Genomic DNA, 122901 nt, shown 5'->3' on the forward strand with positions numbered 1-122901 from the left:
GCAGTGTGAAGAAAATAAGCGGGTCTGTTGAGCGGTATGTATATATCTGTTAAAAAGATATCTGTGGGTTTTTTTAATATCTAGACCCAACTATATGTGAAATTTGGTTAAAAGCTTTGCACCTGTCGTTGTTTTTTTTTTTAAAGATTATTTTTAGATTCGTTCTGTGTGTGTGTTGTCCTCTCAACTGTGCAATGATGTGCATGCTTTATGATAGTTTCGCGGGATTATTCACTAAAGGGTCGGCTTTGTAAAAAGACTTGGCTCTCACAAAAGCAGCCTGCACTTATTACAACTCCCTGCACTTATTACAACTCCCTGCGCCATGGGCTGCGGGAACAATCCCAACTACTAAATCATTCCCCATTCATTCTGGCTTGTCGGCTGGAAAGATCCAATCACTGTGTAGAAAGGGGCGGAACTGCAGAGGGAGCCGACTCTGGGGGTGCAGGGGGGGGCAGGAGGTATAGGGGTCCCATGAAGCCCTAAATAATGAACAATTTCAACATAATTTGTTAAGAAAAAGGACAACCTCTGGTTATGTTCGGAGCCCTAAAATGAATTTGCTGTGAGGTCCAGTAACATCAAGTTATGCCACTATCTCTCTCTCTCTCTCTTTCTCTATCATCTTCTCATCTATCTATCTATCTCTCCTCCATCTATCTCTCATACTAAAACCTGGGCATCTAGTACAGATTGAGAGGATGCTAGCAGTGCTCATTGATCCCTAACAGGCCCTACACTGATCTGCTCCTAGAAAGTAGGTCCCACATTCTAGGCATTTAAAGGGTTAACTCCATTGCAGCTTACTGAGATGTGTTCTGAAAATTGGGGTGCTTAGTGGTGTCTGTTGTCGCCACTCATTGTAACCTGCAAATACAGTATGAATATATTATGGCCCCATTGATTCAAAAAAGTTAAATGAACTCCATGCCTGGCCAACTTCTCTCTCTTTGTGTACGAGAATTTGCTCTCTGCTGATTCAGGGGCTCCCGAATATATACTCTATACAAAGATCTTGGCAGTTCTGCTAGCAGATGACAATATTGCATAGAATCATCCATAATATTACAGTGAAATGCACATTTTAGTTTTTCTCTGTGGTCGATTACCTCATTTCTGAAAGAAATCCAAAGCCTTTTTATTGTTAGATTTTTATTGTGGCCAGGTAATGCGTATGTATTAAACATTGTTATTTAGTGTTATTTAATGTAATGTCTGTGTTTATGAGTGCCGTAAAGCATTCCTGTAGGAACAACTTCTATACATGATACTGCTTTCCTGTGACAAAAAGTAGTAAATAATGGTATAGGACCTGTTCTGGATAAGGGACTCCGTAAATTGGTTCTCCATATCTTAAGTGTGCTAAAATATCATTTGAACATTAAAGGCAGAGACACACACTCAGATTTGGCGATAAATCGCCATTTCTTAGGGGCGACTAATCTCCCTGAACTGCCTCCCGCTGGCTAGAATCGAAATTGCCGGCGGGATGGCCCTCGGATCGATTCATTTTCCAAAGTCGGCCGAAGATTCCTTGTGAGGCAACTTAGCGCGACTTTGGAAAACAAAACCCACAGATTGCCATCCCGCCGGTCGGGAAGCAGTTTGGGCAGATTAGTCACCCTGAACAAAAGGTGATTTGTTTCTGGGAGACTAATCTCCCCGAATCTGAGTGTGTGCCCTAACCGAACCCAATAGGATTTTTGTGACACCAACTATATTAAAATTGAGTCTATGGGAGAACGCCTTTCTGTAATTCTGAGCTTTCTGGATAATGGGTTTCCATATATGGGGTCCCATACCTGTAATAAAGCCATTCTCAACCCATGTGCATTTTATGTGTGTGTGTCAAAACCTGAATTTGTCAATAATGTGATCCCACAGCTGACCTTTAACACAAGGGAGAGTTTGCTTAGTGTCAGCTTCTTATACAGTGCAATTTGCTATGTTTTGTAGAAGATAGCTGCTCCCTCACATTTGGTTTTCTTTCATGGTTTTTTTTTTTTTACCATTTCATTGTTTCATCGCTTTATTGATTTTGGCCTATTGCTTTTAAAGGGGTTGTTCACCTTCCAAACACTTTTTCAGTTGAGTTGTTTTCAGATTGTTCTCCAGAAATAAATACTTTTTTCAATTACTTTCCATTTTTTATTTTTGACTGTTTTTCCGAAAATCTAAGTTTGAAGTTTAATGTTCCTGTCTCTGCTGTTTTGGTCTTTCAGCTCAGTAATTCAGGCAAAGACTCTTAGGGCAGAGGACACATGCTCAGATTCAGGGAGATCAGAAGGCAGTTTGGGGAGATTAGTTGCCCCGAAGAAGAGGAGATTTGTCGCCAGGCGACTAATCTCTCCGAATCTAACAGTTTGTCTCTGCCCTAAACTGTTACCATTTTGCAACATTTAGTTGATACATTTCTCAGGAGCATCTCTGGAGTATTCGCAACTATTGTATCAATTCCAAAAGCTGCCTTTAAGGAAACTCAGGGATTCTGCTCCGCAGGGACAAAGATGTGAAGTGTATCACCCAAATGTATCAATTCAATATGGTTTAGAGGGTCGGTGAAGACCCCTCCCAGAGCTGCTTTAGGGCAGAGACACACGCGACAATTCGGGGAGATTAGTCGACTGGCGACAAATCTCCTCTTCTCTGGGACAACTTATCTTTCCGAACTGCCTCCCCTTCCTTGCCGCTGGCTGGATTGAAAATCACTGGCGGGATGGCACTCAGAACGCTTCGTTTTCCGGAGTCGCCTGAAGTTTCCTTGTGAGGCATCTTCTAGTGACTTTGGAAAACAAATCGTGCCGAGTGCCATCCCACTGGCGATTTACATTTTAGCCGGCTAAGAGGCAGTTCGGGGAGATTAGTCGTCCCAAAGAAGAGGAGATTTGTCGCTGGGCGACTAATGTCCCTGAATCTACATGTGTGCCCTTAGAGGGTTAATAATGACATTTTACACTTCAATATTAGAAAAACAGTCACAGATAGAGAATAGAAAGTAATTGGAAAAAGTCTTTATTTCTGGTGAACTGTCTGAAACCAACTGAACTGAAAAAGGTGTTGGAAGGTGAACAACCCCTTTAAAGAACTCAATGTATCAATTCAGAATGGTTTACAGGGTCCGCGAACACCCCTCCCAGAGCTGCTTTAGGGCAGAGACACACGCGGTAATTCGGGGAGATGAGTCGCCCAGCGACAAATACCCTCTTCTTTGGGACGACTTATCTGTCCGAACTGCCTCTCCTTCCTTGCCGCCGGCTAGAATGAAAATCACAGACGGGATGGGACTCGGAACGCTTCGTTTTCCAGAGTCGCCTGAAGTTTCCTCGTGAGGCAACTTAAGGCGACTTTGGAGAACAATTCACGCCGCGTGCCATCCCGCCAGCTATTTATATTTTAGCTGGGCGACTAATCTCCCTGAATCTGCATGCGTGCCCTGACCCTTAGAGGGTTAATAATGACATTTTACACTTTAATATTAGAAAAACAGTCACAGATAGAGAATAGAAAGTAATTGGAAAAAGTTTTTATTTCTGGTGAGCTGTCTGAAACCAACTGAACTGAAAAAGGTTTTGGAAGGTGAACAACCCCTTTATAGAACTCATGGGTTTTCGACCTAACTAAAAAACAGATCTGCAACTTTGTATATTATGTATTTATTTTCTTAACATTTTTAAATTAAACATGTTTAATTCTTTTAGTCGTAATTACTGTTGACTACAATATCTGCGCTGGTTATGACTTCCGAAACAATGTTGCAGAAGCCAGATAATTAACAGACTTAGAGGAGAATTGGCTTGCATTGTTTTAAGTCAATACTGCTTTCAGTGTTCGTATCTTTACAGGGTATGCAATTGAAATAACTTTTACATGTTGACGTCTTTCTACACTGAAACAAAAGCCACAGAACCCGAGTCTGCCGTTAATTGTGCGTAGCCATCTGTATGGGGGATTAGAAGAACAAAATTTAGCAGCTTTAAGTGGATTTTCTCTTGTTACTGGGCATCTATCTATTTATGGAACAAATCTTTCCTCTCTGACATCCTTAATCCAAGAGGAGATGCAAAACACATGCACCTGCTGTTAAACGTTGAAAGTGTTAAAATATGGCTTTCACATAAAGTACTTCTATAGATAAACTGTTCTGTCCAAAGATTATTTCAAAAGTTCATAAACTGATGTGATCATAAGAAAACACATTTCTTGAGGCAGTCTTTCTCAAGCAGTTTATATATTTATCACTCGGTTAAAAAAAGGTTAGCTTTTTTTTGTAACCAAGGTAAAGGAAGACAAAAACGGAGTTGAGAAAAAATACTCTTCACTAAGGACTTTTGCATTTTACATTTATTTTCTGTTTAATGGTTCCTAAGATATTGGCAGTTGATTGCCAGGTCCTGGCTTTTGACCTAACCGCTCTCTCTGAAAGTCCGAGAGTAAGTAATTACAGAAGTTGGTGTAAAGTCCATGTTTGTGTGTTGGTTGGAGGGGATCTGCCTGTTACTGCACATACAGGGCATATGTGACATAATATTGGGGGCACTCCCACCACTCCTATATTATGTGCATAATAAGCTGCTTATAATGAGCTGTGCATGAATGTCACCCAGCTGATCACATTGGGAGCTTCCTCTTCGTGCAGGTGGCTTAGCACTGGTTTGGGCGGCATTTAAAAAACAAAACAAAAAAAACTATTGTTCTCCCCCCCCTACTGGAGTGTGGGCTCTATTAGTCTGCACAAATATTGGGGGGGGGGCAATTCTTTGATAGGTGCCTTTTCATTTTTTAATCTCCTTAATGAGGATGAATAGATTTCTGTCTCACATACTGTATTACATTAAACTAAAAGCTATTAGTTGAGTGCTAAACATAGTAGTGTACAGAGTGAAAATCCTAAATTGCATTTGTTTTTTTCTTCCTCCAGGAGATGACTGCTTGACTATATTACCTTCACAGTACAGATTTTTGCTTGGCCTGCTGTTTGACATAATATCCATTTAATTTTTTTTTTTTTTTTTTTTGCTATGGGAGACAGGAGGACCATCAGTTTGCCAGAATCAGGTATTTCCTATTTGAACCATTGTTGCTGCAAAATAAGCAAATTCTTGGGGAGCTTCTCTGTAAAAGTTGAATAAAGATTGTAGTGAAGTGAGGATCAGTGAATTTTCTATACTTAATTTCTGGATCGGCAAGGAGTGCTTTGATGCAACCAAGTGAATTTTCAATTGCATTTAAGTTCAAAGTTTTATGGACAGCATGCATGTTCGTATCATAGTTTGTTACAGCTGGGTGTTGGATGCCGATTTCTTTTCTGAATATAGGTTTGCATGGGTAAACATTCAGTGTCTCGTACCAAAACAAATTTCTTTCTTACAGATAAGATTTTACAGTATTGTTCTGAGATACGTATGTCTCCAACAAGTCTTCTACCATCCCCTTCTCATTCTGTAGCCAATAACCTTTCTGGCAGTGTTTATACCTTCTGCACCGAAGACAATCTAGAGCAATGTATTACTTACATTGATCAGGTATGGGAGCAATATTTGTATTGTAAGGGCTTTGATACATGGAGTGTTGGAGGTCTGCCTGTTTCTACTACATGTGCTTTAGAAAGTATGTGTTTTTAATTATGCTGATGTGAAACTATGACCAGAGCTTTTTATGCAGTTTTCTGTCCAATTAACAGCAGTAATACCCCCAGCTATTGTTGCAAATTAATGATAATACATGTTTTTTTCTGAATAGGAGCTTCGAACCATAGGCTTTCCCACAGTGCAAGCTGTATCCAAGAATGGAGAAGGGAGAAAACTGCATCTGGTGTCTATCATCAACTGTATCTATGAGCTACTGCAAAGAAACTCCCAAACTATGCGTAGCAACGAAGAAGTGGAAACGCAGCTCCTGAAAATAAATGGTGACCTTGAGTATCTGCAGAGTATTCATCAGAGGCAGAAGGTGAGAGAAATGTGGTGGTCACTGCAAAGATGAAGGAAAGGAGGAATGTACAGAATAAGTGCAGTCTGACCACTAACCTGATCAATCACTGTTTTTGCAGAAATTACATTTCTATGTGGCAGATAATTTACTACTAGGTGTAGTAGAGTAATACAATGCAAAGCATTGACTCCTAGTCTCGGCTTTATATTATAAATAAATTACAGCTGTTGATAGCTGTGTCTGTTTACCACCAATGGCCGTATCAATTAGAAAGAATCCTCAAACAGCATGAAGGCAGTGATTTAAACTGCAATGTAGCTTTATTAAAACGGTTGTAGCACACTACCACTACCACATAGCCCGAAAACATGTAATGTGCTACAGTTGATTGCAGAGGGGAAACCTTTAAGAAGTGCTTAAAATTATAGGTTGCTCTGCTAAAATGATCTCAAATGCTTTAACATGGCAACCAAAACCTGAAAGACGTGGAAGAAAACTTTTATTTGAATGGATAGAAGAATAGCCAAAATGGCAAAGATCAGCTCCAGGAAGTTTAAAGAAGGTCTAAAGTTACCTGTAAGTACTGTTACAATGTGAAGCCAAGCTACTGGCAAGAAGTCCCTTCAAAGTCCCATTGTTGAAAAAAGGCATATGCTGAAGAGGTTACAATTGACTGGCCTAAAGAAAAATAGATCAAATTTTGTGAACCGATGAAACCAAGATTGTTCCTTTTGTGTCTAGGGGCTGCAGACCATTTGTCAGACGACCCCCAAATTTCAAGCCACAGTACGCCACAAGCATCATAATATGGGGATGTTTCTCATACTATGGTTTTGGGCCTATTTATCACATACCAGGGATCATGGATCAATTTCAATACATCAAAATACTTGAAGAGGTCATGTTGCCTTATGCCGTATAGGAAATGCCCTTGAAATGGGTGTTTCATCAAGACGACTCCAAACACACCAGTAAATGGGGAAACCTCTTGGTTCCAGACCAAGAGGATTGATGCTATGGAGTGGTCAGCCCAATTCCAGGACCTTAATAGAAAACCTATGGGGTGACCAGGGCCGGAACTAGGGGTAGACAGAAGAGGCACGTGCCTAGGGTATAAAGCTTGGGGGGGCCTTCCCCTAGCCTGGCCGAGCAAGGGCTGAGTCTGGGCACGTATTCGCACGGACATCTGTGCGCGCATGTTTACATGTGAATCCTCTCTAATACGTGTAGGGTGGGGGGCGGCGACATTGCCTGGGGCTGACCTCAAAAAAAGCTGTTGCTCTGCTTTGCCACCTGTCCGGATTTCACCCAGACAGCCCAGTATTTGGAGGTGAAACCTTCCTGTCCAGATTTCCAAATTAAGATATCCGGACAGGACATTGAAAATAATGACATAGCGATCAGTCCCGGCCCCAATGTCAACGGTCCTGCCCCCTCCAACGTCATCCGCCCCCCCCGCCCATTTTCCGTTTTGTATGTGCTATTTGAAAATGAGAAGAAAGGAGGAGAGATGCAGCTCCACTAACCACTGTTTCAAAGGGCAGGAAATGGAAACCGGGATGTGACTTGGGCTGCTTGTCACTCGGTTGTGACCATTACAATGGGAGAATGAAAGGACACATCCAGCCCTTGTTTTAGCCTACACATTGAGCAGTAAGGATCTCTCTGCTGCTCTGATATAAGTAAATACTTGGAGATGAGGCTGACACAATGTCTCCTTAAATAATAATCTGATAGCGGTTTGGTTACTAGCTAAATATAACATAAATAAGAGGCACTTCTGACTAGCACAACCATACAAGCACAGTCATGTTGGTTATTTTTTGATCACAGTATCTCTATTAACATGTTCTTCAGTTTAAATTGCAAGCACCCAACTGTAGACCAGCACACTTTGCTGACAATGTACAATGTGAAAATCATATAGATATTTTAACAGCACATTTTCTGTGTTTTGTTTGAAGTAAAAGAAAATACTTGTTGGGACTATAGTCTAAATATTACAACTATTTCAAATTCATGAATTTGTTGTTTGTTTTTTTTTCGAACAGGACCAGCTGGAGGCCGCAAAGCGAGAAAATTGTGCTCTCCAGGAGAGAGATCGACAGATGCAGTGTAAAAATCGTAACCTTCTCCAGCTGCTTAAGAATGAAAAAGAGGAGGTAGGTGTCTTGATTGGTTTATGATTCAAGGTATAATAATAATAACAAAAAAAAAATCTGGCCCCACTTACTGTGGAAAGCAGACCCATGAAGACCAAGTCCCAGAATTCATCACAACAAGGGGACAATCACTAGGTGTAGCATGAGAGAATTTTTAGCAATGCAAATGATTTCTTAGTTCATTTAGATCTTTACAGAAGTGTAACTATAAAGGAAGCAGACCCTGCCGCAGTGGGGGGGTCAGAATCTCGCTCCTTTACACAGGGGGCCCGTTAGGGGGTGGTCGCAGGTTGCCCAAAATTTCTGGTGACCTGTGGTGGGCCCTGATAAACTTTTGCAGGGGGGCCTGCAAAGTTACACCCCTTTTTGGAAGGGGTGGGGTTTGGGTGTCAAAACCCATTGCATCTGTAGTAGAATGAAGAGACGTTGTCTCTTGTCACCGTATTGTTGTTTATAAATTCATAGTGTGTTTGTGTGTAATGCACTGCAAAAATAAAACAAAGTTAATAATCCAGTTTCTTCCACAAAAATTAGAATAATCAAAAGATAAACACCCTTTATGAAAAATTAAAGGGGCTGTTCACCCTCAGAGTAGTTTGTAGTATGATGTAGAGCAGGGATCCCCAACCTTTTGTACCCGTGAGCAACATTGAGACGTTAAAGGAGTTGAGGAGCAACACTAGCATGAATAATGTTTTTGGGGTGCCAAATAAGTGCTGTGATCGGCCATTTGTAGCCCCATGTGGATTGTAAACCTACATTGAGGCTCTGTTTGGCAGTGCACCTGGTTTTTATACAACCAAAACTTGCCTCCAAGCCTCAAATTCAAAAATAAGCTCCTGCTTTGAGGCCACTGGGAGCAACATCCAAGGGGTTGGGGAGCAACATGTTACTCACGAGCTACTGGTTGGGGATCACTGATGTAGAGAATGATATTCTGAAGTGATTTTCAATTAGTTTTCACTTTTTATTTATGGTTTTTGAGTTATTTCGCTTTTTATTTGGCAGCTCTCCAGTTTGCCGTTTCAGCAATCTGATTGCAATGGTTCAAACTACCCTAGCAACCATGTATTGATTTGAATATGAACAGGAGCGGGCCTGAATAGGAAGATGAGTAATAAAAAGTATCAATAACAATAAATGTGTAGCCTTACAAATCATTTGTTTTTAGATGGGGTCAGTGACCCCCCATTTGAAAGCTGGAAAGGGTCAGAAGAAGGCAAATAATTCAAAAACTATTGCAAAGAAAAAAGGAAAGCCAATTAAAAAGTTACTTTATTAGCCATTTTATAACTAGAAATTAATGTAAAGGTGAACCACCCCTTAAAACAACTTTAGTTTGCTTTAATGAAAAAGGTTTTTCTCAGGCAAGTATTAAACATTTTTTAAAGTATTTTAAAAAAGGAATCAGAAGCACAAGTTTTTACCTATTGCATATTTGATTTGATATTTTTCCGTTTGTAGAAACCTCTGGGAAAAAAACTCAAATAGTTCAATGTAATAAAAGCTATAATGTTTACTTTGCAGCAGGATGCATTTACTGGGTTTGAAAAGCAAAAATCTTATTGGGTAAACCTAGTGCCTTTTATTACATATATGGGGAAAATCAAAATTGTACAGAAACCATTTATAGACCGTCTCTCTTTACAGGTGCAAAAACTACAGAATATAATTGCAAGTCGTTCTACTCAGTACAATCATAGTGTGAAGAGAAAAGAGCGAGAATACAACAAACTGAAGGAGCGGTTATATCAGCTTGTGATGGACAAAAGAGACAAAAAAATTTGTATGTACGACCTCGTTTGGTGATACTTTATTAACATTTTAACAGCTATTTAAATTAACTATGAATATGTAATTGTATATTTTAAAGGGCACATATCATATAAAATTACTTTCTCCCCCAGAGGTGCAGGCTGATAGAGCTTGCAATCAATTGGGGGGGGCGGGAGAAAACCCCCTACCTAAAAAAAAAAAAAAAAAAAATAATGCTTGTAGCAATTACAATACTTTCCTAATGCAAATACTCAAGATGAATATATTGGGTATGTGCCAATTTCCAGATTTGTATATTCAAATAAGGATTTTTTTTTTGTTTTCTCCTTTTCTTTTTTCTAAGTTTCTTTTTATTCAAGCAACTTTGTTATAACCAAAACCTGCAGTGCTGTAAACAATGAATTTTAGATAGGATCCTTAACATCTGTTACAGACTGCTCTGTTCTGAAAAATTTAATTGTCTAGTGACTATTTTTAACATGAAATTAAACACACTTTTCCCCAGTTATTGGTTCAAATGTATATCATTTTTTCCCCTTCTGTTTGGTAGCAATTGATGTGCTAAACTATGTTGGCAGAGCTGATGGAAAGAGGTCATCTTGGAGAACTGGCAAAACAGATGCAAAGTAGGTAGTATTATTGTATGCTTTACATATCAAATCTTTTCAACTAGGCCTTTCATATATCTCTCAGCCCTTATTTCAAACATTAGTTTTATTGTAGGGTTGTAGATCTGCAAGAGCCTTGTTGCTTTCCTCAATGAAGCACGGTAGGAAAGAAAATATGTAAACTAAAAACAATTTGCATTTCACAATTGCTCATAGCTTTTCGAGTTACATTTTAGTACATACATTACACACTGGTAGAATCAACTTTGCAATCTTTCTTCCTCTGGCAGAAGTGGGCTTAAACCATTCCAGGTTTGCAAAAGCTAAATTAAATTGGTGCAAAGGCATACATTTTGACTTTACTAGTATTTTTTTCTCTTATTACTTTCCCCGTAACCATTTTTCCTCCCCATAATAGCTTTAAAAACACACTGAAATGTAGATTTAAAATCATCTAAACATGGTCCACACTGGACTCCGTTTGAACTTGCTCATCATAGTTGATGTGAATTCCAAGTTTAGAACATCTTGCATAGAGCACCAAGTTCATTATGGAAGTTTATTTTTAGAAACGAAGAAGAAATGTACAAAGTTCTCTTAAATGATTATGAGCAACGTCAGAAGCAGCTAATGGTTGAAAATGTAGAGCTGAAGAAGGTCTTGCAGCAAATGAAGAAAGAAATGATTTCTATTGTTTCACAACGTAAAACAAAAGAGAAACTGGAAGATAGTACTGGCACGGTAAGTGCAAGTGATCTGTATGCCTTTACCTTGGTTACATTATTTAGCATCCCACCTGATAAGTGGAATACACTTGCTTATTCTTTCCAACAGGTGACTTCAGACATTGAGGAGGAGATAGCTGATTCTAGTAAAGAGAATCTTTCTGAGTTATCCTGTGAAGCAGTGCGTGAACAACTTATTAGCAGCATCCGCCAACAGTGGCGTATATTAAAAAGCCACATGGAAAAACTTGATAACCAAGGTTAGTAGCATTTCCTCATATTTTACTTGGGTAGAGGTTTTTTTTTTTTTTACTTACAACAAAACTCCAATCATATAAATGTCATTCCAGCATGCCTTGTAAATGTGCCTACTCCTGATGAAAATGGCTTGATAGCGAGAGCAGAACATGAACAAGAGCTTGACAAACTAATAAGTGAAATTCAGCAATGTAAAGAAACGATAAGAAGCCAACAGCAACTGCTAAAGGTATTTCGCTTTTTTTTTTTAAGATTTATTATTCTATATTTCCCAAATGATCTCAATATGGCACTTGAATCAGCACGTTTTAGTAAAGGATTTATAGACGGAATCTGTACATTTACTGCCATCTTATGGACTTTTATTGTCGCTACATTTTATATAATATTTTCTTGCTTTTTTTGTCAGTATAAAGTCAAAGCTGTACTTTTAGTACAGAATTTCATTTAGACCTGAATGTGCTGCTGACTGTTCATTTTTGAGTGGTAGAATATCACAGGCATTGTTGTATTTGCTGTATAGGTTTGGGTAGATGTCAAAATATATATTTCACATGCTTTCTCTGTGGTCTTCTCCAGATGGCCATCATACCTGGAGCAGCTGCTGCTGTGTTCATTATTCAGGCAGTTCTTAATGTTCCTTAAAGTGACAATGGTACTGCTCCTGTGAGTCTTACCATGACAAAAAGAACGTGAGGTCCCTGACTCGTTTGTTATCTATGCAGGAAATTTTGGCATGTGTACTTTTTTCTTTGTATTGTAGTATTGTGCTTGCTGAGCCATACTGGCTTAAAGAGATATATGCACAAGTTGGTGAATGGATGCCATTGATTTATCTAGACTTTAAATGTATTGATTTTTTTTTATATGTTGATTGTAGGTACAACATTATTATATCTCTTTGTAAACCCATGTAGATTATTTTTAGCTTTCGAGTACCATTTTATATCCAATTATAAATGTACCGTATATTGGAGCCTGTTTGCTGTAGCTCAGCCTTGGTAATTTTAGAAACCCTTTAACTTAGCAGCACACAAAGACATTAAATATATACCTTTTTTTGTACATTCTTTTACAAAATTTTAAAATCCATAACCGATATCACCTATATTATTTATGTAGCAGCAGCTTAGTGTGCCTCGTGATGATGACACTTCAAAGCTTCTGCAGGACTGCTATCTACTTGAAGACAAAGAGCGTCTCCAGGAAGAATGGAAGTTGTTTAATGCGCAGAAAAAAAACTTTGAGAAAGAAAGAAGGAATTTCACAGAAGCTGCTATTCGCCTTGGGCATGAGGTAATGTCTGTTTGCCAGTTTAATTTATTTCTTTGTTGTGATAAGTGCTCTGACACCATTAGTATGGCAAAATTGTACCGATATTGTGTTGAACATTGTGGTAAATGGAAAAAGAAGCTAATTTACATATAGTTGCATAAGAGCAGTAGCTCTTATATATACTGATACATATCCTAAACTAACTGTAGAAGTTGAGATCTGTATTAACATTGATACAATCTGCCATCACAACCACACTGGCCAAATTTCAGTTCCTTAAAGGAATAGTAACACCAAAAATAGATGTTTTAAAGGAATGTCAATATAGTGTACTGTTGCCCTGCACTGGTATGTAATCCTGTCCCCTTGCAAGTGTATCTCTTCTAGAGACTTTGACAGCCTTTCCTCATCATAGATTTAATTCTTCTATTACTGCTACCAGTATAGTTGCACATCTCTGCTATCGCTCCAACTCATTTATGTCCTTCTTAGGCTCTGGGACCCAAAGGCCTTACCATCTATACAAAGGCAACGTTATGTTTTCATCCCCTAGTTAATCCCCTTAATTTATGCAAGACCACACTTAATTTACTTTAGTTGCCACTAAATTACACGGCTTGTTATCCACAGAAATCCCCTCAAGGAGGCGCTCAACACCTTACCATGTACCATTATCTGCTCCTGCTAATGGGCCGGTTAGGATATGAAATCTAAAAAAAGGTCTCTTTGCTATACTGCAAAAAACTTATTTATGTTTAAAAAATGTATACAGAGTAGTTTCTATCCATCTTTATAGTTACTTTTTTTTTTTTTTTTTTTTAAACATCCCAGTTTCCACAGAGAGATAAGTGCAACTATGAAACCAAAGAATATTTACTTTTCATTTTTGAATTGATAAAACATGTGTAAGTAACCTTTATCAAATGACATTCGGTAGCAGATGTGCATATTTTCTCTCTGTATTGCTTGTCTTATAGAAAAAGGTCTTTGAAGAGGACAGAGCAGCTTGGTTAAAACACCAGTTCCTGAACATGACTGTGTTTTCTGACCACAAGAATCTGGAAGAAAGGAAAGTTCCCGGAGTTCACTTCAGTGAGTTTTATAGTTCATATTTTTTATTAATATTTATGTGTCACATAAACTCCTTTAGCTTCCTTTGGTCTTGTCTTCTCCAAGAATAGCCTCTTGATTGTACTATCCTGACAGACCAATAATCAAATATCTTAATTTCTATAATGTGGTACTGGTTTCTGTATACACCGAATTTGGCCATATTGCACTGAATGTTTTCAGTGATACAGTAAACTATCTGCGAATATTCCATTGAGTAAGGATGTGCCTTTACCCACCTAATGCTCTGAAAGATCTGAAACTCGGTTCTGAAAATGATTGCATTGATTCTTTATGTATTGTCTTCAATAAAGTGTGAAATACTGTGGAGAAGCTTTTGTTTTTGTGTAAGTGGGCAAGGAAGAGTTTTAGTATATTGTGTTTATATTTATGATAACTGATCATACTATAAATTTTCACGTGATTAGGTTCTGAACAAGACAATTGCAGACTACACAGCAGGCCTCATGATAAAGTCCTTGCATCTTCAGGAGACTATTCCCGACGTCCTAGTAAAGCCCTGCCCATCACATCCTCTTCAAAGCACAGTCTGACTCAAATAGAGAGGTATAATGAGATGGCGTGCTATACCTATAAATGTCATTCATGTCTCTTATTTTATTTAGTGAGCTACATTCTTGTGTTAATTAACAGCATTATTTTTGTAATGGCTCTTGTAATGTTCAATACACTTGTTACAGAATGGTATGTGTGCAAGGATTATATTTTCTACGTCTTGTTTTCATATTGTGTGCAATATAAAGAAATTGACGCAGAAATATCACTTGGACACTAGTGTGTGTGTGTGTGTGTGTGTGTGTGTGGTACATGAATATAGACCTCTGAAAATGGAGTAATGTTGAAGACATTTGCAAGAGAGCAAAGCATAAAGGCTAGTAAGTGTGTTGCAGACTGAGTTTGTTGTACAGTGCTCTAATGTTTTGGTTTTTTTTTCTCTATTTTCAGCATTTCATGGAGAGATTCGAGCATTAGTCCAAATGACACTGACTTCCTGAATTAAATCCAGCTCTTGGCAGAGTCCCATGTCTGGGAGAAGGGATCTTAAGCACTTGCACAGACAACCTTATGTCTTGGCTATTCCTGTCAACAACTGTTCTTTCGTTTCTTAGCTTTGTTTGCTGCAAAAGACCAAAGCAGTCCCCTCCGCAACTATTCTTTTATACTGAATTAACAACATTTTATACCCACTATATTGGCCATGTGTGTTCGTACTGGACTCCGCTAATTAGAACAAAATTTGAAGAGTTACTTTTTGGATCCCAATTCTTGCATAGATCCCGCTTGCAGCATAATTACTTGGGGGTCACGAGGAGTTGTAGTGTGAAGCTTGCACCCAGCATAATATATTATGCCTTTTATTTAAGGGCTCCATTTATCAGGCATAAATTACAGTCTTGGTGGCACATCAAGGAAGTGCATACTCTATTTGTGCAAGTTCATATTCTAACTTTTGTGTACTAGAGTCAATTGGCCAAACTGGACTGCTTTTCATTGTAAACCCCAGTGTTGACATTTTGTGTTGGCTACTTTTTGTGTTGTTCCTACAGTTCTTAATTCTGTACCTCAAGGAATAGTAACCTGAGGGTGACATTATGCACGTGGTTTACATTGTCGAATATTTTAGGAATCTCCAAACAGCACTTTATTCTAATCTTGTAATTGAAAACCTATCCAGTGCATCAACACATCTGCCCCTCTTGCATTTGCAGTGCATTGACAAGTTCACATAGTGAAGGGCATAAATGTTTAATATTAATGGAAATCTATTTTATTTTCTGGCCTTTATGTGTAATGTATAGTTTTTATCAAGGGTAACTAAAAAGACTGGGAAAAGGTGCCCATTTTGGTGAATGTTAGCAGTACACACATCATCAGGTCCCAGCTGTACCTTGTTCAGAACACACCAGCATTTCTGTGAATCTGGCCTTAATACCGGTCAGTCCAGGTTAATCTTTAACACACGCTTTTTAGTTTTTTTTTTCTTCCCACCCTTATTCATTTGAGGTTTAGTGAAAACAGATCTTGTTTCTAGATTGTCCCTTATTTTAATGCTTGAGCATTTTCTGCCATCTTTACCTTTACATTTTTTTATTTAGGCACTTCTGCTGCCTCATCTGCCAGTGCACCACCATTGTTGCATTGGCACTGAAATTGTCAGTTTGGATACACTATAGCCAATCTGAAAAGGCCTATCCGTGGATATAAATACATGATTGTGCAACGTGATCAAAATTATACAAACTACACAACCTGTATTAACTCTTTTATATTGGTTTCATGTTTTTCCGCCAGCAAAACGAAACAAACCTGTTTTTCCAATAGCACAATGCTGCATGTGATGTTCAGTCAGCACTTTTTTTTCTGCTTTCTGCAGAAAAACACAAGTAATTGGTTCAATTTGTTGTTTTGCTTTAGTGCAAATAACACTAAATTATTTGTGTCAAAGCAGCACAACTCTGATTAGGGACAATTTCTAATGTACTATAGTTTATAGAAAAGATCCTCAACAAGCTCTATTTATTTCTTTCATGGAATCGAAATGACTACTAATCACTGGAAGATCCCATCTGTAGAACACTTTGAACACTTGAACCTTTGGGCCCAACTTACCATTACTTTTTTAAATGTGTGAATTGTAATGTGAGAAATGTATGTATATAAGGTAATGCAATGTAGCTCTAGTGCAGTGTGATGTGAGAGAATGCATTTGATACATTTGCTCCTATTAAAATGGTAATGCTGGCAGACCTTTTAGGAAAAATGACTTATGAGTGAACAGTAGCATGTGTAATGAAAGTGTGCCTTTATTTTATGCTGCTCTCTGTTGCATCTAAAAGCAGCCTTACTACCTCTGCTCTGTATGTGTATTTTTAGATGATTTCAGACACTGATTTATACTGTTTAGATTTGCTAATGAAATTAAATTTTATGTAGTAAAACTATTAATAAAATATCATTTTAAAATATTTGCCGTCTGTGCCATTTGTTAGTATATATAGAAAATATATAAAAAAGAAAACTACCACAGGTAAATTGTACTTGGTTTTTGTACTAGAATGTCCGTGGCAGTAATGTAAATTAGGGATTTATTGTTGGTGTTTGGCTGTATTAAAGTTGGTTAGGATGAATGGGCACCTGTCACTACATGTACAGTATGCTTTTATGTCTTTACACGAGACAGATTGAAATGAAAAGTTATGGGGAAAAATTAATGTATTCTCACTGATGTAAATACAGAGGAAGCAGGCCGAGGTGGGGGGGGGGCAAATTGTGGATGACCTACAATTTCACTCCCTTGTTCAATAGGGCCTTGGGGGGGGGGGGAAAGGTCATCCGCGATTGTGGTTGTGTCACAGATCAACAGCTGCAAAGGGGGCCTAAAAAATATTTTTTCCAGTACTTCAAAATCTATCACGTTAAACGCACTTCTGACTCCGAGGAGCTTATAAGATACATTGAACAGTTTTTCAAAGAATATTCCAAGTCATTTCATTAAAATGTGTTTGCCTGGGTTGTACACCATTCTGTTATATGTGGTGTTAGATTTCAGTGCCACGGAATGTTATAATTAATGAGTAATGCATTCAATTTATATTATATGTATTATTTATTTTTATTTATTTTACTTAGCCTTTGAGTGCTCCTGCATCCTCTGGGGGTTTTTTTTTGTATTGTAGCAGTTATTTCGATGAAAGTTTAACAGTTATGCTGTAGGCTCGGCTCCCATGTGGTTGTAGCACCCCCACCCCTTTAAATGGTAGTCCAATGCCTTTAATAATGGATGTTGGTCAGGGCAGTCTATCTTTTTAAAAGCCACACGCGGGGGAGGATTAAGCCTATCGAACCAATGCTGTGGTATTGCCAATCTCACTCCTTTCAAAGCTAATGGGCTGCAGGACTAAGCCCTCTGAATGAATCCAATGACTAGGTCAGGATACAGTATCCCAAGAAATGCAGAGAGGTGCCAGCCTTTGAATACTATGACCATAAGTAAACAGGCCACCATGCAGGGTTTACATTGATGTGGTATGGTGGCTTACCAATTTTATGATCATAAAAGGAACAAAAAAACCTTTTTGTAAATATATGCACTTGCATAGATACTAAATTACTAATGACCATTGTCCAGGGAATGTGCATTGATCAACCCCTTCTTTTTTTGGAAACATCATCTTTGTCAGAACATATTAGATAAAAAGAAAACCTCAAAACTGCTGCACAGCCCCACCCACATAGAAAACAATACCAAAAAAATGTTTTCTGTTTTAAAATGTAGTAATATAAAGTTATGGAATAACTAAGCCATGCAATGAGTGGGCAATTATTCACTAAACCAGAGCTATACAACTAAATCCATGCAGAGGACCAATTATTCACTATTTTATTTCCTGTTATTTATATAAGTGTTAGCCCGGGCAAATTCCCCTAACGTTTTACTTACCCCTTGGTGCAGATTCAGGCATTGGAGTTCAAGGGCGACCTCTTCTTCTCTTTTTGGAAATCTTCAGAATGAGACTGGCGTGGCAGGACACGCGCAGTTGGAGCAATTTTCTTTATCGCGACAACTGCGCTTGCACCAAAACTCACGACAATTGCCAAAGCGCCGGTCTCATCCTGAAGATTACCAAAGCATCTGAAGATTGCGCCCATGAATTCCGATGCGTGAATCTTGGGAAAGTAAAACGTTAGTGAGATTTGCCTGGGGTAACACTTAGGCTGGGAGGGGAGGGTTTTTTAACTTTAGTTAAATTCTCCTTTAAGATATTAAAAATTCAACAAAACAACAGTTGTTTGTCCATATATTGCAATATTTTCAAGCTGGCCAACTATATCATCCCTGGTCTGGCCAGTCCTACACTCAACTTTTATCTGATGTATTAATTCAGTGGAGTTTATAATATAATGTCCTCTCACATTCACATGCATTATGGTTGGGTTTAGGAGCAAGTTCATTTGCCTGTAAACTATGCAGTGTTGTAACAAGAGGATCATGGGCCCTGGTGCAAGTACTGGAGCAGGGTCTGCCCCCCCCCCCCAATATAAGATGTGCTGCTCGCTTGTGCTTACCTTCAAGCCTTCCTACATGAGAACACAGTGACTCCAGTGGGGCCTACTGGGGTACTGGGGGGGGGGCTCAGGTGCAGTAGCACCCACTGCTCCTCTGGTAGTTATACCACTGTATATAACATTGTGATTGTCCCTGTCCACAAAGAATACACAGGTATGGGATCCATTAAATAAATTAGTTGTTTTCATTTTAGGGGCCCTGCATGCCACATACTTAGGTAAAACTATGCAAAACTTATGAATCAAGTTGTTCGGTAGTCCCCTGGCATTTGTATTTAAGATGATTTATGTTGGTTCCCCACTCGTTGAGCTCCATCTGTTCAGTAATATCTGGACAGTTTAAAGGTTTAAAATCAGACATATACAGTAATTTATCTTTAACCTAAGCTCTTATACATTTGGTCATGATTTAATGTTTTTAAATACATGTATTAATACATTTATGGTTTTTATTTAATATAAGTTCAATGCGGTTAAATGAGCATCTGCATCACAAGCCACATTTTCTTGATACCTTAGTTTGGGTCTTTTCTTATTACTGACTTGAGTACCAATTGCTGATTTGTGTTTTTCTTTAAAGAACACACACACACCCACAAACCCACACACACACCCACACCCCCCACACCCAATATGCTGGTTTTGCCTCCAAACTTGATAGTTTGGATCAAATACAAGGTAATGTTTTATTATTACAGAGAAAGAAGAAAATCATTTTTAAAAATGTAGTCTGTGGGAGATGGCCATTCTGTAATTTGCCATACCTGTACTTTGATTTTAGGCATAAAATACCTAAATAAAATAGACTTTAATACTAACGCTTCTTTTTTGCATAACAATTTATGGCTGTGTGAGTGTGTTTTTTTCCCCACACACCAGGCACTGAATGAGCCAGCAGAGAGACATACTATGATTAGAAATGTTCTGAACAAGCTTCTCAGTGGAGTTGCTGGCCAATATATTTAAGCTCTTATAATTGGAGAGCATTGATACATCATTCCAACTACTGTCGGTTTACTAGCCGAGTTCAGTTAACACTATTCTGCCATTGTCAATGCAGCAGTCAACAGTAGGTTTTCACCTATATATTTTCTTTTCCCTTGCTGTTGCTTGTGTATTAGTGAATAGAAATGGGCAATTATATTTTAACATGTTTTCTTGTTCATTCTGAATTCATTTTACAGCTTAATGTTTTACAAAGTGGGTACAATGGGAATAAACAGTAGCCTAATCCAGGCAGGAATTGAATTCCATGGCAAAGTGCATGCACCACTGCTTATCTGGATATGAAACGAAAAACTTTAAAATAGAAACCTCCATGTCAACAAGAAAGCCACCTGCTTGGATTAAGGTATGTTTCTAGATTTGTATGTGTTGTTAGCACAAGACATAACAATATATTGGTAAAATACTGCATGAAATGTAAACGTATACTTTCTACAAGTAAAATATTGTTAGTTCATGTAGGCTTATAACATGCTTGTAGTTTAGTCTGTTTTCATTCCAACAGTCTAACCTCATACAGAGGCAGGTCAATAAAAAGTACAAAGATATGTTACAATTATTTCACAGATATCAGTCAGGCTAATTTACTATGAGCAAGACTGCAATTGCGAAAGCAAAGTTGCAACCCCTCTTACTTTACTCTTATTGCCCGCACCCCTGATCATGGGCTATGCCAGACTGCTCTGTGCTGGCAGGTTCAAGGGAACCCTGTACTTTAGTCAGAATGAAACTGTTTGACAAGTATAAGCTGCAGAGTTTCAATAGGTATTCAATAGGAATTACAGTATATCTGAAGTATTCAAGCAAGTTGATATTTGCTTTTCTTTCCAGTTTATTAAAACAGTCAATATTTTACAGCCTTGTTGAAAGTGAATGGAACAATGGGATTTTTGTTTGTAATCAAACTCCCACTGTGATTAAACATGGCTGCAATTAGCCCTTAAATATGCTAATAATTGTGGGGAAAAAAGTCAATTGACTTTAATCATAAATGCATCCTGCTTATTGGATGTGCTAAGTAATAAAGCCTGTAAACGTTGCACCTTTTATTATGAGAGTACCTATTCAATAAAGATTACATTGTATATTCTTTTCTTTAGAGCACAGACATTTGTTGTGATAAGAAATATAGATGATTTGGATGCAGCAAGAAGGAACCTTGTGTTGAGTAGAAACAGTGAACAGAATATTCTGAAGAAACACTTTGAGGGTTATGTAATAAAAGGCGCTAAGTTTGCCCCGGAGCAGTAACCCATAGCAACCAATCAACAGGAAGAATTTACTGGTCATCTGTTTAAAAGCAAGCATCTTATTGGTTACTTTGGTTTACTGCCCCAGGGCTATCTTAGTGCCTTTTATTACATATGGGGGTTTGAGTCAACTGGAAGATCTTCTTCTGAAGGAGCAAGTATGATCGTAAACAGCGACCAACATATTATACTTTCAGGAACGTATAGTAACTACAAGAACTCAGCACATATCTTGCATTTCTGTTAGAGCAATTTTTGTTCTACAATAAAACTTGAAACTTTGCTTGAAACATCAGTGGGACCTTGCTTTGCCATTATTTCACAATTGAATGTTCAGGTTTTTACACACAGATTGACTCTTTTAGCTGCAGGATAGGCCTTTATAGATTCATATTTAAATCAAATCATTAAATTTAAGGGCACCCAGAATTTAGAGATGAGGGTCTCTAGTAAAGGTAATACATCAAGGTCTACCACCTCAATCTCAATGACACAATCATAGGAACAAAAAGATAGGGGACAGGTAGAAACCTATGTGCCTCCTCTCTTCTGTCCCTTATGAATTTAAAGCTGGCAAATGCAGACTGTGCTATATTCTTTTTGGGCTGCTGCGAGTCTCTGCCGTCTTTAAGAGGCAAAGGCAGTTGGCAAAGTGCAAACCAGGTACTCATTTATTGCACTTTGCAGACTGCTGCAAACACAAAAGGGTGATGTCATTGAACTGTTTGTAGACAGTGTTAGGACATCTACATTTATTTCATGAAGTTAATCATGGCAGGGGCATGGGGTGGAATAGAATTAGAGGTTATAGAAGATATGTTAAACAGAGTAACCCTGTTAATGTTTCTTTCTGGTGCCTGTCTCTTTCTCTTTCACTACATTACTATTTTTAAGTTTAAAAAAAAATGACAATCCTTTACTGTCCTCTATTCTTACTTGCAGTTACTTCACACTTTCTTTACTCCAGGAGGACTCTCCATACATGGACCCAAGAAGTATTTTACAGAACCCAGACAGCACCATAATGCACCTGCTAATGTCAATTTGCACGATGCCTGCACCAAAATCTCTAAAGCGGGAGTTAATTTCTTTATCCAGTGCAAAACCCACAATGCTGCATTTCCTAGAAATACATTCCTTTACAAAACTGTTGGGGAACATCAATTCAAACTCATAATGAAGCCAGATATACAACCCCAGTTCTGTACAGACTACTCTGTAATGAAAAATGTTTACTGGTAAAGTGCATGATGTAATAAGTATCTTATCTTTTTATTGGTTGTTTTATTTATAGATGTATCTCTAGATCTTCCTACAAGTCAAACAAGACTTGAAAAACCTGAAGATTTCTCTGAAATTGTTGAAGCCCACACCACCTGCTCATGTGAAACATCCCCGTCTGCTGCATAGATTGCTCAGATTTATCATATTATGTGTTACTTTCATTATTCTTGTTAATTAATTCTATTACTGAATAAATGTAACTGAACAGTAACAGCTGTTTTTAACTAAGAAAACTTTTTTAAAATGATTTGAATGCATTTTTCTATTTAACTAGCACAGAAGCACTTTATTAACCAGGCTTGGTCCTGAGCCTTAATAAGCACTTTTGGGGGAATGTAATATGTGACATTGCGGCCCTGTTAGTGACTATATTTGTGTCCTTTTTGACTGATTACAGACCTCAATGACTTCCTCCCAAAGTTTGCGACCAAATGGCTTTTGAGAACGTTTGCAGTAAATATAATAAAATTTCGTATTTGCAAAGTGTATTTTGTGCCAAATTATTTGAAGAAACTCCATCGAAAGTCTTGACACTAACCTTTGCCTAGCGATTAAATATTCACCAGTGAATTATTTTACATTGCAAGCAGTGTTAAACATTCACAAAAACTCAATTTTAAACATGCTTGCAATTTTTTACCTTCCCCTTTTGTGTTGGTAAATAAGGTCTGGCACATTTAAGTAGTTCTAAAAGCATGTGCACTTTAATGGTATGCACAAATAATTTGATGAATTGAACTCCAGAATTGCAGTACAAATAAAATAATAAGTGCTTCTTCTTCAGTAAGTAGATCTCAAAAAAGAGTTGTCTATTTTAACTCTTTCATTTGTAAAATATATGGCTTAGCATTGAGGTGACCATGTAGAGTGTGGAAGAGATCAAGTACACTGAATGGACAAGCAGGTTCAGCCATTAAAGAAAGGAGAAATAAGTAGGAATGTATTGGTCACTGGTAGAAATATAAAGGAAACGTTTCCAGGAAACAAGCAGCATTCAGAGATATGTGCAGTGAGTAACTTTGTCAGGGAGTAAATAAATACTGTACAAGGTAGGCAAATGCTCAAAAATATATAAAATCAACATATGCTGATCTTGTACCCAGGTAATAGTATGAGGTATATACTGTAAGTAATTTTCCATAACAGATGATTGTTCAATAATTTGGGAGCAGAATTCTTTAAATGCCAGCCACAATGACATTTTCCTCGAGCCAAGTTGATGCTACATAGGTGAAAATCACAATGAATATCAAAATAAGTCATTAGATGCTATATAATCTGAACAGCAGTATATACTACCTGCTAATGAGTTGCTATGTGTTACTAGACGTGTTGCCAATTTTTTGGGCCCTAAAAAAACATTTCAGTATAATGCCTCGGTATCATTGCTAAAATCACTATTATCTCCTATCTGTAAGTTTTTTACAGTCCTTTGGAGTAACACTTTGTACCAATAAAATGGTAAATCATTTCAACGGAACCCAATTATTTATGTTGGTGTATTTCCAGTTAACAGCTCAACAAGCCAGGCTATGAGGTTCTCTCTGTTTAAGCTGACCTATTTTTCAGGTTGCCCCAGACTTACAAACAGAGTTCATACTGCAATGTACACACAGGTTCCATTAATGCTTGGATAAATATGTGTTTGTCCTGATAGGATTGTGCAAACTCTGTGCCAACACGCTGGAAAGAACAGCTTGCTTCTCTTAAAAATACAGACAAATAATCAGTAGCAAAACAAATGTACATTAACAGACGTTGGGAAGTACAAGCTACTCTTTGGGGCTCATTTGATAGCACAGGTCCAATACTTCAAAATCACTTTAACCAATCAGCATTTAGCTTTGTAGTGCTAATTAGACCAATAAAATATATTGTGCCCTTGTGTATTTATCATTGCAAATAAGCTAACTGTACCTAAGTGTATCAATAAAGATTGTTTAGCATATTACAAAAACAGTAAATCTTCAGTTTTTCACATTTTGTTTGTCAAAGATCTGTGTACCTCACATGACTTCTTATATTTCATAAATTCACCTTTACTTGAAAAAGGACTACTGACACATATGATGCACCAACCATGGGGCTGCTGGTGAGATCTGTAACTTCTTTTGGTAGGCTTATTGGATTATGATGAAAGGTTTCTCTTTCACATAAGTCAGACATTCACACTTTATGAAAGAAATTTTGAGTGTTTTATATTCATATTAATATCAAATAAATATTATATGAACGTTACTATCGTCACAAATTATGGGATCAGATCTACTATCATTTGCCTGTGTTTTCTGGACAAGGTATTTCAGCATGGTCTCAATCCTTGCAGATTCACTGTCAAGACAGAAATGACAATGTTTCTATTTGTTTTTACTCACAAAAAGCTGCACCCTGACATATTAAAGACTGAAAAACAAAGCTTGATAGAAAGCTTTATAGGACATAAGAAGAAATGTATCAATTACAGTATGCAAAGTGTGAGGAAAAAAGGAGAAATCTGCTGTGTTTTTTGCACTTTTCTCCCTGCCCAATAATAGCACCCACAGGAACTGGCAGGGCCTGCACTTCCACCATTAATACAGTGATGCATGCACTTGGCAGATTTGTATTAATGAGGGGGGAGGCACATACTGTATGTTTCCCTTGTCAAACCCCCTACTAACTCGTGTGTTATTGAGAGATGCAAGTTAGGGAGCACCATTGGCTACAGGCTGCACAAAAGGGCCTTGTACTTACCACCTGTCCTATGGTAGTAGGTTTGCTACCCAGTTAATTCACAGTAATTCACTGGCCACGATAGTAAATCAACTGGCTGAGTCGAGACTGGTATTCCAAATATACTGTCAACGTAATGCCGGTAAATTCGCAATTTCCTTGTTTCCTACATTTTTACACGTGCCCATTCCTCACCCTGACCTTTATGGTGATTGAAAGGACAGGGCTGCCTTGTGCCGACCGGTGCTGCTCTTTCTGTTTATTCTCTGCTTCTTAGTGCTCCAGCACGCGCACCCAGGATCATAGCAAATAACCCCTATTGAGTCATGAGGCTTAGATGTGCATAATTGTTAATGTAAAGTAGAGAAAATGAAGGCTCTATTTATGCATGAGTCTAAATTACACTTCTGCTATTTTCATGCAAACTTTAATATACCACCTTATTAATCCTTTCCTCATTCTTGTAGAACCTCTCTCTTTCCATAACTGCATTGTAGCTGTTTATAATTAGAACTTTAAACCAAATTGCCCCTAAAGTTGCTTTTTCATTGTTTTACCATAACCAATGTTTTCATGCATGTTTTTAAAACCTCATTTGCCATTATCCGTTAACAATTTTCTGCATTCTGTATTTAACGTTACATCGGTGGTAACAAATAGTTATATTTTCAATTACCTTTACCATTTCACACACATTTGGGCAAAACCTTTATTACTGCTGTAACTGGTATTATTTTAACAAATAGAGTTATCCTGCTCCCTTGTAATTCTTTGCAGCAAAAGCAGCACCATGTCACAGTGTAGTACTTGTCACAAAACATGCACTTTTAATTTGTTGCTCTGAGCACCATTGCATCCATGGTAATGTCCTGGTGGTAATGTCAGGCTTCCCACAGCAGGTTATTATTATTATTATTAACATGTATTTATAGTGCACCAACATATTGCACAGCGCTGTTATAGCGATAGGCATTTCAGACTTGGCAAATTGAATGCTAATGCTATTTTTAATGCATGTGCCCCACTATTATAATGCTGGCTGTATCCGATTCAAGGAAATGCGAACATGCATGTTTTTGCAATGTGGGGATAAATACGGTGATATCAAAAAAATACACTTTGCACACTGCTTCTGTTACATACACGTGTCTCTATGACTTGTTATAATAAATGTAATTTGTAGCATAAACAACCCCAGCAATCATCATAGACACTTAGGGGTCTATTTATTATGCTGTGCAAAATGAAATTTGCTGTAAAATCTGCCCCTAACAGTTAACGGTGTGAACAACCATCATGATTTTCAAATCATCAGATGTAAGTTAAAGTAAGCGAATATGGCGCACATTAAGTCCTATGGCAGTGTTCTCCAACCAGTTCCCCAAGCAACATGTTGCTCACAATCTGTGGATGTTGCTCCCAGTGGCATCAAAGCAGGTGCTCATTTTTGAATCAATGGCTTGGAGGCAAGAGTTTGTTGCACAAAAAACAGGTGCAATGCCAAACAGAGCTTCTTGTAGACTGGCAGTCCACATAGAGGCTATAAAATAGCCCATATTTGGTATTTAGAACCTGCATGAACTTTTCCCATGCTTGTATGGCTCCCCAAGTCTTTTTACATTTGAATTTGACTCACAAGTTAAAAGGGCTGGGGACCACCATACTATTTGTTTCTAAGAATTCATAAGACTAATGGGAAACACATAAGACTAATGGGAAACACGTGCACAATAGTCAACCAATTACAAAGTAAAGGAATAATTTTGTGCTGCCAATTTTGTTCATAGTATCTTTCAGCCACGTATTAATTGTTGATGTGCAGTAATAAACCGCAGTAGGCATTGTTCCATTACTTTTTACTTAAACCCTATGATTAGAGTGTCTGATATTATTCAAAAGAGCAAATTCTTCAGCTGAAGATCCACTTTGAACATACAAATTGCACTTAAGCTTTTACTTGTGATGTCCTCAAATGAATAAAGTGATTTATTGCCACTAACAGGCTGCTTCTATGAGCTGGGTCTGTGGTGTGGTGGCACCTGAGGGTACATACAGTACCCATGCACATGCATAAAAATATATACATTTAGAATTTTTTTGCAGTTATGGCAAAACTGGAATTCAAAATATCATTCTGATGTGTTTCAGGAATACCCTACACCTAGGGGCACATTTACTTAGCATGAGTCAAGGATTAGAATAAAAAATACTTTGAATTTAGAAGTATTTTTTTGGCTACTTCGACCATCGGCTATGACTTCGACTTCGAATCGAACGATTCGAACTAAAAATCGTTTGACCATTCGATAGTCGAAGTACTGTCTCTTTAAAAAAAACTTTGACCACTTACAACCTACCGAGCATCAATGTTAGCCTATGGGGAAGGTCCCCATAGGCTTTCCTAGCAATTTGTGATCGAAGGAAAATCGTTCGATCGATGAATTAAAATCCTTCGAATCGTTCATTTCTAAGGATTTAATTGTTCAATCGAACGATTTTTCCATCGATCGCTCGATCGAACAAATTGCAATAAATCCTTAGACTTCGATATTCAAAGTCGAAGGATTTAACTTTGATGGTCGAATATCGAGGGTTAATTAACCCTCGATATTCGACCCATAGTAAATGTGCCCCCTAATGTAGCAGATTTTCTTCTCTACATAATGAATATATAATGAATTTAGGGGTGCAAGTTTCATTACGACATAATACTCACAGGCAGTAGACAATGAAGTAGTTAAATGAAACTTGCACCAGTCATCATGGAGAAGACCCAAACTGCTAACTGGCAAGTATCTGGTATTCTTATCAATCAGATTAGAGCTGATGCCTAAAGTCACTTTGACCCAACCCAAGTTATCATGACCTCTTATTTAGCTATGGTCTACAGGTAATTATTAACCATTATTTAATTCAAAGAAAAATATGTAGTGTTAAGTAATTATTTAAAATAACATTTTATATTATTTGATAAAGTGACGAAGGGTACATTTTTTGTTGTTTAATTATATATATTTTTTGCAACAGGTATCAACCAATAGCATTGCAAGCATATTTGGGTGGTTAATTTGGGCTGGGTAAAGGTTAATTATGTACCAGACAAGTCACTTCTGTGTGCACATGCGCCAGATCTTTCCGCTATAAATACGCTAACGTTTCTCAAACTGACATTCACCATCACGATGAGGGGAATCATACTTGCTTTGCTTCTCGCTCTAGCGGGTAAGTGTATCATACTATAACTCAATACATTTGCATACTTAACATGTAAAGTCATTACAACAGAGAGTGACATATTAAAGAACTGAAATATTTGGTATAAGAATATATATATATATTTCACTTAGCATGATTGTGCTGATTGATTGTTAATTACAGTTGTGTCATGAGATCTATTAAAACTTAGTCTAAAAAATAATGTATCCCCCATAATATGAGTGTATTTTGAGTTATCTCAAAGCTCTACCTGAGTGAAAGTCATGGAACTCCTTGGTGACCTAATGACCAATTGGATGCACGTTATTGATTATAGTCTGTTTTGTAATGTAATGCCAACATAATACTTAGCATTATACAGAGAGTTTGCTGGCATATATATATATATATATATATATATATATATATATATATACCCATCTATCCCCTTTCTTATCTAATGTATATCTATCTTTCTCTATGTGTTCTCTCTCTTCATCAGTTTCCCTTATTGCAAAAAGGGGGGTAATTTTTAAACCATAAAAAATGTAAGAATTTAAAGGAAAATAATGCCGCCCTGGTCATGCCACTTCTTTGGCTGAGAAGATAGTATGTCCAGCAAAATAATATGGTCTACTCAGTTTAACAGTTGTTTATTTATTATTCACAGGATGCGAAAAATCACAATATGGTAAGTACATTTTAAAAGTTTATGTTTGCATCAGAGATATATATATATACACACATAAACTTTTTACCATCTGTATATTACAGAACCGTTTTTCAGTGAGAGCAAGACATATGTGTACAATTACGAAGGCATTATTCTTAATGGAATCCCAGAAAATGGTTTGGCCCGGTCTGGTATTAAATTGAACTGCAAGGTTGAGCTCAGTGGCTATGCGCAGAGGTCCTACATGCTAAAGGTAAGACATAAAAGAGACAGTCACTTTAAGAATAAGGCTGCAGATGTGGCTGCACTGGTGCTCAGTATTTAGATTCCTAGTAAAAGCTTAAAAATTAAAAGGAATGCACATTAATTTTCAAGTAATATAAATCAATGGCTTTGTACTGTCTTATCATTTACATACTATGCCAATAGAAACATATCAAGGGGATCCCAAATGTTTAATAATGTTTTTATACCAGTACCCCACTAGTGCACCCTACTTTTATTTCAGTATAATGTCTATCCTGTATACATTTTTCTCCTGTGTAGTAATTACCTTGTTTCCTGTTGCATATCTACTCCATATATAGACTGCTTCCAATAACTGTATATCTCCCAAACTTCATTATCACTTTCAATATCACATATCCATATAAAGAAAGGAAATATTATGCTATGTATTAAGACATAAAGAAAATCAAGATACATCAATAAATAACATGGCTATTCCTTTCTTCTTCTCAGATTCGCAATCCAGAAATAAAGGAATTCAATGGCTTGTGGCCCAAAGATCCATTCACCAGAGCCACTAAGCTGAGTCAGATCCTTGCAGAGCAGCTGACAAGACCTGTGAAGTTTGAATACAGGAATGGGCAAGTTGGAAATATTTTTGCTCCTGAGGACGTTTCAGAGACAGTACTTAACATCCAGAGAGGAATCCTGAACATGCTTCAAGTTACTATCAAAAAGTCCCAAAATGTCTATGATTTGCAAGAGGTTTGTGTTCTTCAATATGATGCACGTCAATAGTAATGTAATTACATACTCAACAAAATTGTTACAACTGTATTCATTTGTATATCCTTTCTTTGTGTCCTTATAGGACAGCATTAGTGGTGTTTGTCATACAAAATATACAGTCCAAGAAGATAAGAAAGCTGAAAGACTGATTGTGATAAAATCTAGGGACTTTGAAAACTGTGAGTCCAGAGTTGAAAAGAAAATTGGAGTTGCTTATATGGAAACTTGTACTCAATGCAAAAAGGTAATGTTTACACTGGATAGCCACTAAAACATACTCAAACTCTGTAGTTTTCACTATACAGAATGGCATTTCTTCTTACAGAGGGCAAAACATCTACAGGGTTCTGCTACCTTCACCTACAAATTGCAGAACAAAGATCAAGGTGCCCTAATTGTAGAAGCCTCTGCCAAGCAAGTTTATCGCTATACCCCATACTATGAACTTTATGGTGCTGCTGTGATGGAAGCAAGGTAGCATTTTTCATATTCAATCTGTAACTTGGTGGGAGGGGGGAGAAAACACACTATTGTTGTATATTGCTAGCCAGATGAGTTAAAACTAAATACCAGACCTAGACAATGACATTGTTTAACATGGCATATGGCAGAAGAAGAATATTATAGCATGATTTCAAATAATCTAATTTGCAACTACAGCAGCAGCAGTATCTACTATCACAATCTCCAACTTTGTCACATTTCAGAATACATTATACTGTACTATGTAGCTCACTGAACAAAATGTTCTTTTTCTTTCAGGCAAATACTGACTTTGGCTGAAACTAAAAGCAGCAGAAATAGCGAATCTCAGGTTCAGCTAACGAAACGCGGTGGATTAAATTATCATTTCTGGCAAGAAGTACATCAAATGCCATTCCATTTGCTGAAGACTAAGAACGCAGAGTCGCAGGTAGGGCCAGTTGTGAAGAATGTGCAACATAACTGCGTTGTTTTTTTACATGACGTGATAACCTTCTCCTCTTGTAGGTAGTGGAAACTCTGCAACATCTGGTACAGAACAACCAAGAATTGGTTCATGGCGAGTCTACCAGCAAATTTTTTCAGCTTGTCCAGCTCCTGAGAGCCACAGACCAAGAAAATATCCAGGCTATTTGGAAACAGTTTTCTGACAGACCTCAGCACAGGTACTTCATCAGGGAATCGTTTAGACAATTATATTTGCCAAAGGATGAACAATATTTTGGGTAATAAGAATCTACACGTTCATTTAAAATGTCACAACCAAATCATATTCTTGTTTTGATCAGGCACTGGCTAGTAAATGCAATCACTATGGCAGGATCAGTTGATGCATTAAAGTTTATTAAGCAGATGATTCATAACCAGGACATGACTCATCAAGAAGCAGCAACAGCGATACTTATGGCCATGCATTACACTAGAGCCAGCCAGCGTGTAGTGGAAATAGCAGCTGTAAGTGCACCCCTTTTTTTAGAACTGAAATTTTTGTTCTCTGTATATAATACACAAAAGTCATGAATATCTTGTAAATTATATCCTTATAAACGGTGAGTTCTGATGTCATCAGTTATAAACGGTGAGTTCTGATGTCATTTCTGTCACATGACTCACTGAAACTTGTGTATTATAATCAATAAAGTATTATTATTTATTAACATGTATTTATATAGCGCCAACATATTGCGTAGCACTGTAAAGTAAATGTGATTATACAACTACATTACATGAATTACATATATAGAATATATGGAGTAACAAACATCACAATCAATACGGGTACAAAAAGGTGAGGAAGGCCCTATGCATAGGCATACAGTCTAAAGGGAAGGGAGTAATACACAAGGTGTGGGAGTGGGCAAGATCGAATTAAGTGGGTGAGAAATGTGGTATTGTATGTGGTGTTGCGTTTGGTAGTTAAAATATATATAGTGAATAAAGTACCCCCAGTTGTAAAATATGAGAATATTAGAAGTTACCTCGGAGTTCCCTGACCTGTATAAAAACACTCGGCCTTCAGCCTCGTGTTTTTATATGGTCATGAAACTCTTTGATTTCATTCTCTTTGCTACATTTAATTATTTCTCTTTTACAGGATTTGTTGACAGATTCCAAGGTCCAAAATTCTCCTACTCTGTATAAATCCGCCATGTTGGCCTATGGTTCTCTGGTTTACAAATATTGTGTTGATTCTCAATCTTGCCCTGAAGCTGCATTACAGGTGAACAAGATATATAATTCATTATCACTACACAAATAAATAAGGAGAAAATGATGCTGAAATATTTAGAGACAGTAGTCAGAGTTGCTAGACACAGTAAATTGATTGGTGGAATACGCTTTTCATTTCATGTTTAGTTTTTATTATTTATTATATGTCAATTCCCCACATAACCTGATATGCTCCTATACCATACAGTTAAAGATTTTAAAGACACCACTCCAGAATCTCCATTTTTCATTAACAAAATCATCTTTAGTGGTTTATTTGTGTTTTTCATTTAGGGGCAAATTTACATAGGGTCGAATATCGAGGGTTAATTAATCCTCGATATTCAATTGCCGAATGTAAATCCTTCGACTTCAAATATCGAAGTCGAAGGATTTAGCTCAATTCCTACGATCGAACGATCGAAGGAAAAATCGAACGATCTGAAGGATTTTAATCCATCGATCGAAGGATTTTCCTTCGATCAGAAAATTGTTAGGAAGCCAATGAGGACCTTCGCCATAGACTAACATTGGCCTCGGTAGGTTTTATTTGCCGAAGTAGGGGGTCGAAGTATTTTTTAAAGAGACAGTACGTCGACTATCGAATGGTCGAATAGTCGAACGATTTTTAGTTTGAATCGTTCGTTTCAAAGTAGAAGTCGTAGTCGAAGGTCGAAGTAGCCAATTCGATGGTCGAAGTAGCCAATTTGATTGTTGAAGTAGCCATATTCGACCATTCGAAATTCAAAGTATTTTTTCTTCTATTCCTTCACTTGAGCTAAGTTAATGGGCCCCTTAATGTTAAAAATCCCATTTTTTTCTGCAGTGCTGTACAAACACATATAAGTTTCAGTTATCGTGTTCTTGTTAGTAACAATACCACTTTTCAGTGGTGAAGATTAGGAACAATTCTCAAATTAACCGTGTACCAGATGCTTTTAGCCAGCATACATTTTCAGCAATTTCATGTAATTTGATCAATACTACTACTGAATATGATTGTAATGAAAAATAAAATTATATTTCTAATGCATTTTGTTTATTATAGCCCCTTCATGAATTTGCTGCTGAAGCTGCCAACAAGGCTCACCAGGAGGACATCACCTTGGCACTGAAAGCTATTGGAAATGCTGGGCAGCCTGCAAGTATTAAACGCATACAGAAATTTCTGCCAGGATTTTCCTCTGGTGCCTCCAGGTTCCCTGTTAGGGTACAGACTGATGCTGTGATGGCTCTGAGGAACATTGCCAAAAAAGATCCCAGAAAAGTAAGAAAAGAAAATTGCAGTGCTACTATTTGGGCTACTTCTTGAATATAGCTGCCATTCCTAATAGTTATGGTAGTCACTCACACATTTGCTAAATTGCACCAGTTCACAATTTTTCTTTTTTTCTTTTTGCTAATGGTAACTGCACTTGTGACATTGCACGCCTATTTAAGTATTTTAGCCTAACAGATACTTACTGAGAAAAAAAGACCAATGTAGACAGACCACTTAGAAATTGTTGTCTTCTTTTTTTACAAGGTGCAAGAAGTTCTTCTTCAGCTGTTCATGGACCGTGATGTTCACCCTGAAGTGCGAATGATTACATGTGTAGCTCTCTTTGAGACCAATCCTGGAATTGCTATTGTAACTGCTGTGGCTAATGCAGTATTGAGAGAGAGCAAAGATAACCTGCAGCTTGCTAGTTTCACATACTCACACATAAAATCACTAACAAAAAGTACTATGCCAGAGTTCCATAACCTGTAAGTAACAAGGAGAACACCAGCTGAGTTTCATGTTTAGTTGGGTTATATACACAGTATATATGCTGCTCCTAACCCTTTATTCTTTATGTTCATTTAGAGCTTCTGCTTGCAGAGTAGCTTTAAATATTCTGAATCCAGTCTTTGACCAGCTGAGCTTCCGCTACAGCAAAGCATTCCATGTTGACACTTTCAGCTGTGAGTAAAATTATTCAGTTTATTCAGTAAATATCTAAAGAGAGGATGCAGAAATGGCAATTACAATTAAAAGGTCATTGTATCTCTGTATTTGCCTCAAGGAAATATTAAGAGGCAAATGTAAAATAGGCATGTTTTTGTATTGACATATATGAAAAGGACAACTGGAGAGTTTACCTGCACCTGAGGAAGGACCCGTGTGGTCCGAAACATCTAGTGCTTCAATAAAACGACACCAAAAGATTCTAAAGGCTCTCCAGTTGTCCTTTTCATATATGTTACTACTGTTGAAGAGCCAAATTAACATGCATCCAACGAGCTGTGGACCCAGCAGGAAACCCAAAATCAACATGTGTTTGTAGTGCTTCAATAGCCTCTGTAAAATGCTTTTTAATTTTGTTTTAAATTCGGACTTAACCTGAACTACCCTTGTCTCTTTTTCCAACAATATCTATCTATATGCAGTTATTATATAATGCTAATATAGTGCTAGTAGTGATCTACAACAAGGTACAATGTGCCCCTGCTTTTTACTGCTTTCTACAGGATTTTGACCCCCATTCTCCTGAACAGGAAAATCCCCATGGCAAACTTCATGTGCAATCTTGGTTGTGGGTTAAAATCACTTACTTAAGCACTGAACAGACTTTTAAACTGCCTAAGCCTGTTACAATATTATTTGGGCTGCCATCTTTGTTCAGTAGTACATACTGTATAAATACATTTAATTTCTTTTATAGTTATATCTAAGATTATGATTTTTTTCCCCTGCAGATCCCATGATGGGTGGACTTGCTCTAAATGTATTTTTCATAAACAGCCCAAGGACTGCATTCCCTGTGTTTGCTCTTCTTAAAGTCAGAGAAAGCTTTGCTGGGGCTTCAACAGATGTTTTAGAGGTAAGGAAGATAACATTATTCTCTAGTGCACCACTTCATAAATAAAAAAGAAAGGAATTTGCTAAGCTGGCCCTAATACAGAATGGTTTCAAAAGAGTGTCAACAAAGGAAAATTGTTTAGTGACAAATATATAATTGACATATTTAGACTACCATATAGCTGTCTTAACTTTATTCTAGTCAACCTTAGCATCATTTGAAAAAATGAGTCTTCACTTACTATCAATTTGCTGAATAGCATTGCCTTCTAATAATGCATTAAGGGTTCCTTTGTTTTTAATGTTTGTGAAGATTCTCATTCATCCAGGTCATGGTATCTGTAGAAATAAGTCAAATCAACTGGACTTGCTGTATTTTTTTTTTCTTGAAGACGTTTCACCAGTCATCCAACTGGCTTTCTCAATTCAGAATAACTTGTAAATAAGATCTTTCCAGAGGATATATTCCCAAAACAAGTTTTCTGAATTGAGAAAGACAGTTGGATGACTGGTGTAACGTCTTCAAGAAAAAAAAATACAACAAGTCCAGTTGATTTGACTTATTTCTTTGTTTTTAATCTTATATAGCACCAGGTTCACCAAAATCTTGGAATGTTAGGTGAAGCAGTTATGGTGCACTTAATTTTTAAGACAAATTATGTTTATGGTTTTAAATTCTTTGCAGTTAATGTTGTGTTTCAATTACAGTAAAATCCAATCAAATTAAAATACTTTTTACAGGTTGCGTTAAGGGCAGAAGGACTCCAAGAGGTCATAAGGAAGCAAAATATTCAGTTTTCTGAGTATTCCATGCGTAAAAAGATTGTAAAGATTCTCAAAGCTGTGAGTAGTTATTTGTTCTTTTAAATGTATTATTTATACTTTCTCAGCAGCTTCATCTCTTTAAAATAGATTTCCCATAGTAGCATTGATTTGCAGCTCTCAACCCCTATTGGCTCTGTCCTGTGAAACAGATTTTTTCTATCCATTCATCCACTTATTTTGACTAAATGTATTCATGAAATACTGAATTATATTTTTCAGTTGCTGGCTTATAAAGAAGCACCTGCTAATGTGCCTTTGGTTTCAGCAAGTATTAAAATGTTGGGTCAAGAAGTCAACTTTAATCAGGTCACCAGAGATACCATCCAAAATGCAATGAAGGTAGACTTCAATGATTTATGCTTTCTTCATGCTTGCTTGCTGAAAGTTTTTAGTAAGTATTAATGTGCTGCCATTTATTTAGTTACTGAATGAACCAGCAGAAAGGCACACAGTGGTTAAAAGGGTCCTGAACAAGCTTCTCAGTGGTGCTACTGGACAATGGTCTCATCCTATGCTGCTTACAGAAGCTCGACACATTATTCCAACCTGCGTCGGCCTTCCATTGGAGATTGCTACACACAGTGCTGCTGTGGCAACTACTGCTTTAAATGGTAAGGCATTTTATTGAATCACAATTTGGATGTATTGTAATGTATTGTAATGTACTGTAATAGAGATAGTCTTCACATAATAAAATATTTAATTTATTCATTCATGGTTATCTTCTATAAATAAATCATATAAGAAAAAATGGAAAATGTATGCAGCTTTATGGACAGCTGACCATCCAACATTTGTTTACGAACACTGGGTATATTTTCCCTAGAGCAGTAACGAATAGCAACAAGCGACAGATTGACTGATAAAAGTTATGTACAGGTATAGGATTCTTTTGCCTCTAATAAGGATTAATTATATCTTAGTTGGGATCCAGTACAAGGTATTGTCTTATTTTTATAGAGAAAATTGAAATAATATTTACAAATCTGAATTATTTGATTAAAATAGAGCTCCAAATTGCGACAAATTTGTTGCCTTCTGCATAACGGCTTTAGATCTCATACCTGTATCATTATGTATTAACCCAACCCAAGCCACAATCAGTCTCATCACATATTCCTAAGTTTCCTTAATATTAAAATTAATACACTGGTAATAAAGTCTATTGGCAGCATTACATTTTTTAAATGGCAGTAATATTTTAAAAATGTTTTCCTTGTTTCATCGATTGGCAATGTACATAACTGCTATTTTATATTCAATTTCCAGTTGATATGAAAGTGACACCTTCCCCATCAAATGACTTCAGCCTAAGTCAACTGCTCGAGTCAAACATACAGCTTCACACAGACATGTCTCCAAGGTTTGTAATACTGATATTAGCTATTGATATATGTTTATATTAGATATTGATATTTGATATTGATATACTTTTGCCATTTAACTAATATTAGTTTAGATATTTATCAGTATGAACAGAGCAGCATAAATGCTAAATGCTAAAAAACTCCACTTCACTAGTAAATGTTTTCAGAATATTTTAGCCAAAATTTATCTTTGCTCCAACTGCATATTATCATTTAACTGCTTAACAATGACTTGTTTTTTTTTTTTTAATTAATGATTATTTTTGGTTGTATAATGTTGTATTTAAAATTGATTTTTTAAATTTAGATTTCATCTTAATGTACTTTGTGCTTTTCATTTCAGTGTTTTGATTCATGTTGTGGAAACAATGGGAGTGAACACACCTCTGATTCAGAGTGGACTCGAATTTCACGGAAAACTCAGAATTCAAACGCCTGTAAAATTTACAGCCAAATTAGACATGAAAGATAAGAATTTCAAAATGGAGTTTCCACCTTGCCAGAGAGAGGTTGAAATTCTAACAGCAAGGTACTGGTTTTTGGCAATTACCTCAACTATTAGCATGCAAGGAAGTGAATACACAATGTAACACAATTTTTAAAAAATGATCTCAATTTCTCCCAACTTTGCCATAGACATCAAATGTTTGCTGTGACAAGAAATGTGGGACAGCTGGATTCAGAGAAGAGAATGCTAGTGGTGCCAAAGCAACATGGCCCATCTACCCTGGAGCAGCACTTTGAAAAATCTGGGAGAACTTCAGCAGAATCAGCCAGCATGATGGTACGTAATATAAAAAAGCAATTCATAAATTAATAGCATGAATTCAGCTCTCTGATTTCCCTTTGATCGTTCTAGATCTACAATGTTGCAGTAAATAATATCACATAATTATTGTACCCTGTCTTCAGAATGTAGTTTAATTTACAAGAAGTGACAACAAGGTTGATTGATAGGAGAGAATGAAAGAAATTATGAAAGAAACCTATTGTTTCCTTTATAGGAAGTGTCATCAGAAATGGGAATAAGGAAGAATGCCTACTCAGGGGGAGGAGCACAACACCAGCGCATACCTAATCATGTTCAATCCTATCATTTTTGCTTACGATTATCTAAACTGAATATAAATGCCTGTCTTCAGTCCAAATTAAACACTGCACATGGTGACATGCAATCCTTCCTATATGAACAAATTGGGGAACATGAGACAAAAGTTATACTGAAACCTGGTAGGTGATTTCAAATCTAGCCATTGTCCCTAATGTTTGTATAAAGTATATAAGCCTTGACACCTTCTGCATATATATTACCAGTTCAAAATGATGCAGCCATTGAAAAACTGCAGCTGGAGATTACAACAGGTCCTAGAGCATCCTCAAAAATAATAGCTCTGACAGAAGTGGAGGTGAAAGAAGGAGAACAGTTGGATGAATCTGCAGTGCAAAAGAGACTAAAGATCATTCTTGGAATCAATGAGGAGGAGTATAGAGTAAGTCTTTCTTTTTTACCGTAATGTGCTAGAGAAGAAATCGAATCTATTTGTTCAGCCTCAGGAGAGAGAGATTAAACAATGGTTTGTTCAAAAATGAATCCCTTCTTTAATGAATTAAAAGTGAGTTTGTAAAATAATCTTACAGAATTAAATATAGATTGCATATTACTTTCGACCATGCTTTTTTTTTTACTAGGCAAGAAATAGAAGTTTAGTTGGAAAAGAGTCAAAGAAAGCGAAAATTAAGAAGAATAAAGGTGCTGGAGAAACTGATGTTCTTGAGGCTGGGAGAAACTGGAAGCAATCCTCATCTAGCTCATCTTCTTCTCCATCCTCCTCTTCCTCCTCTTCTTCATCTTCCTCCTCATCCTCTTCATCATCATCTTCATCATCATCCTCATCAGAATCATCATCATCATCATCCCAGAGAAACAGAAGAAATCATGGTAGGAAAGTTGACATACTTTCCCGTGTATCACAACAGGCAATGAACAAAGAGACACATGGTCAAACTGGGCGTCAAAAGCAGAGAGACAGCAGCAGCAGCAGCAGCAGCAGTCAGAGCAGCAACAAAGAGAGCAGCAGCAGCAGCAGCAGCAGCAGCAGTGAAAGCAGCAGCAGTAGTGAAAGCAGTCGTGGAAAACATCAACAGAACTCTAAACAGCAAACACGTCAGAACAAACAGAAACAGCAAAAGCATCATGGCAGTCATCCTCAGGACCCATCACAGGTATGTTGTTCATATACATATTTGTACTGCTTTTTATAGTGCTTTTTACTACTTAAAGTGTATCCTAGCGCTACCTAGAATCATTGACAAAACCAATTATTACAACCACTATTCAATTAGGCTCTTAACTCCTTCCATGAGCTTGTTTAGTGGAGCAAAAAGGTAGGGTATGAGCTAACAAGATTTATGCTGGGCAATGAAATAGGCTCTCCTCTAGAATGTCTGATGAGGTGACAACAATGTTACCCTTATGGCAACATTGGTACTTTTTTTTTTATATGAAGCAGTACCTCTACCTATGTTTTACCCTCTTTAAGTAGTCATTGCATATTACTGGTGAATTGTATTCTATACCTAGCTGTAGAATCTCACTTTAAGACTTCCTGTATAAAAGCTTTATTCTCATTTATTTATTTCATAGATGCCACCCCAGATGTATAAATTGCGATTCCAGCGACCATACAAACAAGTATGTATAAAAATATATTTAGTTGTTCAAATGTACATGCTGTTATGAGTATGTGCTTGTTAAGATCTAATTCTGACCCTATTACTATCTGCAGCAATATAAGGGTATGTCAAGTCAGTCTTCTGAAAGCAGCAGCTCCAGTTCTTCAAGCAGTAGCAGCGAGTCAGCCAGATCCCAACATCATGTAAGTAAAGAGTGTGGTATCTCTATAATACATTTATGGGCTACTCAGAAAATTCCCTATAGGACAAGCTGCATTGTCAAAAACAATTGCTGTATATGGGTTTGTGTTGTACCTATTATCACATAATTCTCACTATATACAATATGTTTGTTTTATTATGGTTTAATGTAAGCTTTATCATTACAGAAAACCACATATCAACAAAAATCAGAAACAAAATGAAAGTAATGAGTTCTTCTGTGAAAGAGCTTATGGGGAATTCACTGACTTTTAAGAAAAATTCAAACAAACAATATGTTGGTCCGTTCAAATGCTGTTGGAAACAAATGGTCTTCTGTAGTTTCTTTCGGCAATTGTAATTGGCTTAACATATAAAAACAGGGAGTATATAAGATAAAAAATGTGATATATAGATGTAAGAGATTTTATTTGCATGGTATTGAGGTGAATGCACAGTTAAAGCCTGTTGTACCTGTACTATGATGCATGTATTTAGAATGCAGTGACAATATCAAGGCCAAATAAATAGCTATTGCAATATAAAATTAAATTATTGATGCTTATGAATATTAAGGGGTGTTTGGTTTTTTTCTTTTAGAACAAATTCCTTGGTGACAAAAAACCTCCAACTGTTGTCATCACTGCTCAAGCTGTGAGAAATGATAATGTCAAACAAGGGTACCAGGTCATTCTCTACACAGACGACACCACAAGACCCAAGATGCAAGCCTATGTGGTAGACATAACTGGAAAGAGCAGGTGGAGAGCTTGTGCTGAAGCTTATATCAGAAATCCACATGAAGCTCAGGTATAGAACCTTACAATACTCTTGACAAACAATATGTGACACAATTATCATTAATTACTTTGTTTATCATTTAGGCTGAACTGAAATGGGGTCAGAACTGCAAGCAGTACAAAATGGAATTCATAGCCCAGACTGGAATATTTGGAAATCAGCCTGCACTAAGATTCAAAATGAACTGGCCTAGAATTCCTTCCAAACTGAAATCAGCTGGTGAAGAGTAGGTTATCCTCCAATTCTTTTATATAGGAAAATGCAAAATGTGAATCCTTTAGTGGTATGTGTATATAATTGTCTTAAAATAACCCAGAATACTATAGTATATATTATAAGTTATGTATAATTTTATTCCAGGGTAGCTGAGTTTTTGCCAGGAGCAGCTTACATGATGGGCTTCAACACCAAAAACCAACGAAACCCATCTAAACAAGCCAAGATAATCTTATCTCTTAGCTCACCCAGGACTATGAATGCTGTCATACAAGTACCATGGGTAAGTGCTTAAAGAAGCGTGATAAGTCATTCATAAGAAGGAGAAATAGAAACAGCTAGTTGTAGTTAGGATTGGGGTGCATGCAGGGGCAAAATTACAGTGGAAGCAGAACCTGGGGCTGCAGGGGGCCCCAGGAGGTATAGGGGCTCCATGAGGCCCTAATTCATATACTGTACTATTTCAATAAATATTGGTAAAACAGGTCAACCTCTAGACATTTTAGGGGCCTGACAATAATTTTCAAAGTAATTTAGAGACACTGAGATGCAAAGATTTTCATTATGTAACATTATTTCTTGTTTCTTTTTATTCTGTTTTACAGGCAACATGCTATTATCAGGCCGTAAATCTTCCTTTTGCAGTAACATCAGCTTATCATCTGCACTCATCTGATATTCAAGCCCCAACCTGGAATATTTTTGCTGACACATATAGTTCACTGGTGGACAGATTCAGCGGTCAGTAAGAATACAGTCAGGAAAGGTTTTTTTATTAATGCAAAGTTAATGAAACAAAAAATAAAGTGTTATATTACACCTTTCTCTTTATTTCCAGTTAGGGTTGCCACCTTTTCTGGAAAAAAATACCGGCCTTCCTATATATTTGTTTTTTTCCCCATTAATAACATTGGGATCAACCTTCATTTTAACCGGCCAGGTGGCAACCCTATTTCCAGTGTACATTCATACAAAACAGGCACCAGGACAGGAGGCTGGTGGTGGTGGGGCTACAGTGTAGCAGCAGTTGTACTGCTCTTCCCTGAAATGTACATATTTGTATTGTTAGGATTTCAGATTTGGTTGTTGGGATTAATGGAGACATACACAAATGCTATATTGGCAGTGTTTTCATTCTGGGGTTTTGCTTTCTAAGTCAACCATTGGTTTTAAATGAAAACAGTTTCACAAAGACTGAACTGTGTCACACTTTTTATATATTGTGTACTCACAATTCATTTTTTCCTCATCACCATCTAGGAGAATGTACAATGTCCAGGGACCAGATAAAAACCTTTAATGAAGTCAAATTTAACTACACTCTGCCTGGAAGTTGCTTCCATGTGTTGGCTCAGGACTGCAGCTCTGAACTAAAGTTCTTAGTGATGGCAAAGAAATCTCCAGAGTCTTCTGAACTGAGAGACATTAATATCAAACTTGCTGACTAGTGAGTTCTGTATTCTATTACATAAATGTATTGTATTTCCAGCTATGCAGATTATCATTTTATCTAGGATGTGTTTGATTAAGCAATGAATTTTAAATACATTACAAAATTGTTTTTGCATAACAGCACATAAACAAACGTATAATTAAATACAGGTATAGGAACCCGTTATCCAGAAAGCTCCAAATTACAGAAAGGTTGTCTCCCATAGACTCCATTTTATCCAAATAATTTTAAATGTTTAAAAATGATTTTCATTTTCTCTGCACTAATAAAACAGTACATTGTACTTTACCCAAACTAAGGTATAATTAACCCTTATTGGAAGCAAAACCAGCCTGTTGGGTTTAATTAATGTTTAAATGATTTTCTAGTAGACTTAAGGTATGAAGATCCAAATTATGGAAAGGTCCATTATCCAGAAAACCCCAGGTCCCAAGCATTCTGGATAACAGGTCCCAATGCCAATGCATTTTCCTTTCTGTTTGCAGTGACATTGACATGTACACATCATCCGAAGAAATCAGATTAAAGGTTAATGGTCTTGAAGTGCCGAAGGAGAAGCTGCCATACATTGCAAGCGCAGGTAAAGGAATCTTCTAGTACATACTCACAAAAGAGTCTACAGGACTTGAGAGAAATAGGGAAAGTAATCCAGTACTTACAACTTGCTCTCTTTGTAGTAATAAAAGTCTGCAAACACTCAATTGACCAATTTTTTTAACTCTGATCTATTGTTCACTTTTTCTCTGCCTCATTTTATTCAGGAGAAATATGAGAATATACGAGAATTGAAACAATCTTTTTTTTTCAGATCCAGCAGTGGAGATAAAAATGGAAGAAAAAGCCGTTATTTTATCAGCACCAGATTTTGGTATTGAGCAACTTTATTACAATGGCAAATTAACCAAGGTATGTGTATAAACACATAACACAATAGAAGCCATATTTATAATGGTGTGTAAAGCAGTGGAGTCAGAATACACCACTCGTTAAACTCATAAACAAGTTGAATAACGTCTTCATGTTTCTACAGGTTAGAACAGCAGTATGGATGAGAGGAAGCACCTGTGGCATTTGTGGTCAACATGATGATGAGACAGAGCGAGAGTATCAGATGCCTGGTGGACATGCTGCAAGAGATGAGAACAGATTCACTCACTCCTGGATTCTCCCAGAGGAACCATGCTCTGGAAGTAATTGACTTTTTTTCTTTTCCCAGATTTACAGTTCTTTGCACATAGAGCCTCATTTACATCAACAGGCACAAAGACATTGGTGATAAGTGCAATTCAAACTCAGGATTAACAGCTTTGTGCATGACGTTTTTGAATCCATGCAAACTTGTGCTTCTTTGAGTCTGATGTTTCCTCCTAATCATTTGGAATGTGTAGCTAAATCACTTTTTCTGTAAAATATGAGTTCTTTAACTGTTTTCTTTTTCAGCTTGCAAGCTACAGCACACTTCAGTGAAACTTGAGAGAACAGTCCATATTGATGATCAGGAATCCAAATGCTATTCTGTCCGGCCAGTTCTACGTTGTGTCAAAGGCTGCTCACCAACCAGTGTTACCCCAGTCACTGTTGGCTTCCACTGCCTTCCTGCTGGTAAGTATTTACTTCCACCACCAGCTTAAAGGGGATGTTCATCTCAGATCATATTTTCCATTTGAACAGTCCCTGTGAGTTACAAGATTTTTGCAAATCATCTTTATTATTTTAAATGTTCGATTTTGATGCTACAGACGTGATAAGCCAGGGATCAGCCCTGTTAAAGTTCTCTCTTCTGTGCTCTCAGCTGTCTGTAGGGGATTTTCCAGCCAATGATTTAGCAGGCAGTCCATCAAAAATAAATTACACTGTACTGGATCTGCCCTTGCTCCTGTTTCATTTGCATATCTTCGATGGGATTGGCTGGCAAGATTTAACAAATAGGATTAGTGGAATTCAAATGAAGCAGGAGATGGGAGGCATGCGCAGTAACCAAACAGTATCAGCTTTCTGTATGGACAGAATGGACTTCCGGTGTCACCATCCCTAGCTGAGAGGCAGCAGAGAGAAGAGGATAAATATTTTTAGCAGCAGCGATCCACAGTTTATATGGTCTGTAGCTTCAAAACTATTCATTTAAAATAATAAAGATAATTTACAAAAATGTTTCTTCTGACTGGGGCTATTCAAATTTAGACAGTGTTCTGAAGGTGAACCTCCCCTTTAAGCAAAGTTTTCTCTTACAATTCCATTTCACTTATATGCATGGTAGACTACATTAATGCTGACTCACAGCTAAGGTATCCGTTTTCCTACACCTTTTTGTACTATTTCTAATCTAATAACAGGACGTTTGGAACTTCATAAACAAACAAAAACTCAAATACTTTAATAGTAATGCCAGATATAATTGTTTTGTTTTAATTTGCTAGAAATATAGGGAGAAGCTTTGACAGAATCCAATTATTCGATTAAATTGGGTTTCAGCCTTGGGATGCATTTTTCTTTTATACACATACTAAAATGGTGTTAAAGTTAAAATGATGTACACTGTACATGGTCATAGGAACACATTTCTATTTATTGATATTTTAAGAAGTGGTATTCATTAATTGGCAGCATTAGGTAAGATGATAATTATCCATATTCTCCTAAAATATTTACCTATAGCCGATGAAGCAGGTATGGCCAAAAAATGTCAAAGGATCTCATAACATGAATGTTTTATGTTTTGTGATTTGCGAGTTTTAGATAATAAAATTATAATTAAAAGTGCTATCTTTACCTGTTTTACACAGATGCCTCTACAGATTTGGTAGAAAGTCAGAACATAATGGGCAAGACTGAAGATCTGGTTGACACAGTAGATGCTCACACAGCATGTTCCTGTGAAGCACTGAAATGTGCAGCGTGATCTACCTATACCTACTTCACAGGAAGCAGTTAACAATATTCTTATATTGAATGAATTAACTGTAATATCACAGACAATATACTGATAAAATTTCAAACCAAATGTATATTACCCTTCCATTTTAAATAAATATTTGCATCCACAAAAGCATTATTTTCTCCTTGATATTATTTACTGCAAAATGAAATGATTTGGAAACAACTGAAATATTTATTACTTATAAAATCACATTTACATTCTTAACGAAACTGACCATCACATCCTCCACAATTATACGATTATTATATTGGCATTGCGTGTGAAATTTTTCTCTGATTCTTATATTTGAATTGTGTAAGTGTATACTATAATAATAGATCTATAGTATTAAAGGATTAATGTAATAAAAAGGTTACATAGAGTCACAAGCCATACATTGTGTAGCCCCAGAAATCAAAGGGGACTGGGAGTCCCTAATTTGCTTGTGCACCAGCACAAATAAAACCAGTCCTAGATTTATAATACTTAAAACACTCCAAATGGACTTAAATAGAAAAGGACAGCCTAGGGCAAAAACATCTAGCAAGTCTACTTTGGACTCCCTTTGTTCCCACTAGGGACACTCTTAGCCCACTAGTAAATACTGTACCTGGAAGACATGGTGTACTTCTATGCTCTCTTTAAAATATTAAATGCAAGGATCCATGCTTACACCAGTCTGGAGAAATCCAAACCTTTTGCTGTGGATAGAAGCAGGAGCAATAACAAATTGGAGAGCAAGGATACTCTTTATTTGGGTAATTTCTTAAATAAAGATACTGGGGTGATGAAACAATATAACAAGGTAATAGATGATTAGGGATGGGCGAATTTTTTCGCCTTGTTTTGCTGAAAAAATGACGGCCATAGACTTGTATGTCGTTGTGCGACAAAATAAAAAGACGCATGTCAAAAAAAAAATTTGACGCCCATAGACTTTAATGGCCGTCGGCGACGTTTTGCCAGCGGCGAATTTTTGGCGAAACGAAAAGGGTCAAATTCACCCATCCCTATAGATGATGACTTTATGAGAGGACACCCTAGATTCTTGTATCTGCAAATTACGCATTATATACACTATATATAGAATTAGATTATATAGGCCAAAACTACCCCACCCTATAGAGGAAATTTGTAATATAGGATATACTCAAAGGAGTTTAATTTCCACTTGTTATAATCTGTTACTCTCCAGAGATCTTGAAGTCACCCCCACCCACATATGTTAAAATGGAAAAGACTAAGAAAAGACTAAAAGACTCTAAGATATACAGTATCTGTCAATTTGGCAGAGACTTTGGGACAATGCAACCAAGACCTCAATTTGCACATACAGTAAGAGAGTATCTTTTGAGAATGCCTGGTGAATATTAGGATATGGTGGCATCCTGGTTCAGCAAGGGCTTTTATCAGACATTAATAAGAACCTTTGAGTATTTATTTTGGGTAATACGATAAAAAATATATATAATTCATCCCAAAGATTAGTAAATGTAATACTCACAGTCTAATAGCAAAACTTTGGAAATGTACACAAGCTCCCTCAGAACAGGAATTACTGAATAGAATGCAATATATAAAATGGATGGAATAGTTAACATCTGTAAAAAATGCTACAACTGAAAAATGTTTGGTACACTTTGCCCTTTAGGGGCCACTCACTCATACCTGAATGAAGGATTGTTAGCGGTTTATGTTTGTACCGTTTAGTTTTATTGAACGGCTGGCTTGGCGAAGTAATCTTACAAAGGGATTCTGCTGATAATATATCTCTTATATATAGTATGCTTGCCTCAATAGGGTGGGCTCTTGATTATACTATTATAACCCAACTACAGTTGTTTTGTTCTATTGTTTCTCTTCTTTCTGTTTATTTCTTTTTACAAACTGCCATGGCTCCTGGAAACATAATCACCATTTACCCCAGATTGTACTTGATACAACCCAGAATAACCACCCTGACATCTCCATATATATTTCAGCACAGTAACCAAATAAAAAGAAATAAAAAAGGGCAAAGTTTGGCCTTGTCTAGTAATCCATAGCAACCAATCAGATGGTTGGTTTAAAGCAGCTAAGCAGTAACACTGATTGGACTCAGTGCCAAAGCATGACTCCAAAGCCTAAGATCATGAGTGTTCTTTGGAGTTATATATATGTTAATTGTATCACACCTATACATTTACGCAGCACTTTACAGAGATTTATCATTCTTGTCAGTTTATGCCCCCGTCCCAGTCACTATAACCTTCAAACACATTAGGGTCAGGTTAATCAGAAGCCAGTTATCATGCCTGTATGTTTTTGGAGTGTGCGAGAAAGCTGGAGTAACCAGTGGAAATCCACATAAACAGGAGTAAAACATGTAAATTGCTTGTAGATAAAGCCCAAGACAAAATCAGCATTTTATTATTTGTTTTTCAGGATTCTTTCTGTTACAAGCAAAAGGGGACAGCAATGAGATCTATGCAATGGGATTTGATATACACACATATTTCATATCTATATATTCAGGCCATAAAACACGAATGCTTTAAATGGATTTAAACACCACTTTCATTTCTAACAAACTTTCATGGCAGCAGAAACCTTGTAATATGACATCATGGAGAGTTTACTGAAGTTAGGGGTGGACTGTCTTGACTTTGCTGGACAGCCCAAAGTTGTCAGAAATCAGATACATAAATTTAATTACACAAATTAGCACTTCTGAGAGGATCCTCATACACAGTGTTCCTTTTCCGGAAGCCTCCAATGCCCCTATCATGTGAATATGCACTAGCAGAATGCTGTTTCCAGGCCTCCTCGCACAATAATGTTTTCCCCCTTCTTTTCTGTCATATTCAACATACAATGCATAAGCTTCTCTCGAGCTAGACCTCTTGCGTTCATATTTAGGATGTGTTATTTTGGTACTTAATATTTTGCAAACTGCAAACTTTGACCAGATTTTCAGAAATGTCATCAAAATTGCCAACTTTAGTAAACCTTTACAATTTGGTAGACAATGGTATAAATCTTGCGCAAAAATACAGTAAACTCCGGATGCGCAAAATACAAAGGGATTCCACCCCAAAATAATATTAAAACAATCAATTTGATATGCGCTTCCGTTTAGAAATAAATACACCAACTTTTAGTGTCCCCCAAATGTCCCAAAGATTCCCTGTATTCCACCGGGGTCCGGAGCCGGAGGAAATATCCCAAATATCGCTTCCACAGCTGGCGATCGCTCCTGAGCTTTAAAACAGAGAAAAGACAAAGACCGCACCAATGTGAAATATTCTCAAAGCCGGTATCAGGGCCCTGCTTGGTTACTACTTACAGCAGTGATCCCCAACCAGTAGCTCGTGAGCAACATGTTGCTCTCCAACCCCTTGGATGTTGCTCCCAGTGGCCTCAAAGCAGCTGCTTATTTTCGAATTCCAGGCTTGGAGGCAAGTTTTGGTTGCATAAAAACCAGGTGCACTACCAAACAGAGCCTCAATGTAGGTTGACAATCCACATAGGGGCTACCAAAAGGCCAATCACAGAATATATTTGGCAGCCCAAGAACATTTTTCATGCTTGTGTTGCTCCCCAACTCCTTTTATTACTGAATGTTGCTCACGGGTTCAAAAGGTTGGGGATCCCTGACTTACAGGATTTCCCGGACACGGCTTACACACAGGAACAGATCTGCAGTGCGGTAAGGCTCAGCTTGTCTTCCTAAGCGATGTCGCTAATGTTTTCACAATTCCACGATATGCTGCGCTCGCTGTCTTTGCGATTCTGCTCCTGGACGTTCTAGTTGCCTCGTGTCCCACAGTCTCGGCATCCTCTTATCCACTTCCCAGGTCAGTCAGGGTCAGATACTCACGGGTTGGTAAGAGGATAGGGGGTGCCTTGTGATCTTATAGTCAGCACCCCTTCAAATAATGGACTATCCCAATGCCTATTCTACACCTCAGAGTCTGGTTTAGATCCGCCCGTTCCCTCTGTGAGACGCTTCCTGCTCCTCAGCAGGTAGTTTGAAGTAGACTAGCATGTTTACCTCTTTTAGATTCGGGAGAATGTGTACTTTAAAAAAAAAAATATAGCATTCAGTGGTGAAAGAGTTCTCTGAAATATATACTCATATTGTGCAAGTGTAAACTATAATAATAATAATAGATCTATAGTATTAAGAGGATAATGTAATAAAAAGATCAACGTTCGGCCTGCTCTTATAATCAATAGCAATAAATCAAATGTTTGGTTTCAAGCAGCTGAGCATTGATTCTGCCTGGCCTCACAGACTGAGTGCCAATATGTAACTCTGAAGCTTCCGATCATGGGTTTTCTCTGGTGTTTGCTTGACCTGTGGACCATTGTAAAGATAAGGAAATATATTTCCTATTACTGGCTCACTTGAATGTTGTGTGAGGTTCATTAACCCATTATCAGTAGCCAAAAAACTCCTGTTAGTACTCATTACAGTAACAGAAGAGGCACGTGCCTAGGGCGCAAAGCTGGGAGGGTGCCAGGCACGTACCTACTTTGTGCCTATCCCTAGTCTGGGCCTATGTCCACGCTCATGCACACACCTGTTTACGTTCATGTGCACGCTTGTTCAGGCGTGAGCATGCATGCCAGGGGGTAGGGATGACATGGACAGGCTGGTTGCCCAGGGCACCCAGCCAGCCTCGCTCGTCACTGGAAAGATTTAATCAGCAGCCAATTAACATGTCTGTATGTTTTTGAAGTGTTGCCGAAAACTGTAGCCTGAGGAAATCCACATTGATAAGGAGAGAGCATAGACGGCTGAAGGCAGAGTCAAAGACCCCAGTGATCGTTACAATTTCATTCTGTTACAGGCAACAGTGGACAGCAACACATGCTGTATGTTTATATTCAGGCCATGCAACGAGTTCCGAGCATGAATTAGATGGTGCTAAACACCACATTTATTTATTCAATTTTCCAAAAGTTTGCAGCAATGATAAAGAAATGATAAAGACGGCAATAGAAACCTTGTAATATGATTATGAGAAATAGTCACAAGAATAGGAGTACAGGGAGTAGTCAGCACAAAACCAGCAGATATGATGCAGAAGATGCTGGAACAGGGAACTGCTGGGATGCTTATACTACAAAAGGTAGCTGTGAAATTGCTGGATTGCTGTGATATCTGGGGTGGGTTTAGTGACACCTGGGGGCAGACTGGTGTCATTATGGGACAGGCCAGTGACATTTTGAGGTGGAGGATATTACATTACATGCCGCACCATGCAGAGTACTTTTCAGAATAATGAAAAACACTGTAACGGACATCAAATCAAAAAACTTTTAGAAATAAATTAGTCAGTGAATAAGTTACATCACTGAATAAAAAATACAATATCTTGCTGCAATCACAGGTAACTGTTTCTCAGCCTGCATATAAACAGAAACAGCCAAAGCATAGCCTCAGCCTGCTGTGTCTGCGCATAGTTGGACACCGGTGCAGGCTGAGGCAAACAGTTGGGCAATTTTTACTCTGGCTGGTCAAGGAACAATTAAGCTGACCATAAACGCAAAGATCTGATCGTACGAATTGAGGATTCGTACGATTTTCGGACGTGTAGGGAGAGTCCTAACATTTTTCGTCCGGCGGAGATCGGTCGTTTGGTTGATCGGACAGGTTAAAAGATTTCTGTCAGCTGCGGGTAATATTTCTGCGTGTATTTCTAAACGTATGATTTTCAGAGGGAGACTGTCACTAGCTTTTGTCGGACATAACTTTCGTACGATTGCTGTCAGGGGCAGAACATCAGCTGATCTGTTCTTTTGTACTTTATTTGATCGGAATGGTTAGTGGCAGGTCGGGAGATGGGGAAGTCTGATCATATGATCAGTGTCGGACTGGCCCGGCGGGAAACCGGGAAAAAACCCGGTGGGCCCCGACCCTTAATGGGCCCCCGCCGGGCCAGACCCCTCTCCCGACAAGTTTGTTTGAAAAAAAAAAAAAGATTTCTATAAGCGCCGCTCCATCTGCGCATGCGCGCAGCGGCATTCATACAGATCCCTGAGCGGCGCCTTTCAAGCAGGAGCGTCGAGCCGCGCCGTCACGCAGGCGCGCATCACAGTAGGGGGGTGGGGGGGGTCAGGGGGCCCTGGACAGTAGTCCCGGTGGGCCCCGGGCCCCCCAGTCCGACCCTGCATATGATGATTTGTACGATCGGATCTTTGCGTCTATGGCCAGCTTAACAAGTGACTATGGCCTATAACAATCATATATGTGCAAACAATGAGACTACATTCTCATCTGTTTTTTATTATAATGGATTAAATCTCCTATATATGAAGACAAAAACAAGTGCAAACAGTAAAATGTGCTAGTGCAGCCAACTCCGATGAACTGTGTGCACAAGCTTCAAAGTAAAATAAATAAAATAATATTCTAGAAATCCCACCATTAATACCTCCTTGCTGTGTTGTTATTTACAGGATCCCCTTAAGGCCACAAAATGCATGCAATTAACCAAATCAGATGTTGATTTACACAGTTGATGAAAACAAGTATCTATCCCTTGTCTCTTGATTTGTTAAAATGTAAAATAAAAGGCACCTATTTAACATGCCATAAGGAGATCCTGGAGCCAGCCTTACTCCCACAGGCAAACTGTTTAACAACTAACAGGCTGAGGTGAACTAATTACCCAAGAGATAAAAATGCAGCAATAAATCTGCTTCAATTGTAGTGACATTATCTTACTCAACATTTAAACTGGTGCTAGACCGTAGACCCTTGCCTCCAAACCAGCAAGAAATAATGTGGTTAATGGTCTGATGAACCTGGAGTAGGAAATAAGGATTTTCCCAAAAAGTCAGGGGTGCAGCATTCCGGGTACCTCACTCTTGGAGGATTGAAATAACCCCTATTCAGGACCCAGCAGATGAGGCTGCAAGGGAAGGTGGTGAGACTGGAGCAGTAGATAAGGCTATGGGCACACAGGCTGTTGGCTCTGGATCTTGTCAGCCTGTGTATTTTTGCAGGCTGAGAGAAGCAGATCTGCTCAGTGCCCCTGCTCCATTGATTTGAATCTGATCAGCTTGTGTGAGGTCACACACAGCGGAGATGAAGCTGAGATCAGTATTTGGGCTGACCTGAGCCTGTGCGACAGTGCTTGACCTCACACAGGCTGATTGGATTTAAATCAATGGAGCAGGGGCACTGTGCAGATCTTCTTCTGTCGGCCTGAAAAATATGCAGGCTGACAACAACCAGAGCCAACAGCCTGTGTGCCCACAAGAAGAAGGGGTAACTAGACAGACACTGAAAAAACAACAACCTTGTGAGGTCTGCTGTCAATGTTACTGCCACCTGTTATACTCCAGGGGCAGTAGAAAAGGCTGATGCTGACTATTGAGCCTCTAATGCAGTGGTTTCCAACCAGCGCTCACCAACCCCGTGGATGTTGCTTCCATCAGCCTCAAAGTAGGCACTTATTTTTGAATTTCTGGCTTGGAAACAACTTTTGGTTTTGTAAAAACCAGATGTACTGCCAAACAGAAACTTTGTTAGGCTACCAGTCCAAGTAAGGTCTACCAAATAGCCAGTCATAGCCCGTATATGGCATCCTCTGGAAATTTTTGCTCTCCAACTTTTTTTACATTTGAATGTGGATAATAAAGGATGCAAAAATGTTATATTCAACTCCCCTCCCCCAACCTTTCCCTGTACTGGCAAGGCAATAGCCTGCAACCCCTGGCTAAATCCTTTATTTCTGAGCAACACTTACAAATAGTGAGCATTTTCCCCCTGGCCATGGAACCACTAATTCCTGCAGAGGCTTGCAATTGCCCTTAAGCAGCCTCCATTCCCAAACAGCACTCGAGGGCAATTTGTTTAGTTTGCACTGAGGCCTTTTACATATCCTGTTAAAAAGTTTCCAAATACATAATGAAACGTGTGTGCATGTTTTTTTTAATATACAATGAATAAATGTTGTTTTATCTACCAGCTATTCATGATTTTAACACTTTTGTAAGGAAGTGTGGGGCAAACAAATCCTAATATGTTATTTTGTGATGATATTTGCCTCCCTAACAGAACCTGTCCTTCCTTCTTTTTAGCAGCCTGCACAGCCCTTCCAACTCCTCCCATGAGCTGAGCTCCCTCCCGCCTGCTTCTCATATTAATAGGCTGGGAAACTGCCAAATGAGCTACTGCTTGTAGGAAGGTGGCCCAGAAGGCAGAACATGGCAGAACTCGGTTCAGGGTATTGGGCCCTCAGCCCACTTTTTATCATGCTCATCTGTGTATCCCTGTGTTCTGCTGGCTGCCCCTGTACAGACCCCAGTCTCTGTGAGCCCATTAACAGCACCCGGGATTCTGAGGTATTTCTTAAAGTGAATATTTGTGTAGTGTCACTGATTTATACTGATGTTCGCTATTGGGGGAAAGTTCATTATTTTGTCTGTCCTGATTGTCTGTAAATGTCACTGTTTCTGTGTATATGTAGATCATGTGTTTGAATTGATTGCATTTCATGTAAAGGCAGTCAGTGTTACACTTACAATGGAATTTCTTTTCACAAATTTCTTTGCTTTCATTTTAGCATAGTCTTTCAAATTTTACATTTCTCTGTGTATTTGTCAGTTGCAAAGAAAAAGACTGGCAATTTCTCCTCTTTCTCTTCATTCTTTCTCTCTATGTAAATATCTGATATTATTGTTAAATGTTATAACTAATTATTTTCTTAGTATGTTAAAACTAAAAAATGATTGAAAGAAAAAGACTGACAATTATTAATAATAGTTATGCTATCATAGCATTTTTCTATACAAGTTGGGGGTAGGTGATCTCATTTGTGTGGCAATTTTGCAGGAGAATATAAGTAGTATATTATAATTATAATTTAATGCCCCACCCTTCCTGAGCCAGTGCACATGGGATTGATACCTGGCCGGATTTTCAGGACATGGCTTGTCCATTATGGGTCCATCTGCCAAACTGAGTCCCCCAGTACCACAAATAGTAAACTTGATCATAATCATATTTTTATCCTTGGAAAAAACTGCAACAGAATAGCTAATTATTTACTTTTTTATTTCAGGTGCTCGTATTCTACACAAGAGGAGAAAACTGGAAGTTCTATGATTGGTCTCAGGTTACCACCATCGCATTGTTTGGGAAGTATGATCCACAACTCCTGTGTTTTGCACATTTGAAAGGAGCAAGGCTTGTATTAAAAGGTAGAACACACCAGTTTATAATTTCCAGTGAAGTCTAGAAGATAGATTGAGAAATACAGACAGATAAGTACTTTTGTCTTATTAGTGAGTCTGTCCTGAGTCAATAATGTAAACCCTCTTATTCATGAATATAGGTGCTATATTGCAATACCCAATTTCCACACTTTTTAAGATCCAACTGGGAGCAGATTGCTCATAATTAATTGCTGGTTGATTGGTATCAAATCCTTGTGCAATTTAGCACTATGTTTATAAATCAGCCCCTTTGCACCTCATGGGGATGTCAAAATGCTCCATTAGCTACTACAAATAATATAATCTCAGTAACTAAAATGGCACAAACTTAATAAAAACATAATTTTTGATTTATTGTAGAGAAAGAAAAAGCTAAATACAGATATATTGCATTTTACACAAACATTAGGGTCTATTAATGCTTACATCTAATTTGTATGGTTTCATGTTAGTATAAAACTTTCCTTTATATTTATTCTTGTTTAAGGTGATGTTCCACTACAGGACATTGTAGATCCAAATAACAGAACATCTTGGATAGCGCAGAAGGTGGAACTGGCAAAGAGTCAGTTTATGGATGGAATTAATCTGGATATAGAGCAGTCAGTGCTGAAAGGTTCACCTGAGTATTATGGATTAACTGCATTGGTTCAAGAAACTACTGAGGCTTTCCACAGAGAAATCCCTGGCTCCCAGGTAATTCCAGAAGATCTCATAGGAAAATAGTTATAAAGATAATGTAATATATACTGTATGAGAAATAATAAACTATTATACTTGCTCATTATGCCACTACTGATGTGACAGACAACAGTAGTATAAGTAAATTTGCAATATGTCTTCCTGCAATTGTGCATGTGTGTTTTAATCTGTTATTGCCTGCAGTTTTTTGTTTATTTGGATTAGGCATTTACAGCTCTATCTAGTTGCTATGGAGATTGTCCTTAGCAACCAGGCAGATTGCTTACAGACTGGAAGATGAATGGGAAAGGGGTCCAAACCAATAGAAATGTAGTAAAGGTATGGGACCTATTATCCAGAATGAAGAGGAGAATGAGTTCTCTAGATAATTGATCTTTCAGTAATTTGGATCTTTATCTTCATACCTTGAGTCTACTAGAAAATCATGTACAACAGTTAAACTCAATTGGCTGGTTTTGATTCCAATAAGAATTGGTTCTATTTTAGTGCAAGGTACTGTGTTTTATAATTACAGAGAAAAAACCTTTTTAAAAGTTTGAAGTTTGTATTATTTGGATAAAATTGGGTCTAAGGGACCACAAATGTCTGATCTCTCCACATTTCAGTTTGGGGGAAAATTTCTAATCTGCCACATAGGGTTTGTTGGCAGATGAATTCAAAAGTAAACATGCCCTATGTAGTACTGCATTGTGGTATTCCTAAAAATGTGTGTGTATAGTGAGTTAACAAATGTCTTGCCCTGTTATCTCAAGCTGTAGGAGTGATGGCACACGGTGAGGCAATTTCAGGCTACTACATGATGCATATGTTTTACCACTGGCAGTTGATTCCAGAAGACGTATAACTTTGGAGGTTTACACAGTGGCAGAGGGTAGAAGTGACAGAATGTTCCATCTGCCATTACCCAACTGTTTTAACAAGGGGCTACTTAGTACATTGTACTCTTGTTGATTTGATCTGCAGTGGCAACTATCTAAGAAGGAAGAGGGTGGTTCAGAATTTCTGTATATTTTTATTTGTATAGCTCTCCTTGAGGGCAAAGCACTGTACAGCAAAACAATAAATTAGTAGTAACAAACAAGGGGTCATTGAAATAAAAGTAACAATAAGTGCATTATTAGAAATACAATTCACATACATTTAAAATATAATTACAATACAGATAAGTTGCTTAGTGTCAAGGACACAGAAGGCTAGATGACCCTTACAGTCTAAATGGGAGAGTAACATACACACACAATTCGGAGGGGTATTAAAGTGCTGTAGGTTACAGTTTGTTACAATGTCATATACTGTAAGTATATTCTGTCATTTGCATTTACTAAAAAACACTTAATCGTTACAAATAACAATAGGATTGTTTTGCTTCCAACATGGAAAATATCACATACTGTACCTATTTCATTGACAGTCTGGGACTGTCCCTTAAAAATAGAAGAGTAACATGGATTAAGCTATTTTAATGGATTTCCTGCTTTACTTAAAGAGCTATGTGAATAGGCAGTGGTATTATGACTGCTGTTGTGGTCAGAATGCCTGCTTGTCATATGACGTTGTGATAAAATAAGTCACTAAAAAAAACTTTCTTTCTCACCCAGGTAACATTTGATGTGGCATGGTCTCCCGACTGTGTGGATGGAAGATGCTACAATTACACAGGGATTGCGGAATCATGTGATTTCATTTTTGTTATGTCATACGATGAGCAATCACAGATATGGACAGAGTGTGAGGCAGGGGCCAATTCTCCTCTCAATAAAACAATCTCAGGTCAAGTTCTTGTTTTAATGATCTTTTTTTGTTTTTAATTGTCACTTAAAATAACGACAGGCCGTCAATATGATGCAAGGGGTGGGGTATGCATTTTGCCAATATGCATAAATTAGTTGTATATACATTGTATGAAGCCAGAATAAAAGCAGAAATCCTTTGTATTTGTGTCTGTCTACCTTAAAGGCTAATGGCAGACTAAACAGATCCCCAAAATTACATTTTGGGCCAAAAAACACCCTGTGTGTGCAGGGACAGACAGTTGCTATTAAAATGAATGCAAGGCAGAAAGGACATCAATGCACATTCAGGGTCACTTCTCGTCTGCACAAAAGCACAACAGTGGAGGAATCCCTTAGTGTGACACTGTAACATTAGCCAATGAGATGATGTATCATGAAATGCCAGAGGCCACTCTGTGATATATTGCTGGGGTTGCTGTATTATGAAACAGTGGTGACAATGCATTGCTGGGACAATAAGTTATTAAATACTGTACATTACTGAAAAGTTATAAAACTGTGCATGGCCCTTTAAAAGTGGGTAATCTTACATTTATATTTATCCGGAGTGCCGCCTGGAATATTTTTTTCTTTAATCCTACAAGTAAGTGTCTGTTTGTTTGTCTGCCTGTCTCTTATTTTTAAAATCGGTTTGTACCACTGAGGTGCCTTTCCTAAATCTCAAGCATGGAAGGAATGTTTGATGTTTAAAGTCCCTTGGTCTAAATTGTAAACAGTTAAATTTATAACACAATCTGGCAACCTATTACGTAACATGAAGTGAATGATTGTTGACCTTAACAATTACACACAAAACAGACACAAAAATATTTTGATCTTTATAAAAGATATATCCATTAATACCCCCTTACAGCAAAATATAAGGATATTGGGCCCAAAGATTTTCAGTCATATACACACACACAGGGCTAACGGCCAAGTGCATTTAATAAAGTTAATTATGGAACGTAATTAAATGAATTTTTTTTTTTATTATAGGTTATGAAAAGTTCATTCAGTTGGGGATTGAGCCCAAGAAGCTGGTAATGGGTGTCCCTTGGTATGGATATGACTACCCATGCCTGGAATTATTTCAGGTAATTATTAGAGACATTTTTTGTTATATTGTGGTTTGTGTTCAGTAGTCATACACAAATTGAAGTGATAGTGCCATGCTAATACCGAAACATGTCACTAAAATTAAATGTAGCACTGTGGTTTTTTTTTTTTTTTCTTCATCACTATATATTAGATATAGACCCCTGGCAGTTGTTTTTTGTATATTTTTGTTGTTATATAGGTTGTTTTTTATTTATTTTTTTTTTTGTTTGTTTTTTACAATGAGAGCTGTGAGGTTGTGGAATTGTCTTCTTGATGCAGTTGTACTCTCAGATATGTTAGAGTATCAAAAAGGATTCCAGAAAGGATGCTATTGAAGTAAACCAAAACAGAGTCGCTGAAATTCGCTCTTAGTTGAAAGTTGATCCAGGGACTAATCCTTCTTGGAGTAAGAGAGGAATCTGTACCCGGGGTCACTGAGGCAAAATGGAGAGGTTGCAGATGGGGTTTTCAACAAGCAGTTAGGCATTTGAGTGAATTTCCACATACTGTATCTACAAATACGCATATTCTGTAATGCTGGTTTTTCTTTTTAAACCAAATATATTTCCACTGTAACTGTGGAAGTACATTTATCAAACATTAACCTGTGGAATCCAGAAAGATTTTCAAAAGCTTGGCTTTCTTGCAAAATATTCTTGACTGACAGTAAGGGGCACATTTACTTAGCTCGAGTGAAGGAAAAGAATAAAAAATACTTCGAATTTCGAAGTACTTTTTTGGCTACTTCGACCATCGAATTGGCTACTTCGACTACGACTTGAATCGAATGATTCGAACTAAAAATCGTTCCACCATTCGATAGTCGAAGTACTGTCTCTTTAAAAACTTTGACCACCTAAAACCTACCGAGCATCAAATTTATATAATATATTAACAAAACGTTTTGTACACAACTAGCAACAGTGCATAATAGTGCTTTTAGACTTCCGGGCATGTCTTTATCTATTCATAAACTGCCAGCATTGATTCAAATAGAAAACAATATATACAAACAGAGCAGTGCTACAGCTGTAAAAATATCCTAGCAAAGCACTGCCGCAGCCATGAGCAGGGTAAATCAAATTGGGTTGTGCCCTGCCTTCCCTCGTACTACCCTTGCTCCACCCACTTCCTGTCTCTGCCCATGCCATGCCCCCCACTGACAACAATGAGTCCCCTGGAAATTTCAAGGACATGGGTAACTACATTGGCTTCATGTGGATAAACGAATGGCCATAAGATCAGTAGTAGGTCTGCTCACGGTCATCATTGCCCAACCCAACAATTACAGTTCTGTTACTCACGATGTCATGTTAAATGTTAACAATTTAATCTGAGTTACTGTTTATATAAAGCAGTTTATCATTTGCATAGCATTGTGAGCATGAATATATAGTCTGACTCTAGCCTGTAGTTGCATGAAATATGGGTGATTAATTTTAGTAAATAAACCTTGCTTTAGCTTGTTTACTCATATTCTGTTTCAGGATAACAAATGTACTATTAAGGAGGTCCCATTCCGGGGAGCACCTTGCAGTGATGCAGCAGGGCGGCAGATCCCATACAGTAAGATCATGAAGCAGGTCAACAGTTCTCTTACTGGAAGGCTATGGGATGATGTACAGAAATCCCCTTTTTATAATTACAAGGTCAGTAATCATTTCAATGTTACAATGTTAATTATTCATGTGCACCTTGAACATTTTGTTTATTTGCTAAAAAAATGCCAGTTGTGTTGTTAGGCAGTTCTACTTTCCAAATGGTTAACTAGGAAAATTACTGACAAACACTCCCTCAACTATTTTCACCTACATGGCTGCAGGGGGAGGGTTGGTCATGATAAAAACTTGCAAGGAGGTGGCCTGATGGCAGTGTCTGCTCAATGATGGAGGACAGTGCTCAATAATATGATAAATAAAAACATTAACACTTTCTTGATTGTCTAGATTGTTAAGAAATTAACACAATTGTCAAAACAGATGCATCAGAATATGTTAGACTGTTTTAATCAATCCAACTAATTCATTAGTGGCTACTAAATTGCAGAGTTGAGGACTACCACCTCAGGGTTCAGACCATAATAATCCACACTGGAATGAATTGTTTAGTATCCGATCTGTATTGGTTGTTGTTAAATCCATCTCTATGTTTTGATGGGGGGGACTGGAAATTTAACTTACACCCCTGCTCTCTATCATCATGACGCTCACATGATAGGTAAGGTGATTGCAGAATAAAAATCCTACCACTGCTAACACTGTGCTTTGCATCTCCCTCCCATCAGACTTTGTATCCATTGTATGATGCATGATATAGCCATTTTCTCTGCCTGAATAAGCACTAAATAAGAGGCACTTAAGGAATTACACCTCATTTGTTAATCAGATTTACTTATCACCCACTGCAGTTTGGTGGATATTATATCACAAATACAGTTCCCCTTGTGAGAGGTTTAAGTTTAACTTGAGATTTACAGATTTTAATTTTCTTTTTATTCCCCAAAAAAAAGGATGCAAAGGGGCAGTTACATCAAGTTTGGTATGATGATCCAGTGAGCATCTCCCTGAAATCTGCATATGTGAAGATACACGGATTGAGAGGCATAGGCATGTGGAATGGAGATCTACTAGATTACTCAAGGAATCCCATAGCTGAGACTCAAACTAAAAGCATGTGGAATGCCTTAAAGGGGCAAGGAAATTAAGAAATCAGAAATGTGGGATATCTGAGCAATAAAGTATACATCTGTAATAAAACTATCTTTTTCTACACACAGTGGAGATTTTCTTTCTACATAATGTAAAAAACTTTTTATTTCTTAATTTTCTGTGCTGCAAGTTGGCCCTCATCCACCACCCTGTTAGTGGCTTATTTATCAGAATGTATTTGCTTTTTCTGATGTGAGAAATCAGTCAACCAAACTGGCCATTTCACGAAACCCACACTTATGGAGGGCCTTAACCATCTCACTGTCTGCTATTATTTCTATGAACTCAGGCCATAGACCCCCCAACACTGGCAACCATCCCCCTACCATAGCATGTGCCCCTTCACACCTCCTGTGGGGAATGAACCACCCAACAACTCAGGGCACTTTCATGGATCCTCAAAAGAAACATACTGGTTCATGATTTTAAGTGCACCCTATCTGGTGACAATCAGGCCCGGATTTGTGAAAAGACCACCTAGGCCCGGGCATAGGGCAGCAAGATTTAAGGGGGGCGGCATGCTGCCCAACCACACCCACATTGGTTCAAAAACACCCCATTGCTCCAGACCAGATGATGAAAATGTGCACGAATAAAGGGGAGGGGACAGGGGCGACGAATGGCAGTGGGCCTAGGGGCGCCCACTATGTAAATCCGGCCCTGGTGACAATTATCACTGTACAATTGAGTGCCATGTAACAAAATATCCAAGCTGGCATACTAACCTGGCACCTGCTTGTTGACAACCCTTTTACTACACTCAATTGCTTCCCATCTGCATATCACCATTGCAATTTATAAATGATTTCCAAAAATATAAGACTGATTAAGTAAGTTATCAATTCATGGCAGCTCAGAGACAAGCACAGTTAGCTTCAGAATATAATAATTATCCCTGTATCATCAGCAAGCCTCATTTTTGTACTTTTCTACTATAGAGATGCTGAACCTTTAGGCTGGTTCAATAAGTTTAATATATAAAATATACAATTTCTAGCCATATTCTTTGAAAGGGTTTAGTTATAATTCTCCTTTAAAGTGGAAAAGGAAATTACCATTAATAATTATTATTTGTCAATGGGCTCTCTGGGGGGGGGGGTTATGGTTAAATACTTGCTAAATCTTTCCTGTATAAATATAAACTATGATCACAATAACCACAGTTACTGAGTGCTGCAGATCTAATCATAATGCACAATAGGGGTTGTATTTGACTAGTAAATGACAAACAATGTTTCTGATGTGACTGATTAAATGAAGGCAGCATGCATTGTTGAAAAAAAAGCTCTACTTTGCACATTGCCTTTATCTGTTCTGGAATTGTCTTTGTGCTTTGTTTCATATCTAGGAGACATGTGACTGCTCAGATGAATACAGCTATGTGTTCAGATCAGGGCAGATAATGCAATGAGGTAAGGTAAGAACCTTGTTCACCAATCCCTTTGGATGTTGCTCTCAGTGGCCTCAAAACAGGTGCTTATTTTTTAATTCCTGGCTTGGAGGCAATATTTGGTTACATAAAAACTGATGTACCACAAAACAGAGCCTCTTGTAGGTTGCCAGTCCACTTAGGGGCTACCAAATAGCCAATCACAATGCACATTTGGCACCCACAGGAACCTTTTCATGCTTATGCTGCTCCCCAATTTTCTTTACTTTTGAATGTGACTCGGGGTAAAAAAGGTTGGCAACCCCCACTCTACATCATACTAAAAGTTAATTAAAAGACAAACAACCCCTTTAAGGATGAAGCAACTACAAAAAAAAAACTGTTTTCTCGTCTGTAAGTGCAGCCTCCCACAGGCAGTGTTCCATTGAAAGCACATTTGTGGAAAACAATAAAAACATTTTCAAAGAAAGCACATTGTTCAGATCTCTGCACTCCAATATGGCATTAGCTGCCCACTGCTCCTCCTGCTTGAGGCACAGAACAGTGTGTGGTTTTTATGAATTAAAGGTGTTGACTGTGATTTATCAAAACAAGCTAATCCTGCCCTAGGGTCCTATATCTAGATAAATGACATTTCTATTTTCTCATTTTCATAAACTGCTGAATATACTGACTGTGGCCTCGCCTACTGCTTACTACACCTACTCATATAAATAGAGAGGTTAGTTGAGTTTTTACAGGCTGCACACAGGTTTCTCTGTTGTGGATACCATGGGATTTCCTCCTACAAGGATGGGGGCTCTATGTCCCCTCCTCTTCTTCATGAAGATACTGTTGAGTTCCGCTCTCTGCCCCTGCTCATATCCAGCTCTCTGCAAGCCCATTGCTGAAACCAGGGACTTTGAGGTACTGCATTGTGAAAAGAAATGGCGACAAGCAAAAAAAAAAAGGTTTAGATCTGTTACTGCTTTATAATATAATACTTCTCAACTTTACTCAGTATTATTTAAAAAGAGGTTGTTCACCTTACAAACATTTTTTTCAGTTCAGTTGTTTTCGGATTGTTCACTATAAATAAAGACTTTTTTCGATTGCTTTCCATCTTTTATTTGTTACCGTTTTCCCCAAAATCTAAGTTTAAATTTGAAAGGGGTTGGTCGCCTTTCAATTTACTTTTAGTATAATGTAGAGAGTGATATTGAGATAATTTGCAGTTAGTTTTATTTTTGTGTTATTTGGCTTTTTATTCTGCAGCTCTCCAGTTTGCTGTTTCAGCAATCTGGTTGCTAGGGTCCAAATTACTGTAGAAACCATGCACTGATTTAAATGAGATACTGAATATGAATAGGAGAGACCTGAGTAGAAAAAGTGGCAATAGAAAGTAGCAATCATGTACATGTGTAGCCTTACAGACTATTTGTAAGTTGCAAAGAATTCAAATACTATAAAAAAGAAAAAAATCCAATTGAAAGGTCACTTCGAATTAGCCATTCTATAACATACTAAAAGTTAACTTAAAGGTTAAACTCCTTTAATGCTCCTGGCTGGTGTTTCAGTGTGGCAGCTCAGAGATCCAGGTGCAGAATTTGAACTGTTACTATTTGCTACATTAGTTGGAACATTAAACCAATGTATCTATTTAGACCAGTTACAGAGTTGGCAAACCCTCTCCCAGAGCTACTTTAGAAAGGTAAACAATTAAACTTTAAACATTAATATTAAAAAACGTTCACAAAAAGAAATATAGAAAGTAATTGAAAACTAGCTGAAGTATTTGAAAACAGCTGAACTGAAAAACAAGTGTTGGAAGATGAAAACCCCCTTTTTTGCCAGGTAAATGTAAATGTGATGCAGTGGCGGATTATTGACGTTTGGGGCCCCTAGGCTAGATCTGAAAGCCCCCTTCTAGGCTACTGCTGGGTATGCAGCCATCTCAGGTCATTTTGCCTAGACCTGTGCTTGCAGAAATAGCCAGTACTGCACAATGGAACTGCATTTAGATAAGCTACTATTTTTCCTACTCAATGTAACTGGAGGAGTAGCAACGTGTTAGCTGGACTTTTATTATTGAGTGTTGTTCTCATATCCACCACTAGGAAGTATTTTTAGCAATGCAGGTGTCAGGGAGCCGTTATCCTGTTACCTTCTCATTGTTCTGCTGATGGATTGCTGTGTACGGGGGTGTGATATCACTCCAATGATGAATGAGAACCTTCACAGCCACTCCAACGTGCAGTGCAGCAGTAAACAGTAACTACAGTCACATGATTGGGGGCACCTGAGAATCCCTTATCAATACATTTTCCCGAAAATTCCCGTGCGGGAAAAAACTTGAAATATCATGAAAAATTCAAATCGTATCAATTGTTTTGATTTTTTTTTGCCCGAAAACCATGAAATCCTCGGGTTATTGCATGAAACCCAGTGCAGATCAGAACTCTATTGGTTTATTGAAATTGTGCATGCATGGTCGTCATGTAAAATCTTCGTAAAATGAGTGCTGACCATACCTCGAATATATATATCTGGGGATTTTTTTAGGTTGTTATTTGCACTGAAATATTGTACTTTGAAAAAAAGTTCATACAAAAGCGACGGCTTTGCTCACAGTGCAACACTTCGCCAGGAGTAGTTTCACCAGGACAATGCTAATTCACTAAAATGCGAAGTTGCGTCCAGGGTGCCGAACGCTGGCGAAGTTGCGCTAGCATTACTGCGCCAAGCAAAGTTGCGCTAGCGTTGCCTAATTGGCATACCGCGGTAAGTTAAATTTGAATGGACTTATATGTTGTAGCCAATACATTACACTACACAAGCACAGGGAAGCTTAATAAAATAAAATAAAGTTGTTATAATGCCCTACACATGAGCCCACTGTATAGTTTATGTGCCATATGTTAGGGGGGAAGCCGGTTATTCTCTTTTGCAGCCTATCACCCTGAAAAAAGGATTTTGGGACTTAGAAAAATTTTCAACAATTTTTTTAAGAACTCATATTTATAAATGGAATTGTTATAAATGGAATCTGCCTGCCAATGTTTTCAACAGGTGGGTTTCTGCCCAAAAATGCAAATGTGGACAGTTTCCATTCACATGAATGACAGGTGGCACGGGTGGTGTTTTGAGCATTTCACTAATGAAATATACTGGTGGGGAATATGCATGAGCCAAGGTGTATGGCACTTGAGAGAGTATTTTCTGACTAAAATCAGGTGAGAGAGGAGGTGGAGAGAAAATGTAATGTGTCCCTTTGGCTTATGCTCCATTTAGCATACCGGTAATAGGCAAGATGGGGGTTTTGTTTAAATACATAGATACAAGATTGATTGGAAATGTACAGCAATTGATTGATTGTCACCTCAGAAAACTGATATTACCTGCAAGTGAATAATCTGCTAACAATACCTTCGCTTTGGTGGCAGTGTGACTGGCTGGTGGGATCACGTAACTGCTGGAAATTGCCTTCTCCTGTTTTGCTTTACAATAAACTAGAGAGAAAATTTATAGAAAATGCCATTTTTATCATTTGTTTTGACTCAGTTCATCTGTGTTAAGAAAAATTAAAGTAAATTTTACATTTATAGTTACGTTTTTAAAAAACAGACTTACTATAATATAAATCTTACATCCTTATATACATATGTTATAAATAGAAAAACACCGACAGCTACCATATTAAACATAAATTTACAGAAAAGACCAGTAAGTTCCATATATTGTCATCTCCGGCTCCATACAGTTTAGTGCAGACTTGGAACTTTATAAGCAGAATCTCGGTCGCTAGGGGCAGATTTATCATGGGTCGAATTTCCAGTTTATGCGAGTTTCTAAAAATTCCCATCAACTCCCATAAACTCGAAATTCTGAAACAAATGACCAATAGAAATTTATTAAAAAAATATTTTTTAATAGGATCGAGCTGCAAATTTTAATTGATTTGAATCTAATTCAATCAAATTTGATTTGAGTTTTTTTTCCCAAAAGTCCACTAAATGACTCCAAATTGATTGTAGGAGGCCCCCCATAGGCTAAAACAAAGGTTTTAGATGGTGAATATTTGAATTAAATTTCTTAAAGGGACGGTTCATTATAAATTTCAAAATTCGAATTTTAAATTACACTAAAATAAACTCGAAATTCAAATGTAAAGTGGACCTGTCACCCAGACATTAAAAACCTGTATAATAAAAGTCCTTTTCACATTTAACATGAAACCCAAATAATTTTTTTAGTTTAAGCATTCATAGCTGTTGTAAACGCATTTAAAAATCTCTGCTGTCAGTATAATATTGCCTGTGCCTCCTCTATGCATTAGGCATAGAGACGGGGCAGCCAATTACTTTCACTTTCCATTCCTAGATGTCACTGCTCTCCACACATTCCCCTTGTTCTCTTCACTATTTAATTGTGTAGCCAGGGCATGGGGATGGACATCAGGTCCCCCATTCTGGTGCACAAACAAGATTCTGAGATGATACAAGGCTTGTCTTAGTAACAGTGTCCACAAAATGGCTCCTGCCTGCTTGCTATAATTATGAATTCCCTGATGGAAGGAAACAAGATTCAAATACATTTTACAGTGTAATTAAAGTTCATTTTGCTTGACTAGCATGATAAAACAGGATTTGAAATTATTTTTTTGTGTGACGGGTCCCCTTTAAAAATTTCTAATTTTCAATTTGACCCTTGATATATCTGCCCCATATTGTTCTGGGTAATACTCTGGACTAAGCTTCAGATTGCTAGTTCAATGGGCAAAAACTGGTGGGGTGTTTAATGATGACTGGGCCTTCTTCTGTGCCAGCTCTGCTTTGAGAACATTCAGTTCAGACGATGCTTGTTTCCTCATCTGAAAATACAAAATGAAGTACAGGTTAATAACAATTGCTGGTTATTATACCTGCACACATTTTTCCTGGAGGAAAATCAAATTACCTTGATTTCAATCAGAAGCTTGATCCTTGCATTCTCTACTTTGCGTTTCAGTTGACCAAGTTCATGCTGTTTTGTGGTTATTGACATTATGACAGAATTCTAGGAAGAGAGACAAATTATTGCTAAAATGACTTGTATAGCATTGAAAGCACAAAAAACATATATTTTCCCTGGGCTAATTGTGCTAATCAGAATTATCTTCACTCTAAAATATATTTGATATAATTTAGTTTGGTTTTCTATAGATTAACTAATAAAATAAATGGATTAAATGGCTGCCTGTTAAAGGGGTTGTTCACTTTTAAATTAATTTGTAGTATGTAGAGCAGGGATCCCCAACCTTTTGAACCCGTGAGCAACATTCAGAAGAAAAAGGAGTTGGGGAGCAACACTAGCATGAAAAATGTTCTTGGGGTGCCAAATAAGGGCTGTGATTGGCCATTTGGTAGCCCCTATGTTGATTGTCAATCTACATTCAGGCTCTGTTTGGCAGTGTACCTCATTTTTTTTTTAAACCAAAATTTGCCTCCAAGCCAGGAATTCAAAATTAAGCATCTGCTTTGAGGCCACTGGGAGCAACATCCAAGCGGTTGGAGAGCAACATGTTACTCATGAGCTACTGGTTGGGGATCACTGATGTAGAGAGTGATATTCTGACACAATTTGTATTTGTTTGTTTTTTTATTAATAATGGTTTTGAGCTATTTAGCTTTTTATTCAGCAGCTTTCCAGTTTGCAATCTCAGCAATCTGGTTGCTAGGGTCCAAACTATCCTAGTAACCATGTATAATTTGAATAAGGCACTGGATTATGAATAGGGGATGGACTAAATAGAAATATGAGTTATAAAAAGTAGCAATAACTGTTGGAATGCATGCAACAGTATTCTTGCTTAAACACTGGAGTATTAAAATGGTCACAAGGTGGCACTGTGAATATTGTTAATGTATGATTGCAATGATCTTTGCTGTTGTATTACTGCACTCTGTTGTTTCTGTTTCTCATATTGTCCTTGATCTTCCACACTGTTAAATGTGTTCTGTATTATCCCTGATTGATTTACAAGTAAATCCTTTCCCAAGTTGCTGTGCTGAGTCCCTGCGTGAACATCATAAAGACCACCTGTGCCAACAGGTTATGGGCCCAGGCACAATCCAACTCAGTGAACAGATTGGCACAAGGAATCTTCCAGAGGTACTGGAAATTACAAAGCACAAGTAGAGAATCACAGCTTTATACAGTCAAGGAAGTGAGGCAGACATGGCTAGCAGCTCAGAACTTAAACGAGCAGTGGCTAAACTGAATAATGAGAATTATCAACTGTGGAAGTTTAAAGTAGGAATGCTGCTATCCAGAGATGACTTGTGGGAAGTTATAACTACAGATAGACCAGATGTTAACCACCAGTAATGGGATAAGAAAAACAGACAGACACGGGCAACAATAAGTCTGTTAGTGGAAGATGAACAGCTTATTCATATAAGGCATCAGAATACTGCTAAATGCATATGGGATGCATTGCAAAAACTGCATGAAAGATCCAGCAAACTATTCCTGCTAAGGAAACTATACCAGACTATACCAGAGACTAGGTTCAGGAAAAGACATGCAGGAGCATATAAATGCATTGTTGCAGGTTGTGGCACAACTCCAGGCAATTGGAGAGGATATAAAAGACAGCCACATATCAGCCATACTTCTGTGCAGTTTACCTGAATCATACAGTGCACCGATTAATGCCCTGGAAACAAGGCCTGAAGCTGAACTAACACTAACACTGGTTTGTCAAAACCAGGCTCATACATTTTATGGTAGATGTAAAAAAAAGGTTCATTTTCTGGTGTCAGTATCTCTTTAAGCAAATTATAGCATATAAAATCCTGCTAAAACATTCAAACCCCTTCACTCCTCTGCTCCTCACTACATTCTTCACTTGTCTCAATATACATTCCTTGCCATGTTCTCTACTCTCAAAGCCACCTTCTTTTCATACCATCCACATCCACTGCCAACTCTCGCCTCAGACCGTTCTATCTTGCTGCTCCTTACCTCTGAAATTCCATCCCTGAATTCCTCCATAAGGAGTGCTATCTCAGTCTCTTCAAGGAGAAACGGGGGAATGTAATTAAAGTCACAAAGAGCAAAACAATTCACACCAATAAGAATAAAAATCCATATCTCGCAATATAATATTGTACCTTAAACTGTAATTGCATTGCGAATTGTAATTGCGCACTCTTAAGAAGTGCTTGAAGGTGTCGTAATCTTTTGGAGCAAACATAATGACTTTTTCAGTAAGAAGTTTTAGTACATTTACTGCACATTGACGCTAACTATAAAATTCTCAAACGGTCGTCCACTGTCGGAAGTGGTTGCTAAACAATTTCCGTGTTCGCAAAAGCTTTATTAAATTCGCGCAAAGCAAAATTTGTTTGCGCAAAGGCATAACTTTTCACATTGCACAGTTTTTCTGTTAGCCACTTTTATTACATTCCACAGATGCGTCTACCTTTTGGAGCACTAGAATATTACTCTAGTCCTGATACCTATTGGAAAATGCCTTCACCTTTTCCACCTTTTGCACTTTTCCCCTCCAATTTGTGCCTGTGTGTTAGCCACTCACCCAGACTGTAAGCTCTATGGGGCAGGGACCTCCTTCCCACTGTGTCTCTTACAACATAGCTCTTAAGCTCTGTGTCCTTGTATGAGCTCTGTGTATATTTATTATATTTATAGTGTGATTTGTCCTCCTTGTGTGTACTTTTATGTATCGTACTTTTATTAATATTGTACTTTAATGCATTGTATGGAGCTGTGTTTCCTTAACAGTGCCTTACAAATTAAGTTATACATACATACATACAAATAAAATGGATTAAATAAAATCATGGTTACTGCCATCTGAATTTCTTTCGCTTGATTCAAAAAAATTTATTTTTAGGACATCTGAAAATGAAAATGACGTATACATAATTTTTTAAAAATGTGTCAGTATTATTTCCCATGATACAAACAAGTCTGTAGCACCCTTGGACTAGGTTACAACTTACCATGGCACAATGTGCAAAATTCCCTTTCATAAAGGCTCACATTCCTCTGACATTGGTGTACTGTAGGTGGCAGTGTGGGAATATATGAACCAATCAACACTTGTAATGCTAGAATGTGATCATGACATGTTGCTTTAAGTTATTGCTATTAAGAGAAGCTGAAAGTATCCCATCAATGTCTACTGAAAAAGCACACTATAACACTAGCCCATAATTGTATTTTAAAAAAGAATGTCCACCAGAACATTTCCAGGGAGTAGCCACAGGCCAAGGAAAAGTGTTTCCATATGTGAGGAGATAAGCTGGTCTGACAATAGACCAAGTCTAGCATATGGTAGACTCTGCTGAGGTTAGTTTTTTTTTCAGGGGTTTTGAAAAAAAGAAAACTAAATACACATTAATTCCTGGTTCCACAGCAAATACATGTACTAGGCATACACTTGAATGGCTAAAGTTTTTTTCGAATATATTATACATCTTTCCAAACCAAACAAAGACACCATACCATATTTAGCTAAAGTAAATAAAAACATTTTTGCATTTTATGCTACAAAACCTCAGTATGCATGGTCTAAATATATCAGGACTGGTATTTTTCTTTTTTTTCTTAATTGTTACTGGTGTCTATAATCTTGTCACTGCATTTCTATATTTCCATGAAATATAGAAATGCCATCTAGCTGGTTAAAAACATAAAGGTATGGATCCCCATTCTGGAACACTCCAAATACCAGGATGGCTGGGACAGGGGGCATACAGCTACTCTCTCATCTGGTAAAATCTGCTCTATAGCTGTACTTTTGCGGGATTGATTCTCTATTAAACTAAATGTTAACAATAATGGTGTCAATGTCCTGAAGTTCATGAAAAGAAAAGTGTGCATTTATATAGAAATATGCAAGGAAATCCACTATACAGAGTTTAATGAACATGGTTCGTTCTATATGAATTGCATGCCATACCTTTGAATTAGTAGCTAATGCTGGGGCTTTGGAATGCTTTCTGCTATCTCGGGCAGCAAGTTGTACCATTAGTTTTTTGTAGTATACCTCCAAGTCATTACGCTGCTTGATAAGAGTCTCCTCAAGCATTGATGTGACTTTTTTTCTTTCAAAATATTTCTTTTTCCAGGAATTTCGAGCTAAAATAACAATGAGCAAAAATTGACTGTTGGTCTTAAACGAAAACACTAATTTTGAGAGACATTAAAAGGCAAATGTATCTGTAATATATTATTAGATCATAAGTTTATGTGCAGTATAGAGATAACACTCCTAATTTGAGTTTCAGGTAATTATCACCACAAGTATCACAATCAAGAATTTTGAAGCTGTATTTAATATAAATTACCTATTTTATCAGACCTATTAAGAATTACATTTATTATTTGGCCATTTGGAAAACTGGAGGTCAGCATTCTACCTTAATTACTTATCACAGTCTGTATCTTGCAATAATTTCCAACTCTACATTCTGTCAGGGTTGTTTAGAAATGGGCTAAGCAATAAGTCACTTTTAGAGGGTGTAGCCAAGAGGACATGGCTTGACATAAGTGAAGCCATGAACAGCTAGAAATGGCAAACAGTGGACATATTGTATCTGCAGATACCTGTAGCTTACTGAGAGAGATCTGTATAAAGTATATGTTGTTTTCACAAAATTATTGTGAGTATCATTCGGATATAGATCGTATATCAATACCTTGGTATCTCTTTAGTTTGTATTGTTCAATCAGAGTCTTTGCTTTCCTGACCAGCTCTTCCCTAGTTTTCTCCATTTGCATTCTTTCATCTTTAAGTTGGTTCAGCTGTTGGATCAGAGATACCTCTATACAAAGAGAGAGAGAGAGAGAGTTACATGACTTTGTCTATGGCACTAAAATAAAATAGCAGAGATGTTTTAGATATGACTTGTACCAAGCACAGTAATAAAGGAATGGTACAACACTGCCCTGTGAATGAATAGATGGAGATAGAAATATCCTGCTTTCCCACCTACTCTTATGAAGTATTTCATCCACCCCATACTGGTCATTCCTTTATTAAAAAAAATCCAATCTACTTGTTTTCTCCACTCTCTCTTTACAGAATCCCAAGATACATTTTCTAGTTTTTAGAGGCAATTTCACCATAGGATTGAAAGTAACACTCTCATTAGTGATTCATATTATTGTTAGGGATGTTACTATTTACTTTGGAGAAACAATGTTACCTCTTTGCCAACTCTTTTCTCAACTCGTCTATACCCATGTGTAAGACGTTAAAGGACTTGTTCAGTATAAATAATAATAATATAATAAAAACTGGGTGAATAGATAGGCTCTGCAAAGTAAAAATTGTTTCTAATAGTAGTTAGTTATCCAAAAATGTAATGTATAAAGGCTGGGGTGACTGGATGTGTAACATAATAGTCAGAACACTACTTCCTGCTTTGCCACTCTCTTGGTTTCTAATGATTGGTCAACAGGCAGTAACCAATCAGTGACTTAAGGGGGGACCACATGAGTCATAAATGTTGGTTTTGAATCTGGACTGCAGGCAAAGGATCAATTGCAAACTCACTGAACAGTTATGTCCCATGTGGCCCCCCCTAAATTCGCTGACTAACTCAGCGTTAGAGAGCTGAAAAGCAGGAAGTTGTGTTTTGGTCTGTTAGACATCCAGTCACTCCAGCCTTTATAGACAGCCTATTTACCCAGTTTCTATTTTTTTTTATTTTTACACTGAACAGTTCCTTTAAAGTATTCCTTTAAAGGAACAGTTCAGTGTAAAAATAAAAACTGGGTAAATAGATAGGCTGTACAAAATAAAAAATATTTCTAATAGAGTTAGTTAGACAAAAATGTAATGTATTAAGGCTGGAGTGACTGGATCTCTAACATAACATAACAGAACACTACTTCCTGCTTTTCAACTCTATAACTCTGAGTTGGTCAGCGACTTGAAGGGGGGCCACATGGGACATAACTGTTCAGTGAGTTTGCAATTGATCCTCAGCATGCAGTTCAAACACAAAAGCAACAGCTATGACCCATGTGGCCCCTCCTCAAGTCACTGATTGGTTACTGCCTAGTAACCAAGTGGAAACCAAGAGAGCTACAAAGCAAGAAGTAATGTTCTGGCTATTATGCTAGACATCCAGTCACACCAGCCTTTATACATTACATTTGGCTAAATAACTATGTTATAAACATTTTTTTATTTTGCACAGCCTATCTATTTACCCAGTTTTTATTTTTATACTGAACAATTACTTTAAAGTCCATCTTTTGAGAGAAGTATATGCCCGTTTTTATTTCAACTTCATTGTTATAGTCCTCATTACATCAATTTTGACCCTTCCCAGTTTCCATATAAATTGCTAGAAACCTATTCTTACTTCACACTTCCAGCCCCCAACCCCGCAGTTCATTCGAATGCATGGCATACATATTGTAGATGGCTATGAAACATGTTGATGCAGTACTTTAAAAATAAAGAAATAAAATAAAATATTACAGACACAGTATTTCTCAGAACTTACTGAAACCTACTTTGTGTTGCAGCCTTGGGTACTGGAGCTTTGACTGTAGGAAAAGCCAGCAGGGGTGGAGGGGATGGAGGAGCATGGTACTGTGCAGGTTCCAGTAGAGGTCTAAAGGAATTATCACCAAACTGTAAACACATATCATCAGATGTGCAAAATATACAGAGAGATGCAATATATAGACCAAACCTGGCAAGTTTACACATATGCATTTGTCAGAAGAATCTCATTAAATTCCAGACCATAATCGGAAATACTGACATTTTAGCATTTTTTGACTTCAGAAATCATATTACTAAAGGAGAGAATGTCTTTAGCAACTTTAGAAGCTACCAAGATACCATTACTCTGGGTTACAGTTAAAAAGGAGGCTGTAACGAAATGTAACTTGGACAGAACAAAATCTATTGTATTTGAAATTTGAGATTTAGCATATTAATTTTGCATTTTTTTGATTATTTTTAAAATAAAAAGCAGGCCAATCCTCAAATGTCTGATGGAGCGAAGGCTATTGTTTAAGAACGCCGTTAACACCTTTTCTTTACAACCTTAATCTTTCATTATTCACTGAATTTTCCAAATAATCCACAAAGAATAGAGCCAAGCTGTTTGTAAAATGCAACATTTCTTTTTCTCGAATTGACCCAACCCTCATGACCAACTCCTACAATTTTGCAAATTAGGACAGATGCACATATCCACTGGCACTGGTTCTTTGTGTGTCATTCAAGTGTCTATCTGTTGCCTTCAGAATCTGTGCATTTATCTCTTCCAAGTCTTGTTCCCCCTTTTTACTGCAAACGGTCGAGATACAGTACTATAAATTTCAAATTAAAGGATTTAAGGTTTTATCCACAGTATACTGCTTCCAAATACAAACAACAGCCTTTTCATTTGTTTTTTTTGTTTTTAACAGATATGACAAATATAGATCACAAATTGCATTTTTGCAGTGCCACTTTTAGCAATGTAAAGGTTGTATAATGTTAATAGTTACTGAAATGTGTTACCTGGTCATTCCTTTTTTCACTGTGGCTCTTGGTAGAATCTGAAGGTAGAAGCTGTTCTAGGCTATAAGATAAATAGATGAAAAGATATCATTAGCATTAAAAGTCATCCTAAAAAGAAAAATTTTCAATGCAAAGATATTTGTGTAATGTATTTGGGAATGTATTCAATGCAGCTGTTTTCATTAATTCATTATCATATTAGCACAGAGAGCATACTGGTCACAAACCCTCATTCAAACCTCCCCAATGAACAGCGATCTTTGCTAGATGCTTGAGAAGACCATTTCTGCTACAAGGCAAATCAAACCTTTTCCTTCAGGTATTACTTTACCAGGGATGGCAAAGGCAGACAATATATGCCACTGGTGAAGGTACATGGAACAGTGTCCCTGTACTGTTGTCTTTTGGAAAATCAACAGTATTCCCACAATTCCAATTCACTGGTGCTGCGTCCAATACTGTCTACATTATGTTTGCCAAGTGCAAATGGATAAAAAGGCTGACAGTGCCATATATTTGAGCCATTTTTTGCACAACATAAAAGAGGTGTTCTAGACTGCTGTAATTAATAGTGTGAAAGATCTGTGGTGTTAATTAGTTGTTTTGATAAGGTGACAAGCTAGAAAAACTCATAAAAACGACCTAAAACCCAGACCTACATTTCTCCTGTTTTAATTGAGTCAGAATATTTTATAATTTTAAATTACCAGATCTTCAATTCTCTCTCTGGACAACAGAAGTGTTTTCAACTAGTGTTTCCATGTTCCTTTGGTTTATTGTGTTTTTGTTTGTGGGCTTTTTTTTTTGTTGCAGTTTTTAAATATGAAAGATGTATTTTATGTTTTCATGTATATAAAACAATAGTGCTTTGTGTGTATACTTTTAGCTTAATTTTGTAAAGGTTCATCCCGGGGGCCCCAGAGTCCAGAACGCTTGCTTTGTGATATGTATTTACTCATAAACTATTACATACATATTACATTTATAAACACTTGTTTTCTTTTTTTACTTTTGTGCAAAAATTAGTTTTTTTCCTCTGATATATTAGAAAACAAAGAAACATGAATGTTCCAGATGTGAGAATATACCCTTTAACTGCATGAAAAGAATAAAAGCTTATTTTCAGGACTGGTCATCTCAATTATAAACATCACTTACAATTCCTTATACCTGTTCGTCTGCAAGTGATCAGTTTCTCTTCCACCAAGTGATTCAGGAATACCAGAATCCCTTGTTGTGTTTCTTCCTTTGCTATTTTTTGCATCCGTATCATGTTCTGTGATTTTACTAGCAGCTGTTGGCATCTTTCCTACATACATATTAGATATAAGAACTTAAGTGAGTTACAGTATATGGAGAACAGTATAAGCACAGTAGAAGGACAGTATAACACAAAATGACAACAAATATATAAATGTCATGCTAACATCTTTGTATGCCTTGTAGAAGATTATTTGTACAAATATGGGACCTGTTATCTAGAATGCTAGGGACCTGGGGTTTATTATACCTTACGTCTACTAGAAAATGATGTACCCAATAGGCTGTGTTTGCTTCCAATAAGGAATAATTATATCTTAGTTTGGATCAAGTGTGTTTTTTTATTACAGAGAAAAAGGAAATAATTTAAAGAAAAATTGGATTATTTAGATAAAATGGAGTCTATGGGAGACAGAATATCCATATCAGAGCTTTCTGGATAACGGGTTTCCAGATAACAGATCCCATACTTGTATCTGCAACAGTGACGCTGTTGGTCACCAGTTGGCATTGAAATACAATTCTTTGGTGAGTTTTAGACGGTAAGCTCTTGTGACTTTTTTTGTCTTTTTTTTTTACATAAAACAAAAATATATAATATGATACAATAGCTGTTATTAATTGTTGTCATTTTTGTAAAATACAACAGTACTATTGCGGCATATTATAAATAAACCATAATACCATAATACCAATGGGTAGGAATAGAAATTGATATTGTTACTCAAAGAGGTTATATAAGCATTGCAGTTTAATATGCCTCTCTGCAACCTGAGAGTACTTAAATATAATTCAGCCTGTGTTATGTTTTAATTTATACACATGTACCGTGCTTCCAGTTCAACTACACTAGGGGGCAGATTTACATATGGTCCAATTAACCCTCGATATTCGACTGTCGAATGTAAATCCTTCAACTTCGAATATCGAAGTCTAAGGGTTTACCGCAAATAGTTCGATCGAACGAACGATTATATCCTTCAAATCGTTAGATTTGAAGGATTTTAATCCATTGATCGAACGATTTTTCTTCTATCAAAAAATTGTTGGAAAGCCTATGGGGACCTTCCCCATAGGCTAACATTGCACCTCGGTAGGTTTTCCGTGGCAAAGTAGGGGGTCGAAGTTTTTTTTAAAGAGACAGTACTTCGACTATCGAATGGTCGAACAATTTTTAGTTTGAATCGTTCGATTCGAAATCGAAGTCGTAGTCGATTTTTTCTTCTATTCCTTCACTTGAGCAAAGTAAATGGGCCCCTAGGAGTCAATTACTACTTTGATTTTAGCTATGCAGCTTTGATTAGTGTATTGCATTCGATCTACTACCAGATAGGAAATGAAAACAAATATCTGATTAATTACTATGGGTAAGTACATGGTATAAGGAAGCGCCTTAGCAAGTCAGCTCCAACGAGATGTCAAAATGGCTGAATTTAATTTTATACTGAGTATTGCTATTAGTGGCCTTAAATTTTCTCACTTGTTAAAAATGGCAATCAACACTTCCTAGAAATTCAAATGCATTGTTTCATACCTGTTTTCAATGTTAAGATGTATGTATGTAACAAAAAATATAATTTTTCTCTCTGGAAGTATGTGGTAAACAGTCTCTTAGTTAAGCTATATAACCCTGGATCTGGGTGCCGACTGCAATTGACTTTCAGCCAGTAAATTCTATACTCCAAACTGAAAAATGACAGAATGTAATTCCTGTTCCAGAGTACTTTTATTTTTATGCTTGCTAAACAGTGTAATGCAAATTCAGAGTAGTCTAAGATGTGTTTTCAAAAGCACCAAAACATTCCCCCAGTTTTTCAATACACAACTTAATATTACTTAAAGCACCTGTTCTGCTCAACCCTACACTTATATATTTCTGCATTACTGAACTGTCCCATATATGTGTATACCTTGTCCCATAGGCAAAATATGTTTCTCTTTGGTCTGATTTTGTTCTTCAAGATGAAACAGATTCAAGCTTTTCACTATGTCTTCTTCTTTTCTGGTAAATGTAGAAGTGATGTCCTGCTTTTCTTCTCGAGACGGTATGGGCTCTTTAACACTTATTTCACTAAATGGGTGACTTATTGACTGGATGTTGCTTTGTTGGACAAGCCTAGATGATGATCTGTCCGATGTATTATATTCATCAGAAATGACGGATGAACCGTATGTACTTCCCTCATATTCTGCTCCCATAAGTATATACAATTCAGGTTGCGTAGCCTTGAAAAAATATTTATAACTTTTACTCAATAAAAAAAAAAATACAGCATGATTAAGAATTAAGTGCATTATTGTGGAATATATTTGTTTTTCAGAGATCAAGAAAATAACAATGATACAGATATTAAAGGGGAACTTAACCCCCTACCAATTTATAATCAGTCTGCTTACTGCACAGGCCCACCTGCCCCCCTGAACCATATCATTTGGGTGCCTTAGACCTTCCCCCTATCCTGTACCTCTTTAGAAAATGTGCTGATTACCACCAGGGAGCCTGGACAACAGATATGGCATAACCAAACAAGGTGTCTGTCATCCTATGGTCAAGGAGGCAGATTTGTGGCCCCCAAATGTCATGGACCTGAGAAGTTTGGGGACCACTGTTAGGCCTGTGGTTATGGGGATATTCACTGTTCTTTGTGCAGTATATTTTCCTGTGATTTGTTTTTTTGTATTCAAGTGGCAGAAGTTAGAACACAAGAACACATTTGTTTCACCAAACTCTTTGGCATACAGACAATATCAGGCTATTGCACAAATAAATATAATAGGTTTTGTTACTCTGTTAGTCAGCTTTATTATGCCACTGTATATTTATTAATATCTGTGACCAAAAGAAATAAAATAAAGCATTGTCCTATTTAGCCCACTAAAATCTGTATATAGAAAGGAAAAAGAGCAAGATACAACACATCTGAATGGAGTCCATCATTTTAACAGGATTTTCATGAATTGCATGATAAAAATGCTCTTTCACACACACATTAGCTGATTTGCCTGACTTGGGAATTTCAGAAATATCATTATTGCTCACATACTTACATAAGGTGGAGCAAACGACTTCAGTCTTAACTCGTGTTCTTGCTTTCCTTTTACCTACAAGCATCAACAAACATATTACTGCATGATTTTATTATTCCTCCATCTGAGTTGCGTTAGCATCACCAATCTATTCATTCTTGGATATACAGGTATGGGAACTCTTATCTGGAAAGGCGATCTCCAGAAAAACAGGAATGACATCTCCTCTTTAAGCAAACAATTAAAATTAAAAAAAAATTCTATACAATATTTAAACATTAAGCTGCATACGACATATTTGGCTTATTTAATGTTTACATTTTTTTTTGTTAGTAGACCTGACATATGGAGAGCCACATTGCCAAAAAAAACCCTTATCTGGAAACACCCAGATCCTGAGCAATCTGGATAACAGATCCCATACCTGTGTCAGTTAGATGAGAATCGGGTATACTTTGCACAAGTGTCTAAAGAAAATCCATACAGCAAACACTTCCGTACATGCTAGTCATTTTCAACTATCTGCTATTCTACCAGAGTAAGCAAAAGTTGCATTCTTGGCCCAAAATAGCATATGTTATAAGCAAACATTTACTTGAAGCCAGGTATGCTTGCAAAAAGAGCAGTATGTATATATTTCTTCTTCATATTTGAGAAGACAGAAAGATGATTTCTACTAAGCTCCAGAATTATTTAGACTACAATCATAAATTAAACATTATACAATAAATATTGCTATGAACACTGGCACATTGGTGTCACACATTTACGTTATGTGACAGCTTTTGGACTTTTCAAGTAACAGCAGTGAGAAGCTGAGCAAATATTTGGCCACAAAACAATTAAATGATGTTGCCAGGATGCAGAAAAGCAGATTGGGTGCTCACATTCTAAACAGGAAAGAAGTGAGTCATAGCAAATGTAGCTTCAGAACACAGCTTGCTTTAGTAAAGAGTAAGAATTGCTAAGAAACCATTCTTTGTTTTCTGATGCATCCTTTATTTAGAATCATTTCACTGTGTCTCTCTACTGATGATGCATATGATAATAACCAGGCTGGAATAGTTATGTAAATATTTCAGAAACAAGGGGACACAATGCAGTTTATGAAGGTAGAATGTCCCAACTTAAAGGTAAAATACACCCCACAGATAATAGTAGGGTTTGCACACAGTTTTTGCAGGGTTTGCTTATATTATATTCAGTGAGCAATGCAGTAGAACCTGGTGAAGTGTTAAGAAAAGCTCTATAAAGGAAGTGTGGATGTGTCTGGTAGGAATAGTGGGTCAGATGACAAGAGTATTGTTGGCCAAAGGTGCGCAGATGCAATTCAAGTATTAGTTTTCCCATCCCATGATCCATTTTACCAATCATCCTGTAATGCAACTAAATTTGACTGATAGATGAGTGAATTAAGTACGTTAATCAGGCCATCAGCTAACTCCAAAACTGAGGTCACTCTTACGGGCAAATTCATTAACTTCCGAAAATTCGCCAGCGATGGCTTCACTCACAGCGCAACACTTCGCCAGGCGTAGATTCGCCAGGACAATGCTAATTCACTAAAATCAGAAGTTGCGTCCAGGCGAAGTTGCGCTAGCGTTACTGCGCCAAGCAAACAGAAGTTGCACTAGTGTTGCTTAACTTGCATATGGCGGGAAGTTAAAGTTGAATGGACGTATATGTTGCAGCAAATACATTACACTTCACAAGCCCGGGAAACCTTAATAAAATAAAATTAAGTTGTTATATTGCCCTACACATGAGCCCAGTGTATAGTTTATGTGCTGTATGTTAGGAAATGTAGGGGGAAGCCGGTTACCCCAACAAAAAATTTACGCTCTTTTTCAGTCTACCACCCTGAAAAAGGAAAAGACGCTAGCATTTTTTTAACATTTTTTTAGGAACTCCTATCTAATCTATTGCACTTTGCCTGGTCTGAGGTGGTAAAGGCAAGTCTGGCGCAAGAGGTAACGTTCAATAAACTCCGCATTTAAGTGAATTTGTGTAGTTACATCCATTCGCCAGAGGGCAAATTCGCCAGGCGTTAGGGAGTGAAGTACTGCTAGAATCTATCTCCTTTGCTAGCGGAGTTACGCCAGTGACCGTTGGCGAATTTTCGCCCGCGTTAGTCACTTTGCCCTTTAGTAAATTTGCCCCTTAGCCTCTTGGTCCAATCACTGCTACTTGGGCATCCATGTGTCTATAGATCAAACATTTCTCCCCTTGACTGTGAGCTGCCAGTTTTATACCAGCGCTTTGCTGACACAAACTTCAGTTAAAGAAAAAAGAAGGCTGCTAGAAGATAGAGTTCAGTCACAGCTAAAGGTCCTCTAAAATGTTACTTTGCCCTGGAACCCCACTAAAGACATTTTTGAGAAGCATTTCCTAATGTGAACTCACGTGCATTTTATGTCTGTCCTGCCTCTTGTTTTGAATGGTGTGCAAGTGTGCATGATGACACAGGGGAACTATGGAGCTTTGAGGTGGTTACAGCTCCAAGGTTCCCACAGAGGGCTGTGTCAATATGTACTGAGCAATGACAATGAAGACATCCTTACTTCCGTCCAATTCAAATTTGACAATTGTATTGGACCACATGGTTACAGTTTATGCTGGAATTGCTGGGAAAATACTACAATCTCTGTAAAAAGTTGTGGTGAATTGCACCTGAAATTACACTTTGTACACTGCACTTGCTTAAACTTTCCAATCTCCATCATAGAAACCCAACCCATGACCAATTTGCTGACTAATCCTTTACCTGAAAGAAGCCTGGATACAGTCATGAGATGGTTATAAAACGGACTCTTGTAACAATAAGTGGCACTTACAAATTAAATGAACCACTGATGGCTGAGCCTAGGACTCCAGATGTGACTTCTGGCAGGCAGTGATAAAGCTGGACTTTTTATCTGCTCTATCCACTTAGTGGGAAATGATGTGAAGAGCCATGGGTGTTTGCTTGTGAAAGACTTGTGGTTTCCACACCGGGCAGCTTGCTTGGGCATTGTGCCAATTGCTTGAGTTACCTAAGCAAACATGGATGCCAAATAGCAACCTTTTGTTAATAATTTATAATTAAGGGACCTGATCAGGTGTTTCACTTGCTATTGTGCATAACAATGCGCTATCATTAACAGGCCTATTACTAAGTATACAATAATGGGTAAAACTGGGCTGCAAATTGCATTAAACAAGTAGTTCAACTTTAAAATTACTTTAAGTTTAATGTAGACAGTGATATTTTTAACAGGTTTTCATTTTTTAATGATTTCACTTTTTATTCAGCATTTCCTAAGTTTGGAATGTCAGCAGCTATCTGTTGCTATGGTCCAAATTACCCTAGCAACCAGACAATGCATGGAAGACTGGCAAGTGAATTGTATAATGCTTGAATAGAAAGACTGTAGCTATACTGTAGGGGTTACACTATGCTCTTTATAAAGATGTTAGGTTAAAGCTGATACGCAGGCTGAAATCTGTCAACATTTTCTATGGGCATAAATTCCCTGTTCCATCAACATCTGCGTGTTGGTGTATGCACCTACATTATTATAAATGCTCTGGCCACGAGCCAAAATACAGATATAACTATATATATATATATATATATATATATATATATATATATATATATATATATATATATATATATATATATATATATATATATTTGAGAAGAATGCTGCTGCACACCAGGATTTATCGTGAAAAAAGTTAGTACTTTATTTGATCCACTAACTTTTTTCACGATAAATCCTGGTGTGCAGCAGCATTCTTCTCGAGTGGATATTGCATTCCTGTATTGCACCCAGGTGTGTAACTCCTTATGTGTGTGCCCTAGCACTCCGTTGCATATAGAGAGAGAGAGAGAGAGAGAGAGAGAGAGAGAGAGAGAGAGAGCCATGTGCCATGTGCAAAATGCACTAATGTTGCAATTTTTTAAAGTGTACTCTTTTGTGCCAAAATTCCAGCATAATAGCATAATTGCATCTACCATAGTCTCCATTTTAAGCAACTAATTTAATTTTTTTTAAATATTTCCTTTTCTCTGTAATAATAAAACAATACATTGTACTTGATGGTTAAGCTACATGTATCCATGTTGGTGGCAAAATAATACTATTGGGTTTATTTAATATTTAAATAATTTTAGTAGACATATGGTTATGTATGCAGAAGGATGCCTCAGCAATTTAAAAAAAATTGTAAAAATACAAAGTGAAAGTCAATAACAAACTGTACTAAAAATAAGACAACATTTTACACTTGACAAAACTCTGCAATACAACCCATAACAAAGATAAGTACATTACCACTGCTAGGCTTCTCCCAACACATTTTAGGAAAGCAAACTTATCAAGTACAATGTCGTCACCGAGGTATTCTCCAAGTCTTTCTCTCAGTGTTTGCAGTTTCATGTCAGGTGACACCCTTTGAAATTAAAATAAAAGCACATGTAAAATGTTAAAATATTTTGGTCAAGTAAGGGTAGGACTACATGGATGTTTTAGGGGCGATCAGATGCGCTGCAACAAAACGACGGCATCAAATAGCATGAGACGGAAATAAGGTAAGTGAATGCATTGTCGAATGATTTAGCAGCTTTGATCCGACGCAACTTCATCCGACATTTCCATATTTATGTCACATGCGATTTGACTCCGTCGTTTTGTTGCATCGCTTTGAATCAAGCAGAAAACGTTCATGTAGTCCTACCCTTAGAGTTTCAAACATGCATCAAGAGAATATGAAGTGTATGTAGAGAAAATACACAGGCCCCCTGTTATACAACTTCAACCTTTTCCTCAGAAATTCTGAGTGGAAGGAAAGAGGTTATAATATCCTGAGTGAAGAAGCTGCAATGAAAGGCAAATGGTATTTTGGATATGGTCTGCAATTAGTTTTAAGATGTAATATACCAAAAATGAATCAGGTGCATGAAACTTGTGCAATACATAAAAAAGATTTCAACTTTTTTTCCAATGAGCATAACATAAAATCAGTACCAAGCTGCAGCATCAAAACAATGCCATTTGAATTATAAATTGCTTTAAATAATCCACTCCAGCAATTTATGATTTTCATGATTTTCATTGCAGGCTTATCTTGTATTCTGACATAGGGCTCTGTGCAAGGATAAAATGCTGCAGTCCAAATGTCACAACATGGATTTTGTGCTATCAACAAAAGAAATAATTCCTCCCAGTTTAAAAGTGTGTTATTTTATGAAAAATATATTTACTAACATAAAATGAACCATCATCAATTAGGCATTATAAATATTTTAAAATGTTTTTTTTTAAGACAGAATCCACTGAAAGGATATGTATTTTTTTTTTTTTTTTAAATAATTCAGCCTCTTTGAAATCTTTAAATACTTGCTCTCCAGTTGCTGCAGCATTCACCTAGGATTCCTTTTCCTCCTCTTATCCAATCCCCTCCCTCCCTCAGGAATTTCCTTTGACTTGGCTACTGGGCATGCTCAGTTCTTCTCAACTCAGAATACTAAACACACCCTCCAGTCTAGCAGCCAATGCAGAGATGGTATTGCTGGTTCTCATAAAAATTGGAATAATAGTCTTTACATACAGTTGCCATAATTGAAAATGGCAGATAAGGAGATAATTACATGATATGCACTTTGGTAATAAAGATTATACTTACCTTATAAACCCAACTGACATGAACTTACTGATCAAGTCAGTGGAGACTTTATTTAACTTGAAGTTCCATAGATTATCTGGGACTTGGTATACATGAAGTTCAATCAGCTAAATAAAAAAAAAGAGAGACTGACGACTGTAGGCTGATTTCTGATGCACTAGTGGGTTTGTTCATACATAACTATTATATATAATGGAATATATTATTATTATTTTACTATAGCACCAACATGGTGATGTTGTGATGGCTGATTCAGTTAATGCCTTTAAGAATGGTGTGGATGATTTTTTGGACAGATATAATATCAAAGGCTATTGTGATACTAAGCTCTATAGTAAGTATAGGTATGGGTATATAGAATTTTAGTTAAAAGTAGGGAGGGGTGTGTGTATGGATGCTGGGTTTTCATTTGGAGGGGTTGAACTTGATGGACTTTGTCTTTTTTCAACCCAATTTAACTATGTAACTATATTTTAAACAGAACTATAAATATATGCACAGTAACATACTGGACTGGAAGCTGAGCCTTATTTAAAGCATCCTTCATGATGCCAATAGAACAGTACAGTTTGTTTCACAAGACCATGCTGTTTAATAATCCCCTACAACAAATGGCACTACAACAGTAAAGTTGTAGTGGTGATGAGCTTCGAGAGTTGTCGCAAATATCGACAGCAATCGGTCTAACCCACGCTGTGGCATTTAAAAGCTGATAGAAACACCCTTGTTCCAGCACTCGGTCTAACCCACATTTTGGAGTTGGCCAGCTGCTATAAACGATAAAAAACAATATTTGTACACAAAAAAAAGAAGAAAGATTGCCAGCTTACGGTTTGAATTTAAAAATAATTATTACAATAAATGAGGTGTTAGTACCCCACTTTGACCACAATATGTAAGCTCATGTGCAACATCAACATCAATTATTTAACGCGAGTCTTACACTATCTGTGAGCATTCTAAGTTTGTAGTGCATTTAAAATTAAATTCCCCACTCCAGCAACCAGTGTGACTGAGTAGTAAGATCATAGTGCACTTACCCTTCACTCAGTAATAATTTGTAATAATTCTTTTTAAATACCATTTGGTCATATTGAGGTTCTGGGCAGCCAAGTGAGCTGGCTGCTCATCTGCAATACAAAGTTGTAAAAAAAAAACGTTTGATTCCCTACTTGTATGAGGACATTGCACTGGAACTTTATGGACCCTCACTAAGCATGTCAATCATACTGATAAGCTTTTGTGTGGATTGGCTGATCATTGCAATTTGGTCTTCCACGTGTATTAATAAAATGTACAATTGGAAGGGTAATCCTAAAGACAATTGGAGGCCTAGCCTAAAAGTTTGTCCATCTGTGGCCAATTTAATGTTAACTATTCAAGATTTTAATATTTAAAGATTTTGCTAATTTTCATATCTAAATACAGTCTTTCTAGCTAAAAAGGTATAAAATCCATTCTTAAACCCCACGTATATATCAATATATGAAGGAAGGCTGAAGATATATTTTTACATGAAATTTGTGACATACTTATTATGCAACAGTTGAATTGTTGTCTATAGATTATTTTGCTAATAAGAAAATAGATGTCTCATTGCCTGACAAACATGGTGACAGTCTAGAGTCTATTTTAGTATTAAACCTTTATATCATATGCTACTGTATGCACACATGTATATTCTTTTGTAGCATATATTTTCTGACCCACTGCAAAATCTTTTTAATGCACTTCCACCAACGTTTATTCTAAACCAGTGGTTGCTGAACTTAAAATTTTGGGACTCAGCATTTTAGAAAGGGGCCTGATATATTTATAACCTTGCTATAAGTTAAGTTAATATCAGTAGGTCAGGGCAATTACCCACCAGATATAGGGTATATATCTTCTCAATGATTACTCAGGTTATCCCACTCTGAAACCAACTAATGCACTCATGCTTTAAGCAAAGTGAATTTGGGGCAGAGTAAGGAAACTTGTGCCTCACCCAGCAAGGGTGACTGAACATTATACACCACAGTAGAGGAACAACTCCTTTCCTCAATGCTGGTCAATGAGGATATCATGGTTCTACAGTGTCTGTGTCATTAGCATTCAATTTGGATACACCAAGAGCCTGATATCCAGACTCATTAGCATTCTCTTAAAACCCACATATAACACAGGTTCCAGATCATCTTGGCAGGGAAACATTGGTCAGATTAGCCAGTGAGGATGAGGCTCTTGAATCCTATAGACATGCTTCCCCATATGTGATGGAATGCACTGTCCACATTTATATCTTGTGTAGAGGTTATCCCTTTGGAACTCAGACACTTCCAGTAAAACACATCACCACATGCATCAGGTGCGTTTCTGATCATCCCCATTTCTTGAACTTGTCCTGTCCTTATTAATTATCAAAAAAATACAAACACAATTCATTCATGACGTGATGGGCTCCCCAGTTTCACTGGACCCAAAAGTGTGCCTATTGGCATTATAGAAGATCTCTACCCTGACAAATATGTGTGAACCATGATGGCACAACTACTTTATTGGGCCAGAAAGCATATAACTAGCAATTGGCTCGCTGCACAGACCCACTGTTCTTAAGGCCAGGGGCATACATTGCGTTTTCTCCCTTTAAGGTAGTGTAGAGAGGATATTTGCCCTGTGGCTACACCAACAGAGTGGCCTTTTGGGGGCTAAAGATACAAAATACAACTGCCTGTGCATTGATCAAGCTGTGTATTGACTTCTGCCACAATTTACTTGCAGCTTGAATTTTTCCCATTCCTATTGACTTCGATGGTTAAGCAAGATCTGAGGCAAATTACAGGTGTTCACGTGATGTAAAAACACACACCTTTATAAATAGGCAACCAGCTTTTTGTTTCTGTAATAGATTTCCACAATCACAATGAATGGCATCAAATAACACAGAAAGAGAAATACTCAGCCAAGTCTATTTTTCCAGCATAAATCATTTTACACAGCTTTATAACAGGCCTCTTCAGCAGCATTTAACTAACATTTTACTATACAGTAGTAGTATGATGTTGGATAGAGAAGTCGTATGTAGTTGTGCAGGTCAAAATATAGTATCACTGAAAATGTTTAAATTCTGATGATTAAACTACATGGAAGTTTTGCCATCGAACACAAAACATGTGTTGTTCTCATTGAAATACGTTTGTTGGATGTAGATGCATAAACAAAGAAAACAAGGATTGTTATTATTATTATTATTATTAATGTGTATTTATAGGGCACTACAATAAAGTAGGATCCTATAAAATCTCGTGCTGTTGCATGATCATGAGATTTTGTGTATACAGTGTATTGTAACCCGCAAAATCTGATCAAAACCTCCAGTATAATTTAGGTCTGAAACACTGATCTGCCCACCCTCCATGATTCCTTATCTAAGTTGGTAGGACTGGAACCAGCTTGTAAATCCCAAATTGTAATTAGCTGAAACCTCACAAAGAAAAGGTTTTTATATGAGCTGATGTCCCTGAACTAAAAGTAAAGTAGAGATAGAAGTGGAGAGTCCAGTTTTCCTGTGAAGGAAGCAGCTTACTAAGGCAAAGCCAAAATGTAACAAAGCAACGCAAGCGAAAATAATTTCAACTTATTAAAATAAAACATGCAGTGTTGCTACAATACATAACTGTATTGCAACACTCACCCCCACCTGAGTGTTAAATACTTTTTCAACCCGAATATTTTTGCTACAGATGATGAATGCCCAGTTTGTTTAATACAAATCCATGCATTCCCCTGGCAGCCTTCACTTCTGATGGGATGCTAGTATTGGAAGGTAAACTCAATTGCTGCAATTTTGACTGAGGATGTATTCAACATTGTTCTATTATACCCTTACAGTTGCATAACAAGAATGTGTTGCCCTCCCTCCACAAAAAAAATCTTTGAAATAGCCCTACACCAGCGTCTCTCGCTCCTGCCCGGGGAAGATAAAAAAGCAGCTGGGGAGCGGGTTTTTTAATAAATACAGAGGAAGAAAACCCCGTGGTCCAGGCTCCCCTGTCCTCCTCTTCCTCTATAGAAATACGCTACTGTACCCTTGTGTGTACCAATAAAAATATCAGAAAAAACAATTACACAGACAAGGGCTAACAAACTGGTAGCTAACAAAGGGCTATAAATACAAAATACTTTACAAAATATCATATGGAACTAAAGTTCAGTTGTACAGTGGCTATTTACAGGCACCAAATACTGTTTACTTTGTGCAGGTAACACATGATACTGCACATTGCTTGATTAAGAATTGACACAATCCAGTCACTACTGAACATTATACGTATAAATGAATAATGGTAACTCAATAGCAATAGCCTGCATAAAGTTGTAAATTATTACTTACCCCTGCTGTAGAAGGTCGTGATGGGACCATAGATACCAAATTGCTTTCCATATAGAAGAGAAACTGGTTAGGTTCTTTTGCATCCCATTAAATAGCAATCATTAGATACACCCTGAATGTACTTTTTAATGGCATAAATATTCCCACCAGTCTATTCTGTTGTCTACTAAACGCTGGAAGGCTTTGCTAGCTTGTATGCAAACGAAAAGATCGGCACCAGGCACAACTGATCTCTTGTTAAACTGACACACCCAATACACAGGAATGTCCAGTACTAAATTGCCTCACAGCACAACTATAGATAAGCTTTGTTTTGTTATGCTTAGAAGCAGTTTTATAGTCAGGATTGTGGTATAATTATGCTATGCTGGAAACTACTAATTAAGTGCCCCAGAAGAATGAATCCAGCTTATAAAACTACTGCATTCAGGAAAGATGCAAAGAAAAGTACAGATGGCCATACACATACTACTAGCATTTTTGTTTGTAGTACATGTATATCTGAGCAACAGAGACTTCTAGCCTTAGTACAACGATATCATTCAGGATCGATGATATGGTGATCAGACAGGTAAGAACCTGCCAAAACACCGTCAGTCAGTGTATGGTGCATCAATAGAGGAAGTAAAGAGGAGCTGCAACTCTTCATTTCCTGCAGTTCCAATCACTCTTAGCCGGAAAAATATGCTACAATAAAAAAGGTGTCTGTAACATTTATGGAAGCTTATAAAGCATATATCTCTTTGGCTCTCAAGTGGATACCAAAGAATATTGGCCAGTGCTTGGCCACTTTAAGGTAGCCATAGAATCAGCTCACAGCCCAGTTTCCCAATACAGTGTGGGTTTAATTAGCTAAGTGAGTCCAACATCTGCGGGTTAATCCCAAAGTTTGTTTAAAGTAATATCTTAGTAAAGCTGAACCTACACAGGTAGGGTGGCCTGTTATTAATAGAGAAAAAAGATAAATATATAGGAAGGCCAGTATTTTTTTGCAGAAAATGTGGCAACCCTATACACAGGCCAATAAAAGCCGCCAACTTGGTCGCTTCAAACAGATATGGGGCCCACTAACAGGCCAAAAACCAGCCATATATCAGGCCAGTTTGAAGATGGGTCTCCATAGGTCTCACTGAATGTTACTTTACCCCATGACCAACAATCAGATCAGCATGGTTTAGTCTAGCACATGAGCATGTCCCATACCGACACAGGAGCTTGTAAGTGCAAAAGGTAGGTGGAACGCAGCATGTTGCATTCCCCTGCATTCCATTTTAAAGTGATCCACTGCAGGGAAGCACAGGAAGGAATGCATGTTATTCATTTAAAGGAGCCTGTACTGACACAGGAGCATGGTGCTTACATGCGCCTGTGTCAGTACAGGCCCCTTTAAATGAATAACATGCATTCCATCCTGCAACCCCCTGCAATGGATCATTTTAAAATGGCATGTAGGGGAAAGCAGGTTCAAGCACTCATGTGTGTGAGCCCTTAGTGTTACTGCAGTTCTGTGAATGCAAGCTTTTTTCCTTTTTACTTTTGAAATAGTCATTCTATGTACTTTTATGAATTTATTTTCAGATTAGCTTGAAGTTGGTGTAAGTTTTTTTTACATTATTAAATACACTTTCCTAGCTGCCCACAATAACATTAAAAGGTGAAATCCCTTTAATATCTTAAATTTAAAATATCCTGTTTCATTGTGTAACATTTTTTTCTCTCTTTACATACCTTGTGAGCCACAGAAAATGTATGTACATACAGAAAATGTATGTATATTTGTAGTATGATGTATATATATATATATACACATTTCTACTGAATTTGTTTTAAATATAGTTGCATTGCATATGTTGGTGCTATGAGATTTTAAGCAAAACTTTGATTATGCTGTGTGTGTTATCATGAAACAGCATATCTCTCTGCTGGCAGATGATCTTGTATAGGAAGGCCTTGCCCAGTAACATCCTGTTTTTGAACAAGTTGTGTATCCTTATCCTGTTGGTGTGTCACTGTGGCACCTCATCTTCCTCTGCCTGTCATATAACGAATTGCCTGTTGATTTATGAGAGACACTGGAAATCACAAGAAATCTATGCATACTGACAGCCCCCCTCTCCTGTCCTATAGAGGCCTGTATCCAGTGGTAATATTTTAATGTTTTGTATTTTCATATGGTTGAGAGATAAAGAAGAAACAAAAAGAAAGTGTGTCTGTTAGTAGCAATGTAACAAATTACTAGATTATTTGTTTCTAACTAAAAATATTACCGGAAAAGAAGCATGGCTCGCTTAAGGGAAGGTTGTGTTCAAAGTGCATAAAACAGTTGCAGCTAGGGATTTTTTGTTCTCTGCACACTGCCTTCCTCTCTCCTAGAATTTTTATGGGTCTCTGCACTGTCTGTGTTGCCTGTGTTCTGAAGCATTGTATTCATGAGAGTTGGGAGAGTGGGGCAGAGGCCACAAGCCACAACTGATCCCTAATTTCACCAACTGCAGTGCAGTCCTACCACCTTCCGTATGGCAACATAGCCATTCCCTAGACAGACGTCCTTCTTGCATGAGCACTAAGGGATGGAAATTTGGACCCCCCAATGTCTCTTAAAATGCTTTGCAACATCAAGAAGGTATGATAACATATTCCTTTACAACACAGAAAGAACTGGATAATATGACATAATTGTTTCAGCTGACATGATTTTGAACACCATCAAGTAGTTGCTCTCATAAAACTTAAACCCCACAAGTACAGGCAGAAAATCATAAAGGATTTAGAGGAAGTCAGCTGGTAAATCTATGATGGTTTTCATTCATCATCATATGCATAGTTACATAGCTACATTCATAGGTATTCAAAAAAGACGAATGTCCATCAAGTTTAACCCCTCCATATGGACCCTGTGCGCATTTATACACATTCTTATATAGACCTATCTATGCACTCACATATATAACTATACATACTATCGGTAAATGTTAAGATCACACTTGCTTTGGATATTATGCTTGTGAAGTGATCCAAAGCCATTCCTCCAAGCTTTCTGCTGGGGAGGAAAGCAAACAATCCGCTATGTGTGCCCTTGCCCTAAAGAGGCAAGCTGATATTTTTTGCACGTTCAGACACTTTCTTTATATAGGAAGCTGACCCCATGGTCAAGGCTCCCCTATGGGGTCTACTTTCTCTATAGTTACAAAACTGCAAATGACCAAGGACAGATCTCTGCGGTACTCCTCTTACAACACTGGTCCAATTAGAAAATGCTCGGTTTACCACCTTGTTGTAATTTAGCCTACCTTTACATGTTCTGGTCCAGTTTTGAATTTCTTCCTGACTCACCCATGGCCAAAATGGGCTATGGAGCAAATGCATAAAAGTGGAAGGAGCATGTTTGGATGCAAGTACAGTATGTTTAATTCATAGCATGAATACATGTTATTAATATGTCCAGTTTTGCATGATCACACTTGCATTCATAAATGAGCCCTTGCATGATGTATATACCCATCTATTGTACAGCGATGCATTATGCAATGTTGTGACAGTAATAATGATGCAAATCAAAACACCATTTCATGGTATCAAATACTTTCCTGTAGAGTGCCACTTTTATTCAGTTGTTCAGTAATCACTTTAATTTGAGCATGGGAAGTAGAGTATTTGTATTTGCCATTGACAGAAAACTATGCAAACCATTTGAATTTATCCAAGAAGTGGCATCTGGACAAACTAGCAATTTGGTTGACAGATGAGATTCAGAGTTGATAAATGTAAAGTTATCCATTTAGGAAAAAATAGTCCACTGATTATACCTGTACTGGCACTAATTTAGACAAATCCTTCATGGAGAAGACCATGGGGTACTTGTGGATAATAAAAGTTGTAGCAAGCAATGACAGTTAGCAGCAGGAAGGCCAGCAAGATATTATCCTATATTAAAAGGGGTATATATTCACTAGAAATTAAGGTAATTCTTCCCTTTTACAGAGTACCCATAATGCCCCATCTAGAATATGCAGGATATTCTTCGTCTCCAGTGCTCAAAAAGTCTGAAGAAGAGCAATCAGCAGTTAGCCAGATTCATGTAGGCAAAAAAGTTAACTTTATGGATTTGAATCTTTTTTCATCCTCATTTACTATATATGTATTTTCCATTTCGAGACTGTGTTCTGGTACTATCAAACAAATACATATACGCTAAAACCTTGCATTGATAGAAATGTGAAAGTACACTGCAGATGGCTCAGTGTTCCGAGAAATTTTGCAGGCAATGGATAGACCCTTGTGTTTTAATATCTTTCATGGGTTCTTCTTTGTAGAGTTACTTATATGCACTTTGTCTTGTTACACGATTTGAATACATTTATAATAATGACATCATTATCGCACTAACCAATCAAATCTTGAATGACTGAATGTTCTTCAGCTGAATGAACAATAGGCAAAAATCTGAAACTGTAACACTGTAACACAAGTTGCATATGCTTGGTATCTGGGAGACAGGTTGTAACACAAGTTCTGTTTTGCAATGTATTACATGTTCAAAGGAAACGTTTTATCATGCATGATCACCTTTCATGTACTGTGAGTCTATCCCATTTGTTAAAGTTACATCTTTACTGACAAAATGTCATGTTTTTGTGATACTTCCTGCACATTGTTGTGCAAAACATGATTAACTTGCATTACTAAAACACTCTCTCTGTGAAATCAATCGATACTAAATTGTATCCCAAAACATTAAGTAGCTTCTACAAAAACAAATGTAAAAAATTTGAATTTTTTCCTGGATCACTGCATTTATGTCTATATGAATTAAAAATTGTTTGACAATGGCTCATTAGTTGAATGGAAAGATCACTGGGCAAGATGGCTACACAATGGCGCTGCCTCCCCTCTTACACGTCGCTCTTCAAACTGACCCCTGCATTCTTTTATTTTGATGTGGCACATGATGTCATCGCACACCCTGTGAAATTCAAATATTTAAAGACGACACACTCTTTTTCACTGCCCAACGTAGGTTCTGTTTTGTAAGTTCCTGGGTGTGATTCCTGTATTGATTGTCATGTCTGACCTCTGCCTGATCCTGACTTTGAAGATTGCTGCCTGTTCTTGGCTAAATTTTTGGATTCTGATTCGGTACCTCACTGCTCTCTCAGTTATTGACCTCGGCCTGTGATGCTCTGCTTCATCCCCGTACTTGCTGTATATGCTACGGTTCCCTTGTCCAAAAACTGTGCCCTGGTTCTCTCACTTTAAAGGGGAACTATAGCAAAATGAAAATTCAATATAAGCTTCAGCATACTGAAACTTTCTAAATACAATCTATTAAATATTCTGTACCATTTCTGCAATAATCAAGTTTATCTTCACTATCCCTCTCTCAGCATCTGTTTCTCTTAATTCTGTCTTCATGCAGGAGTTGGGTGTCATTGACAGTTAGCTACAATATATCTTATAGGGGGGCTTGCCTAGCAGATGTATTAGAGCTCATTCAAATAGCTGATTCCAGTACAAACCAAATCTAACAAAATAACTGTCTTTCGCACAAATTCTGCATGTAGAGAGACTGGAATCCTGGTGATTTTAACTGTGAGCTGTAATCAGGCCTGGATTTGTGACAAGGCCACATAGGCCCAGGCCTGGGGCGGCAGAAGTTCAGGGGCGGCATGCCGCCCAGCCGCATTAAAGTCAGTTGCGCATGCGCAACTTCGCATATTCAAGCTATGCGTATATGCACGCACGCTGCCACACAAAGGGAGGGGGAAGCGGACGGGGAGAGAGACGCGGAAGGGGGAAGCAGAAGGTGAGGGGGCATCAGAAGAGGAGCAGGACGGGGAGGGAAGAGAGACACTGAGGGGAAGAGGAGGGAGACACGAAGGGGGAAGCGGAAGGGGAGGCGGACAGGAGGGGAGAGAGACGCGGAGGAAGAGAAAGGGGAGAGAAATGCACAGACACGGCATACGGGCTCCCTGTTTGTAAATCCGGGCCTGGCTGTAATACATCTTTTAGGAAAAGGAGCACTATGGCGGTGTAATATTTATGTTGATTGCTATTCCTCCATCTTTTTCAGGCCTCCTATGTATGCACATTTGCAGTACAGAAATGTGAGAAAATCTTTAGTACTACACAGTTTGTGTAGGCCGGAGGCCAGAAACAAACGGTTGGCAGGGTGATCCTGAGGCTGCCCCTGCCACCCCCTTTTCTGTTCCATGCTTAAAACATCAGTGGGTCAAAGAGGGCCACATTGCTAGTCTGGGGCGATCCGCCAATGAGGCGAGTTGAGACGGCAGCGCACCACCTGTTTGGAAGGGGCGGCAAAAATGCCGCTCCTGGTAACTAGGAGCTGAATTTCCAAATTCGGCTCTCTGCACTAGCGACATGGACCGCCTCAGGCAGCAAATTGGGCAGGATCACCCCTGTTGCTAGTCCAATAGCACTCTCTGCACTAGTGGAGCCATATTTCATCTGGGTTAAAAGCTGGATATTCGGCTCTTAAAGTTACAAGAGGCAGCTTTTTGCCAAGTGGCGGGTGGCGTGCTGCTTTTAAGCTGTAGGTAGCATCAGTGTCTATGCCAGGTGTAACTTCACTTTAATACTTTAACAGGTTATTGGTCTGATGATGACCAGCATTTCCATAAGATTTGCTTCTCTACAGGCAGACCATGCCCAGATCTATAGCAGGAACCATTTACGGAATGCATTTTAGGACATCCTGCTGCTAAATACCTGTCTTGCATGCGATGTCCTATACCTTCGGAATGGTGCATCGGTTTCTTTTACTGTCACTCATCGTCCAAATCTGCAGTTACACCTCCGTCGTCTACCCTCCCTTCTCAGCCGTCAGTAATACGAACTCCACCCTCACCCTTCTGCCCTCAGACTTCTGACCTCAGTCTTCTGCCCTCAGCCCTCCATCCTCCTCCCTCAGTCATCTGCCTTCCGCCGTCATTCCTCTGCCTTCCGCCCTCAGTCCTCTTCCTTCAGTCCTCTTCCTTCCGCCCTCGCTCACCACTTTAGAAACTTATGGATAAGATTGTCTGCTGAAAAGAGAGATCTGAGGGGGGATGGCTGAGCAGTGAGGGAGGAGGGAAGAGGGTGGAAGGAAGAGGACTAAAAGGAAGAGGACTGAAGGCGGAGGATTGAGGGCTGAGGGCGGAAGGCTGAGGGCAGAAGGATGAGGACGGAGTTCGTATTACTGACGGCTGAGAAGGGAGGGTAGAAGATGGAGGTGTGATTGTAGATTAGGACGATGGGTGACGGCAAAAGCAACCGATGCGCCATTCTGAAGGCATAGGACATTGCATGCAGGACAGGTATTTCGCTAAAGGATGTCCTAAAATGCGTTCCGTACACTGAACACTAAGTAGTACAAAACAACAGTCGGGCATGACTCAGTACAGGACACGCCCCCTCTCTATAGTTCATCGCTAAACATCCCGAGCAGGAAGAGGGTTCCAAGTTGTGCGCATGCGCACTCGCCTACAAGAGCACTACGAGCGACAGCAGCGAGGGACCGGAAACTTCGGCAGAAAGTTTTGAGTTTGCGGGACAAGATGTCGGCCCCAGCAAATGTCTCCGCTATGAAGAAAGTGGTTCACCAGTTGCGGCTGGAAGCCAGTCACAATCGCGTTAAGGTAAGCGGCCACGAGGAATGCTACGACACATTTGCAGCCAAGTAAGTTTGTTTAGAGGAAGGCGAGGGCAGCCCCTCCCAAGTCCGCCATAACCAGGGCCCCGACTTCTCCAGTCTCACCGTGTGAGGGGACGTGTGCGCACTAATCACGAGGTTGGGGTCAAAGCTGCAAAATTGGATTTGTTTGAGGTTATTATTAGACATTTTTTCCCGATAAACTCGCTTTAATCGGGCCGCTCGCTCCTTTATGGAACAGGGAGTTGTTACTCCTGTATGAGAGGTGCAGTTCCACTACGGCCGATATACCGCCTATTCCTTTGCCTGATCCTCTTCCTAGGAATGAGGAACTTTAGTGCTCCCCGCCCTGTAACATATAGATATATACACAGTTTGTAACCGAACTACTTGTGCTGCTGCAACTAGAACATCAACACTAGGCACGTCCCCCATGTGTAATAAAAGGCAGTGTGTTTGCCCAGCTGCAGTAACCCGTAGCAACCAATAGGATGTTTGCTTTTGTACAGGTTAGCATGCTTCCTGCTGATTGGCTGCTGCTGCACCTGAGCAAACTTCTTTGTATTCATTAATGTCCATACATGAATATTCATTTTTGTTTGTAAACCCAAAACGGTTAAAAGTAATAACCCACCTGTCCCCGTGAATAATCCAAAATCCAATTAAGAATAAATAGCCACATTCTTTTCTAAGCCTGCCCTAGCCCAGTGTTACTATTCCATCATGGCTTTAGGGTCCTGGGAGAGGAGAGCTGCTTGTGTCAGTCACTCTGCAGTTACTGTTACATTTGTACTGCAGCCAAGGAAAGGATTGTGGCACCTCCAGACCAATGTGGTGGAGCGCTTGTTCCTGCACTCCAGAGACTTTACTTATCTTTTAAAGGGATCAGTATCTCTTTTCAAGACGACTAAAGTTTCTTCTGCCATTCATTATTATTCCATTGTGAGGACTGATATATGAGTGCACTTTATATCTAATCCCACTGGGGTTACAGCTGCAGTATACCATTCCCTTCAACATCATTTCAATAAACAGGCTTGTGCAGAACACACTTTGTGATATTTTTTTTTTTTGAGTTAAACAGGGGCATTCAAACAACTTTGCTTCTACTAAAGTAGCTTCTTATATTACTTTGTGCAGGTTAACTCCTGCATAATGGATTATTGCCTATCTGCTTACCACAACAATGGGTGAAAGTTTTTAAGGGTAAGGGCACATGGGCAAATTTTGGGAGATTTTTCTGCCCGGCAACAAATCTCCTCTTCTTTGGGGCGACAATCTTCCCAAACTGCCTTCCTGCCGGCTAGAATGAAAAATCGCCAGTGGGATGGCACACGATGCTTCGTTTCGAAGTCGCTCGAAGCTTCCTTATGGGGCGACTTTGGAAAACGAATCACCGCAAGTGCCACCCCTCTGGTGATTTTTCATTGTAGCCTGTGGGAAGGTAGGGAAAGGCAGTTTGGGGAGATTGTCACCTCGAAAAAGAGATTTGTCACGTAAGGGCACACGCTAACATTCGGTGAGATTTAGTCGCCCGGCGACAAATCGCCTCTTCGGGCGACTAATCTCCCCAAAAAGCCTTTCCGCAAGAAGCTAGAATCAAAATCAACGGCGGGATAGCACTCAGAGCGCTTCGTTTTCCTCATGAGGAAACTTCGTGCTACTTCAGAAAACCGAGCGCCCAGAGTGCCATCCCACCGGCGATTTAGATTCTAGCCTGCAGGAAGGCTTTTTCGGGGAGATTAGTCATCCAAAGAAGAGGTGATTTGTCACCGGGCGACTAAATCTCCCTGAATCTTAACATGTGCAGCCTTATACAGAGTTCATTCTCTCAGTTTTAACTACTACGGACTACATGGGATCAAATGTTTTGCTTTTATTCTACCTGCAGCTAATATTAAAAAGCTTACAATATAAGAGCTGTCTGTTGTTGTTGTTTCCCGGAAGCACAGTAGGATGTGGTTATCCAATCACAACTTTACTTTCACAGAGGGGGAAAATGCATTTTTTTGTTAGGTTTGCCTATAATAGAACTTTCATTTTGGGGAAAATTACTACAAAGTAACTTGGAACCGTATGTGAAATCTTCTGACAGAGTATGTACTCCATTTTGGTCTATGTATTTTAAGTCTTGGCCTGTATTTGAAAGGGAGAAAATATAACCTGTTGGCTATTATAACTGTAAATGAGATTATTGTGCCCTCGTAGCCTTAATTATATTTGTGTGTGTTTAAACATTTTAGTTTCAGCTTCCATAGTGGCTGCTGAAGAGATCTCATTATCTGTAGTAAAAATCCAATCTAGGTCATTAGTCTTGAATAAAATGCTAAAAATATTGTTTTCCTAAATCTTCTGTCAAGAGTGTTTGTGTAAATCCTAATTTTCCCCACCTATAGGTTTCTCAGGCTGCAGCGGATTTAAAGCAGTTCTGCTTACAGAATGCTCAGCATGATCCACTTCTAACTGGAGTCTCGTCAAGTACAAATCCATTCCGACCCCAAAAAGTCTGCTCATTCTTGTAAATGCCTTCATTTTATTTTTCTTGGTAAGTTTAGATGGTTCTATTCATACCTTATATTGGGGAATGTCACTAAAAGGTATATTAGAATGACTTCTAATTAAGAGAGCACTGTACATAAACACTTAGTCAGTGGCACGCGTATTTGGTAGCTATTAGTTTTTTTTTTTTTTTAAGGGATGTACCAAATCAAGGATTCAGTTCGGTATGCGGCCAAATCCTAATTTGCATATGCAAATTAGGGGCAGGGAGGGAAATTGCGTGACTTCTTGTCACAAAACAAGGAAGTACAAAATGTTTTCCCATTCCCACCCCTAATTAGCATATTTAAATTAGGATTTGGATTCAGTTCGCCGAATCTTTCACGAAGGATTCGAGGGTTCGGCCGAATCCAAAATAGTGAATTCGGTGCATCCCTATTTTTTTTTTTTTTTTTTTTACTTATTTGCACTGGCCTGACTGCAGACATTACTAACAAGGCTTATCATATTGTTTGGGGTTAAATATTGTGCTTTATTTATTGTCTCATGCTTAGGCCCTGATGCTACTAATTAATCTCTAGTAACTAGAGTTTGAATTTCAGGCCTTGGAGTAGAAAGAGGAATTTTATTTATTTTTTAAAGAATGTCGCTACCATTCTAAGTTACTTTTAAGGTGAACAGCTCCATAAACCACTGAGCCATTTTCTCCCTAATTAAATATGCAAATCAGTGACTTTTTTTCTTGTTTGTGGACTCTTGTCACTGTATTCATAATAGGGATGCACCAAATCCAGGATTCTGCCTTTTTCAGCAGGATTCTGATTCAGCCAAATCCTTCTGCCTGGCTGAACCAAATCCTAATTTGCATATGCAAATTAGGGTCAGGGAGGGGAATCTTGTGACTTTGTCACAAAACGGAAGTAAATGTTTTCCCCTTCCCACCCATAATTTCCATATGTGGATTAGGTTCAGTATTCGGCTAAATCTTTCACAGGGGCTTCGGCCGAATCCAAAATAGTGGATTTGGTGCATCCCTATTATATAATGACACACGTTGCAACAAGTAAGCAGTGCATCACTTTATCTTTTCAATTTTATTCCAGACCTTTAACTTTCATTACTGGAGTCTGCTGGATTACAGAAGCCCATCAGAAGGAGTGGACTGGTTTGAGCCTGTACAAAGTTTAGCCTTGTGATGTGCCAAGTTTTATTTTTTACTGTAACCTCACATCTTCAAACCTTTTAACATCTACCTCTCCATTGTGAGATGAGAGCAGTAATGTGCATTTCTGTTAATATTCTAAGACCATTCTTTTTATACACTGGTAACTAACAATAAATGTATATCATTTTACATTTGTGTAGTACAATATTTTTTAAAGCTGAACAATGGTTTTATCCTTTCTTTAAGGAACACCTGAAAGATGTAAAGAAGCATATTAAATACATTTTCACTACAGTATTCTAGTGTTTTCTTTAAGTTAAATAAATTGGGATTGTATTCTTTTTAAAGATAAAGCAAATGATTTATGTATGACTTAGATTATTAATGGGATATTCACTTGTAGTATGGCAGACTAATATTCTCAGTTTATAGTTGACCTTTAATTTCGGTGGGTTTGAATTCTTCAGTTATCTGTCTGCTCGACTTTCTATTATATACTAAGTTAACATGAACTACCCCTTTGTGGTATTTTGTAGACGGCTCACGAAAAACACCCTATTTGTGTGAACTGTTTCTCTATACAGCCTGTGTACTACTGAATATACAGGTTATACCAGCTGACCATCTGTCTGCACTTTATTTGTGTGTACATGCCATTGTCTACATTTTAAGGCTTATTTACCATGCTAAAACACTGAAGGAAAAACTGCACCAGTGATGTTGCCTAGAGCAACCACTCAGATTCAAAGTCACCTACACGTTAGAAAACAAAAGCAAAGATATGATTGGTTGCTACTGTTTTCACACATGATAAATAGGCCCCATAGTGCCTCTAAAACTTTACTACCATGTGATGAGATTGTAAGTACCTGTGCTAAAGCCAACAAGGGTGCAGTGGGAAGATTTGACAAGTGGTGGAAAAGTGAAACAAATCAAATGTCTCCGCATCCTTGTTTGATGCAACATGAGTGCTTTGAAACTTCAGAGGCAATGCAGGATACATACAGAACAGATACAAAACAAGGGAAGGCACCTGCTTAGTTAAAACTTAATAATTAAAAGTGGAAACATTTGAGGATGAAAGTGTGTGGTTGCTTCAACAAGGAAAACAAAAACAACAAGAATGAAAGTCAACCAGTAAGCTCAATGGAGACCATAATGTGAAGGTGTAGAGCAGCATATAAGAAGAAAAGAGTGCAGCAGTATTAAATATGAAAAAGGCAATGGGAAGAAAAAGGGAAACTTTCTGGGAAATGTGGAAAATTATAATAAATAAGGGGAGAGGTCAAAGGAAGAGTTGCTTTTTTTCAAAAGTCTACCAAATTGTTTGTAGGAGGTCCTCCATAGGTTAAAACCACCAATTCAGCAGGTTTTGGATGGCGAATAGTTGAATTCTTAAAGGTACAGTCATTATAAATTGTCAAATTACACTAAAATAAACTCAAAATTCGAATTTTCAATTCGACCCTTGATAAATCAGCCCCCTAATCAACACATCAGGTTCCCATTCTTATAGCATATAATTGTAAAAAAATAAACTATTACTAGAAGATATGGGTGGGAATTGCTGCCGCTTTTCATTTGCTTTTAATGGGCAAATACCATCCCAAATTTCTTTTCCCACCAGAGGTGTGGGCTAACAGTATTTTAAAAAAAAAAAAAAAATGACTGGCGGGGAGCTCCTGGTGTGGGTGGCCATATAGTGGCACTGAGAAAAGTGCCTAAACTTTAGCTCATTATGCACGTGTGTGACCCAAGTGTTGTTACATATGGAAGGAGCTCCCTTTGTGGGCAGCCTAGTTACTAACACTGCATTATAGACATAATGAAAGAAGAGAGCACATATACTACAAAGTATTTATTGAGCCACGTTCCATCAGGAGTGAACCTGGTTGTATAAATCAGTCTTTGCACACAGTGCCAGATGTTGTCAAACCAAATGTTCAAAAGCAGTTGAAAGTGCAGAGTTTTTGTTAGATCACAAATGAAATTTCCTTCGACTGGTATCCATTTCATGGCGCTGAAAAGGAGAAGAAAACATTAAAAAATCGTGTTTTCTCTAAATGCACTTTGTAAACAAAAATAGAAACGTATTAAAGTAAAGCAAACCCCAATATTGTATAGGTTTTTGCAATTCTACCACCCAAGTCATCTTTATAAAATCCTCTCATCACAAGAGGTATAGATTGTCTTCCTGCTAAAATGTGATACTGCTTTTATTGTAGATATTTAAAGGAGAAGGAAAGGTCTTTTAACTTGGGGGGTACCAAAAGTTAGGCACCCCAAGTGCTCACATGTACTTACCTGAAACCTCTGCTGGTGCTCCTATCAGAAGAAAACTGCACCGGCCCGGGATTCTCCCAGCGAGCACCACGGAGAGATTGTCTTCTGGCTTCTTATTTTTTTTTCTTGCGTTTACGCATGCACAATAGCGCAAAAACCAAACTTTAACGAAAAAGTCAGCTATTTTGTTCTACTGCGCATGCATCTTTCCTGGAAAATTTGAAGATGGAAGAAGCCGGAAGACTATCTGTGGTACTAGCTGGAAGAATCCCAGGCTGGTGCAGTTTACACGCGATCGCTTGGGGTACCTAACTTTTGGAACCCCAAGTTAAGACCTTTTCTTCTCCTTTAATAGAATTGTTTTGATCCCAGAATTATTCCTAAAGTAACAAACCTCCTATTCGCACCTAATCCACTAACCCACTGTAATGTCTACTTCTTTGCATTATCACTAATGTGTATCCTGCGACACAAGGAATCAAGAAATACTAAACACCACACACTAAAGAATACAACCATTCACGCTGCAATTATTGGTCACATAATAATGACTATTTGTAGAAATGGCAATGCATACCTTGTGAACCCACTCATATTCTCCATATTTTGAGTCAAACGTTCCTTTTTGAAGAGACCTCAACTTCAGCGTAAACCGGGGACCAAGTTCCTGTATCCCTACTTTCTTTTCACTTTTAAAAAGGTACCTGTTAAAAAATTTATATATTTGTCTTATGCACTTGTTTGTGAACTAAAATACATGTATCAAATGTAACCAAATCAATATATTGTTTAAGATTAATTTAAAATTGGTTTCTCACCCATACACTTAGCACTAGGCCACTGCCTAAAATGTAGGCACAGTGGAGAGTGATATTTGACTCATTTTATTAGCAGCTATTATCATATTTGGTTATATTTGCTCCTGTCAAACTTAATTATGGATCCCTACTATATTGACTCCAAGTCTTGGGGGCTCAGGAACTCTCAGAATAAATTAGTATTGAGAGCAGAAGAAAGAATAGGCATTAGCTATAACTTGCTGTTCAGTCTAATAAGCAGGGATTGATTACAGTGTTGAAATAAATGGATTATGCTGTCCTTGCTACATCCAATTATTCAACAGCATTTTAGTTTGGTCCAGTGCCACCTTTACCATACACATACAGTAGAACCCACATTTACATCCCCTGATTTTAAGTTTTCCCTCATTTTTGATTTGTGTTCCCACCTATATATTATGCACAATACATTTCCCTGATTTTACATTTTCCTGGATTTTGCACCATTTTTTTTTCTGGTCCCCTAAAAAAACATAAAATGGTGGTTCTACTGTATTAACCTGCCCAAAAAAAGTACTGCCTTATGGATTCATTGATTTGAAGTGAATTGTTTCTTTATATCTCAATTCTCATAGCATGAGATTAGTATTATTTTAAATAAAACATTCACCAAAGCCCTTTGTATTAGGCTCCTGTAGAAATCCAGGATACTTTGCCGCAAGTGTTCATTTAGTGCAGGTATGTCCAAAGTCAGGCCCGGGGGCCAATTACGGCCCATTTTCAAATTTACACCGGCCCTCAGCCTCTGTCATGAAATTAATAATAATGTGGCCCACCAGCACAGTCCAATCAGGAATTGTGTAGCCGTAATATTTGGGCACATTAGTGAAATGATCTGCCACTTGGTCTATACTGCTGCCTGTGTGCTGAAGGTGTTAGTAATAGACACGTACTGGCACATAGTGACGCGCCAATCTCGCATATAGGGCTGAAGGTGTCAATAGACGTACTGATGTGCCAGTAATGTAAAATAAAGAAGTATGCAAGAGTGGCGCGCCACTACGTGTCTATTGCTAACACTTTCAGCACACACCCAGCAGTATAGACGATCATTTCACTAATCATGTGCCCAAATATTACGGCTACAGCTACACGATCCCTTGTTTAAATGAGGGGCAGAGAATAAGTCCAAACAGACTCCACTTCCTAAACGTCGTGTACGCGTCCCATCTCCAGGAGTGGATGATCCTGATCGCAAGCTAGCTACCTCTGAATGGTCGGCCCCACACATTTTCACCTCACCAAATCTGGCCCTCGTTGCAAAAAGTTTGGAGACCCCTGATTTATTGAAACTAGTGGTTCTAATTCAACTGGGAGGTGCCAAGTTTATTTAAAGGAATACCGACATGTTTCTATGAGAATTCATAGAAAAGTGTCAGTATTAGTAAAAAGTTGCAGCATGATAATTTGGATTGGCAAGCCCCCAAAGCCACCCCCCCTCAGCTGTACCAGCTCATCACTGGGAGAGAGAGCAGAGAAAGCCGCACTGTTTTCCTTGCATCAGGCTGGGACGATCCTTCCATAGGTAAAGTACAAATAAAAACAGTACTACAGTCTATGGAGGTATCACATCCAGCCCAAAATGACTGACAACTGGAAAGGATCCTTTTGCCATGTTGTAGTAAGTACAGCTGGGCTGTGACTTGCTTTGGGGGGACTTGGCAAGCTACATTTTCATGCCACAACTAATGACAAATTCCTGTACATTTTCATAACGTGAACGTGTCAGTATACTTTAAAATTTATTTTGTATACTTTACATACACAAGGCAACAACATTTATTGTGGCACATTTTTCCTGAATATGAGCACTGGCATGAGGTGCCCACCATTTCAGTACCTCCAGTAAATTTGCCTTTACTTCTCCTGGATGTTGCTAGTAGATCAATGGTTTAGTATTACTGATAATCAGAATAGTATTTATGATCATACTAGCCTAAAAAGCCATTCTGGCTGATTTCACTCTATAAGTTGGACCAAGCCTGTGATCTCTCTTGTATCCTACTTCTGGCAATCATATAACAGCCAGCGCAGTTAAACCAATATGCCCAGTGCGTGGCTGAACTGGCTACAGACCTGATCATTTCACAACCTGGTGGTGCAACAAGACCTCGCTGTGTTTCTAGCTTTAGATGACAGACATAAGATTTCTACAGTATATCGCTCTAAAACGTACGTACCTGTGGTATCTAAAAAAGATGTAGTCTCGCTGATTGTGAAATGTCGCCACCTGTCTTCCTACAAAATGTGGATCATGGGGATAAAGAGAGGCAAACATTCGGCCTATGCTGTGTCCCAGTCTTGTGGTAAAGTTATTTAGAATGACTTCAGGCTTGTGCTCTGTTGGCTCTTTGCCTTTCCTCTGTAAGAAATTCATAGAGAATCTTGTTTTTCACTTTCTGCATGCTCTAACTGCTCTAGTGTTTCATGATGCAAAGACATGTTGGCAATTTAAGTTACATATATAATATGGTCCAGGTAAACCTAGTAACCCATAGCAACAAATCTGCAAACGACATTTACAGCTTTACTGGAGTTTGAAAAGAAAACTTTGCTCCTTGAATTTAGGTAGGGACTGCCTGGCTGGGTGTGTATTTATCGAAAAACCTTTTGGAGCAGGCACTCAATGAAGGCAACCTTCCACCAGGCAAAAAGTTCAAAGTGAAGAAAGTTTTATTGTGTCCACAGCCTTACGAGTTTTGTGTCATAAACACTTAATTATAGACTATCCTTCAGAGGATGGTGTGTTTTGATTGGTGCACTAGTATTTAAATATTTGAGGCATGGCTCTGTAAGGATAGCCTATGATTAAGTGTTCATGACACGAAACGGCTAAGGCTGTGGACACAATAAAACTTGCTTCACTTTGAACTATTTGCCTGGTGGAAGTTTGCCTTCATTGAGCACCTGCTCCCTGTGCTGAGGGCTCAGGGTGGTGCACCCGGACCTCTTCCCTCATGTGGTGAGTAATCACTTTATATTTGGAGACCCTTACATCTCAGATTTATCATTGGGTGTGTACTACACACACACAGCGTTTTCTCAGCCAGTGTAAAAACAACAAATTTTTTTTTGTGTGCACAAAACACAAATCAGGTATATTGGTGTGTTCATTGCAGATGTTTATATGCTAGAAAGAAGTAAAACCACATATAGCATAAGCCTAACAATATACCTATCATACCCTTAATGCCCAAACTCTCATCTTTAACCTAAATGTGTTTTCCCTATGTTATCTTCTTCCTGCTCTAATTGAAGACGGAATGCTCAGTTCTAATGCCAAATATGAATATCATCAAACATGTTTGAGTACTCATGCTCAATGGCAGCACAAATTAACGATTTAGCAAGTTAATGCAGATACAATTCTGCTCATTTGACTTCATAATATATTAGGTATAGGAAAAAATGCATACACAGGGACATCTTTTTAAAATAGAACTTACTTTCATTTCTTTCCGCAGGCGAACATTACTGATTTTGAAATGAGCAGTGGGTCCATCAGGTAAATGGCAAAGAACAAGTCCGTCTAGGATTCTCAGATTAAGGAAGAGGTTTCTAGAATGTGTTTAAGATGTCCTTTACAGCCTATTTTTTGGTCAAGCACCCATTAGCTCATTATAAGGTTTCAGATATACAGATATAAAAAGATTTAATAAAAGGCCATAGCACTTAGGACATAAAAGAAGCACTATGAAAACTCACACCACTCCTAACTTCCAGTTTACAAGGTGACTCTGAAGTAAAAATGCAAATAATCTGATTTAGTCATGCCTTGGATTTGTCACCAATACAAAGCAAATCAATCCCTGTACCAGACTCTTGGCCTATGTGCTAAGCTTGAATCCAAAACACTGGCCATCAGAATCCAAGCTCAAGAGCAACCTTGGATCATGTCCACACTGGTACTTTCCTGCTAGTCCTATGCACAGCAGACACACAGCAGGCACACAGCAGGCCAAAATCCAGTTAATTTACAGACAAAGGAGGCAGGGACCTGCGCTGATGGTAAAATGTGGCAAATACTTGTAAGAAGCAAAAACAGTTTATGGAGATGTGCTTCCAGCTTCAGGATTGCCCATTTTACATAGGATCAAGTGCATTAGCATTTGCCTTCCCCCAATATTTAAATGACATCCAAGCATGCAAAACAAGCTGCTCAGCTATCTTGTAAATGTTTACAGTTAGGACTGGCACTGGAATTCCTGAATTTAAACACTAGTAACCTATCTGTACATTATAAAGGATACTCGGCACTTTTCTATCTTCATTGATGACAAGAAGGTCAGTATAATCTCTTGAAACACATTGCGGAATTATTTTTTTCAGTGCAAGGCCCCTCCTGTAGTATACATCAGAGTTGGGAATTATTGAAGATAACTGTTCTGTAAACCGCACAGATCTCTGCAAAAGAAACAATTGTATATTTTTTACAAATACCTTTTTCTTCAACTTTTATGGTTTACATGCAAATTTTTCTCTGGCCTTTTTATTAAACCATAATGTAGCATGCCACCACAGACAATATATGACTATGTTCGACATGAATCCAATAGGGTGTATGATAAAATGGATCCCAGATATTCCTCTTGACCTTGTACAGAAGATATGTTGTGCCCTACATGCCCACAAGTTCTGAGTTGCATCAGGGTAGTACAGTGTATTCTGTTATGTTTTAATAGTACAGTTTTTATTTGTAAATTACACAGTGTACATTGCAAATAATGCATTCTAACATCTAAAATTGTATTCTTCACCCGATAAATGTATTTTTTAAGTTGTAATATTGGTGTGCAGGAAACCATCTTAGATCATTTTGCCTGGTTATGTGCTTTCAGAAAGAGCCAGCAACTTACAATGGAACTACTTTCAGAGGATATTGATTTTACTACTCAGTGTCTCAATGTACCTGAAGGAGTCTCAGACTTTGATTTTTACTATTGAGTGCTATTCTCTATTTACCACTAGGTGGGGCATGCGAGCATTTTTAGCAATGCGGGTGTCAGCAACCTGTTATCTGGTTACCTTCCCATTGTTCTACAGCAGTGATCCCCAACCAGTAGCTTGTGAGCTCTCCAACCCCTTGAATGTTGCTTCCAGTGGCCTCACAGCAGGTGCTTATTTTTGAATTCCTGGCTTGGAGGCAAGTTTTAGTTGCATAAAAACCAGGTGCACTGCCAAACAGAGTCTCAATGTAGGTTGACAATCCACATACCCGTTGCCAAATGGCCAAACACAGCACTTATATAGCACCCCAAGAACATTTTTCACGCTTGTGTTGCTCCCCAACTCCTTTTACTTCTGAATGTTGCTCACGGGTTGAAAAGGTTGGGGATCCCTGTTCTACTGGGATTAAGGAAGGTGGTGATTTCATTCTAACTTGCAGTGCAGCAGCAAGAGTGACTGAATTTTATCAGAGCACAAGTCACATAACTAGGGGCACCTGGGAAACCGACAACATGATTAGCCCCATGGCAAATTTCAAAACTAAATACAAAAAAAATCTGTGTGCTCCTTTAAAAAAAAAAGGATTTCAATGCAGGGAGAAGTGCGATTAACTGATGCATTTTGTAAGATACCATTCCCATGACAGAATCCCTTTAACATTCACTTCACACCGAATCTGCAAGTCAGAAGTGTTCATGTATACAAGACATGATATGAATGTAGAGGGTTATGAGTGTTAGGGAGGAAACGGAGCACTGGGAATAACTTTTCCCACAAAAATATAGCAGAATGCATTCAGTATCGAACTACAAATTTTCAAGGATGATGGAAAAAACATTGGTGGCAGTAACCTTTTCCAGTGTAAAATAAATAAGTGCAATAAACTTATTTTGTGATTAAAGTGAAATGCAAGGACAGGGCAACAAGTATTTACATAAAAAAATATAAAGAGAACAAAACAACATTACATACCCCACGAGGTCTGTCAGATGTAGTAATTAGAATCTTTGGAGTTGTCTGTTTATTGAAATATGGTGCAAATTCGTCTGTTGCTTCATCCAATGCCACCTGACAAAGTGGAAATCCCAAAATGTATAAACTTGTAAAAGCAACACTTGTTAGAAAATGTAATTTTTTTTCCGCAATATGATACGGTTTCTGCCACATCTCACTAGAGAGCTTAAAACAGAAACCTCACTATAATATATCTAACAAAGGAAGTAACAAATGGGGTAGTTCAACTTAACTTTTCATTATAAAATGTCTTATTCTAAGTAACTTTTCAATTACATCTTTCCAGAATTCAGTTGAGGTTCACTGACCTCAGCAGTCAAAAAATGTTTACAGTTTTACTGTTACTTACTCCCTCTCCTATTTATTTTCCAGGAAATGTTTGCTTGCTACCAGACCCCAGCAACTAGAAAGTTAAGTTATCACTTACAAAATAAAAGTTATACAGTAGTTATGTATTCTATAGATTTTCTAAAGTCAGCACCTGCTCAAGACTAGTGACTCTATTATTGCCAAAGAAATTGTTAATAGTAATTTGCAAACAGAGAGGAAACGTTTAACCAGAAAGCTCAGAATTACAGGACAGTCATCCCTCAAAGAGTCCATTTTAAGCAAATAATTCTAATTCTTCAATAGAATTGACCTTTTCCCTGTAATAATAACAATAACAGTATCTTGTATTTGATGTTAACTAAGGTGCATGAATTTTTAGTGGTGGAATACAATCCTATTGGATTTATTTAATGGCTATATGATTTTTAGCAGAATATAGGTATGGAGATTCACATTATAGAAAGATCCCTTAACAGGAAAACCCCTTGGTGCCAAGCATTCCGGATAACAGATCTTTATATTTGTACAATTTTTCTCAAGACAAATCATTGCACTTTTTAATGTAGGGGCAGGGAAGATGTTGCAATGGATTACCTCTTCATCTGCGGGATCCACTGTTGTTTCATCATATACACGCTGATTTTCAATTGTTTTAGGAACTGGTTTTGGAGGAGCCTTTGAAAGAATAGAAAAAAAATTGAAAGTCAGTACTAAAAATATATGTTTTTACACAGCTTGGCCAATCTGATTAAAAATAAAAGTGTATGTGGGTTACGTAACAATCTTCAGTTGCTCTAAGTAAGAACAAGAGATCCCAATTCCATTGTTTGTGAAAAAAAATCAGTGGAAAACATACAAATATTAGTGAGTTTCAAAACCAAGTACTTTAATTTACATGCAGGTCAGATAAAGCTTACAGCTACCCATTCTTATTGTGGATTCAATGCCGGGAATCAATTGACAGACAACAAAAGCAGGCACTTAGGCCAAGGGCACACAGAGCACAGGTTCTGCTGCTCTCAGCCTGTGTATTTTTTTTGCAGGCTGAGAGGAGCGGATCCGCTCAGTGCCCCATCTCAATTGATTTGCATTAGATTCACCTGTATGCGCTCTCATGCAGCGAAGGTCAGCCCAAATATGCGAAAGGAGGCATGTTTGGGCCGACCTTTGCTCCACGGTGTGTGATTACACGCAAACAGAAAGGGTCAGATAAATGGAGCAGGGGCATGGAGCAGATTCACTTCTCTCAGCGTGAAAAAATATGCATGTTAAGAGCAGTGGTGTCTATGCTCCGTGTGTCCATGGCTTTAAAGAGATACGGACACCAGAAAATAAACTTTTTTTTATATCTATCATAACATTGAATGCTATTTATCATTTTGCCATAAAAGTATTTGCCTGATGCTTTTACGATCAACATGACCTATAGGTAATCATAATCACTAGGAGGTGCCTATTTGTGGAAAAACCCTTTCCCGAAGTGATTATAAGTGCTGACCTAAGACCCTGAGCCAACACCCCCCTTAAAGGAGAAGGAAAGCTACAGAGGCATTTTATTGCCAATAGATTAATTGCAATAGTGCAAGCTAGAATGCTATATTTATTCTGTAGAATGTTTTACCATACCTGAGTAAAAAGCTCTAGAAACTCTCTGTGTGTTTAGAATAGGAGCTGCAGTATTAATGTGGTGTGACATCACTTCCTGCCTGAGTCTCTCCCTGCCCTGGGCTCAGATTACAGTAGAGAAGGGGGGGGGGGGGAGAGGAGCAAACTGAACATGCTCTTGTCCAGGGCAATGAGGTTTAAGCTGAAGGCAGGAAGTCTGATACAGAAGCCCATGTGTACACAATAGAAGGAAAGAAATGCTGTGTTTCTTTTGACAGGGGACTCAGAGCAACATTACTTTGGGGGTTTACTGGTATATTTAGATGGATCTTTCTGATAAGGCTAACTTAGTTTTAACCTTTCCTTCTCCTTTAACTGAAAAACACTGTGACTCGGTACTTATTTTGCGAGCAGCATTCTACCATCTTTTCACCTGTCTCATTATCAGCTGTGGCTCCCCTGGGCTGTACCCATGCAAAGTGGGTAAAACTGGAACTTAGCCAAACTTTTGACCTAATGCACTTGCACAGCCCAGGGCCACAGCAAAAGTCTTAGGGACAGACAGAAAAAGATGGAAGCGTGGTGCTCACTAGACAAGTTCCTCAGGAAAGTGCAGGAGAGAACTGGCTCGGGCTGAGTTAAGCATTATAATAATTGGGGTAAGTGAATGCTACTGGTGTTTTTACACAAACCTTTTCAATTAAGTTCCATAGTTTTCCCTTTTCTTGTCCTTTAATACTTGTGTCAAAATTAGCAATCACAGCAGAGTATTGCCTGCCATCAGTACCTCAACTGTGCTCCACTAGTTACCACAGGCCTGGAGTAGTCTGTGGCAGATCTGCTGAGACCAAACCCATTGTTGTTTCCAGGTGGTCCTATAGCTGCTAACATAAAATGAGGATAGCTAGACACCATGAGGGATATACTCACTAACCTTATCACCAAGCGCTTCTCTCTCCTTCTTCCGTTTTTTCCTCAGAATCAACTTTTCCTGTAGAAATTTAAAGAAGAAAAAAATATTAAGCAACTCAAAGACCAAAGGAAAAAAAGGTTTGACTGGTTCTCTATAAAAAACAATCCAATTGTCATGTTAACAGCTGTCTAAAAGGCAGTTCTCTATATCAAAGCTAACTAGATGCAATCTTCGCTTGAATGCCATCATTTCGTTTCACATAATGTTTTTTTATTTAAGCATTTAGCAACATAAATATTAAAGAATTTCCAACATATTATAATTTCTGCTTTGTAGTGTAATTTCAAAATACCATAATAACCATAAAGGCACCATGGGGCCCATGCATAGGACAGCAGCTTTTAGTGGTATGACCCATGAGTGCCTAGATGGAAAATAAAAAAATCCCCTAGTCACTAGATACTAAATCTGGCAGCAGAGCTGAGGTGGTATCTGTTTTCCCAGCTCTCAGTGCATGTGCAGGACAGACAGGCTGTCTGCACATTTGCTAACCGTAGGAGAGAGGGGGCAGGCTGAGGTCTGGTAGCTAGGGGAGCCCTGGTCACACTAGGTGTTTATATAGTTGGAGCCAACCAGATGGTATTGAAACACTGAAACCCATTTCTCTTTAAACCATCTGTTCCCTTACAGAAGTCTAAAGGCCAGTTTGTGTAATATGTAGGGCGAGTGCTTATTTGTTGCCCTTGATATTCCTGGAACTCCCAGTCTACAGGCTAATGTAGATTTGATTTACAATTAACAGTTATATGCTTTCTTAAATATTCTTGGTACTACTACACGGAGCCTAATATTATAATTTTTTTGACGGTCTCTTACGTCTGTCACTCTTGAGTTGCCGACTAAAGGGCGTACTTATTAAAGGACAAGTAATACAAAGTTTTTAAGTAAAAAATAAATGTCTCCCCCCTCCAATAATACTGCTATCCTGGATAGCAACATAAATAGTGCAACAAAATCTCACTTCCGGTTTGTTTTAAAAAGGTGATGTGGCGACCTGCACTTATGTGCGAGCTCCAATGTCCTGCTAGCTGGCTTCTTTCTAAAACCGGAAGTTACTGGGGCAGCTGCTGTTCAGCCTCTCTGCTCTCTCTTTAAACACACCAAATAGCGGGCAAAGTTCCTCACAAAATGTTCCATGATGCCATTCTGTGCATTGAGCATAGAGGCTGAACAGCAGCTGCCCCAGTAACTTCCAGCAGTGAGTCGCTATGTTATATATATATATATATATGCTGTGGAGCCCCCTCAGCTCTGTGTGAGTCCATGTGGGAAACGAAGTGGCTGGGAAAGGAGAGAGGAGAGTGAGCAGCTACTAAGCTCGACAAGCGAATAAAAAGTCACCGGGTGAACAGCAGCTGCCCCAGTATCTTCTGGTTTTAGAAAGAAGCCAGCTAGCAGGACATTGGAGTGCGCACGTAAGGGCAGGTCGCCACATCGCCTTTTTAAAACAAACCGGAAGTGAGATTTTGCTGCATTTTTTATGTATTAAATATTAAAGAGAGTAAACTTTGTCCATGATAACATTATTATTGGAGGGGGAGGAATGGATTTTAAAAATGTTTAGTGTTACTTTTCTCCAATCTTAATAAACATGCCCCTAAATGTTGGACTTCATTGGGGGCTTTAACCTATAGAGTTTAACACCACTTCATTATATTATAATGTGCTTGTGCTGCTTTTGGTTTCAAAAATAATTAGTGCCAATATAGTTTTCTCATGATATGCCCTAGTGTACCATAATCTTGGTGGTGGTGTTATAGTACTGGGATGCTAGGTGAGGTTCAAGCATTGGGACTATCAATTCTTGCCTGGGTTTCCTCCCACACACATACAGGCAGATTAAATATATCCTGATAATCTCAGCTGTGTGAATGTGACTTTAGAGCTTAGACGGTGGGTGAGTGGGTAGATAGTTAGGGGGGTGCGTGGATAGGTAGGTGGGAGGGTGTGTCGGTAGGTGGGTGGGTCGGTAGGTGGGTGCGTGGAAAGGTGGGTGTGTGGACAGGTGGGTGGGTGGATCGGTCGGTCGGTAGGTGGGTGGGTATGTAGATGGGTAGGTGGGTGCATGGATAGGTAGGTAGGTGGGTCAGTAGGTGGGTGCATGGATGGGTGGGCGGGTAAGTGGGTGCGTGGGTAGGTAGGATGTCAGTAGGTGGATAGGTAGGTGGGTGCATGGATGGGTGGGCAGGTAAGTGGGTGCGTGGGTAGGATATGTCGGTAGGTGGGTGCATGGATGGGTGGGTAAGTGGGTGCGTGGGTAGGTAGGATATGTCGGTAGGTGGATAGGTAGGTGGGTGCATGGATAGGTCGGTAGGTGGGTGCATGGACAAATAGGTGGGTGGGTATGTAGATGGGTATGTAGATGGGTGTGTTGGTGGGTGGGTAGGTAGGTGGGAGGGTTTGTCGGTAGGGAGGTTGGTACAGAGGGATTTGGCGCTACTATAAAGGATAAGAATGTGGTAAGTCAGTGAAGTAATAAAACTGCACATGGAACAAGAGTACAGTGCTGCAGTTTAGCGACAAGAAGTGTCAGTGCGCAATTCAGCAATGAGTCTCTGCCCAGTTACGAACTATTTTCCTTCTTGGCTGAACCCACACGTACAGCTATTGAGCAAACAGAACGCTTAGCAAATCGCAAGTCTCTTTGGTTTGGCAAAAGAACAGCGACATTCTCACCTTCCTCTTCTCCTGTTTGAGTTTTATGAACATGAACTGCCGGCGCTGCTTGTTCTTGATCTCAGACAGACTGAACGCCGGCGGTAACCGAGTAACTTGTTGCTGCTCCTCACTCGCTCCGGCCTCCTCTCCCGCATCAGTCTCTTCAACTTTGCTCTTGTTCTTCATCTTTTTCTGTTTCTTCGCCTCCGGTCCCTTCTTTTCGGACATACTAGTTACTGGGAAACGTGTAGAGAGAACAGGGATAAGAAAGTTCAACTTCCGGAAAGCGATTTCCGCTTCCGATCAAATTGAAAGGTAGCGGCTAGTTCCTATCCTAGGAAAGGACCTGACGTCACGGTCATGTGATCCTACCATGTGACCGCTCCACTACGTCTTACCTATTCGTGAGCGGCAAATTCAAACATGGGAAAGTGGTAATGGGTTCTAGTGGCAGCTGCGGACTCTTGGCAGGACCTGCAACTAAATTCGCTGGGTTTTCAACTTGTATTGTAGGTTTAGTACAGGTTGCAACCTCTACCTCAGGTTTTGGGGCAGTTCATTGTGTCGCTGATGGTTTGTAGGGTTTGAAGGGATCACTGCCTCTGAATTTCTGTGGGGTGAGGAGGGATCACAGTGAATTAATGTCAGGTAGACTGTATTCATTGGAAGCAAAACCAGCCTATTGACTTTATTTAATGTTTGCATGATTTTCTAGTAGACTTGAGATATGCAGATCCGAATTACGGAAAGATGTATTATCCAGAAACCCCCAGGTCCTGAGCAGTTTGCATAACAGTTCCCATACCTGTTCTGGTTAATAGGTTCCAAGCATTCTGGATAACAGGTCCCATGATAAATGTTATAAAACAGCAATCCAGAAGGCAAAGAAAGGAAATGAAGAGAGCATTGTGGCTGAGGCTAAGACTAACCCCAAAAAGTTTTTTAAGTATATTAATAGTAAAAAGATGCAGGTTATTTGAAGGCTTGTTAAGGGATCATGTTCAAAATGTCCTAGTGAATGGCATTATGAGCAGCAATCAGCTTGGCTTTATGAAGGAAAGGTCATGTCAGACAAATTTAATTGCTTTTTATGATGAGGTAAGTAAGATGCGGGACAGTGGGGGGGCAGTAGATGTCAACTATTTGGATTTTGCCAAAGCATTTCATACTGTGCCCCACAAACGACTGCTTTCTAAACTAAGGTCTGTTGGGCTTAATGAAGTCGTTTGCACATGGATAGGAAACTGGCTACAGGATCGGGTACAGAGGGTGGTTGTTAATGGGACATTCTCTACTTGGAGTAAGGATGTGGCACTTTTAACACGATCTTGACAAACTGGCAATCTGGGCAGCTAAGTGGCAAATGAGATTCAATGTTGATAAATGTAAAGTCATGCACCTGGGATGTAAAAATATTTAAGCCACTTATACCCTTAAAGGAGAAGGAAAGCTACGGAGGCATTTTATTGCCAATAGATTGGCTGCAATAGTGCAAGCTAGAATGCTATATTTATTCTGTAGAATGCTTTACCATACCTGAGGAAAAAACTCTAGAAACTCTCTGTTTGTTTAGAATAGGAGCTGCAGTATTAACATGGTGTGACATCACTTCCTGCCTGAGTCTCTCCCTGCTCTGGGCTCAGATTACAGTAGAGAAGGGAGGGGTGGGGGGAGAGGAGCAAACTGAGCATGCCCTTGCCCAGGGCAATGAGGTTTAAGCTGAAGGCAGGAAGTCTGATACAGAAGCCCATGATTACACAATAGAAGGAAAGAAATGCAGTGTTTCTTTTGACGGGACTCCGAGCAGCACTACTTTGGGGGATTACTGGTATATTTAGATGGACCTTTCTGATAAGGCTTACTTAGTTTTAACCTTTCCTTCTCCTTTAATGGTACTGCACTAGTCAAATCCATAATGGAGACGGATCTTGGCGTCTTTTTATATAATAAACTTGGCTGTAGCAAACAATGCAAGTCAGCAGCATCAAGGGCAATTAAGGTCTTGAGCTGTATTAAAAGGAGCATAGATTCACGGGAGGAGGGGGTCATTCTTCCATTGTATAGAGCACTTGTAAGGCCCCATCTAGAATATGCTGTATAGTTTTGGTCTCCAGCACACAATCAGGACACTATTGCATTAGAGAGGGTACAAAGACGGGCAACTAGCTGGTAAAAGGTATGGAAAATCTTAGCTATGAGGTAAGACTGGCCCAGTTGGGGATGCTCACACTGGAGAAGAGGCGCTTAAATCCATACTGACACAATCCTTTCAAAATCATAGGAACATGTCAGTATCAGGTGCTGCACCCGCAATAGTTCCCCTCAAAGCCACCGCCAGCCCCTCGAACCTGCGTTGACCCGACTTTGACACTGCTAAAAGATCTTCTGTGCTGTTTCAGTGACACTGGTCTGGGGGCGGCACAATCCTTCCATATGCTAATTACAAATGAAAACAGAACTTCAGCCTATGGAAGGATCACTCCGCCCCCAGCAAAGCATCACAGAAGCAAAGCAGAAGATCCATTAGTAGTGTCATAGAGTCGTCTGCTTTTAGGGGAACTATTCCGGGTGCAGCAGCTACTTGATACTGACACGTTCCTATGATTTTTATAGGAACTTGTCAGTATCGCTTTAAGGGGTGATATGATACTATGTACTGTATAAATATATAAGGGGATCATATAATAGTCTCTGTAATGCTTTACTTACAAGTAGGTCTTTCCAGCTGACAGAAGAAAGAGGTTCTGGCTAAATATTCGGAAGGGGTTTTTTACCGTGAGAGTTGTGAAGATGTGGAATTCTCTCCCTGAATCATCTGTACAGGCTGATACATTAGATAGCTTTAAGAAGGGGTTGGATGGCTTTTTAGCAAGTGAGCGAATACAGGGTTATGGAAGATAGCTCATAGTACAAGTTGATTCAGGGAAAGTCCATTTTGGAGTCTGGAAGGAATTTTTTTCCCCTCTGATGTAAATTGAAAGGCTTCGATCAAAAGGGTTTTTCACCTTCCTCTGGATCAACTGGCAGTTAGGCAGGTTATATATAGACTTAAAAGGTTGAACTTGATGGACGTGTGTCCTTTTTTCAGCCTAACTTACTATACTATATTATACCATGCTACTGTGTCAAAGATTTGTTGTCTGATCCTGCTAAATGTTTATTTTTCAATAAAATTATAAATAAAATTACCTTTTTCAGTTAATTTTTAGAAGTTTAAAGGTAACTTTACCTACTTGGCTTGAAATAGAACCTGCACAATGTTACACTTGTCAAAGTCAGCCTTAGTTGATAGTATAGGTATGGGACCTGATATCCAGAATGCTCGGGACCTGCGATTTTCCGGATAATAGATCTTTCTGTAATTTGGATCTTCATAGCTTAAGTCTACTAGAAAATCATGTAAAAATTAAATAGCCAGACTAATGGCTTCCACTAATCACGTTTGTCCAGGTAAGGTACAGGGGAAACAGGCCATACCTACTTGTGAATTCAGGGATAGCAATATAAGTGAACCAGTACCATAGCTGTCTGCTCATTTAGAGTAGCGTTTATGGAAACAGCATTAAAACACCAGATCATAGGCGGGATGTTATGTTACCCCCAAAGGGCTGCCTCTGGACCCTATGGTTGGTGTCTTGGAGCAACTTAAAGAAATGTGAATCACAGTATTCATCCATTGGCAGCTCTAAACAAACCTTGACAGACTTAGGATTTTGTATGGACCAATAAACTTAGGTCATAACTGGGCAGAGGGAACCTGGAATTGGATATTTTTAGTAGACTGCTAAACCCTGGTACCTAGGAGCAGTCCTATGATGTATGTCAAAGGCTCTGTTAGAGAAGGTCCTTCGACATGAGAGGAATTACCTAGAATTACCCTAGTTTCTATCCCTTTACTGGACCTGTCAGGTATTTGCCTAATACAAATGGTTCCTGTACTGTTAGAGAAAGGTCCTTAGACAAGATAGGAATTAGCTTGTTCTTATATGAACTGACTAGTTTCTATGACTTTACTGGACCTGTCAGGTATTTACCCAATACAGATGGTTCCTATACTGTTAGAGAAGGTCCTTAGACAGGATAGTAATTAGCTTGTTCTTATATGAACTGTCTAGTTTCCAGTGGCATAACTACTGGGGGAGCAGAGGGTGTAATTGCACCAGGGTCCGCTCCCCCTCGGGCCCGCCGGAGATCACGATGCAGTGCGGTAGTCCCGCCAAAAATCGCGGTGGTAAGTAAAACGCGCATCTAGAGGGGTGGGGGAGGGGCCCGTGTGCACATCCTGTGCCCAGGCCTGGAAGACTCTAGTTACGTTACTGCTAGTTTCTATCCCTTTACTGGACCTGTCAGGTTTTTGCCTAATTAAGATGGTCCCTGTACTTTTAGAGAAGGTCCTTAGACAGAATGGGAATTAGCTTGTTCTTATATGAACTGACTAGTTTTTACCTGCCAGGTATTTGCCTAATACAGATGGTCCCTGTACTGTTATAGAAGGTCCATAGACAGGATGAGAATTAGCTTGTTTGAACTGACTAGTTTCTTTCCCTTTACTGGACCTCATATGAAATAGCAGTAAAACAGTCTAACACCGATGATGGATTTCACACATATTATATATGAATAGCTAAGTACTATCTCTAAAAATGGCAGAAATATGTTCTTAAATGAGTGCAAATAGTTTTCTATCTATTTAACATACCATAAGGTTAATATATTGTGAGGGCCTTTATAGGGACGAGAAATAGCCAACTCTATTAGAACAGACTAAAATGTATCCTTATTTGGGACCTTACTTTGAAGGTCCTTGTACTGGAGGGCATTTAGCTTTGTCATTATAGACTGGATTGATTCCAATACTTTCCTGGTACCTCCCCACTAGAGGCATTAGGTCCTTTCTAGGGATAGAAACTAGCTCACTGCCATATGAATCATCTATTTCCTATGCACTAGAGGGACGGTCCTTTCCAGGGATTTCGCTACCGAAATTGAAATGTGCTGAGAAATATATTCTCTCTACAGCAGGCAGCTCTATAAGCCTTGACCTGACACTGACATGCATCTATATATACAGACAGTACTGACATGTACACTCTTCTCTTATGGCTAAGCTGTGTCTGTAATAAAGCACAGACTGTGGGATAACTTTGATGCTGACAACCCCAGAACTGCAGCCATTATTAGGGTAATGTCATGCTGTGTTTGCTCTGCACATTTAAATCGCAGCCAGCAATTGCTCATTGTACACAAAGTGATGTAAATGGCACCTGCCCCCTGGGAATTATTAAAATATAGGCACCCATGGGCCCTTGCTTAAAAAATGCTAAAATTATTCCAGCCTGCCAGACACGTGGTTAAACCTGGCAGAGAAGTTGGCTTTACCTTCCTTTGCCAAGGTGAGCAAACTGTATGATGTATGTGCTGGGTGCTAAAGGGGAGTCCAATGAGGGCGGAGCCCTACCATGATCTTATAGTTCATTTATTTTATATGGAAAGCAAACCTAAAACTTGTACTGGTGAGTGTTAGGGTAGGACTACACAGACGTTTTCGGCGCAATCTGACGCGCTGTGACAAAACGCAGTCAACAAATCTCATGCAACAAAAATAAGGTAAGAGATAGAAATGTCGGATGAAGTCGCAGTGTTGATCCGATGCAGCACGACTGTTGGATGCAGACGCTGCATGCGGCGTCTGCACCCGACAGTCGTGCCGCGTCGGATCAACAATACGACTTTATCCGACAATTTCTCTCTTACCTTATTTCTCTTACATGCGAATTGACACCTGCATTTTGTCGCAGCAAGTCGGATTGCGCCGAAAATGTCAGTGTAGTCCTACCCTAAGCTTGGCAGTGTCAGATTTGGCTGAATTAGTGGTATATATGTTAAGTGGGAGGGCCTTGCATTAAAAAAAAAGGTTGCATTCCTGTGATGATAGTGATCTGGGAAAAATGTAGTCGACTGCGTTTAGTGAGTTGTCATTATGTCATTAGGTGGCCATAGACATAACAATTACATTCTTTGTTCAAAAGATCGTTCATTTCAGTATATACGTGTAGAGCTGAATCGTCAGATATACAGGTAGAAACAATACAACTCTACCTGTATCTGATGATTCAGCACTAACAGTGGCCGATGTTCAGGTGCCTTCAAAAGCACCCGATCTAAATTTTCCACCTGGGCTGATCAACGAGCCGACTGATATCCAAGTCTTCTGCCGATATCGGTCAGCTTGTCTCCTACCATACACGCACCAAATATCGTACAAAAATTTGTTTTGTACGATAATATCTGTGTGTGTATGGCCACCTTAAGTCCTGAAGATTCCACAAGCCTCCAGCTTAAGCAAGCGGCTATGGATATTGCCCTTTTTCAGCTTTGCAGTTGTCAATGGCTTACTTTATCTGCAACGTTCATTTATTGCTTATCTTATAGCTGCACTCCTTGTCATGCCACAATTACTGAGGTCGCATATATCCATGGGGATTTATAAATCATCAAGCTGTAGTTTGCCTTTAATCTCTCCCTGCATGTGTGATAGTGCTGTGGAACTTCAAGAACCAGAGAAAGACCACTTGAGGTGAAAGGATAAAGTTTATTTGACACAATTTACGTGGATTCTGACCTCACAAAGAGTCAGAACCTCAAACAAAGAAATCACAGAGTTTTTATAAACTTGGGGACATATGACATAAGAATTTATGGGCATACAAGGGAAATACCATTGCAAGAGCATAGAGATATCTCTTCATAGCAATCTCTTCATAACACAGAAAAACAAAGAACTACTCAAATAACCAGATCAGATGGTTCTTCTTCAAGGTCAAGATAGTAGTACCAAGGCTAGCTTGAGAACAGAATCCATCCAAGTCAGGGGCTCCCAGGGGAATCTGCATATACAGAATTGTATTCATTCTCAGTAGTCTATATGTTCAGACCATGTATAGGGTCTCAGTAGCTGCATCTTGCACGTTTGACTATCAGCAAAATCTGACACTGCGACTACACTTGAAAGCTGAATACCTCTTGGAGGATGGAGGAGGAGGAACCATTATCAATATGTTATGAAACACTAATGAAAGAAACCCTTGGAACTGTCCAAAACCATGTCTGATAAGTCTGCATCAAATCCAACCTGACATGAAAATTATTCTTTCACACCCTGTCACTGCCCTGCTTTACTAATTAATACTCCACAATACATGACTAAAGTGGTATCTGATATCTAAAGTGGTCAATACCAAGCTTCTTAGCTATGCCTAGGCTGTTAACTGTTGCATATTATGTTTTATTTATGTTAACTAAACGGGACAATGCTATGTCTATAAAATATGTATAGACATAATATACCAAAGAATGGTTAAAGAAGAATAAAGTTAATGTTCTGGAATGGCCAAGCCAAAGTCCTGACCTTAATCCAATTGAAATGTTGTGGAAAAACATAACACGAGAGGTTCATGCGAGGAAACCCACCAGCATCAAAGAGCTGAAGCTGTTCTGTATGGAGGAATGAGCTAAAATTCCTCTTACCACAAACATTTAGTTGCAGTTACTGCTGCACAAGGGGGTCACACCAAATACTGAGCAAAAGTAAGTGAATTCTGATTCTCTTACTTATGCCACATGCAGAAATGTTATTGGATCATTTTATTTCAATAAATACATG

At 38.3% G+C, this 122901-nt stretch overlaps 6 protein-coding genes across 10 annotated transcripts in view; 4 read left to right on the plus strand and 2 right to left on the minus strand.

Moving 5' to 3' along the window:
* Window positions 1-16835, plus strand: part of ssx2ip.S (synovial sarcoma, X breakpoint 2 interacting protein S homeolog) — a 16917-nt gene extending 82 nt beyond the window's left edge. Inside the window, 14 exon segments of the mRNA NM_001091324.1 lie at window positions 1-34; window positions 4922-5058; window positions 5374-5525; window positions 5743-5952; window positions 7986-8096; window positions 9747-9882; window positions 10423-10498; window positions 11050-11221; window positions 11315-11465; window positions 11556-11692; window positions 12586-12759; window positions 13716-13830; window positions 14277-14415; window positions 14815-16835. The exon segment at window positions 1-34 is cut by the window's left edge and continues 82 nt beyond it. Of these exon segments, the coding sequence (NP_001084793.1) occupies window positions 5022-5058; window positions 5374-5525; window positions 5743-5952; window positions 7986-8096; window positions 9747-9882; window positions 10423-10498; window positions 11050-11221; window positions 11315-11465; window positions 11556-11692; window positions 12586-12759; window positions 13716-13830; window positions 14277-14415; window positions 14815-14869 (1665 nt within the window). The 5' untranslated portion in view covers window positions 1-34; window positions 4922-5021 and the 3' untranslated portion in view covers window positions 14870-16835.
* Window positions 16836-28322: 11487 nt separating this feature from the next.
* vtgb1.S (vitellogenin B1 S homeolog) lies at window positions 28323-45671 on the plus strand. Its single transcript, XM_018260692.2, has 35 exons — window positions 28323-28409; window positions 29053-29073; window positions 29157-29308; window positions 29797-30048; window positions 30155-30316; window positions 30398-30546; window positions 30835-30985; window positions 31063-31220; window positions 31344-31509; window positions 32150-32275; window positions 33314-33532; window positions 33791-34014; window positions 34115-34212; window positions 34987-35111; window positions 35831-35932; window positions 36134-36253; window positions 36336-36525; window positions 37184-37277; window positions 37625-37810; window positions 37918-38065; window positions 38286-38511; window positions 38596-38771; window positions 38971-39504; window positions 39926-39973; window positions 40068-40157; window positions 40756-40965; window positions 41040-41182; window positions 41317-41455; window positions 41778-41913; window positions 42433-42619; window positions 43111-43205; window positions 43434-43531; window positions 43656-43815; window positions 44066-44227; window positions 45409-45671. The coding sequence occupies exons 1-35, from the start codon at window positions 28370-28372 to the stop codon at window positions 45522-45524; spliced, it is 5403 nt and encodes a 1800-aa protein (XP_018116181.1). The 5' UTR covers window positions 28323-28369; the 3' UTR covers window positions 45525-45671.
* An 8034-nt stretch (window positions 45672-53705) lies between these two features.
* Window positions 53706-61101, plus strand: ctbs.S (chitobiase S homeolog). The gene is given in 7 exon segments (NM_001086262.2): window positions 53706-53882; window positions 54602-54740; window positions 55243-55451; window positions 57056-57227; window positions 58229-58326; window positions 59818-59979; window positions 60840-61101. Coding segments are annotated over 7 exon segments (1113 nt in total). The 5' UTR covers window positions 53706-53744; the 3' UTR covers window positions 61035-61101.
* A 5912-nt stretch (window positions 61102-67013) lies between these two features.
* LOC108715495 (spermatogenesis-associated protein 1) lies at window positions 67014-96529 on the minus strand. 5 transcript variants are annotated; one of them, XM_018260694.2, is made up of 12 exons: window positions 89278-90587; window positions 84906-85012; window positions 83555-83672; window positions 79257-79310; window positions 78119-78434; window positions 76119-76257; window positions 74949-75009; window positions 73946-74066; window positions 72115-72240; window positions 71376-71554; window positions 67364-67462; window positions 67014-67277 (listed from the first exon to the last, which is right to left on the minus strand). In XM_018260694.2, the coding sequence occupies exons 1-12, from the start codon at window positions 89326-89328 to the stop codon at window positions 67176-67178; spliced, it is 1473 nt and encodes a 490-aa protein (XP_018116183.1). In that variant the 5' UTR covers window positions 89329-90587; the 3' UTR covers window positions 67014-67175. The 5 variants fall into 5 exon arrangements, with proteins under 5 accessions (XP_018116183.1, XP_018116182.1, XP_018116187.1 ...); XM_018260693.2 differs by having other exon boundaries at window positions 76107-76257; XM_018260698.2 differs by lacking the exons at window positions 84906-85012; window positions 89278-90587 and adding an exon at window positions 96004-96529 and having other exon boundaries at window positions 76107-76257.
* A 251-nt stretch (window positions 96530-96780) lies between these two features.
* Window positions 96781-101210, plus strand: gng5.S (guanine nucleotide binding protein (G protein), gamma 5 S homeolog). The gene is made up of 3 exons (NM_001091901.1): window positions 96781-96911; window positions 99322-99470; window positions 100528-101210. The coding sequence occupies exons 1-2, from the start codon at window positions 96831-96833 to the stop codon at window positions 99445-99447; spliced, it is 207 nt and encodes a 68-aa protein (NP_001085370.1). The 5' UTR covers window positions 96781-96830; the 3' UTR covers window positions 99448-99470; window positions 100528-101210.
* A 1224-nt stretch (window positions 101211-102434) lies between these two features.
* Window positions 102435-115490, minus strand: bxdc5 (RNA processing factor 1). Its single transcript, NM_001086803.1, is given in 9 exon segments — window positions 102435-102609; window positions 103450-103576; window positions 105892-106073; window positions 107158-107240; window positions 107962-108115; window positions 109631-109726; window positions 110597-110677; window positions 112542-112598; window positions 115257-115490. Coding segments are annotated over 9 exon segments (1032 nt in total). The 5' UTR covers window positions 115467-115490; the 3' UTR covers window positions 102435-102567.
* Window positions 115491-122901: the final 7411 nt, after the last annotated feature.

Source organism: Xenopus laevis, chromosome 4S (assembly GCF_017654675.1).
Source record: "Xenopus laevis strain J_2021 chromosome 4S, Xenopus_laevis_v10.1, whole genome shotgun sequence".
Taxonomy (NCBI): domain Eukaryota; kingdom Metazoa; phylum Chordata; class Amphibia; order Anura; family Pipidae; genus Xenopus; species Xenopus laevis.

Bases quoted from the DNA above. Each gene is read 5' to 3' on its own strand.
- vtgb1.S (XM_018260692.2), top strand. From the start codon at position 28,370: ATGAGGGGAATCATACTTGCTTTGCTTCTCGCTCTAGCGG. The intron at 37,811-37,917 runs GTACTGGTTTTT...ACTTTGCCATAG, and splicing joins GTTGAAATTCTAACAGCAAG to ACATCAAATGTTTGCTGTGA. The intron at 40,158-40,755 runs GTAAGTAAAGAG...TTTTTCTTTTAG, and splicing joins CAGCCAGATCCCAACATCAT to AACAAATTCCTTGGTGACAA.
- gng5.S (NM_001091901.1), top strand. From the start codon at position 96,831: ATGTCGGCCCCAGCAAATGTCTCCGCTATGAAGAAAGTGGTTCACCAG. The intron at 96,912-99,321 runs GTAAGCGGCCAC...CCCCACCTATAG, and splicing joins CCAGTCACAATCGCGTTAAG to GTTTCTCAGGCTGCAGCGGA.
- LOC108715495 (XM_018260693.2), bottom strand. From the start codon at position 89,328: ATGGAAAGCAATTTGGTATCTATGGTCCCATCACGACCTTCTACAGCA. The intron at 79,311-83,554 runs GTAATGTACTTA...TGATGCTTGTAG, and splicing joins TTGGGAGAAGCCTAGCAGTG to GTAAAAGGAAAGCAAGAACA. The intron at 78,435-79,256 runs GTAAGTATGTGA...TATTTTTTCAAG, and splicing joins AGTCGTTTGCTCCACCTTAT to GCTACGCAACCTGAATTGTA.